Source organism: Mobula birostris, chromosome 9, assembly GCF_030028105.1.
Source record: "Mobula birostris isolate sMobBir1 chromosome 9, sMobBir1.hap1, whole genome shotgun sequence".
In the NCBI taxonomy this organism is placed as follows: domain Eukaryota; kingdom Metazoa; phylum Chordata; class Chondrichthyes; order Myliobatiformes; family Myliobatidae; genus Mobula; species Mobula birostris.
In genome coordinates this window covers 115,945,706-116,089,884 of record NC_092378.1, presented here as the reverse complement: position 1 = coordinate 116,089,884, position 144,179 = coordinate 115,945,706, and the positions used below count along the sequence as shown (strand labels likewise).

The window sequence follows — 144,179 nt, the reverse complement described above, 5'->3', positions numbered from 1 at the left end:
AGGAAATATGGAAGATCAGATTATTATTTGAATGGTAAAGCGAGGCCGCACCTGGAGTAATGCCTGCAGTTCTGGTCTTCTTACTTGAAGAAGGATATACAGGCTTTGGAGGCGGTGCAGGTGAGGTTCACCAGGTTGATTCCAGAGATGAGGGGGTTAGACTATGAGATGAAATTGAATTGTCTGGGACTGTACTCGCTGGAATTCAGAAGAATGAGAGAAGATCTTATCAAAACATATACAATTATGAAAGGGATAGATAAGATAGAGACAGCAAAGTCATTTCCACTGGTAGGTGAGACTAGAACTAGGGAACATAGCCTCAAGATTCTGGAGATGAGGAGGAACTGTTTTTCCCAAAGTGTTGTGAATCTGTGGAATTCTCTGCCCAATGAAGCAGTGAAAGCTAACTGGGTAAGTATAATTAAGACAAGTTTGGATAGATTTTTGCATAGTAGTCAAATTAAGAGTTATGGGGAAAAGGCAAATAGCTGAAGATTAGTCCATGGTCAGATCAGCCATGATCTTATTGAATGGCGAAGCAGGCTTGACTGGCCAGATGGCCTACTCCTGCTCCTATTTCCTATGTTCTAAAATGGAATTACAGTGAGTATATGTATGCTTATTAAATAGTTAAGTTAAAATAAGTAGCGCGAAACCAGAAATAAATTTAAAGAAAACAGTGAGGTAGTGTTCATGGTTTCAATGTCCATTCAGAAATCGGATGGCAAAGGGGAAGATGACTCATTGAGTGTGTGTCTTCAGGTTTCTGTACCTCCTTCTTGACAGTAACAATGAGAAAAGGGCATGTCCTGGGTGGTGGGGGTTCCTTACGATGGACGCTGCCTTCCTGAGGTACTGCTCCTTGAAGATGCCTTGGATACTGTGGTGGCTAGTACCCATGATGGAGCTGACTGATCTAACAACTTTCCGCAACTTGCTTCAGTCCTGTGCAGTAGCCCCCCTCCCATATCATACGGTATGATATGTTAGAATTACTTTCCACAGTACATCTGTAGAAGTTTTCAAGTGTTTTAGGTGACAAACTAAACCTCCAAAAACTCATAATGGAATATAACCACTGTCTTGCCTTCTTTATTGCTGCATCAATATGTTCTGTGGGCATGTGGCCAAGAGGTTAAGGCGTTCCTCTAGTGATCTCAAAGTCGCTAGTTCGAGCCTCAGCTGTGGCAGCGTGTTTGTGTCCTTGAGTAAGACACATAATCACACATTGCTCTAGTCTGTGCGAGGAGTGGCACGCCACACAGACTTCCAATCTGCGCCTTGTAAGGCATGAAAATGCCCGACACAGTTCTCAAGGTCTGAGTCGACATTCCCTCCCAATATCTTTCAGTCAGTTTAGGTTCTCAGAGATACTGTATTGACACCCAGCAATTTGAAATTGCTCACTCTCTCCGATTCTAATCCCTCTACGAGGATTGGGTTGTGAACAGACTCCTATGACGAACACATGTCCTAGATATTATACTACGTGTGTCGTGCTTCATTCAGCTTCTGAATGTGTTAGAAATTTTGCCAAATATTTTTGTTAGCAGAGGTAATTATTAATGATATCTTTACATATTTTACAGGAGGAGGATGGCATATTCTCAGTGAGTGGTGAAATGACCTTTCATCGACATGTCATTATTACTGTGCTGATTATTTACTGCACAATGATAATGGGTGTCCTGGTGCCAAATGGTATGTATTGCAGTACTATGAAAACTAAAGCCATTAGTACAAGCATGTTTTATGTATTTTTTTTCCTCTTTAAGGCAATCTCTCTGTTCTTGTACATCTTTGCTTCTTGGCGTTAGCTATGGTTCACATGGTGATATGCTTACCTCCTGAATTAATAGGTGTTTAGTTCAAAACTCACTTCAGAGATTTTCACACAGGGTTATAAGCTGGTGCTCCAGGAGGATGCAGTGCTGTTGGGCATGCTGTCTTTTGGATATGGTATTAAATAGAGTCACTTTAGCACTTTAGGTAAATGTAGATGAAGATCACATGAAATTATTTTGAAGAAGAGTAGAGGCTTATCGCTGGAGTTCAGATCAATATTTATTACTCAGTCAATACCACACAAACAAATGACCTTGTTATGGTACCATTAAATTGACGTTTGCAATACTTGCTGTATGTACGTTGACTGTTACATTTCCTTTATTACACCAGTGACTGCATGCAAGAGAACTGGGGCTATGGGGTACCATAAAAAGCTTTGCCAATGCCATTCCTTTCTACATTATTTTTGTGATTTCTTCTCTCAGGAATATTGAAATACTGGAGGGGTTAGGGGGTTGTAAGGTCAGATTTAAAGGCAGAGCCAGCTCTATTGGAATAAATATCAGACTAGAGTGTGGAGGGTGAACAAAACAAAAAAAGGCAGTTACCAGACAATCTGTTTCCAGTAATGTTCATTGAGGGACATAGCTATAGGCAGGGAGACTGGGGATAATTCCTATGCATTTCTTCTAAGGGATCTTTAGGATGTTTCTGATAGATCAGAGAGATTCTTGGTTCAATGTCTCAACTGAAAGGGCTCTGAGGGTATGACATTCCCTCACAACATCAGAGTGATTGAATGTGGTAATTGGTTGTAGAGGCTGAATTTTACTGCAGCTGGATTATTAGGAGCTGCAGATCCCCTGATAAATCTCATATATACATTTTGTCATAAGCACTGGTCCCAGTCAAGTGTGGCAGAGGATAAATAAAAGAGGCTGTGGTGGCTTTGCAAAATAAGGTGAAAATGCTTCATGTTTCATCGTAAAACAAGAGAAAGTCTGCAGATGCTGGAAATGCAAGCAATGCACACAAAATGCTGGAGGAACTTCACGATGAAGGGTCTCGGCCCGAAACACTGGCTATACTCTTTTCCACCAATGCTGCGTGGCCTGCTGAGTTCCTCCAGCATTTTGTGTGAGTTGCACATTTCATTGTTATTGCTTTACTGTGTTCTTTGGCGAATGATCTACCTCATGAGCCGCTGGTATGCGTTGTGTCACTTTTGAAAGTCGTGGCGATCATGACTTAACTTGTGCCAAGTCTAGAACCTTGAAATGGCAAGGATTTATGTCTGTCCCTTAGGCTGCACGCCAATTGGCAGTGCATATGTACAATAATAATTTGTTGTTCAAGGCCTCATGGTGGAAGTTGTCAATGCAAGAGAAATATGACAAAGGGGGGGGGGTATGGGGATGAAATACATTTGTTTTTTTCATCAAGTTACTTGCCATGGTCAGAAATGCATTGACTGAGAAAACACAGGAAGCGAATAATAACTTTAAAAAGTGAAGTGGATAATTAAATAATATATTTATGATAAAAGAGAAGAGCTGTGGGACGAACTGGGCTGTTATTTCATCCAGCTGGCATTGGCACAGTGGACTGTTTGTTATCCTTCCCTGTCTTCTAATTCTGTTGAATTCTGTGATAACGGCCCTTCCTTTTCCGTCCTTGTGAAGCTTGTGCCAACAAAGCTTGAAATTATATCACAGGCAGCAGAAAGGTTAGGAATGAGAGTAATCTCCAGCCTTTTGGCTACTGATAGATTTCTGTTCATTCCCCTGATTGCGGTTTCTGTTCGGTGTTTCAGTGCAGACTGTGCTGGCAGTAATGGGAACCACCATGGGGAATATCATATGTTTTATTTGTCCATCTGTGATTTATGCAAAACTACATAAAGACACCTTCAAAGGAAGAGTAAGTATGGTCTTTTTTCCGTCAGTAATAGTTCATATTTACTTTAGCAGAGCTTCTGTTGGAGGTCCACAGTTAGTCAAAGAGGCAAGTTCTGCCTAAAAAGGGAAATGAAGAGGGGACATGCAGATTATGCCCTCCAATAATTCACCCAATACATCTTCAGTGGCATAAAAATAAGACTTCCATATAAGGATGTGAATGATATTTAAACATATCTTTATATATCATAAAGGTGAGTTCTTGCTTTTCCTTATCTTTAAGCACAACTATGCAACAGTTCTTTGTGACTGGGGCATACTGACAGAAGATGGAAGGCAGATCAAGGAAGCCTTACTTCTTCCAGAACTCTTGGGAAAGTGGAGGGAGTTAATGAACATTAATCAGCTTTTGGCTAGATTTTTGGCCCACCTCTTAGTACATTTCACATCACTTATTGAGGTTCCAAAGTAGGAATGTTGAAAGTTGACCAAAACATATGCTTTTTCATGTTTTAACCAAAACTCTACAGTTTCTCTGCATAATAGTGGCCTGGAATCTTTTATATTCAACTAAGCGAGCAGATCGACACTTCATTTCACATCTCATGCAGAGCACAACATCTCCAACAGCTCAGCATTCTCCAAGTTTCTCTATATTGAAGTGTCTGGCACCTCATGTCTCAGAGGCTCTGCTTGAAAACTCAGATTACCTCTAGAGTTCTAGGGGTTGGCCTTCAGACTTTCAGCAACTGTACAGTAAAAAAGAAATTACAGCTATTTTCCAAGAAAACCATTTAAGACATTTAAGAATTTCCAATTAGTAGTAAGAAAGTTGCAAGGATTGAGAATGGAATCTAGTGAGCAGAGATAAAGAGAGTAAGATCGAAGGAAGGAGGGAGGAAGGGAGGGAGAGAAAGGATAAAGGGAAGGGAATTTCCATTAAAGATTAGGGTTAGAGGATGAGAGATTGGAAGGAAGGTTGAGGGAGAGGGAGAAGAACAAGCTGGCAGGTGATGGGTGAGACCAGGTGAAGGGAGAGGTGGGTTGAAGTAAGAAGCTGGAAGAGGATACGTGGAAGAGGCTGAAGAAGAAGGAATCTAATAGGAAAGAACAATGGGCCATAGAAGTAAGGGAAAGAGGAGGGAAACCAAACGGAGGTTACAGGAGGTAAGAAGAGAAACAGATCTTGGCTGAAGTCATGAGTAATCCTAAGGTCAAGGAAATAAGCTTTAATTCAGCACCATCATTAGGAGCCTCTGTAGATCAGTAAAGACTAGAATGATGGGTGAATGGGAGATTGCAGAATAGATATAAGAAAGAAACTTTCAGATGAGCTGAAGTTTGTGAATGATGCAAGATGGTAATCTAGATGAGAAAGCTTGGAATAGAAAGTCATATATCTATTAGAGCAGAAAGGATATGGACTCAAAAGTACAGCTTATGGCCAGACAAATGTCCTGCAAGCATTGTTGCTGGGACCTCTGCTGTTTGTAATGAATGTGAATGTCCTGGTCTTGGAATTGCAAGGCAAGATCAGTAAGTTTGTGGATGGACATGAAGATTAGCCAAGTTGTTGATCATACAGAAAGTAGTCTTAGGCTGCAGAGATTTATCAAGATGTTGGTAAAATGGGCTGAAAAAAGATAAATGTAATGATGAAATTTAATCCAGACAAATCTGATGTATTTTGGGAATAATAATGAGGCTGGGAATAATGTATGGCAGAGTCCTTGGGAATATTGAGGAACAGACGGACCTTGTAGTAGAAGTGCATAGATTCTAGAAGATGGCAACATAAGTAAATAATCCAGTTGGAAAGGCACAGAAGATACAGAAACAGGGAGGCTATGTTCCAAATTTATAAAACCTTGGTCAAGCCTCCAAGAGAACTAAGTGCATTGCAGTTCGAGTCACTATGACATTGTAACATTGGAAAGGGTTGAGAGGAGATTCTCCAGGACTTTACATGGATGGTGTAATTTAGTTCTGAGGAGAGAATGGAGTCTCTAGATCTGTTCTTGCTGGAATGTCAAAAAGTTAGGGGAGGACATGAACAAGGAGAAGCTGATCCTTGTGTTACAAGGGGTATTGTGTTTGTCAAAAACGGTCAATATCATGATTTTCCATAACGTGAAGTGACATCATTTGCACATGCGTCAAGAAATACGAGTTGAAAAAACACCTTTGGAGGCTACTCATTTAAATTCAACTTCCCATTCCCATTCCGACATACCAGTCCATGGCCTCCTCTACTGCCATGATGAGGCTAAGTTCAGGCTGGAGAAGCAATGCCTCATATTTCGACTGGGTAGCCTCCAACCTGATGGCATGAACATCAATTTCTGCAACTGCCAGCAATTTCTCCCCCTTCATTCCTTCTCTCTTTTCCTATTCTCCATTCTGACTTCCCTCTTGTCCCCTTCTCTTCTCCTCATCTGCCCATCACCTCCCTTCCGCCTTCCCTTTCTTCCATGGTGAGCTGTCCTTTCTTTTAGACTCCTTCTCCTTTAGCTCTTTGCCTCTTCTACATATCACCACCCTGCTTCTTAATACATCCCACCCTCCCCTACCCAACCACCTTCCCCCTCACCTGGTCTGCCAGCTTGGATTCCTCTCCCCCTCCCCACCCTCTTAATTTAGCTTCTGCCCCCTTCAGTTCCACTCCTGATGAAGGGTCTCGGCCCAAAATAGAAACATAGAAACATAGAAAATAGGTGCAGGAGTAGGTCATTCGGCCCTTCGAGCCTGCACCGCCATTTATTATGATCATGACTGATCATCCAACTCAGAACCCTGCCCCAGCCTTCCCTCCATACCCCCTGATCCCCGTAGCCACAAGGGCCATATCTAACTCCCTCTTAAATATAGCCAATGAACTGGCCTCAACTGTTTCCTGTGGCAGAGAATTCCACAGATTCGCCACTCTCTGTGTGAAGAAGTTTTTCCTAATCTCGGTCCTAAAAGGCTTCCCCTTTATCCTCAAACTGTGACCCCTTGTTCTGGACTTCCCCAACATCGGAAACAATCTTCCTGCATCTAGCCTGTCCAATCCCTTTAGGATTTTATACGTTTCAATCAGATCCCCCCTCAATCTTCTAAATTCCAACGAGTACAAGCCCAGTTCATCCAGTCTTTCTTCATATGAAAGTCCTGCCATCCCAGGAATCAATCTGGTGAACCTTCTTTGTACTCCCTCTATGGCAAGGATGTCTTTCCTCAGATTAGGGGACCAAAACTGCACACAATACTCCAGGTGTGGTCTCACCAAGGCCTTGTACAACTGCAGTAGTACCTCCCTGCTCCTGTACTCGAATCCTCTCGCTATAAATGCCAGCATACCATTCGCCTTTTTCACCGTCTGCTGTACCTGCATGCCCACTTTCAATGACTGGTGTATAATGACACCCAGGTCTCGTTGCACCTCCCCTTTTCCTAATCGGCCACCATTCAGATAATAATCTGTTTTCCTATTTTTGCCACCAAGGTGGATAACTTCACATTTATCCACATTAAATTGCATCTGCCATGAATTTGCCCACTCACCCAACCTATCCAAGTCACTCTGCATCCCCTTAGCATCCTCCTCACAGCTAACACTGCCACCCAGCTTCATGTCATCCGCAAACTTGGAGATGCTGCATTTAATTCCCTCATCCAAGTCATTAATATATATTGTAAACAACTGGGGTCCCAGCACTGAGCCTTGCGGTACCCCACTAGTCACCGCCTGCCATTCTGAAAAGGTCCCGTTTATTCCCACTCTTTGCCTCCTGTCTGCTAACCAATTCTTCATCCACATCAATACCTTACCCTCAATACCGTGTGCTTTAAGTTTGCACACTAATCTCCTGTGTGAGACCTTGTCAAAAGCATTTTGAAAATCCAAATATACAACATCCACTGGTTCTCCCCTATCCACTCTACTAGTTACATCCTCAAAAAATTCTATGAGATTCGTCAGGCATGATTTTCCTTTCACAAATCCATGCTGACTTTGTCTGATGATTTCACCGCTTTCCAAATGTGCTGTTATCACATCTTTGATAACTGACTCCAGCAGTTTCCCCACCACCGACATTAGGCTAACCGGTCTATAATTCCCTGGTTTCTCTCTCCCTCCTTTTTTAAAAAGTGGGGTTACATTAGCCACCCTCCAATCCTCAGGAACTAGTCCAGAATCTAACGAGTTTTGAAAAATTATCACTAATGCATCCACTATTTCTTGGGCTACTTCCTTAAGCACTCTAGGATGCAGACCATCTGGCTCTGGGGATTTATCTGCCTTCAATCCCTTCAATTTACCTAACACCACTTCCCTACTAACATGTATTTCGCTCAGTTCCTCCATCTCACTGGACCCTCTGTCCCCTACTATTTCTGGAAGATTATTTATGTCCTTCTTAGTGAAGACAGAACCAAAGTAATTATTCAATTGGTCTGCCATGTCCTTGCTCCCCATAATTAATTCACCTGTTTCTGTCTGTAGGGGACCTAAATTTGTCTTTACCAGTCTTTTCCTTTTTACATATCTATAAAAGCTTTTACAGTCAGTTTTTATGTTCCCTGCCAGTTTTCTCTCATAATCTTTTTTCCCCTTCCTAATTAAGCCCTTTGTCCTCCTCTGCTGAACTCTGAATTTCTCCCAGTCCTCAGGTGAGCTACTTTCTCTGGCTAATTTGTATGCTTCTTCTTTGGAATTGATACTATCCCTAGTTTCCCTTGTCAGCCACGGGTGCACTACCTTCCTTGATTTATTCTTTTGCCAAACTGGAATGAACAATTGTTGTAGTTCATCCATGCAACCTTTAAATGCTTGCCATTGCATATCCACCATCAATCCTTTAAGTGTCATTTGCCAGTCTATCTTAGCTAATTCATGTCTCATACCTTCAAAGTTACCCCTCTTTAAGTTCAGAACCTTTGTTTCTGAATTAACTATGTCACTCTCCATCTTAATGAAGAATTCCACCATATTATGGTCACTCTTACCCAAGGGGCCTCTCACGACAAGATTGCTAATTAACCCTTCCTCATTGCTCAAAACCCAGTCCAGAATAGCCTGCTCTCTAGTTGGTTCCTCGACATGTTGGTTCAAAAAAACACCCCTCATACATTCCAAGAAATCCTCTTCCTCAGCACCTTTACCAATTTGGTTCACCCAATCTACATGTAGATTGAAGTCATCCATTATAACTGCTGTTCCTTTATTGCACACATTTCTAATTTCCTGTTTAATGCCATCTCCGACCTCACTACTACAGTTAGGTGGCCTGTACACAACTCCCACCAGCGTCTTCTGCCCCTTAGTGTTACGCAGCTCTACCCATATCGATTCCACATCTTCCCGGCTTATGTCCTTCCTTTCTATTGCGTTAATCTCTTCTTTAACCAGCAACGCCACCCCACCTCCCCTTCCTTCATGTCTATCCCTCCCGAATATTGAATATCCCTGAACGTTGAGCTCCCATCCTTGGTCACCCTGGAGCCATGTCTCTGTGATCCCAACTATATCATAATCATTAATAACAATCTGCACTTTCAATTCATCCACCTTATTACGAATGCTCCTTGCATTGACACACAAAGCCTTCAGGTGCTCTTTTACAACTCTCTTAGCCCTTATACAATCATGTTGAAAAGTGGCCCTTTTTAATGCTTGCCCTGGATTTGTCGGCCTGCCACTTTTACTTTTCTCCTTACTACTTTTTGCTTCTACCCTCACTTTACACCCCTCTGTCTCTCTGCACTGGTTCCCATCCCCCTGTTGTGAACTAACCTCCTCATGCCTAGCCTCTTTAATTTGATTCCCAATGTCAGCTGTTTATTCCCTTCCATAGATGCTGCATGATTTATTGAAGTTCCTCCAGCAATTCGAGTATGTTACTCAAGATCTCCAACACCTGCAGAAGCTCTTGTATTTTGTTGAGTAATAATTAATTTTGTTGCATTTATTTACTATTTTTTCTCAAAATTTCTGTGATGGTGTCTTTTATTCTCTATCCTAAATATTTTGGGAATGATTTGTGGTTTATTTAGAGATACAGAGTGGAACGGGCCTTCCAGCCCTATGAACAGCCCCATCCAGCCACCCGCTTATTTAACGCTAGGCTCATCACAGGATAATTTACAATGATCAATTAATCTGCTAACCGTTACGTCTTTTGAATGTGTGAGGAAACCGGAGAACCCAGGGGAAATCAACGGGAAGATCATACAAACTTCTTCCAGAATTGAACTCCAATCTCCGATTACGCAAGCTGTAATACCATCACGCTAACCGCCATGCTGCCACGCGCCCTGTGTGAATTATGTAAGGGTGAAATTCCGTTACGCAAGTGCCTGTAACATATGTAAAATTATGGGTAGTGTGTAGAAAACTTCCCCATATCAGAAGATAAAACCAGGGGTTGTGCATTTGGATAAAGGGGCAGAGATTGAGATGAGATATAAAAGCACCAAGAGAGTGGAAAAGTTTTGGAATGCACTGTCTGGGTAAGTGGTTAAATCGGGTCACTGGCACTGTTTGACAAGTGTCTAGGTAAGTACTTGAATCGCTTAAGCGTAGAGGGGCTTGGAGTTGAAAGGGTCTCCACTGGCCAATGTTGGTACAAGATCCCATGCTATCTAATTCTCTAACTCTATAACTCTATGATAAGTGAAGTTGTAAGCAGTCTCACTCGGCCAGGTTGGATAATGAAGTTGAACTTAATGAATTCCAGACTCATTACTATTTTAAGGCTAGAGATTACAAAGGCATTTTGATAGAACAAAGATAGTGGAGAGTCCGAGAAGGCAAGCAAAGAGGCAAGGTGAAATTGTGCACTATGTTCATGTTTCCAAGAGCTGACCTGAGAGTGAAGGTGAACACAGCAAATATACCATCTTTCAGCATTCCCTAAGTTATAATATGAAGGTAGCAAAAGAAGACTGCAATGGAGATGTCTGACACTAAATGGACATAAAAGTGGAAGTTCCTGAGGGCAATCTACTGCTTGGACAATGGAAGAGTACCTTTGGAAGAGAACAATGTGGCTTTCAAGGTGAAAATTGTGGATACAGTATATCAAAGAGAGTGAGATTCTTTACCAATTGTTTGTAAATGGAATGAAGAGAGATTTTTCCTTCATTTACGTTCATGGAAATTGAATAATGACAAATGCAGTAAATGTTAATGCATTTGGTATTTGGTGTAAGGTTTATGTTCATTGGAAAAGAAAGTTCACACTGGGGAAAGGCCCTCATGATTGCACCAGCATTCTTCCAGCTCAGATATTGCATGCAAAAAGTATGGGGTAGATAGTTAACCCCAAACTCAAAGAACATACCCTGATGTTCCAGCATAATGATTCCTTCATGCAATCTCTCCAAATAGTAAATTGTATGCAATATTAGACTTTGAATAATCCTAGATTACTTCCAGCATTGATACTATATATTGATTGGAGACTTTGCAGGGCATTGCCAATGGTGTAGACCTGATAGGCTGCAAGGGTGGAATCTGTGGTGTGTGCATGTAATATAGTGCTTCTGTGTCACATTTCCAAATCCTCTACTGGACAGGAAGACATCAGCAGAATACTCAGGGGTGATTGATGGGCTGGAAGTTTCACTTGATAAGAAAATGCATCTCACTTAATATCCTAATATCCAGAGTAGAAATGTTTTAACTTGCCTCAGTAATGGCATGATCTGTTCAATGCTTCAATATTTACGGACTGTACTCCAAAACAATATCCTCAAGCTCAGTGCGGTGCATAGTTTTGAAAAAAAAAAGTCATGGAAATCAGAAATCAATGTTCAGTTTGAAGTACTTGAACAGATATCAATGTGATTGGAAGTGCCTTAATTATAACCTGGTCTTACAGATAATTTTGGGAGTGGGAATCATGTTCCTGTTCATCCGTACATCCAGTATGTCTGATTTTACCACATCTGAATTGTCCCTGCAACCAGTTCGTAAATCCATTGTGGCTGAAGGAACAAGCGGTATAAAACTAACAAACATGACTGAAGGTAAGATAACTGTTCAGTTTTTCGTGGTGGTTCCATTTGGAGGTGTTTCTGTAAAATCAATTAGTAAACGTAAGTTTAAATGAAAAACTCCAGATGTTGGGAAGTTGTGACTTTTGAAGCCCTGTCACTATATACTGCCCGCCAATGAACAGTAATCTAAACTGCTGCCTGACTCAAATTACAGGGCCATTTAAAAGAAAATTTTAGAAGTTGCAGATGCCGGAAATATGAAATAAAAACAGAAAATGTTGGAAATACTCAACAGTTCAGACGGCATCTGTTGAAAGAGAATACTTAAAATGATCTTCTGGCATTACTGGCAAAGCCGTATTTATCGGAGACACAAGAAATTGCAGATGCTCGAGTCTGGAGCAACAAGCAATGTACTAGAGGAACTCAACTTGTCATGCAGCATCTGTTGGATGAAAGAAGTTGTCAGCGTTTTGAGTCGAAACCTGCTAAGTTCTTCCAGCACATTGTATGATGCTGAATTTATTGTGCACCCATGTGTGCTCTACTGACATTTATATCCAATCACACGGCTTCAAATTGCATTTATATCTCAGCCAGACTTCATAGTGACTGAACTAATGTTTAAGTTCTACAACTTTCATTGTAATTTTCCACTGCTGATGACCAATAGCAAAATTTCATTTGCAACCAGCCATAGTTGGGCTCATGGCCTCTGGGTTGTGGTTCCCCATTATAATCATAGGATTTTATAACCATACACAAGATCAGCTCCTTCCCAAGTCATCACACACCCTCCAGTTTGAAGAGTCAAGGTGCTCAGTGAATAGACAATGAGGATAGAGTCCACGAAGATTAGTTCCAATTCACGCTTAACTGCTCCAGTGGGTCTATGCCCACTGCTCAGAATAGGAATGGCCAAAGAGATAAATAATGGAAAAGGAAACAGATCTGGAGAGAAAGAGGACAAACTATTTTTCCTGAATGCACTGAACCTCATGGACAATTAGTTCTCCAAACTCCTGTTGCCAACAATGCCTTAACATTACTTATATTATGACCTCCCAACCTTACTGTCTTAGAGCAGTTATCTAATTATTGATGAACTTGATGACATAATGAGGACTTCTATAGAGAATGGTCCCAGCTTGTTTATCCCTAGATTCCATCTGCCAAAGACAAAAATTATTATTTATTGTTGGAGTGCTCAGTGCTACAGATTATTGGATCAGGTATTAGTTTGTAAAATAACATTAAAGTGCATATGTTTCATAATATATTTCAATTGTAATATAAGAATTTCCATGGTAAAGATTAATAGAGCTTCATTGAGTAGATCTTTGAAGTGGTTATGGAGTTCAGATGTGTACAGGGGTTTGACTGTTGGACCACATAGAAGTTTGGAATGTTCAGTTCCTGTCCTATGTTCCATTCACCAAAGCATTCCCATTTTTATTTGAAAACAACGAGTACTATTCTCTTTTTAATCCATTTTCCAAATGACCATTTAATGTTTCCAGCTGGGACATTCAACCATGGTCTGAAAACTGGGGTTGAATTTCTCAGCCAGGTAAGTGATGTATATTCTGAAGACTGAGCTGCTCCTGAACTCAGGTGTTTGCCATTAGAGCAGAGATTCAGGAGGATTCTTACCAAAGCTGTAATGCTGTACGTCAGACATCAGTGCACTAGTGTTCATATTCTCGTCAAGATATATTCTCCAGGTGTTAAAGTTCTGAATTAACTATGGTACATAAACAGTGTCAAATGGATGAGATTATGTTACAGAGCTATAACTTGCTTGAGCAATTTAGATGAAATGAAATGGGGCCAAAGTGCAAGTGTGGATTTCAGTCTAAATGGATGGCAGATGTTTGTTTGAATACACCAGTTATCAAGTGTTAAGGAAAGTAAAGTTTGCCACCTGCTCCATGGACTGGTCAGACCATAGTTGCAACTGAACCATAAAGTTTGCACTGCACAATAACAAACTGGTGTTCAGTCAGAATTGCTTGACAATGTTCTTCAAACCTGCACAGTATAACCCATCACCTGCTTCCTATCTTCATCTCCATAGATTCTGCCTGATTTGCTGAGCTCCTCAGCATTTTGTGTGTGTTGCACTTGATTCCCAAAGTATTTTTCAATCCTTTCTAAAAGCCAAAATAGCATCACTTGGTCAACATCTGTCTGTCCTCATCCTCCTTTCAGCCTCACCAGAATCCTATATCCAGAGGGTTGGCATATTGTGAGCAGTTTTGGGCCCTAGACCTAAGAAAGGATGGGCTGACACTGGAATGGATCGAGAAGAGGTTTACGAGAATGATCCTGAGAATAAAAGGGTAACACATGAGTTTGATGGCTCTGGGCCTGTACTCACTGCAGTTTAGAAGAATGAGGGGGGGATCTCATTGAACCTACCAAATATTGAAAGGCCTGGATAGAGTGGACATGGAGGGGATGTTTCCAACAGCAGAAGACTCTAGAACTAGAGAGCCCAGACTCAAAATAGAAGGACGTCCCTTTAGAACAGAGATGAGGATGGTGAATTTGTGGAATTAATTGGCACAGGTAACTGTGGAGGCCAAGTCAATGTGTATGTTTACTGTGAAGCAAAGGTTTATAGGTTCTTGATTTAAAAGGGCTTCAAAAGTTATGGGGGGGAAGGCAGGAGAATGGGGTTGAGAGAGAAGATAAATCAGCCGTAAGCAAATGACAGAACAGACTCGGGCAAAATGGCCAAGTTCTTCTTCTATTCTTTATGGTCTTATGGCTTCTCAAAGATAATCGAATTCATTGTCTAACTTCCATGGGTTAGGTGCATAATGGAAAATTGTCTTCCTTATCCAGTTTGCTGCATTTCCTTAATTATGTAAATGTGCTAAAACGTCCAATCAAATGGCCAGACTGGTTCTGTAACTCTAAACATGTGGAGACGGGATCAAACACAGAACTTTGAACAAAGAACAGTAGAGCATAGTACAGGCCAATAGGCCCACAGTGTTGTGCTGACCAATTTAACCTTTCCCTCCCATAAAGCCCATAGCCGTCCATTTTTCTTACATCCATGTGCCTATCTAAGAGAGTTTTAAATATATATATCTTTTGTATCAGCCTCTACCATCATCCCTGGCAATGAATTCCAGGCACCCACCACTCTCTGTGTAGAAAAGCTACCTCTGACATCTCCCCTAAACTTTCTTCCATTCACGTTAAATAGATGTCTTCTTGTATTGGCCCTTGCTGCCCTGAGAAAAAAGGTGCTGGCTGTCCACTCTATGTCTTACATAATTTTATACATCTCAATCGAGTCTCCTCTCGTCCTCCATCACACCAAAGAGGGAAGCCCCAGCTCACTCTACCCATCCTCATGACCTTCTCTAATCCAGGCATCATCCACCTCTGCACACTCTCTAAAACTTCCACATCCTTCTTAAAATTAAGTGACAAGAACTAAACACAGTGATTAGACCATCCTAAGAGTGGTCTAATCAGTTTTACAGAGCTGCAGCATTACCTTGAGGCTATTGAAATCAATTATCTAACTGATGAAGGCCAGCACATCACACTTATCAAAAATGGTGATGAATTGTCATATAGGAGGGAGACTGAAAATCCAGACGTGTGATGCCACAACAACATCCCACATTACAACCTCTCACACAACATCAGCAAAACCAAAGAGTTGATTATCGACTACTCAAGGAAGAAGCTGGAGATCCATGAGGTCGTCCTCATTTAGGCAATAGGACTCCTAACAATTCATATTCTCATTCTCATTTCTATTTGCACAGTTTGTCTTTTTGTCAGTTTATATATTTTCATAGAATTCTATTGTATTTCTTTTTCCTGTAAATTCCTGCAAGAAAATGAATCTCAATGTAGTATATGTAACATATATGTACTTTGATAATAAATCCACTGTGAGCTTTGATACTCCTTCTGACTACCCAATCAACTTGAGTAGAAACTTTGAGGTATTTATGGACTTGAACCCCAAGATCCCTCTGTTTCTCCACACAGCTTAGAATCCTGCCGTTAACCTTGTATTCGGCGTTCAGATTCAACCTTCCAAAGTTTGTATCGCTTCACATTTTTCTGGGTTGAACTCCATCTGTCATTTCTCTGCCCTGCTCTGCATCCTGCCTATATCACATTGTAACACAGACGAAGTGCTGGAGGAACTCAGCAGGCCAGGCTGCAACCATGGAAAAGAGTACAGACGACGTTCAGAGACCCTCCAGCAGGACCATTGTAATTGACCTTCTACACTATCCACAACACTCTAACCTTCCTGCTATCTGCAAACTTACTAACCCACTCGTCTACTTTCTTATCCATGTTATTTATAAAAAATCCATAGATGACATGGATAGGGATGATAGGGTCCCAGTACAGATCCCTGTGGACCACGTCTAGTCACTGACTTTCAGGGAGCATACGTTCCATCTGCTAGCGCACCTGCCTTCTGTGGACAAGCTAATTCTAAATCAATGCAGCCAAGTTTCCATGGATCCCATGCCTCATACCTTTTGGATGAAGCACCTACCATTATTCCTCTAATGTGCCAAATCAATGTGCCAATATGGGTTCTGCCAGCCTGAAAACAACAATAATGAACCATTTCTCAAAACACTTGCTTCTGGAGATTTTCTTACTCCATATTTTCAGGAATCTTTTGTGCTAAATGCCGTAACTCATGGACAGCTCCTTAGTCACCAAGTGCCCTTTAATCAATCATTATTATACATATAGACCATAAGACAAAGGAGCAGAAGTCGGCCATTCGGCCCATAGAGTCTGCTCCGCCATTTTATCATGAGCTGATCCATTCTCCCATTTGGTTCCACTCCCCCGCCTTCTCACCATAACCTTTGATGCCCTGGCTACTCAGATACCTATCAATCTCTGCCTTAAATACACCCAGTGACTTGGTCTCCACTGCTGCCCATGGAAACAAATTCCATAGATTCACCACCCTCTGACTAAAAAAATTTCTTCGCATTTCTGTTCTGAATGGGCGCCCTTCAATCCTTAAGTCATGCCCTCTCGTACTAGACTCCCCCATCATGGGAAACAACTTTGCCACATCCACTCTGTCCATGCCTTTTAACATTCGAAATGTTTCTATGAGGTCACCCCTCATTCTTCTAAACTCCAAGGAATACAGTCCAAGAGCGGACAAATGTTCCTCATATGTTAACCCTCTCATTTCTGGAATCATTCTAGTGAATCTTCTCTGTACCCTCTCCAACATCAGCACATCCTTTCTTAAATAAGGAGACCAAAACTGCCCACAGTACTCCAAGTGAGGTCTCAGCAGCGCCTTATAGAGCCTCAACATCACATCCCTGCTCCTATACTCTATTCCTCTAGAAATGAATGCCAACATTGCATTCGCCTTCTTCACTATTGACTCAACCTGGAGGTTAACCTTAAGGGTATCCTGTACGAGGACTCCCAAGTCCCGTTGCAACTCCAAACTTTGAATTCTTTCCCCATTTAAATAATAGTCTGCCCGTTTATTTTTTCTGCCAAAGTGCATAACCATACACTTTCCAACATTGTACTTCATTTGCCACTTCTCTGCCCATTCTTCCATTCTATCCAAGTCTCTCTGCAGACTCTCCGTTTCCTCAGCACTACCGGCCCCTCCACCTATCTTCGTAGCGTCAGCAAACTTAGCCACAAAGCCATCTATTCCATAATCCAAATCGTTGGTGTACAATGTAAAAAGAAGCGGCCCCAACACTGATCCCTGTGGAACACCACTGGTAACCGGCAGCCAACCAGAATAGGATCCCTTTATTCCCACTCTCTGTTTCCTGCCAATCAGCCAACGCTCTATCCACGTATGTAACTTTCCCTTAATTCCACAGGCTCTTATCTTGTTAAGTAGCCTCATGTGTGGCACCTTGTCAAAGGCCCCCTGAAAATCCACATATAGAACATCCACTGCATCTCCCTTGTCTAGCCTACTGGTAATTTCCTCAAAAAATTGTAATAGGTTTGTCAGGCAGGATTTTCCTTTAAGGAATCCATGCTGAGTTCTGCCTACCTTGTCAGCCTCCAGGTACTCTGTAACCTCATCCTTGACAATCGACTCCAACAACTTCCCAACCACCGATGTCAAGCTAACAGGTCTATAATTTCCTTTTGGCTTTCTTGCCCCCTTCTTAAATAGCGGAGTGACATTTGCAATCTTCCAGTCTTGCAGAACCATGCCAGAATCTATCGACTTTTGAAAGATCATCGCTAATGCCTCCGCAATCTCCACAGCTACTTCCTTCAGAACACGAGGGTGCATTCCATCTGGTCCAGGAGATTTATCTATCTTTAGCCTATTCAGCTTCCTAAGTACTTTCTCTGTCGTAATTGTGACTGCGCACACTTCTCTTCCCTGCCACCCTTGAGTGTCCGGTATACTGCTGATGTCTTCCTCAGTGAAGACTGATGCAAAATACTCGTTCAGTTCCTCTGCCATCTCCTTATCTCCCATTACAATTTCTCCAGCATCATTTTCTATCGGTCCTATATCTACTCTCACCTGTCTTTTACTCTTCATATACTTGAAAAAGCTTTTAGTATCCTCTTTGATATTATTTGCTAGCTTCCTTTCATAGTTAATCTTTTCTCTCTTAATGACCTTCTTGGTTTCATTTTGTAAGGTTTTAAAAACTTCCCAATCCTCTGTCTTCCCACTAATTTTTGCTTCCTTGTATGCCCTCTCCTTTGCTTTAACTTTGGCTTTGACTTCTCTTGTCAACCATGGGTGCATCCTTTTTCCACTCGAAAATTTCTTCTTTTTTGGAATATACCTGTCTTGCACATTCCTCATTTCTCGCATAAACTCCAGTCACTGCTGCTCTGCTGTCTTTCCCGCCAGTGTCCCTTTCCAGTCAACTTTGGCCAGTTCCTCTCTCATGCCACTGTAATTTCCCTTACTCCACTGAAATACCGACACATCAGGTTTCGGCTTCTCTTTTTCTAATTTCACAGTGAACTCAATCATGTTATGATCACTGCCTCCTAAGTGTTCCTTCACCTCAATCTCTCTAATCACCTCCAGTTCATTACACAATACCCGATCCAGTACAGCCGATCTCCTAGTGGGCTCAACAACAAGCTGTTCGAAAAAGCCATCTCGCAGACATTCTACAAATTCTCTCTCTTGAGATCCAGTGCTGACCTGATTTTCCCAATCTACTCTCATGTTAAAATCCCCCACAATTATCATAACACTGCCCTTCTGACAAACCTTTTCTATTTCCTGTTGTAATTTGTAGTTCACATCCCTGCAGCTGTTTGGAGGCCTATAAATAACTGCCATCAGGGTCCTTTTACCCCTGCTATTTCTTAGCTCAATCCATAAAGATTCTGCACCTTCCGATCCTATATCACCCCTTTCTAATGATTTAATATCATTTCTTACCAATAAAGCCACACCTCCCCCTCTGCCTACCTTCCTATCCTTCCGATACACCATGTATCCTTGGACGTTCAGCTCCCAGAGACATGCATCCTTTAGCCAGGTCTCAGTGATGGCCACAATATCATACCTGCCAATCTGTAGCTGTACAACAAGATCATCCACCTTATTCCTTATGCTGCGTGCATTTAAGTACAACACCTTAAGACCAGTATTTGATACTTTTTGCTTTGATTTCACTGCAACTTTATTGCACTGCAACTCATCCCAATGGCTACAAATTTGCCCCATCACCTGCCTGTCTTTCCTGACATCTTTACTGCTCACTATCTTAGATTTATTTCTGTTTTCCCCTTCCTCCGCTCTATCATTCCGGTTCCCATCCCCCTGCCAAATTAGTTTAAACCCTCCCTAACAGCTCTATTAAACTTTCCCGCCAAGTTATTGGTCCCCTTCGGGTTCAGGTGTAACCTGTCCTTTTTGAACAGGTCATACTTCCCCCCAGAAGAGATCCCAATTATCCAAGAATCTGAAGCCCTGCCCCCTACACTAGTCTCTCAGCCACGCATTCATCTGCCTGATCCGACTATTCTTGCCCTCACTAGCACGTGGCACAGGTAGCAATCCCAAGATTACTACCCTGAAGGTCCTGCTTCTCAGCTTCCTTCCTAACTCCTGGAAATCTGTCTTCAGGACCTCCTCCTTTGTCCTATCTATGTCATTGGTACCAACATGTACCAAGACAACTGGCTGCTCACCCTCCTCCTTTAGAATATTCAGGACCCGATCCGAGACATCCCGTACCCTGGCACCTGGGAGGCAACACACCATGCGGGTATCTCTGTCAGGCTCACAGAATCTCCTGTCTGTTCCCCTGACTATGGAATCCCCTACGACTACCGCATTCCTCTTCTCCCTCCTTCTCTCCTGCACAACAGCGCCAGGCTCAGTGCCAGAGACCCGGTCACCATGGGCGTCCCCTGTCAGGTCATCCCGCTCAACAGCATCCAGAACAAGATATTTGTTGCTGAGGGGGACAGCCACAGGTGTGCTCTCCACTATCCGGGCATTTCCTTTCCCTCTCTTGACAGTGACCCAGTTTTCTGACTCCTGTAGCATAGGGATGACTACCTCCCTGTAGCTCCTGTCTATCACCTCTTCACTTTCCCTGATAAGCATTCCCTTCATCATCATCACTTAAAGCACAGCGTAATCAATGCCATAGTGGATCTGCCACTACTACACTGGGTTAGGGTTAACTTATGTACATAAAAGTAATTGATCCTTGAAAAAGTTTAAGGAAGAAAGAATGACAGAATAATTTGCTATAACAGCAGCACCCTTTTTGTACAGAAAAATAGGAGCTTAATCATCAGTGAGGGGCTTGTACTATTACCATTCTTGTTAACCTATCTACCCTCAAGGAGTCTGTTCTTATTAATAAGCTTTCCTAGCAATCACAATCCAAGGATAGGAGGTAAGCCATTTAACACTGGAATGGGGAGAAACTTCTTCTTCCATAGAGGGGTGAACCTATGGAATTCTCTGCTGCAGAAAATGATTGAAGCCAAATTGTTAAATATACTCAAGAGGGAGTTGGGACATTTTAGTTAGGACAAGTGTGATCAAGGGATATGGGGAGAAATCTGGAACAGAGTATCAAATCTGGATAATCATACTGAATAGTGATGTAGGGTTGAAGGTTCAATTAGCCCTCTCTTGCTCCTATATTCCTATGATTTAAAAAAAACTCAAGAACCCCAATTATGTAATTTTATTTCAGGAGTGTTGATTGAAGCTCTGTAAGGAATGTTCCATATTACTCTTGACTGGATTAGAGTTAATTTTGAGGAAGCATCCCCTTGTTCTACACTCTTTACTATAGATTCAGGCAAGTGAAGCCTGGAATTTGGCAAGCACCTCTGACAGTAACCTAGCATTCACATATCTTTCCTCTCCACTCCCCACCCCCATACACAGGACCTTAATCAATCTCTTCAAGTGGAGTGGAGAGTGCAAGTAAACCTGCATTCAAGGATTTGAATAATGTACAAAACCGACATCAACAAAGAAAATCCGAGCATGAGGAATTGCCCGTCTAGATATTGATTACTCCTTCCCACATGGGAAAGAGAACTTTTTAAAAGGACCGGAAGGTGCAATGAGAATGAAGGTATTTATGTTTTAGCAGACTTCAGGCAAAGGATGAAAACAACAAAGGCAAAATATGCACACAGAGAATTGGGAAACAAATATGAAAAAGTTACCCAACACATTGAAATGAAATTGGAAAACCCCAGATTGAATTTGAATGACTGCGACTGACACTATTCTTCTTATCAGCAAAATGTTAATCAAGAAATATCATAAGTGAACATGTACATTAGAGGAGAAAGAAGCTCAGGCTACCACACAGTGCAGAGTTGATGAACAGCAGCTAGACAGCTTGGAGCGGATACCACCTGTACTTAATGTATTAATCACACACAAAAAGTTTTTTTGCACACGTTGCAATATGATAGCAACAATTTCCATTGGAAGTACTGCCCATTGAGAGCTTTGTTCAATGCTCACTCCAGTGAAGTTGACTTTTCTTCCAGCATCATTTATGCACATGCGCCCAACTCTTACTTCTGTCTTGCCACAGAAATTGGAGCAACAATGTGATCTTAATTCCTAGTACATCAGAGCAAGTCATGGAGAAAGTGAACTGAACAATATGAATGAAAGGATCTTGACTGGGACACCAATGAGTTGCTGTCCGCATGTTTCTGTTAAAGGATTCAATTTTTGTAAAATGTATGTCGTGGTGCTTATTTCAAACTTGAAGTCATGCATGTAACGGATATAGTTCAATACTTACATTTAATATCAGAGAATGTATACTACATATAAACTGGAATTCTTGTTCTTCACAGACATCCACAGAAACAGAAGAGTGCCCAAAGAATGAGTGACAGTATAAACATTAGAACCCCAAAGGCCCCCCCCACTTCCACCTCCCACACACAAGCAGCAGCAGACCACTGACCTTCCCCCTCCCCCAGTTACTTCAACAAAAAGCATCAGCGTACTCCACCCATTAAGCAAGCAATATCAAAGCCCCCAAGAAGGACCATGATCTGCAGAACAACAAAACCTAACTAATCCTTCACCCAACAATTCGATATACCACTGGCTCTCTCTATCCCTCATAAAGGGCGAGGGAGGTGTCACTCTACGAGAGGGGAGACATAGACAAACCAACTCGCAGATTGACAGTGTTAGATCTGCCGTATCACTTTTTCTGTTCTCTGACACGAGAATCAGCAATGAACACCCCACCAATGAGAGAAGAAGAGAGGGGCAATCCGAGTACAGAGCCCTGACAGCTGATCTGCTGTTCCTGGTATTCTGTTTTCTTCTAAAATGCTTCATTCAGCAGCACCAGCATAGAACTGACTTGTCCCCAGGGCCATGAAGCCTTAGAACCCCAAAGGCACACTCCAGGCTGTGTCCTTAGCATATAAAAACAAAATGGCCGGTCGGTGAGCCCCCAGGATTGGGAACCATTGTCACAAAGAACAAAAGTTTGAATGCAGACCTAGGTCAGGATCTTCGACAGAACCCCATCCACCTCGAAAAGGGAAAAGAGAGACATTAAAGGGAGAAATAAACTGTTTCTGCAGATGAGCTTGAAGAAGTCACTGTCTAGCGCTATCTATGTTGTGATTTCTGGCTAAATGGCGAGGCACATACGACACAGGACTCTATAAAGATGATCATAACAGAGTTTGGGGTGGGGTTACCCTACACCTACTGAGTCCACAAGACTGCATTTTCCCTTGTAACCTTGACATCTTTTTACGCCACTGTGCTCTAAAAACCATGGGTCGAGTTCACGTAGTCTGTAACCTGTGCTCCATGAATCCAAGTAGCAGCTACAATCTCTACAGGCATCTGTGAGAGTCATAATTTAATACATCAGCCACTGATTTTTATTTAAAGGTAGATTTCTTAATTTTTGTATTTTTTGGATGTCCATCATCTGTTGTAAGCATCGGTTTAGTGGAGCAAATATGAGTAAAATACCGTTTTTGTGGAAAATCTACAATGAGACCCAATGTTTTTTCCTCAAAATGCACTTTGGAAATAATAAGCTTATTTACATTATTATCTAAGAATTGATGCAAAGGCAATGGTGTGAGTTATACCACATCTGAGTACGATGCTAATAACTCATTCTCAGTTTCAAGTAGTGTCTTTAAAGTTGTGTCATATATTAAGTGAAAACTCTCAACCAACTGTTTTGTACATGTCTCAAATGGTGATCAGAGATGTGGCTATCATTTACTGAGCACTTTACCCAGGATTTCAAGGATACAATTTTCAGTCCATTGGCTCTTTGGTACTGCTGTCCACTAAGGCAAGTAACAAAGATAAATCTATTAACAAAATATCCTTTATTGAATGCCATCAACAGCATTGTCTGCTACAACAGTATATCAAAAGCTGTATCACAATACGCACAGTTATTAAAGGCATATATTGAAATTCGTACATACTGCACACACAAAATGCTGCAAGACCTCAACAGGTCAGGCAGCATCAATGGAAATGAATAAAGAGTCAACATTTTGGGCCGAGACCCTTCCTTAGGAATGGACAAGGGCCGAGTAACAACGGCCGGTCCTGATAAAGGGTCGTGGTCTGAAATGTTGACTCCATTCCTTTGTACAGATGCTGCCTGACCTGCCGAGTTCCTCCAGCACTTTGAGTATGTTACTCTGGATTTCAGGATCTGCAAAATCCCTTGTGCTTATTACATACTGGACAACTATTATAATATTTATTGAAATCTATAAGCACAGAAAATAATTGTTAAACAAAAAGGTTTGCTGGTCTAAGGCTTATTTTCAGTTGCTGACCAGCCCACTAAAACCACTAATATTGTGGGTGACAAGCCAAGGCTGCAGATTTGGAATGGAGAGCTGCACTGGCAGCAACAGCACACTGCAGCAGCATTTAAGGTGGTAAATCATTTATTTAAGTAATAATCAATGCAGGGCTGGCTCCTGATTGTCACTTTCCTTCCAGTCCTTTATTTGTCACTTGCCGACTCTTCATTGTACAAAGTTCTGCCATCCAGCCAGAAGGCCCCTGTCATGACTTACACGATGACCGGGTTCCCTCTCCTACTTTGGCTCTCTGCCTATCAACTTTATTAAAACATTCTCCTCCTCACACTAAGTTCCCAGCAAATTCTTTCTTTTTTCTGAAACCTCCTCCAGCCATGCAATTCTTTGAGAAATATGCATGACTTCAATCCTTATGTAAACACCCCCTTCCTCCATTCCACCATTAATGATTGTACCTCCTGCCATCTGGGACAGAATCCTGGAAAATCTTCCCTAAACTCCAGTTTTGTAACTTTTTTATTTAATGTTCTTGCTGCATGCCCTTGATCAGAGCTTCTTGGTATCAGTGTTGTACAATACATCTTGGGATGTGTATAAAATGCAACTTATCATAAATGTGTTGAAAATACCATATATCAGCAGTCTCTATTTCAGACCATAAGACCACGAGCAGAATTAGGCCATTTGGCCCGTCGAGTCTTTTCTGCCATTTCATCATGGCTGATTTCCTCTCAGCCCCAGTCTCCTACCTTCCCCCTGTATCCCTTCATGCCCTGACCAATCAAGAATCTATCAACCTCTGCCTTGAATATCCATAAAGACTTGGACTCCACAGCTGCCTGTGGCAACAAATCCCACTGATTCACCACTATCAGGTTAAAGAAATTCCTCCTCATCTCCATTCTAAAAGGCTACCCCTCTATGCTGAGGCTGTGACCTCTGGTCTTAAACTCTCCCACCATAAGAAACATCCTCTTCACATCCACTCCATTGAGGCCTTTCACCATTCAATAGGTTTCAATGAGGTCACCCCTGATTCTTCTGAATTCTAGTGAATACAGGTCCAGAACCATCAAATGTTCTTCATGTGACAAGCCATTCAATCCTGGAATCATTTTCGTGAACCTTCTTTGAAACCTCTCCAGTTTCAGCACATCCCTTCTATGATTAAGGGGCCAAAACTGCACACAATACTCCAAGTGAGGTCTCACCAGTGCTTTATTAGGTTTCAACATTACATCCTTGTTTTTACATTCTAGTCCTCTTGAAATGTATGCCAACATCGCATTTGCCTTCCCCACCACAGATTCAACCTACAAATTAACCTTTAGGAAATCCTGCACAAGGACTCCCAAGTCCCTTCATGCCTCAACATTTTGTATTTTCACTCCATTTAGAAAATAATCAACTCTTTCATTTCTTCTACTAAAGTGCATGATCATACACTTCCCAACACTGTATTCCATCCGCCATTTCCTTGACCATTCTCCTAATTTGTATAAGTCCTTCTGTAGCCTCTCTACTTCCTCAAAACTACCAGCCACTCCACCTATCTTATGCAAACTTTGCAACAAAGCCATCAATTCCATCATCCAAATCATTGACATATAATGTAAAATGAATCAGTCCCAACGCAGACCTCTGTGGAACACCGATGGTCACCGGCAGCCAGCCAGAAAAGGCTCCATTTATTCCCACTCTTTGTCTCCTGCTAATCAGCCACTGTTTTATCCATGCTAGAATCTTTCCTGTAATACCATGGGCTCACAGCTTGTTAAATAGTCTTGTGTATGGCACCTTTTCAAAGGCCTTCTGAAAATCCAAGTATACAACATCAACTGATTCTCCTTTGTCTGTCCTGCTTGTTACTTATTCAAAGAAATTTTAGTTATGGTGTTTGCAAGGAAACTGCAAAAACATTACTTAATGTATTTAAACTCCTCAATGACACAATGATCCCAATCAATGGTATGTTCTGTGTCACTTTCATTCCTCCATCAATGTCGAATGGAGCTGCCAACTTTTTGTCCTGAGAATGATCAGAACTTGATGCTGGAACAGCCTTTCATCGAATCTTGGCTCTCTGCCAACCCGACTGGCATACTGAGTCATTTTACAAACATGTTTCACAAGAACAGCCCTAAGCTGCAAAAGGGAAAGGGCTGATGTTCTTTCTGTACATGCAGGCACATGCGTAAGATTTCAAAAGAGCCTGTCTTTGGAGTGGCATGTTTTTGTTTCCTTGATGTTGTGCACCTATGCATAAGCTCACCAAATTACAGGTGAACCCATGCCACTGCCTGACCCCCTTTCCATGCACCCCATGCAGAAAACGTAGCTCCATATTAGACATGATGAAATCAAGTTGGCTTCCAGATTCAGTAACTGAGAGGGGGAATTTTTGGTTGACGTTCTATAAGTAATCAATCTTTAGAAAAAGAAAGGATAAAATGAATGATTTTCTTTCCTGCCTGTTACAGATCAATTTAAAACTATCAACTCTCTGCCAACCCATCAGGCACAGCAAGCTCCCACAAATAGCAAGATGATCTTTCTTATTAGTCATATTGGTTGAGAGATATGTTTTGATCAGAGCATTAAAATTCTTCTGCATTTCTCTGATAGTGAGGCGGGCTATTTTACATTAAACTTATTAGACTGAAAGAACGAAGATTTAATGATCAAGGTACAAAGTTCAATGTTCAAAATAAATTTATTATCAATGTACATACATGTCACCATATACAACGCTGAGATTAATTTTCTTGCAGGCATTCCGAATAAATCCAATAACCATAATAGAATCAATGAAAGACTGCACCAACAGGGTGGGCAGCTAGTGTGCAAACAACAATAAACTGTCATAATAATTAATAAGCAATAAAGATTAAGATCATGAGATCAAGTGAGTCCATAGGCTAAGGGAACAGTTCAGTGAAGGGACTGAAGTTCAGTTGAGTGAAGTTATCCCCTCTGGTTCAAGAGCCTGATGTTTGAGGGGTAATATCCATTCCTGAGCCTCTCAGCATGAGTCCTGAGGCTCTCGTACCTTCTCCTTGATGGCAGCAGTGAGAAGAGAGCATGACCTGGGTGGTGGGGGTCCTTGATGTAGGACCCTGCCTTCTTGCATCAACGTTCCATGTAGGTGTGGTCAGTGGTGGGGAGGGTTCTAGCTGTGATGGATTAGGCCATATCCACTACTCTTTGCAGCGACAATATCTGACATTAACATCTATACTGTGTAGCAGGTCGACACTGATGAGTCATCTGGATTATATGATCAAATATCTGTATTGGGAAAAGGAGCTGTCTGGGTTCCCCAACCTGGCTGCTGTCTAGGAATATCTCCAGGTAACTGTGAAGTTCCATAACTGAATATCCTGCCTTGCAGGTTCATGCATGAATAAGGATTACTTCAGCACATTACAAGACAATACCTGGCATTCTTCAGCCTTCACCATGCTACAAAGAACTAGGCACTACCACCTGGAGATATGGTGAGGGGTTGTACCCTGAGGACAGTATATTTATGATCAGAAATTTTTCCAATGTTGAGTGAAGGCAGCTGAAGGAGGAGAGCTGGAACAAATTATGTCCAGGAATGGCTCAAATGAGAAATATAAAGGGATGAAATTAATTTTGCTCTCCAGTGGTGAGCAGTAGTTGTGCACGTCAAGACCGGCTGCTGGCCAACTACATTATTCTCTTTTTGATGTGAGCACACTCATGCGTTTCTATTCTTCCCACAGCCTGGGCGTCCCCGCTAATGGCTTCTCTCCCCATGTCTGCATGGTACTGGTGCTTTCCCCTCGTCTCCCCTCCAGCATTTCCCCAACCCCTTCATACCCCACCACCATCACCTACCTCCTCCATATCTCCTCTACTCCTTGGGTCTCAGCAATATCATCTGCAAACGCAGCATCAGCTTCCCAGGTGAACTTCTGACACCAACCTCATGGATTCTGGCACTGAGAGTTAATAAAGCCCAAAGCATCGCACCAGTTGAACACAGATACAAGAGATGCTGCAGATGCTGGAAATCGAAAGCAAAACACACACTGTGCTGGAGGAGCTTAGCAGGTCAGGCTGAACCTATGGATGGGAATAAACAGTCAACGTTTGGGGCCGAGACCCTTCATCCACCGTCCTGATGAAAGGTCTTGGCCTGAAACGTTGACTGTTCATTCCCATCCATAGGTGCTACCTGACCTGCTGAGTTCCTCCAGCACATTGTGCTTATTACAGCAATTGAACAGGCCTGATATACATAAGAATTTGGCATGCCTGCCTTTACAAACCAAGGCATTAAACATAAGATTTGGGATGTCAATGTCGCACCTGTACAAAACATTAGTCAGGGTGCAACTGGGGTAGTGTGTACTCTTCTAGTTGCTGCATTACAGGAAGATGCGGTAGCATTAGACAGACTGCAGAAGATATATCAGGATGTTTCCTTTGGACAGGTATTTGATTAGGAGATTACTGAAGGAATAAGGACCTAATGAGGGCAAATGGCATTAACATCGATAGGCATCATGGCCAGCAGGGACTAGTTGGGTTTCTGAGCTGTACTACTCACACACTTGTCACTTTGTCTGCAATCTCTCTCCTTTGCAGAGCTGACAGGCGGAATAAGTTTGGTGGGACAGGAAAGGGTGGGAGGAAGAGATAATGGCACAGTGTTATTAGAGAAGATCACAAAATGGGTGATGTTAATGGAGATTAACTGTGTTAGAAGAGTGGAGGAGTGGGGAGAGGATTGGAGCTGTTGGTATGGTTGGTATTTTGTCAGGAGTTTGAGGAGAGTCAACACGTCACCAAAGACACTTGCACATTTCTACAGATGAAAATATTTTAACTGGTTGCATCACCATCTGGTATGGGGGGGGTCTGGGGGGGCACTGCATGGGATCAAAATAAGCTGCAGAAAGTTGTAAACTCAGTCGGCTCCATCATAGGCATCAGCCTCCTCAACAGCCAGGGCATATTCAAGGAGCGAAAGCTCAGAAAGGCAGCATCCATCATTACGGACCCCCATCACCCAGAGCATGCCCTCTTCACATTGCTACCATCAGGGAGGAGGTACAGGAGCCTGAAAATGCACACTCAATGATTCAGGAATAGATTCTCCTCCGCCTTCAGATTTCTGAATGGACATTGAACCCATGAACATTACCTCATTACTTTTTCCTCATTTTGCACTACTTATTTAATTTAACCATATATATATAGGCGCGTGTCCAAGTGGTTAAGGCATCCGTCTAGTGATTTGAAGGTCGCTAGTTCGAGCCTTGGCTGAGGCGGCATGTGTGTCCTTGAGCAAGGCACTTAACCACACATTGCTCTGTGATGATACTGGTGCCAAGCTGTATGGGTCCTAATGCCCTTCCCTTGGACAACATTGGTGGCATGGAGAGGGGAGACTTGCAGCATGGGCAACTGCCGGTCTTCCATACAACCTTGCCCAGGCCTGCGCCCTGGAAACATTCCAAAGCGCAAATCCATGGTCTCATGAGACTAATGGATGCCTATATAAATATATATATATACACACACTCTTTACTGTAATTTACAGATTTTATTATTATATATTGCAATGTAGTGCTGCTAGATAACAATTCTGTTCTGGTATAAGCCAGGAGAGGAATAGAGTGGATGGTGGGGATTCATTTGGGGAGAGGATTGAGGGGGCTAAGGTAAGGTCTATGGTGAAAATATCAAGATAATTCAGGTTCACAATCAAGGAAGTAGAGGACATTGACTTTGAGAGAAAGGTTTGTAGGAGTGAACATCAGTAAAAATATTCAAAGCAGAAGCTATTTAGAAGGAAATGAATATTTGGGACCATATGATAGCAGGTCAGAGAGGTGTGCATCCCTTTAATCATTGCCAGTGCAGCTCTCAGCCTCACAGTTTGTCCTCCTTCACAGTGAAAACCTTGGTTGTTTATGTGCCTCAGCAGTTTCAAAACACTTTACTCAGTGTTTGACATTAATTTATATGCCTGGTGGTCCATATGTGTGTATCTGGCGGTGAGGTTTTGCTCAGATTCTAGCAGGGGACACAGAAAATTATGTACCATGGAACAGAATTTTGAGGATCTTTACTAACAGAGCCCAGCAGCATCAAATCACGTCAGTGGGGATACAGTTGGTAGGATGGTGTCAATTCATGACATCCAGTTAAAACAACTTGGTAGTTTTCTGAAAGCTTGTGTGGCTTTAATGGGCCAATATATTTTCCAACGAAAAGAGTGGATGAATACAAAAACGCTTTAAACAGACACTTCTGGATTTATCAGCTTGCAACCATAAGACACTTGAAAGAAATCTAGAAAATACTTTGTCCAAAAGGTATCTTGATTAAAATGGAAAGCAACTTTGGGCAACCCCGTTTCTCCTGGAGATATAGTAGAACGAGCTCCGCTGGGAAACTGTCCTTTTTCAACAAAAAATTATAATTATAAATTATAATTCTCACAGTATTTCAGTCTTTGTAATAGATTCTGTTAATCAGTGTGTGGCATCAGCAGAGAGTCCTGGCAAAACTCGAGAAAGAACTGCAACAATAAGATCATCCGGGAACATTGAGGAGCTGCCTTACATACATTGTAAATTGGCATTACAAAATTACATTCCAATTTTAATTGTTAAACAGAAATTGAAGAAGACATACCTCGAGAATAGAGTAAGCTGAACCATGGTGCTGGTGAAATAAATTTGTTCTTCTGAACTTGGAGTTTGGATACATTTTCGGACATCAGAACAAAGGGGAATTCTTTTTATGACCCTCTTGTCCAGTACCAAACTAAACTGTGTTAAACATTGAACTTTGGCTGGAGAAACAGTCCATTCTATATTACTAATATCCTCACCCTGTTCAATAAGAAGAACAGTGCACAGACAATGCCAGATAAATTTGTGTATTATTGGTAGATTGTTCGTTTCTCAATTTGGTTTCAAATGAATTATGCAGGAGCTGCAAGAAAAAGCTGAAAGCATTACTTGCTTATTAGAACTTTGCAAACACAGTCCGTGTTTTTCCTTTCATCTCTACTGTTGCAGCTGCTTCACACGCCTGTGAATGACTGCTCTCCTAAAGGCACAAACACACTTTTATTTTAAGATGACATGGCTTAAATCAGTTTGAAGATCTATCAAAGATTTAGTAAAGGAATCAGCCTTTTTTTTTGCTAAGGTATTTGAAGTTGGCAGTAGAAAAAAAGAACAGATTGTATTATTGGGAGTAAAACTTATTAATTCATTTTTCGAGTATGATTGTGATTATTATTATGGACTTTCGTTAAACCAGATCTCAGAAGTGGAGTAGAATTCTGCATGGTCATAAAATTGCACATTTATTTCGAATGACTGGAGTTGAAATTCTGCTCATATGTAATTCCAAGAGTCTTTTTGTTCGATGATTTGAATGCCACATTTCACCGCGTAAACCAATTGCATCGTGCTTGCCAATAGGAGGATTCGCAACCTTGGAAGATCCACATAAGAAAAAGAAGAACCCTTGCATGACCAGATCGCTCCTTCACTCTGTAATCTCTCTTTCACTATGGTACTTCTAGACCACAGGAACGAGCTGATTAAGTTTGGTGGATGAGGTGGGATGGGGATGGAGCAAGTAAAAGCATGTGTGTAACACTGTGCGTGTGTGGGAGACAAGGGCGTATCTAGGCATGTGCATGTATGATATAAAAGAGAGGGAGAGGGGGAGGTGAGGCCGAGGGGGAAGGGGATGAGGGAAGGGGAGGGAGAGGGAGAGTGTGTGTGTGTGTGAGAGAGAGAGAGAGAGAGAGAGAGACCAACCCACCTGCGGAGTATCTCCAGTATTTCTGTTCCATCTCCTTGACCAAGTTTTGGCAAGTTAATATCTCTTTATGCGACTCCCGTGAAATGAATTATTTTATTTCAATTGAGATGCAGCCTGTGCCTTCAAGCCGTGCCGCCCAGCAACCCCATAGGTTAATCCTAGCCTAATCGCGGGACAATTTATAATGATCAATTAACCTACTAACCAGTACATCTTTGGACTGTGGGAGGAAACTGGAGCACTCCGAAGAAACCCGCGTAGTCACAGGGAGAAGGTACAAACTCCTTACAGGCAGTGGTGGGAATTGAACCTGGATCACCTGTACTGTTAAGCATTGTGCTAACTGCTATGCTATTGTGCCACCCCTGTTATTAAAAACTATAATATTTTACTGTGTTAAAGGTGTTGTGTAAATTTGAGGTGCTGCACTTGCCTTCAGAGTTTTATATCCTGTCAAGAGGCACTGAGACTGGCCTTTGTTAAAATGTTGGATTTGAATGGAAAGAGTCTATACATGGAATGAATCTGATAAAGGCAAATAATCTTTAACCACAGTGGAATGTATTGAAGAGAGACCATGTTCTTTATGAGTGATCAATCTGTGGGATTTATTCATTTATAACAAGTCTTTTAAATTATCAATACTTCTGAAATTCACAGCTTCATTCAAAGAAGACAGCAATGATTAAAAGGTAAAAAAAGAAAAGCACTCTAAAGAGAGTAAACATCCTGTGATCTAGCTCCAGGTCATTAGCCAAAGAAAACCGAATCTGATGCAATGCTGGCTCTCCGCCCGGGCTCATTCAGTAACTGGCCAGAAAGCCACAGATTGCCATGTTGTGACATTCTTTCTGTATTATTGGATCATTACTCATTTCTAAACTTTAACTTAATGTATCTACCTTAGTACCACGCCTGTCAATGTCATTTCCCAACGCAAATGTTAATCTTGAAAATTCTATTTGACTCAGCATCCACTGCCTTTTGATGCAGGCAGGTCTAACCTCTCACTGCCCCTTCTACAGAAGATAGAAGAAGGAAGAAGAAAGCCCTTAACTCCAAGTGGAGTTATCGGGACACCGTCATGACAGCATTTTTTTAGCAAGCTTTCTTATTTTTACGAGGCCGAGTTGCTAGTTCGACGCTCAACCCAGCATGGATGGAAAGCGTGCAAGGGAGCTGGCTGGATTCGAACTCGGGAGTCTTTGCTCCAAAGTCCGGCGCTGATGCCACTACGCCACCAGCCGGCCCTTCTACAGAAGATGCTGGGCTCCAATTTTAAGATTCGACCTATGAAAGAAGATCATAGTTGGGAGCTTAACATCCAAGGACATTTAAAAGACTCTTAGATAGGCACATGGATGAAATACAAATGGAGGGTTATGGGTTACGAGGCAGGGAAGATCCAGACTGAGCATGGACTAGGTTCGTATAGATCGGCACAACATCATGGGTCGAAGAGCCCATTAATGTGCTGTATCATTCTATGTTCTAACCCAGAATATATCCTGTTCTTTTGCTACATTCGGTCTTTCTTCCAATTCTCACTCAATATGAAGGATTGAGGGAAAGGTTAATCAGGAGAAAGTTTTATTGTCCATGTATGCCCTGATGTGACAAGACTTCAAAGGGTTTGAGGAACTGGTGCAGGGGCGAGGGTTTCAGATTTCTGGATTATTGGGATCTCTTCTGGGGAAGAAAAGGACAGATAACATCGGAACTCGAGGGGAAACAATTTCCATGTGGACAGGTTTGCTAGAGTTGTTGGGGGGGTGATTTGGCAGGGGCATGTGAACCAGAGTAATAGGGCAGAGCATGGTGCAGCTGGTATACAAGTAGATGCAAAGTGTAGTTTAGAAAGGGGTAAGAATTTGAAATTAAAAAGTTGATTAATACAATACTGAAGATGTTATATTTGAATGTGCATAGTATACGAAATAAGATAGATGATCTTTTAGTGCAGTTAGAGATTGGCAGGTATGACGTTGTGGGCATCATTGAGTCATGGCTGAAAGAATACCATAGTTGGGAGCTTAAAATTCAGGGATACACATTGCATTGAAAGGATAGGCAGGTAGGCAGAGGAAGTGGGGTGGCTCTCTTAGTAAAAAATGAAATCAAATCATTAGAAAGAAAAGACATAGGATCAGAAGAGAAGGAGAAACAAAAATCAGATATATCAGTATTACAGTACAGTAAAGGCATAGAGGCATGAGAGAGGAGTTGGCCGAAGCTGATTGGAAGAGTACACTAAGAGGGATGATTTGCTTCATTGTGGAAGTCACCAGCAGTATGCCAAAAATTCAAGAGTGTCAGGTGGCAGATGTGAATGTAGTTGCTATTACTAAGGAGAAAGTTTTTGGGAAACTGCAACATCTGAAGGTAGATCAGTCACCTGGACCAGATGGACTACACCCCAGTGTTCTGAAGGAGCTAGCTGAAGAAATTGTGCAGGCATTAGTAGTGATCTTTCAAGAATCACTATGTGTCTCATGGTCTTATGGTCTTTTGGCTTGAATTTAATGGATTTAATTTCCTTCGGCCCGTGCCTCAGTCTGGCATGGCCTCTGGTTGACCTGTCATGGTAATAAGATAGGACATGCCTGGGAGTTATGATTGGTAAGTCTGGTACGTTACTTGCCAACTTGGATTCTACGAGAATGACTATGTCAGGAACTTTCTTGACTAATCTGTGGGAGATCTCTCATGATTTAAATATCAGTCCCTACACATTATTAAGGGTGACTAGACTGTAGGAGGAGCATTACAGGCAGCTGCAGTAAGCAGCCAGCATAAATAGAAGAGATATAGAAGGAATGTATTCTGTACAAAACTGATTGCTGTTGGGGTTCATCATCCCAGCATCGTACTTTTTGTGTCAAAAAGAGCACATCTTCCAGTTAAGATGGCGCTACCGAACACGAGTGTCAGGTTTCTGGTGATCAAAAAGCTAAGAAATATGATTAAAAACATCACTAAAAATACCTTTTCTGAGGTAAATTGTGTTAAATTATCTCTGCAAACAGTGAAGGGGCGAGTGATGGTGAGCCAAGTTTGGGGCATGAGCCAAGATGGTAAGTTGCAGATGGAGTTCCAATGCCCGTACATCTGGCCCTGGAGTGAGGTTGGATTGCTCTGGGCACCAAGAGGAGAAGTCAGGGCCCGGGGTGAGGATGTTCAGTGCCCATACAAGTGGCCCAACTGCAAGGTTGGATAGCCCTGGGAGCTGATTTCGCTCATCCTCCTCCATAGCGCTGAGACTATGAGGACTGGCCCCGGCTGCTGTGCTCCGTGCCCACTAATAAGATGAACTGATCAGCGAGGCTTTGAACCTATTCTGGGCTGCTCCGGGAATTAGATCTGAGAAATCAATTTTGGTTCGGAATGCTGTTGTTCGCTTCAATTGTTTGCATGATTTTCATTTTTTTATCTTTCTCTTGTGCATCGAGTGTTGGTCTTCTATTTTTACTCTTCTATTTAATTAGGTTCTTTCAGGTTTCTTGCTTTGTGGCTACCTGTGAGCAAGCAACTCTCAAGGTTGTATAACTTACACATTCTTTGATAATAAATGGACCTGAATCTTGAATCTGGCGTGCCAAGCATCTCAATTGGTTGACTGGGTAATCAGTCACCACACACACAACCATTAACTAGCGGTACAGCTGTAATGAAGTTCAATACTTCTCAAGAACTCTTTAAAACTCGTTCTCCATATTATTTTTAATTGCACAGTTTGTCTTCTTTTGCACATTGGTGTTTGTCAGTCTTTGCGTATGTATGGTTTTACATAAAATTCTATTGTATTTCGTTTTTCCTGTAAATGTTTGAAAGAAAACAAATTTCCGGGTAGTATATGGTAGCATATACATACTTTGATACTAGATTTACTTTGAACTTCACATTGAACATTGAACTTTGAAATACTTCGATGTGACAGCCTGTATATTCTGACAGGGTCAGCAGACCATCACTGTGAAAGCAGAAGGTAAATTCTTTCTTCCCCCACCTGAAAAGAGGGAGGTAAAAATCAACAGACTGATTGAGAATGTGTACCCTGAATTTAAAAATGCTGTATTCACAGCTGTTTATTGTGAAACCCCCTTAAAAAAGCAATCTAATTTGTAGTTTCCAATATCATATGATAGGAAGCCAGTTCTAGTCAATCCCTTTATTTTTCAGCTTGCTTTTGCAAGATAATAGAATCAACTTTACGTTGTATTAGGTGACGTCATCCTTCAGACATGAAATGGAGCTGTCATGTGAATGCTCCAGCCTGCAAATTGACAGCAATGAGGTAGGAGTGACATTTAATTTGATGAAATGAAATTGTATTATCTCGTCCATTTGTCACTTCTAATTGGTTCTCATACACTTCATAATGTTCCAGCAAGCTTCCTTCTCATTTCATTATCTTGTCTATGCTCTTACTTCCCTTGACTTCATCTCTAAACAGCTTCTGTGTTCGCAATGGAGAGACCAAATGGCCTGGACTTTCTTCCCCCTTTATGAGAGGCTCAGATGCTCAGTGTTTGGGTTTTAACATTATTTAAGAAAGGCTTTAGCATGCTTGTATTTTGGAACATCTGACATTTAATACTCGTCAATATTTAGTTCTCCAAGAGGACCACAACCTTGTAGCTTGGAGGCTTGTGTGCCTCAATGATCCAGAGAGCTATGTTGGCTGGAGTCAGGGCTTTATGCTTTGGTCTCCCATGCCAAACAGGTCAAAGGATAGAGGCCAGACTAAGAGTGGTCCACCGGTCCTCCAGGTTTGGGGGTTCAGCTCAGGGCTAACAACCCTCACTGGTAAAACAAAATTGTTATGGAAACAGCAATGAAGAATCCTTCTACATCTGGGTGCCCAGCCAGGACTTAGACGACTGACAGTAGTGAAAATCGAGGAAGCTACAGACACAATGAAGGAAGCCCTGAACTCCTCCAGAGATGAAGGACCTTCATCACTGCCCTAAACACCAACAGCGTAACAGGAAGACAATATTTAGTGGGATCTAAAGATGTCGCCATGGGCAAGTAACTTGGTTACTGCAGTAACAAATCTGTTTCAATCAGTCCTGATGAAGGAGCTTGGCCCGAAACGACTGCTGTTTAGTCTTTTCACTGGATGCTGCATGACATGCTGAGTTCCTCCAACATTTTGTGTGTGTTACTCTGTTTTCATTTGGTGCTGGGTGATTGTCTTGTATAAAACTTTGCAAGTAAACTAAAGTTCAAATGAGAACAGTACATGGGCTTTTTATTTCTTAGATGGCAAGCAATTGAATTACTCTTGTGGCTTAGTAATGCACATGCACTGGTTGCTATGACAATAGACAGAAAAGCCACAAAACGTCAAAGGATTGCAACAGTCATTAAGACAATTACTTTCAATCAATCTTCATCAATTAACAGACTTTGAATTGTAGGCCAGTACAGTGATGAGATCATTTTATGAAGAACCAAAATTGTGATTGTAATATGACAATTAAGCTGCCAGTAAATCTAGTTTTTCCAACATTGCTCTGTGTTTATTATCAGCAAAAGAGTGCACAGAAATACAAAAACAAATCTTACAAATTCAACAGTACTGTTGGGTTCCTATTAACCCCTTTAGCACTGTAGGTTTGAATAGTTTCTTTTAATATCCTAAACTAAATAAATTTCAACCTGAAGAAATTTCACTCACCAGGCTTTAGCAAAACAACTATTATGTACTTCCTTGAAATACAATTGGCCTTGGAATACATAATATGTTTGTTGTTGGTGTTTTTATTGGAGCCACCAGATGTCGCTGGCGTTCTTTCTCAGTGTGTCAGTGAAACCAGGAAAAAGCATTGAAAAATACTGGAGTCACAGAAGACTGCAGATGCTGGAGTCTGGAGAAAAAAGATAAACCAGAGGGAGAAATAGCAGGCCACACAGCGTCTGTGAAAGCAAAGGGATGATTGACAATTTGGATCAGAATCTTTTATCAGTACTGATGCAAGGTCTTGACCCGAAACATCCCTTTGCCTTTACAGATGTTGCTTAAAGCAGGGGTCCCCAACCTTTTTGCACCGTGGACCGGTTTAATATTGACAATATTCTTGCAGACCTGCCGATGGGGGTCGGGGGGGTGTTCAAGTTCAACAGTGCGTGACAGGGAATGAGGAAAGGTGCAGCTGACTCACCAAATCACATCGCTTCCTCGCGGCCCGGTGGTTGAGGACCACTGGCTTAAAGTGTTGAGTTCTTCCACCAGTTTACTTTCTGCTCACTAAGAAAATATTATGTTGCCATTTTGAACAGAATGAACAGGCTCAAACTTTTCATCCCATTAACAAAAGGACAATGTTTCTCTACAAAAACCTGCCTCCATCTTCACATAAACCTCCATTGGTCCCACTTTTCCATTCCATCATACATTAACAAAAGTATATAACATTAAGAAAATTAATTCAAACATGAAAAATTCTCCAACACGTTTCACTCAGTAAGAATATAGCACCATGAAGGTGCCTGTTGGTATAGAGGCTAAAAGAATTACTGATACAATTCTTCTATTTGCATAGAAACTATGGATTTGATTGCAAGGCCAGGAGATCCTGTCAGATAGGTAGGGACCATTAGGGAGAGAAAACACCAAGACACTTTTTAATGGTCACATAATACACTGATAGCGTCATGGCTGACTGATCTCAATCATTTTCTCCACAACAGATATAGACTTGAAGCCCAGAATCCCAACAAGTTCCAGGCACACACATTCTTTTCCAAACACAAGCTATCTGCATATTACAGATGCTTCTCAATAGGAACATTTTATTTGTCTTTTGTCCTGTTAGCACTGTCTCTCACAGCAAGGAGGAGGTGCCCAAAAGAAAAACAAACGGATTGTGACAATTTCTTAACAAGGTTGTCAAGAAAAGTTGGACATTAATCAGAATAAAGGTCGCCTCAGAACTTCTGTGGATTTTAATACTCCTTATAAAAATAGTGAGTAATATTTTGTTCAAATTCCCACTTCCTTAATTATTCAAATCTGAAGTAAAACTACAAAAGAATCTCTGAAAACATGAAAACAAAGCTAAACGATTGTTAGATTTGTACAGAAGTTCTATAGGGTTGAAGATAATTAGTCTACATTTACATTTTTGGATGATGCATTCAAGCAGTTTGGAAACCAATTACAGTCATCCAGAGAAGTTCTTGCTCATTCTGACACAATTCAAGAGGCCAGAAATTGGGAGGTGTAGGCAGCTGGCAGAGGGTGTATTTACAACATGATGTACAAACAATTTTGAACATCTGGGAATAAGGATATGTAATAGATTCTGTTCTACTTGATGTTGTAATGTATACCCTGTCGACTATAAAGTGAATTCAAACAAGGGTGAACTGTAACCTATTTTGGTTACAAGCTTTGGTCATCTCTACAAATGTTAAGGTATAACTGGCGTATTTCATCAGTCGTAGAGCATTACAGCACAGAACAAGCCAAACTGATATTCTGCCTAGCACCATCAACCCACACCTGGACCGTAGCCCCCATACCCCTCCCATCCATGTATTTATCCAAACCTCTCTTAAACCTCGTCTTATTGTTGCATAAAACTAAAATTAAAATCAGCTGGTGAAATTTGGATTCACAACACTGGCTTCACAATTAACCTGAAGAATGCAGAACCAATGCATAAACTGACTGCTGGGAAAATATATGTGGAAATATTGATTATGAGTGGTCAAATTGAACTGAACTTTATCGAGGAGCTTTGGGGAAGTCTACTAGGAGCTAGCACAAGGATCATCATGTGGGCGGAGCTACAATAGTGCTCGACAATGACTTCTTCGAGTTTGTCTGCAGAAACAGCTTAATTTCTACCTTTATCGTCTCCCTTTTCAAGGTGGATGGGGTTCTATCGAAGACCCTGACTTAGAGCTACACTCAGACAGCGATGGGACCTGCTTCTGGGGCTCACTGACCAGCTGTTTTTCAATATCCCAAGGACATGGTCTAGCACACGAGCATGCCTTTGGGATTCCGAGGCTTTGCGCTCTGTGGACGAGCCGATTCAATGCTGGTGCTGCCAGTGTGGCAGGAGAAAATGGAACATCAGGAACTGCGTATCAGCTGTTGGAGGGCTCTGTAATCGGTGAATCATGCACTCTCTCTCTTTCTTTTGTTGGTTGGGAAGAGTTTGTTGTCAATTCTCAAGTCAGAGAACTCAGAATAAAGCAACACAACAGAGCTTAACACCGTAAATCAGCATTATTGGGGGGGGGTGGAGAGGAGAGAGAGAGAGAGACTGTGCTATATTGAATTATCAGGTGAACAATTAGCTATTGTGGTACTGCAGATCATGGTCTTTCTTGGAGGGCGTTTGTTTGGTGGGTGGAGGCTGATGCTTTTTGCTGAAGTAAATGAGGGTGGGGGAGGGTTGTTGCTTTGCTGCTGCTTGTCTGTGGGGAGGGAGTAGGGAGGCTTTGGGGCTGTAACATTTTTACTGTCACTCCTTCTTTGGGGCATTCTTCAGTTTTTGTGGATGTCTGCGAAGAATAAAAAATTCAGGTTGTATATTGTACATATTCTCTGATATTAAATGGAACTATTGAACTATTGAATATGTAAGTGTTATCTTTCAGAGGCCTTTAGTCAAAGTGGTTTGCCATTAATCCGAAGGGTCACCAATCTTTGCAAGTGCAATTTGGATGTTAACCATTGGAAAGACTTCAATGCCAGCTTTGCATTGCACTTAATTTTAAATGGCAGGGCAAAGTCAATGATACCAATACACTCAGGGGTGGTGACAATAGCAATATAGAGCTCTGATGCTCAGCTCTCATGAACTGGACATTTTGTTAGTACTGGTGTGGAGACCAAGTGTGAAAGACAAAGGATTGGAAACTTGAGAAGTCTCACCAGGAAGGGTACAAGGGACATGGGCATCTGAGACCTGCCAGAGGCATAACAGGAGCAATTTATTGCATTTTATTGACTGGGGTATATAACTGGGTGTTCTGTGCAACCTAGTATCTACTCAGTATCAAAGCAGCACAATCATCAACAACCATCTCCTATAAACTCCCCTTTTGTTAATACTTCATAATAAAGTACAAGGCACACTCTACTTCTAAAGACAGCAACAATCACTCACTACTACTAACTAATAAAACGTAACTGGAATTAACTCAGTAGTAGAATCAGCTAGAATACCACTCTTAAATTTTTCAAATGTCAAATAAATATTGAAGCTGGTATCAAAGGAGATTAATCTAATGTTTTCTGCCTGTGTTAGTTTTAAGTGTATCACAAATCATTTAAAAGAGAGAAGAAAAAGTCATTTTGGCTTCATCTCCAGTAAAACTGGAGATTTCCAGGCCCAGCCAATACATGGATTCCCTATCCCCTTCAACATTTCAAAGTTACGGAGCAAAGGCAGGAGAATGGGGTTGAGAGGGATAATAAATCAGCCATGACGGAATGATGGGCCAAATGGCCTAATTCTGTCCCTATGTCTTCTGGTCTTACAGTGTCTTTGCTGTGGTGATCACTGCATGCTTAGTCAAGGGCAAGCACTTATATTTCATGGTCCAGTCACAAGTAGATGGGCTCTTTGGCTCACAGTGGAACTGTATAATCAGAATTGGCTAATACTTAGCTGAAACTAAGATCAATAACACAGTATTTCTATATTCACTGTAAGCACAAATACTATTAGTTTGCAGCACAGAAAAAGGCCATTTGGCACAAGAGGTCTATGCTGGTGTTTACGCTCTGCAAGATCTTGCTTCACTTCACCCTATGTATAGTACTGCATTCACGTTTCCCTCATATAACATATCCAACTAACCCTTAAGTGCCCCAACACATGCAAAAAATGCTGGTGAACGCAGCAGGCCAGGCAGCCTCTATAGGAAGAGGTACAGTCGACATTTCGGGCCAAGACCCTTCGTCAGGACTTACTTCCAGCCAGTTTTTGTGTGTGTTGCTTTATTTCCAGCATCTGCAGATTTCCTCGTGTTTGCATTCTTAAATGTCCCAATGCCATTTTCCTCCACGAGACCGCATGGGAACATTAACCATACATAAAATCTGAAACCCATGTCAACACTAGTATGTTAAATGTCACTCCAATTTTGGCACTATATATTATGTCTTTTACCTCAAGGCACAAGGCAAGATGACACACAACAAGATTTGGCACAGAATAGTAGTGTAACCCATGTACTTACAATTTAAAGGGGGTACAAATTTATCTTGGTCATTGGCACTATTAAAGTTAATGGAGTTAAACACAAGTGAGGGAGGACAGTGGGCTGCTGGTACTTCTGCACCCATTTGAAAGTGCAACCAAAGGTTTCACCAAGGCCCCTCCAGTGGTCTCCTTACACAAGGCAATTGTAGATGTGAGGAGCCCCTCTCAGACAATGCAGCACAATCTTAGGGACAAAAATCTGTCTCCCGGCTTTATCTCAGCCAATTTGCAACACTTGTTTTCAGAGGTGTTATTCTGCCTACAATGATTCCCAACTCGTTACAATTTTGAAAAAAATTATTAAGTACAACCACAGGAGCTATCTAAGAGATACTCAATTAAATCGGATAATAACATGAGTCTTCAAGGGGTTCCATAGACCCCCATAGCGTAGCAGTTAGCGCTAGACAACTGAAGGTTTGGGCATCAGAGTTCGGAGTTCATTGTCAGCGTAAGTTGTAAGAAGTTTGTGCGTCCTCCTCCTCGTGGAATACATGGGCTTTCTCCAGGCGTTCCAGTTCCTCCCATAGTCCAAAGGCATGCCAGTTAGTAGGTTAATTGTCCTGTGGTTAGGCTAGGGTTAAATCAGTGTTGCTGGATGGTGTGGCTTGACGGGCCGGGAGGGCCTATTCCACCTTTATCCCAATAAATAAATAAATAGAACTGTTTGGGATCTAACAGCAGTATTAGCTTAGACTATCATGTTCAACTTTGCATGGACTTTAGTTGTCTTCCAACTTTGAGGTTTAAGAAGTAAATGAAGATCAGGCTTGTGGGGTTGAAAGGCCCATTTCTGTTTCTTTGAGTATTCCAGGAAGGGGGTGACCATTAGACCGAACTGTCAGAAACTTCAGCTTCTAGCTTGACTCAGGGTTTTGAGCTTTGTTTGAGAGTCATGAGCAAAGGGTATATAAGAATTGCTACTTCAGGCTTAGTTCTATTTTCAAAGCATCAGAGACGGGGAGACATTTACAGTTTATTACCTCTAAAAAGTATTACAGGTAAGCTGTTAGTGTTTATATTTGAACGGAATGATTATACTGTAATAACAGGATTTTAGCCGGCTCCTTAAAAGATCTCAGTTGTATATTTCATAAAATGTTTAATCCAGTGTCAAATTTTAACCTTGTCAGGTCATAGACTTCAAGGATGAAGTAATACCTATAGACAATTTTTCAGCCATTGAATGTGCACCACAGAAAGAGACCTTTAGGCCAATCAAACCCTGTTGATGCTAATGCTCCAGATATGCCCTTTCTCACTGAGTTCCGCTGGATGGTCTCAGGCCTGAAGCACTAATTGCGTTTCCCTTTCCCTAGATGCTGCCTGACCTGCTGAGTGTTTTCTACCTTTCATTAGATTTCTTACACCTGCGTTTTTTTAATATATTTAAGCTCCTCCCACTCTTGTTCTTACTCATTATGACACAGAAAGAGGCCATTTCGTCCATCAGGACCATAATAGGCTCTTAGTAGAGCAATCCCATCATTCCCATCCAAGTCCCTCCTTATTTCCCAGGATTCTTGCAACTTGCTTCCATTCACATGCCCACCAACTATGCTTGGATTATTTTTGTCACTTTCCTGCATGAAGAGGGAACTTACAGAGGTGAGTCTACCAACATGTGTTTGGGATGCGAGAGAAAACCAAAACACCCAAGGGCCACTCATCTGGTCACAGGGTGAATGAGCAAGTTGCATACAGACAACGTCTGAGGTCAGGACTGATCCCGGCTTACTGGTTCCGGAGCTGTAAGGCAGCATCACTAACTGGTGTGGTCTTAGTTCATCTTTCTCACAGCATAACCTAGGTTATCTTTCATGCATGCATTTAGCTTCAATGAAAGAAGATAGGACTTTAATGTGATGTTGTGGTCCTCAAAACTTACTAACGTGGGAAAGAACTCCTTGAGGATGAATTGCAGAAAAATTCTTTACATAAGTATATTTAATGGGCTGAGAAAGAATGACAGGTATTCCTCCTGTTTGATATGGGGGTACACCCCATCATTCATTGAATAATGAAGCATTAAAACTTGTATACTTACTGTTACCAGGTAAGAGTTTAGCTACACTGTAAATGTAAATGAACAATGGGAGTCTCACTATGTCCATAATCATGATTGACAGTCTCCACTCAAATATTATAGAACAAAATAAAACCATATGTAAATGCATCTGATGAATATACGGAGCCTAATTCTGGTGATTTTTTTTTTAGAAATACTGTGCAGGTATACTAACACAGTCATCAAGAAATCACAATGGATCAAAAGACTTGCTGTTTAAGCCAATTAACCTCCTGTGGAAAATACCACCAAATATTATATCGCAAAATTACAACTTTCTCCCTCACTTCTTCCAGGCTAGATTCAGTTACCAAGAAGAAAGGAGTTCTTCTGTAGGTGGACATACAAACTGTAAAATAGTCGACAAAAAAATGGTAAAATGGTAATGATCAGGCACTCTAAGATAAAGTTTTAGGATGCTGAAAAGACTATCCGTGATTTCAATGAGTGACCTTTCTTCCTGAGGCATCTTCAAACACTTCTTGTCCTCGCTGAAGATCCCATCTAATCCTAGAGGACAAGCACAGCCTAAAGGAAGCTCCAGACAGATTGGGGAAAGCAGTCTATGAGCCTGAGATGGCACGCAACAAGCAATGTTTCTGTAGGACGAATTAAATATCCCTTAGTATTTCTTCATTTACCCTGCAAGGGAAAATAACCACACCTTAATGCACACCAATCACAGGAGAATCCTTGCACATAATTTATTATAATTTCTTTCCGGTTGAATCTACACATCACTTTCATGATGGATGATTCCATCATTTACTGAATACACAGTAAGATATCATGGCATAGTTTTAATAGATGAAGGGATGGTCATTTATCTTTTTAGGTTATGCCCAGTCAGAAATACAATATAGAAAGTGGCCATTTAGCATATCGTGCCAGTCCTGGATCTTCCTAAAGCTATCTAATAGAATCTGGAAGAGTTCAGCCCTGGAACAGGCCCTTCTGCCCACAATCTCTGTGTTATCGTGCCAACCACTTAATAGTATCCCTTATCCTCTCTCAAAGCCTTGTATTTTTCTTCAATTATTGATCAAATTACCTTTTGAAAGTAAGCGTTGAATCTGCACCTAAATATCAGATGAACAAACACACATCTAGTAGCTGGGACAGTACACGTGGAACTTTCCAACACACACCCTGATTTAGGAAGAATTCTGTACCTGTTGTTTGTAGAGACACTATTTAAATTTAGCTGTAAAACAATTTGGTGTCTGTCTTGCTCTATCTTGTGTTCAACTTATTAGCTTGTTATTTAAATAGCATATGTCTTTTGGTATTGTGTTTAACCGGTAGCACAAAAGATTCATCAAAGACCCCTGAGTAAATACATGATGATTTTGATAATCAAGAATCATAACATCAGGAAAAGAGTCGAGCATCTTACATCTGGCTGACATGAACCTATTTGATGAGGGGCATTCAGATATCCAATATAGAGAGTGTGGGTGGGCAGAGATGATTTTAAACAGGAGGTCTTGTGATAAAACCTCCCGGAAGGCATTCAGAAAACATTGACAGCTCTCAGGAGAATGGAGCTGCTCACCAGCATGTCAGCACCTTCAGGGGAGAACAATTCGGAGAGAGAGAATGGATTTCAGAGACATTTCTCTTAAGAGAATATGATTTTGCATATCTGGATGGATTATGGGAAGACACACTGAATAATTGATAAAAGTACATTGTTTGTTGAAGTGACATAAACAGATAATTTTAAGTTAGTAAAGTTCTAAATCATGAATATTTTAGGATGGTTTTGCACTAATCTCTGAAATCTAAAGACATAAAAGCACAAAATGAAATGGAACAGGAGGCAGAGAGGCACTGTACCCATTGCGCTTGTGTCAGCTCTTTATAAGAACAATCCAACGCATCTGACTCTCCTTCCCTTTTTCCAATAGCGCTATAAATCTTATCTTTCATGAAGTCCTCCAATTCCCCTTTGAATGTTATGAGTTAATTTGCTTCTGCCCCGTAACAGGCAGTGAACACCAGACTGTAACACCTCACTGTGTAACTATTTTTCCTCATGCCATCTCTGCTTCATTGGACAACTATCCTAATGCCGTGGGAAGTAGTTTCTGCTAATTTACTTTTCCAAAGTCTTTCATAGTTTTGAACCTAGATAGCTACATTTATTGTGGTCAATGCTGAATGTCAGATTAGGACTGAAACTGGCCTGAGTGAAATGAAGACCATAAGACCTTAGGACATAGGAGAAGAATTAGGCCATTCGCCCATCAAGTCTGCTCTGCCATTTGATCATGGCTGATTTATTTTCCCAATCAACTCCATTCTCCTACCTTCTCCCCACAACCTTTGACGCTCTTACTAATCTGAAACCCGTCAACCTCTGTTTTCAATATGACTTGGCTTCCACAACCATCTGTGGCAGTGAATCCCACAGATTTACCAACCCTAGCTAAAGAAATCCCTCCTCATCTCTGTTCAACAGAGATTGCTTGATAGCGCTAGCCATTACCGATCGGGATTCGATTTCCACCATTGCCTGCAAGGAGCCCATGTGCTCCCCTTGTTGGCAGCAAACACTGCTATTCCTTACTATGCCTTAAATGTTATGTAGGAACAAATTAATATAATTAGCATTAACATAAACCTTGTGGAAACAGTGAACTGGAGGGTTTTTTACATTCAGTCTCGTGGCTCAACTGGAAATGCCTGAACCAGTGGTCAGAAGATGAAGTGTCGAGCTGATTAGTGAAACCCAAGAAATAACTGAGGAATAAAGCACAACGTCAGACACCAAGGTGAACTTGGCTGTCAAAGCTCATGTTGCACAGGAAGTGACATTGCAAAAGCCTCTCCATGGTGGAGGGGATCAGCTTGGTTTGGGTTGGGTAGGGACTTCAAAGCTTTATAGCCAATAATATTAAAGAAGATAATAAAAGTTTCCTCTGATACATAAAGTGTAAAAGAGAGGTGAGTGTAGATATCATATGGCTGGAAAATGTTGCTGGAGAGGTAGTATTGGGGGGATGAGGACATGGTGGACAAAATTAATAGGTATTTTGCATCAGTCTTCACTGTGGAGGACACTAGCAATATGCCGGAAGTTTGAGAGTGTCAGGGGACAGAAGTGGGTGAAGTTGCCATAACTAGGGAGAAGTTTCTTGGGAAACTGAAAGGTCTGAAGGTAGATAAGCCACCTGGACCAGAGAGTATACATCAAGGGTTATGAAAGAGGTGGCTGAAGAGACTGTGGAGGCATTAGTAATGATCTTTCAAGAAATAGTTGATTCTGACATGGTTCCAGAGGAATGAAAAATCACAATTGTCACTCCACTCTTCACCAGGATACTTAGGAGCACATAATAAAATAGGCCATAGTCAGCATGGTTTCCTTAAGGGAAAATCTTGCCTGATAAAAATGTTGAAATTCTTTGAAGAAATAACAAGCAGGACGGACAAAGGAGAAACTGTGGATGTTATGTACATAGATTTTCAGAAGACTTTAAGAAGGTGCCACACATGAGGCTGCTTAACAAGTTGATAGCCCATGGTATTACTGGAGAGATATTAGCATGGATAGCACATTGTTGATTGGCAGGAGGCAAGGAGTGGGAATAATGGGAGAATTTTCTGGTTGGCTGCCAGTAACCAGTGTGTTCTACAGGGGATTATGTTGGCACTGCTTCTTTTAAGCGGACAGTTACTTGGACGACAGAATTGATGGTTTTGTGGCCAAGTTTGCTGACAATACAAAGGTAGGTGGAAGGGCAGGTAGTTTTAAGGAAGTAGAGAGGCTACAAAAGGACTTAGATAGATTAGGAGATTGAGAAAAGAAGTGGCAAATGGAATATAGTGTTGGGAAGTGTTGGGTCATGCACTTTGGCAGAAGAAATGAAAGAGTAGACTATTTTCTAAATGGAGAGAAAATTCAAAAGTCTGAGGTGCAAAGGGACTTGAAAATCCTCGCACAGGGTTCCCTAAATGTTAAATTCCAGTTTGAGTTGGTAGTGAGGAAGGCAATTGCAATGTTAGCGTTCACTTGGAGAAGACTAGAATGTAAAAACAAGGATGTAATGTTTACGCTTTATAAAGCACTGGTGAGGCCTCACTTGGAGTATTGTGAGCAGTTCTGGGCCCCTTATCTAAGAAAAGATGTGCTGATATTGGAGAGGGTTTAAAGGAGGTTTCTGGGATTGAAAGGCTTATCATATGAGAAGCGTTTGATGGCTCTGGGCCTCTACTCACTGGAATTCAGAAGAATGATGGGTAACCTCATTGAAATCTATCGAATGTTGAAAGGACTCAATAGAGTGGATGTGGAGAGGATGTTTCCCATGGTGGGTGAGTCTAAGACCAGAGGACACAGCCTCAGAATGGAGGGGCGTCCTTTCAGAATGGAGGTAAGGAGAAATTTCTTTAGCCAGAGGGTGGTGAATCTGTGGAATTGGTTGCCACTGGTAGCTGTGGAGGCCAAGTCATGGGGTATATTTAATGCAGAGGTTGATAGATTCTTGAAGGGCATGAAGTGATACTGGGAGAAGGCAGGAGGCGGGGCTGAGAGGGAAAATGGATCAGCCATGATGAAATGGCGGAGCAGACTCGATGGGTCAAATGGCCAAATTCTGTTCCTATACCTTATGGTCTTATGGTCTTTATCCAAGCCACAGAGTCAATGGAACTGAAATTCTATACATTTGCTCACCCCTAGTCAGATTGTGAAGAGAGCCTTTGTTTAGAGTCTTGTGGTGAAAGAACTGTTGATTGTTTCAGTGTGAATACATGAAGTGTGAGACATACTGGTCAAGCTGAACGTGACGTAGGCCACTGCCGATCCTAGAGTTAGTCCAGACATGTAGGACACAGTCATGGTGTTACCTGTAAAAAATGGAAGAGACAATGAATGTCTTCCAGCTGGTCACTACAGCACACAAACCTGATCTCATTCAATATCCTTCACGAGTCTCGTCCAGCTCAGAACACACTGTTTGGTTGACCTACCACACCTCTGGTTCAACATTGCATTGACTTTTTAAAATTCATAGCAACACAGACGAAATGCTGGAGGAACGCAGCAGGCCAGGCAGCATGCATGAAAATGAATAGATAGTCGGTGTTCTGGACTGAGTCATTTCTTCAGGACTGAGAAGGAAGGGGAAGACACCAGAATAAAAAGGTGGGGGGGGAGAGGAAGGAAGCTAGGTGGAAGGTGATAGTTGAAGGCCAGGTGGGTGGGAAAGGTGAAAGGCTGGAGAAGAAGGGATCTGATAGGAAAGGAGAGTGGACCATTGGAGAAAGGAAAGGAGGAAGGGACCCAGGGGTAAGTAATAGGCAGTTGAGAAGAGGCAAAAGGTCAGAGTGGGAAGAGAGGAAAGATGGGGGGAGGAATTCATTCTTGGTTTCTGGTCAATTTCTGGCATTGCCTTCCCTACAGCTAACAGAGATCTCTGGGTGCTTGTAATTCTGAAGCTGCACTCAAGCACACAATTGCCAACCCCATTAGATGAATGTGCCCAGAATTTAAAATGTTTGGTATTTTAGATGATTATGACAAAAGATTCTGGGATGGAACCTGAATGGCCAAAATGAGTTGGAGCTCATTAGTCCTGAAGTAGCATTAACTTTGTATTGGACGCCAGTGTGGGTTGGGAGACACCTCTGGAAATATTCAAGATATTTCACACTATGGAGTCAGTCACCCCATACTGGTTTGTTGTAGCCCATTTAAAATATTTATCAACTGTAGAATAGTTTAAACTGAAGTGCCTGGGTCTCTGGGCTTCAAGAAATCACAGTATAAGTGTTTGAAACACTGCTTTCTTGCATTCACAATAAAATGGTAGAATGGCCAAGAAAATAAATGAAACTGCAAACTTAAGAATGTCTGTTTTGGATTCTTTTTGGATGAAATCCATCAAACCGGTCTCGTCTAAGCTTCCAGAAAAGAGAACAGCTATCAGTTAAACTTCAGCTAAAGTCAGTTTTTCACTCCCCTTATCAATCCCACCTGGAGAGTGTCACTCAACCATCACTCATGCTGATGTAATTATTTCATGGAAATCATTCTCAGAATAAACTTGGTCTGAATATTTATGTACAGCTTTGCAATCTGCTTCACGCCAGCTGAACATAAATGACAATTCTGACAACATGCCAATCTTTGCATCACTGGAATTTGGAACACAAATCTTCTGCAGGCATCTGATCCACTTGGAGGCAGGCCTTAGGTTTACTCTGCACTGGACACTCTGGAGCTATTGCTACAGCCACAAGTCTAAGGGACAGAAGAGAATCACAGAACATTATACCACAGAAAGAGACCATTGGGCTTATTAATCTAATTTCAACTCCTTAGTTTTTTTTACACAGAGGTAACTTAACCTTTAACTGCCTCTTATATTTGTTTATTCTTTGTCTTGGAAACAGATATTCTGCTGCACCTGTCAATGCTTCTATTGCCATTTCTCAGATGAAAAATTCAAGGTAAATTTTATTATCAAAGTACAACTATGTCACCATGTACAACCCTGAGATTCATTTTCTTGTAGGCATACTCAGCCAATCTGTAGGAAAGTAGCCATAAAGGACCAGTGAAAGATCAGCCAGAGTGCAGAAGACAACAAACTGAGCAAATGTCAATATAAATAATTTGCAATAAATAATGAGAACATGAGATAATGAGATAAAGTCCTTGAACGTGAGATCATTTGTTGCGGGAACATTTCAATGATGGAGCAAGTGAAGTTGAGTGCAGTTATCCCCTTGTATTCAAGAGCCTGATGGCTGAGGGGTAGTAACCATTCTTGAATCTGGTGGCATGAGCTTTGAGGCTCTTGTACCTTCTACCTGATGGCAGCAGTGCGAAGAGAGCATGAACCTCTGAGCAGGGATCTCTGATGATGAATGCTGCTTTCCAATGACAGTGTTTCATGTAGATGTGTTCAGTGGATGGGAGGGCTTTACTCATGATGTACTGGAACAAATCCACTATTCTTTTGTAGGATTTTCCAGTCAAAGACATTGGTGTTTCCATATGAGGCTGTGATGCAGCCTGTCAATACACTCTCCACCACACACCTATAGATGTTCGTCAAGGTTTTAGATGTCATGCCGAATCTTCAAAGAACATTAATGCAGCTGAAGGAAAGTTGGGTTTCTGACCAAGGGCTTCCACTGCATTGAGTGGTGTTGAGCATTGTTCACCTGCAGTTGTCATTGCCCAAGCACAGAATTGTGACCCTGTAAGAACTGTGGGCCCAGATTTAAATGGAACTTGAGAGCTATCAAAATAGATGGCCTACTGAATGAAAATATTTTTTCTTTGTAAACCTTGAGAGTGAATGGTGAGGGTTTCTTTGACTCCTAGAAGCATAAAACACAGACTAAATGCTTTCGAATCACCCACACTCAACAAAAGCTTGCTTTTAGCTAAGGGTCAATGGGTGGGACAAATCAGGAAGAACCCTGCCTGATGCCACAGCTTCACTAAGTGAGAGATTGGGCAAAAGTGAGTGACAAGGGGATGGGAAAATTCAATTCATTGCAGCTGCACCGCAGCTTTGTAGAAAGCAATATTTCCTCAATACTGATCACAACATCCAGGCCACTAGGATTAACACACTGAACAGACTTTGTAAACTTACAAACCAAGGAAATTGAAGGGAAGACTTGAACTCCTTTGGCCTCTTTTATGAGCTCTGTATATGTCCCAAATCATATTTTACAGTGCAGACATTATTGTAATGCTGGAAACGCAACAATTGATTGAACACAGCAAACTCCCCAAACCAGTATTGCAATAGATGGCCAGCCAATCTGTGTTAATTGATGGGGCTGGGTCTGTTACCTTTTGTATACCCTATTCCATCCAAAAAAATATTTCTTTAAAAGTGCAAAGAATGTTGCACACTGCCAATGAGTTTCTAGTTTGGTGTAGATACATTACCTGCAATTCTTTAGCCATAGCAAATCATTTCCTCATTAACAACATTCTGATGGAGGACCTTGCATTGGGAGTGCTTAATCTGGGACTGAACGGTCTCTGAGTCTTTAGATACGAGTATCTCAATAATAAATTCCAGACTGCATGTGCCTCTTTATTATCAATGGAACAACACTGGGGGATCAGCAGTGGAGAGAATCAGCTGATGTAAATTCCTGGGCTTTATCATATTGGATGACCTGTTCTAGATCCAGCACATCGATCCAATCAGAAGGAAAAGCACGGTAGTGTTTTCACTCTCTCTGGAGGTTTGGCTTGTCTGTGAACACTCCAACAACCTTCAAATTGTGTACTGTTAAAAATATCCCTTCTGGTTGTGTAATGGTCTGGTATGACAACTCAAGTACACAACAAAGTAAGCAGCCGAGAGAGTTATGGACTCTTTTGGAGTGATTTTTGGGATTAGCACGTTTACATTTAGCAAATGACTTTGGCCACTATTCTTCACATCTGAATATGTATTGTGGACTTAATTTGGAGTGCAGCTCTGAACAGTGGGTTCCAAAAAGCCGTGAATCCCAGACCAGACAATGCTGATTAAAATTCTCTTGGATGTCTGTGGTGTACGTGCGAATCGGGAAATGTGATGTTTGTGTGTAATTTCAAAGAAAGCGTGGTCCTCACTTTGTAAATATGGAGTTGCCCTTTGATGTTCAGCACATAAAATATCAAGCCCCACATTCGGCCAGCAGACCATTTGACCAAAAGCGTCTCCAAAAGATGTCTATTGTGATAGTACCCATAGGAGATGCTGCTTCAAGAAGACAACATCCATCATCAAATATCCTTACCATCCAGGCCATGTTATTTTTTATAGCAACTGTTGGTCAGGAGGTACAGGAGCCTGAGGTTCAACAACATCAGGTTCAAGAACATCTACTGCACTTCCCTTCGTTCATTTGGTTCTTGAACCAACTGACAAAACCTTGATCAATGTAGTTTAGCAACACTATGATCACTTTACACTAAAATTGACTTTCTTTTTCTAATTGTGTTTTTTTAAAAATGTGTACAGGTTATGTTTAATTTATGTATTCTTGAGAATGCTGGTTGTATGATGCAATGTGCTTGTGAAGCTGTGTTACGAATAAGATTTTTATTGGTCCTGTGCATACATTTACTTGTACATATGACAATAAACTTGACTGGAGATGAGAACTGCAACTGCTCAAATTGGTCAACCAACAGATCTGAAAGGTTTTTATTTTGGTAAAATTTATAAACACATAACTAACTACAAAATCTTCAAGTAGATGTTTAATGTTGCTGCGAAATGGAAATGTTCCTTCAACTCTTCCTTCCACTATGAGGAGCATGGCAGCCCATGAAACATAACCCAACTCTACCACTACCACAATTCATCTGAAATTCAGCGGCTGTTTTGCTGTCTATAGATTGGACTCCTCAAGTGAGCTGCTGACTGTTTACTCTTGTTCTTCCCTCGATAAACTTGAGGTCATCTAAATCATTGTTCAGCATGTCCTAGCTCACACTGTTCTGTTCATCTATCGCCCTTATTAAAACGGACCTACTTTGGCTTCTAGTCAAGCTGTACATCAATTTTTAATTTGTTATCATTCTTATAAAATTCTTTCATGGTCTTCTCTTCCTCTGTAATCTCCATACCATTGATCCTCCAAGAATCCATGCTCCTCTATATCTGTGTTTTCAGCTAATCCCTGGATTTAACAGCTCCATTATGGACTGCAGGGCTTGTAGCTGCTATACCCTTAAGTCCTGGAATTACTTTCCTAAACTTCTCTCCCTCTCTGAAGTATCCTTTTCCTCGTATAAGACCACCTCTTTGACCAGGCTTTTGGTTTTCTGTCCTAATAAATTTTTGAATATGATACCATAACAGCAATGCTTGTTTGAAATGTTCTAAGATGTTTTTGCAACTTTAATTTCACTCTACAGTTGAGCCTCGTTGTAGTGGTGGTCCTGTATATGAAACAGAGGAAATAAGCAGGCTGGTTCTGGACCAAGCAGAACAGAGTGAATCATTTAAGACTGCCAGGAACAACAATCAATAAATTGATGACCTTTCAAGTTTAGAGTAGCACAAATCCACTTGAGATCCAATTGTAATAGTGTTTTTCTCCTACATTGAAGTGGCTGCTTCTAATAGCAGGCATGGTGGTTGCCATGGCAAAATCAATTTTCTTTTATCGGTGACTCTGAGAAAGCAGATGCAAGTGAAGCAGCTGCTGCTTACCTGCCAGCTCTCTCTGCTCCGGGCTGACTTTGCCAGCTGCCAAGATCATGGGCACACTCCCAAAATAGCCATTCGAAATTCCCATTAGCAAAGAAAAGACACACGGCCAGGCTGGGTGGCTGAAAACCGGCCGGTCGCTTGGGAGCACACACAGCAAGAAGAGTGGGATGAATATAACTCGGGTGCAGGAAAAGGCCAGGAGGTGAAGTCCCTTCCAGTCGTATGGTAAAGCTGCAAGGATCTGTAAGAGAAACCAACGGGCTAATGAAAAAGGGTTAGAACGTAATTTCACCCTCTGATGCAAAGAAAGGTTCCTTTCATCCAAACTTCACAATGCTCAAGAGATGGTAAAAGGGCACAACATCAGTACTGACTAATTCAGGCCTCAATTACAATCTCATTCACATCTGTGTATAGAATACATACAGATGGGGCAGGGCGGCAGTGGTGGAGAGGGGTTTGAGTTTTTTTTAATTGAACAAAATAAACTATTCATAATTTTAAGAAATTACAGGAATAAACAGTTCAATGCCATTTCATTCTTTACACGCATGGTCAATGTTTTCCATACTGATTTATACACATTAATAACACTCATGTGACTCTCTGGTGTGGTATTCTAGCTATTACAATAATCCTCCTTCCATCTATCCCCCTCTCTCCAGTAGGGGAAGAACCCTACACCATGGTCCATCCGCTCTGAGCTGCACACCAAGCTTCACCGCATCCCTCAGCACGCACTCCTGCAGCCCGGGAAGTGCCAGTCAAAAGCATTCTTCCACGGACATCTCGACGTGCTGGTAGATGAACAAGACCCGGGCCGACCACAGAGCGGCTTTCACCGAGCTGATGATCTGCCAGCAGCACGCGATGTCTGTCTCCACGTGTGTCCCTGGGACCAGCCCGCAGATCAGGGAGTCCTCTGTTACACAGCTGCTCAGGATGAAATGCGACGCAGGCCTCGTTGCATCTTTCTCCAGGCCCTCTTTGCAAACCCACAGCCCGCAAAGAGGTGAGCTGCTGCCTCTTGGCTGCTATGGTCACCCCGTGATCAGCGGGATGAGGGAGTGATGCAGGAGGGACATGACTGGGAGGACCCTTCTCCACTGTCTGCCAGGCAAGGTCTCGGTCAAAGGTGTTGGTCTGGAAGAACCTTTCAACGGAGGACAGGTAGTCCGACAATGTCCAGCTGGCTGGCACGGAGGGCAGACCCATCCTTTGCGACACCATGGACAGATAGAACCTTGGCACAGGGTGGTACTTGGTGCCCATGTATTTAGGTTCCACACACACGGCCTGATGCAGCCATACACAAAGGTGGTCATCAGAGTGGGGGCAACTTTGCTCCCGTTGTCCAGGGACTTGTGCGTTGTGATTCATATGACCCGCTCCATCCTGGATCTCCAGATGAACCTGAAGACAGCTCAGCTGATTCCCAAACCAGAGGAGTGGGAATGGGCCATGCGGCAGCCCTGAGGGCACCTCACACCTGATGACTAGGCTCTGCCCAATTATCGATAGGGAGTGCCCTCCCTGCTGTCCCAATTTCTGTTTTAGCTTCCCAGTCTGCTCCAGCCAATTCTTCTTGTACACCTCGGCCCCTCCGAACCAGATCCCCAGCACCTTTAGTTCTGATAAGGACACTGAATCGGCCAAGCCAGTTGCTGAAGAGTATGGCCTCATTCTTTGTGCGGTTAACCCTGATCTCTTATGCTGGTTGCAGGTGCTGATCAATAGTGGCAAACTGAGCTGAAGATAGTGGCATTGTTAATGCACGGGTGGGATGGGGAGGCATGGGTTTCGCTTGGGTCTCTCCACTGCCCAGCAGCTTCACCCCTCTAATGCTCTCACCCTTCCTGATGGTTTTGGCAGAGGGTTCTACACAACACACAAACAAGACAGAGGAGAGTGGGACACCCTTCTGGTCTCCAGACTTGACGGGGAAGCTACCTATTGACTTGGACAGAGCTGTTAGATCCAATTCTGGAATGAGTTCCCATAATCATTTTATTTGGATTCCAACACTGCCAACTCTGCTTGAATGTACCCCTGCCCCCAACTGCCCTGTTCCCACTTTTCAATCGAGGATATTGATCCTCGCACACAACTGGAAAGGAAAGTGCCCCTTGTTAGCCAGTCGGATGATACTGAGTGCTAATTGCGTATCGTGTAGTCAAACACACTTTATCCCCATCTCCACATTCTCCAGGCTTCTTAGAATATATCAAGTTTCACTCAGAAAGACATTGTCAAAATGCAATCACTAGTTCTCTGAAGGCACAGTAAACAGATAAATAATTAAAATATATTGGAAGCACTGAGAATAAATCTCCAGAGGCTTATCAATAGCCTTTAAATCCTGAAATCTTCACATCTGTGTTCACATAAAATTTTGCGCATATTTCCAACCATGTAAAAAATTTACAGCATGCTAATTGAGTAGAAGTTCGTGGACTCCAAGGTAATCAATGGGAATTGCACTGTTAGGCATTAAGGATTTCATTGCTTTGGAAACAGTCGGCAGATTGATTATCAGAACTACCTATGATCAATAAAGAATAATAAGCTGTAATTTTCAAAGAGGTGAAATCACAAATGAGGGCATGCAAAGCTTCAGTGGCTAATGGATGTCTTTAAAATGACATTGACTGAAAATTTAGAGCCATTACTCTGTTAATATTTGCAGTGAAGGGGTTGCATTCTTAGGGCATTCAAAAAGAATAACAAAAAAACTTTCACTTAGAACATTTCACAACCTTGAGATGAGCAAACATGCTTTACATTCGAAATACAGTCACTGATGCAATGTTGTAAATCCAGGAGGTTTTCATCTCAGTCATCTCTAATGTATTATGTATTATACCAGCCAATAGTGGTGTTAACTGATTAATATTAACAGCAAATAGTTACTGTGAGGCTTAGGGTTAGGGTTAGGGTCTTACCTTTCCCACAAAATCAGAGAGGTTAAAGATGGCCATGATGAGAATTGGCAGCCATTCTCCTAGAGTGCAGTTCCGAATTTCAGACTCCAGGCCAGGAAAGAGGCAGAGAGTGATGAAATACGTTAGAGCAATGGAAAGCATGTAGGGCCATATGACGCCAGCCACAATATATCGGTGTAGAATGATATCTGCAAAAGGACAGATGGCAAAACAACACCCTTTTAGAAAAATGTTGCCATGATAGGAAACACTTCAATGCTTTTAAATGGTAAGTTTGCCATTTAAAAATCGATATACAACCAAAGTCCAAGTCCAGGGCTGCCAGATTGCAGCTAACATTAACGAATTTAAAAATGTTCATGTGGATTACTTCTGGTTGTAAATATCCATGCATCTCCAATAGAGCTACTGTGCATGCAGATTTGTAGAAGCCACTGTAGTTAATTCACTCTGGCCATTGGTAATCACATTGCTAATCATGCTGAAGGTTTATAGATTCGGCATTGCTTGGCTCTCTCAGTAGGTGAACATTATTGATGGCACTGAGCTATACTGATCAAGAAGATCCCATGTACAAGCACTGACAGAGGCAGCAACAATAAAATAAATTAGGTGCTACATTTGACTGGAGCATGCATGTAGTTCTTTTGCTCGTTGTGTTCCGTGCCGTTATGATGTAGGTGATCATGGTCTTTCCATTTCCATGACTGTTCTTGGCAAATTTTTCTACAAAAGTTGTTTGCCTTTGCCTTCTTCTGGGCAGTGTCTTAACAATAACAGGTGACCCCAGCCATTATCAACACTCTGCAGAGATTGTCTGCCTGGCGTCAGTGGTCGCATAACCAGGATTTGTGATATGCACCAGCTGCTCATACGACCATCCACCACCTGCTCCCATCACTTCATGTGACCCTGATCAGGAGGCTAAGCAGGCGCTACACCTTGCCCAAGGTGGACCTGCAGGCTACAGGAGGGGAGGAGAGCCTTACACCTCCTTTGGTAGAAATATATCTCTGCTCCTCCACCCTCTATGGAGTAAGGGGTAAATTTAGTTTTAATTTCTGATATCGATCCATTAACTTCTGTGCTCAAACTGATATCGGAATGGATAAAAACTCAGAAGTGGTGCCCTCCAGCCAAACATCCTTGTGATACACATGGTTGAGTAAGATAAAAAAAAAAGAATCATTTGGTACCAGTAGAGGTGAACCCTGCAGGAGAGATAAGTCAGTTGCATGACTGTAAGAGCGGAAACTATTGCATCCAATACTCATGGTTGAAATGTAGGTCAACTCTGTGATAATCTAGTATTGATCTAGCATCAGATCCTTGGCAACCTTTGAATAGAGCGAGATAGATCTGCAAATAATGCTTACTGTTTCTGAACAATTAGCATAGAAAGATTAAATCAGAATTCACCATGACTATTTATGAATATGCATGGCCACCCAAACTTTTCAAAACTAGTGGAAAACCATCACTCTGCTTTAAGCCTCCTAATCCTTCAAAGCAAATCTGCAAGTTGATCAGAACTTTTATACTTCTGGCTTCCTTTGCCTCACATTTCCTTATTCCGAAACAATTAACATAAGTCAATACTGAATTGCTGCATTTATCACAGAGCGAGTGACTACCAACAAGAACAAGAGCAATGTTACTTGTAAGAGGAGGATCTCCAGCGGAGTGGGATTCCATAATTAACAGGGACTGATTGCATGATTTGGAGCGATGTCTCTCTGGTGCCAGGGTGATGGAAAGCACTTGTTGAAATGAAGTAAATAAAAGCCTAAAAATAATGCAGAAGTTGATTCTTTCAATTAATCCAATAATGAAAGAATGAGTAGTTCAAAGTGTCTGCAAACAGAGTTTGATTCAAGACTGAAAATCAAAATTATGTCAGCAACAATTTCAGGATGGCTCACACTGATGCAGTCAGGATGAATCAAATTAGATGTATGAAGACATGGCTGGTGGAATCACATAATGATGGGCCGAGACTGTTCATCAGGACTGGATAAGGAGTCTCAGCCCGAAACGACGACTGCTTATTCATTTCCATAGGTGCTGATCTGCTGAGTTCCTCCAGCATTTTGTGCATGTTACTCTGGATATTCAGCACCTGCAGAGTCTCTTGAGTTAATTATGGGAGAGATGTTTTAGATTTCTGAAAGAACGGAAAATCAGATGCTATATAGTGGAAGTTGTTCAAATAGGTAGGTATCTCCTAACATAGACTGTATTGATAGTCTGTATGGCATTGGAGGACACAAAGAAAGAATTGAGGTATTTGCATGGATTTCAAAGATTCAAAGTACAGTTCTTTTGTTCTGAAAAAATGTGGTCATATGGAACAAGAAATGGAGGAGATGTACATGTCAGAGACACCAGAAAGTGAAAAATGACCACCAATTGGATTTTCAATGATAGGGTCTGTCTTGGAGTGAGTAATATTGACCATTGAATCCAAGTGAGCAGAAAAGTGGGTGACTCTACAAAGAATGTTAGTGGAAACACAACGATGACATGTGAGGGACTTTCAGTGAACTATTATAAGAAGAGAAATACTGAATATATTTGACATCCACCTTCTGATCTTTGGAATGCTACAAAAGATAACCGGCATTTTAGTCTGATGATCCTAAGTAGCCTAAATAGAAGACAGGGAATGAAATTAACAGAGGGCTTTACTAAAACTGACAAAACAACAGCTGAAAAAGAAATGAATGCTTAGAAATTCAGTCATGTAGCAAGATCTTTTTCATAGCTACGTGCTTGGAAATCTCAATATTTCAGCCGAATGTGAATGGAATATGTTTTCCTGAGCCTAATTATCCCATTTTGCAAATTCAATGGAGTTATTCTCATTGCAAATCATGCTTGTGCTGATAAGGCATTTCTTTGCCAAGCATGCATAACTTCACTCCTGTCCTGGTGGAATGCTTGCTGCAATGTTGCAGGAAGAAATTAGATTTTGTTAATCAAAAATGCCTTTTTGTTGATTGCTCCTGTCTTATATACAGTATGTGCCACGTGCCATGACTGCACAGTTAAGAGACCTTCCCCAGAATGTCCCTGCTTGGCACAGGGGACCTGATTCAAGAGGTTCACTTTAAATTATTTACTGCTCTTTACCTCACTCTGCTACAGGTACACAATACCTGTACTTTCACGGTACTAACCTCTGCACTTAGCTCACAACCCTCAGCTGGACCCTCCCATCCACCAACTCTCTTGATCACCCCAGCCTATCAATCATTCAATTAAGCCCCCTTTACTGATTACCTGATCGAATGTCTCCCCCCCCCATTAACAACTGAGCAGCCAACCCTGTCCCCAATCTGACTGTGCCTTCCACAAAAAGAAAAACACCACCCTCAGGCTTTCATGACCCAATAATATTCTAGACAGAGACCTTTAAAGGCCTTCTTGCAGAACCAGTAAGATTAATAGTGTAGAGTAGTAATTGCAGGATTTCATGGTCCTAAATGGATTAAGATAATGCAAAGAAAAATCAATGAAATATAAAGTTGACAAAGTCTTGGGGAAGAAAAATGAAGGACATTGCTAAGGTGTGAAATAGCAATCGGAAGGGCAAAAGGGAAGCATAGTTACAAAGGCTAAATGCAAAACCTTCTTAACAAATTTCATGACATATGCCAGTGATAATAACCTAATTCTGATTCTGATTATGGAAGAGGATATGAATAAAGGGAGAATTGAAACCCCATCCGTGCACAGATGCAGTCCAAGAGCTGAGTGTAGAAGTTACGTGAACAGCCAACACTAATTAGATTAGACGGCGGGGGGGGGGGGGGTGAAGGGTTAACCCTAGTTGACACATCTTCCATACAATGCAATAATAATAATGGTCAAGTTGAAGAAATGCATTCGATCTTTTATTAAGAAACTAGCAAAACCAACAATCTTGAAGTGATAATGAAATTAAAGCTAGCAATATTAAATGTACTTAAGTGGAATTAAGTGGAGTTAAATGAAGCTAAACACAAGTGGTTAAGCAATTGTCAACAAAAACATATGGCCTGACCTACCTCCTCATTTTAAACTAACCAGAATTACTCTAAGAAACATTAACATGTAATTAAAACTCTTCACTTCTACCACACCCCGCCCACGTGACTAACTACCACAATAAACAAAATAAGCGCACAACACAGAGTACAAAGCAGATTGAAAACACGAGGATAAACAGAAGTAGCTCATGTTTCATTCAATGGTTGTCTCTCATTCACTTTGAAAGGACCTTCACTCAAATAAACACTAATAGCGTACCAGCCTACCAAAGGTGGTGGATACAGCCCAGTCCATCACAGGAAAACCCCTCCCCACCGTTGATAACATCTACAAGGAGTGCTGCCACAAGAAAGCAGCATCCATCATCAAGGATCCCCCACCAACCAGACCGTTCTCTCTTCTTGCTGATGCTGTAGGAAAGGAGGTACAGGAGCTTGACACATGATTGTACAGCTACACATCGTCAAGTTCAACAGTGGTGGGGCTCATCGCCAACAATGATGAGATGGCCAACAGAGAGGAGGTGGAAGAGCTCGAGGCCTGGTGCCAGGCAAATAACCTCTTCCTTAACATCAGCAAGACAAAGGAGATGGTTATCGACTTCAGGAGAACTCACACCAATCACAATACCCTCCTCCCCTCCCTTTACGTTGGCGGCACAACAGTGGAAACTGCGAGCAGATTCAAACTTCTGGGAGTGCACAGCACACCCAACCTCTCATGGTCCCAGTACACATCCTACACAGTCAAGAAAGCTCACCAATTCCTTTGCTTTCTGAGGATGCTAAAGAGAGTTGGACTTTACACATCCATAATCATGTCATCCTACAGATGCACAGTAGAGAGATCCTAACAAGCTGCATCACTGCATGATATGGAAACTGCACTACAGGAAGGCTCTGCAACCGGTAGTCAAAACTGCCCAACACATCATTGGCACCAGCCTACCCTCCATCAAGGACATAGATACAGAACGGTGCCAGAAAAGGGCCAGTAATATCATGAAAGATCACACACACCCTGCTCATGGACTGTCAGTCCCACTCCCATCAGGGAGGAGGCTACGTAGCATCGACACCAGGACCAATAGACTCCAAAACAGTTACTTTCCCAAGTAGTAAGGCTGATCAACACTTCCACCCACTAACTCCACCATGACTTTATTATTTCCCATCCATCACTGAGGCTGGTATGTTCACTGATAACTTTGTACATGCTCAAGGAGATGTGTTTTTTTTTGTGAGAATGATGTAATGGTCTTTTGGAGGTCACCTGATGTGATTTTCCCGCTGATTTGAGGTCATGTGATGACGTGACCCATGACTATATAAGGGTCGACCCAGGTGACGCAGGGGTTTTCTTTTAGTTTGTAGATTTCCAGGTACAACGTGCTGTGTTTCCGTTCTGTTGCGTGTTTGGTTTTGTGATGCAGTTTCATTTTTAAAACAGTTGTGCGTTTTATTGCGAGATACCATATTATTGGACTAGAAATTTTTGCTAGATGTGTTGATTTACCTAATTCCAACAGTGGAAGGGAGAGTGAAGAATTTATTGAAGTACGGGACCGAAGGATTGAGAGAAGTTGGCATCGTTTGGCTGTTTAATAAAGGATCGACCTTATTGAGTCTTCGTTGGAGGAGTAGCTACCTGCATCGAAGATAACTCTTGCCAAACAGTGCAAGGAGTTCATGCAAAAGGTGCTCTCTCTCTAAAGGAATTTAAGGTCAGTTGATTTAAACTGTTTATTTTCGGCATCATGAATCCTGTGGACAGAACCAGCAAGAAAGTTGCGTCTGTGAAGAAATCCTTCTCCTGAGAAGTCTCTCCCAATTGAACGTATAAATCTGTTGGAATTTCGAAGTTATCGCTTTAAGAACTATATCTGACTATCGCTTTAAGAACTGTTTTCACATTTAACGCTTTAAGAACCAGAGCCGAGTGGCGAGTTGGTGAACGGCTGCATATCTGTTAACTTCCGGTTAAAGTTTTCGTTTGTTTTTTTTTCCTAATTGTTTATTCGTGTTTAATAAATGTTTGGTTGTTTTTATATAACCTGTCTCAATTGATATTCATTGTTGCCGGTTACGTAACAACTTTAACTTCTTGCTTAGCAGTGTGTGGTACCCATCTGCTTCAGCAGGCTTCAGTTATACCGGTGCCCAAGAACAGCCTGGTGACCTGCCTCAATGATTATCATCCAGTAGCACTTACATCCATAATTGTAAGTGTTTTGAGAGGTTGGTTATGAAATATATCAACTCCTGCCTGAGAAGCGACATGGATCTGCTCCAATTGCCTACAGGTCCACAGCAGATGCCATCTCATTGACTCTTCACCCAACCCTGGGACATCGGGACAGCAAAAATACATACACCAGGATGCTCTTTATTGACTGCAGCTCAGCATTCAGTACCATCATCCCCTCAAAACTAACCAATAAGCTCCGACACCTGGGCCTCAATACCTCCTTGTGCAATTGGATCCTGTATTTCCTCATTGACAGACCCCAGTCAGTTCAGATTGACAACAACATCTCCTCCACAATTCCCATCAGCACAGGTGCTCCACAAGGCTGTGTGCTTAGCCCCCTGCTCGACTCGCTTTACACTTCTGACTCCGTGGCTAAGCACAGCTCCAACGCCATGTTCAAGTTTGCTGATGACACCACTGTTGTAGACCAGATCAAAGGTGGTGATAAATCAGCATATAGGGGGAAGATTGAAACTCCAGTTGAGTGGTGTCATAACAACAACCCCTTACTCATCAATGTCAGCAAGACTAAAGAGCTGATTATAGACTTCAGGAGAAGGAAACGGGAGATACATGAGTCAGTCCTCATCAGAGGATCAGAGGTGGAGAGGGATAGCAACTTTAAATTCCTTGGTGTTATTATTTCAGAGGACCTGTCCTGGACTCAGCACGCAAGTGCAATTGTGAAGGAAGCACGGCAGTGCCTCTACTTCCTTAGGAGTTTACATGAAGTCTAAAACTCTGGCAAACTTCTATAGATGTGCAGGTGGAATATATTAACTGGCTGCATCAAAGCCTGGTACGGAAACACCAATACTCTTGAATAAAAAATCCTACCAAAAATGGTACTTTTTCTCAGCTCAAGCTGGTAAAACCAGAGGTACAGGCATAGCCAAGCTCACTCATTTGCCAATTGCTAGGAAATTTCAGATTATTCTAGTGGTATTTAGTATTGTGGCTTTCTGAAGATTTACACAGATGTTACATTGTAGCCCTTCAGTTAGTCCTGACGAAGGGTCTCAGCCTGAAACATCGACTGCACCTCTTCCTAGAGATGCTGCCTGGCCTGCTGCGTTCACCAGCAACTTTGATGTGTGTTGCTTGAATTTCCAACATCTGCAGAATTCCTGTTGTTTACGTTGTAGCCCTAATTGTTTAATGCTATTGTGTAGTGCCTTTGGGATGATACCAGTTGTAGATATTACTATTGGGACAATGAATACCCTGTTCATGTTCCACAGTCTTTCAATTTCCTCTTTTAATTCAGCATATTTATGATGTTTTTACATTGATTTCTGTATGTTATGTGTGTTTGGAATGGCTATATCTATTAAATAAGTTGTTCTTGCTTGTTTGTCCTGTATTATTATATCCAGACGGTTATTATGAATTGTCCTATCTGTGACAACTGATTGGTCATAATATAATTTGTGGTATTCTGACTCTAAAACTGGATCTGGCTTGTAGTTACAGTAAGGTGTGATTTCATTTATGAGTTTGTATTATTATTATTATTATTATTATTATTTGGGGTGGTGTGGTAGCATAGCGGTCAGTGTAATGCTTCAGAGCTCCAGCTATCTGGGCTTCGACCTTACCCCTGTCTGTAAGGAGCTTATACATTTTCCCAGTGTTTTCCCCCTACATCCCAAAGATCTGCAGGTTAGTGGGTTACTTGGCTGCAGAGGTGTAATAGGGTGGCACGGACTTGTTGGATTGGAAGGGCGAGTTACTCTAAAATGAAGTAGATAATAAAATTAATTTATTGTTTTTTTTTGGCAATGGTTGTTTGTCAGTCTTTGTGTTTAGTTTTTCACTGCTTCCCTCGCAGTTCTTTGTTCTACCGTGAATACCCACAGGAAGGCAAATTTCAGGGTAGTATACAGTGGCATTTATGTACTTTGATAATAAGATTACTTTGAACTTTGAGCCTACAAGTTAGGCTCAATTGTAAAACTCACTGGGCAGAATTTACAGATTAGTACTTGACTGGTCACCATTTTACTATCAACAGATTGTTATGTTCTGGTATCTTCAGGTCAAGGCTCAGACCTTACAAAGGTTATTTGCATACATAAATCCATACTAAAATCCATATTATGGTTCCCACCAACATTGGACGGTTATGACAGAAGGGAGGTCTCCCTGGTTTGACAGAGGGAAGATTCCCTGGATTCACAAACAGAAGGTGTCCTTAGATTGGAATCCAGGCTTTACAATATTAAATTTTGCTAGAAAGGATATAAATCAAATTCCAGCAATCTCAGGCCTATTAACTTTATATTAGTAACCAAAGAACAAAATAAATCACCAAACACTCATTTCAACATTACCTCCCCGAACTCAGTGTAGACAAATTTCATTTCAGAAGAGACAGTTCTGATAATAGCTTGTCAAACTAAAAAGAATCTCTCTTCATAATTTCCAGCAATTTTTGTTTGTAGCTCAACATCTTTGATGTTTTGAAGAGTGGCACCCTAAGTGGAGTCCAGAAAGCTCTGCGCTGTATTTAATAGGGAAGAAATTCGTACATTCATGAAAATATAAGAAGATGATACATGGAATACTTCACCTGTTTATTCCACTGTCATTACAGAAAGGTGTTTGCATGCAGACAGTGTCGTGGTTTTGAGCAGAGAAATGGTGTGATTTGCTATCTTTTCTCACAGCTGTATACATTAATTGCAGGTAATCTCAATTATTGGTCACAGTAGGGCATATAACATACACGCAGCATTGACATAATAACTGTGTCAAAAGTGTGGTGGTGAACTACAGAGACTGTGGTAGGGGTTTGGACAGCTTAAGATGAACTGGTTGGTGAGACAGACATAAGAAAGGGCACCTCATTTCTCCAGGAATCATCTTAGCTGAGGTAGAGATCCTGAGATAGGGTGGAATTCACCGAGGTCATTTCCCAACAAGAGATGGATTTATCCTTGCAGTTTAGCAGACCACATCAGTGTCTGCTCTAATGGACTTCCCAGCAAATGGGGGAAAGAGCTTTTAATGGATTAAGGGAGATGTTTCCTTCTGTTAGGATCTGATATTCTGTGCATTGCCCCACTGTCTCTTTGTTGTAAGGTGGCAGCAGCACTGTCAAACATGTGCTCAAAGCAACATGCACAAAGCGCCAGAGGAAATCAGCATCTATGGAAAAGAGGAAACAGTTAATGTTTGAGGCCAAGACTCCTCTTCAAGACTGAGAAGGAAGGGGGAAGATGTCGGAATAAAAGAGGTGGGGAGGGGGAGAGGAAAGAGGCTAGCTGGAGGGTGATAGGTGAAGCCAGGTGGGTGGGAGAGGTCAAGGGCTGGAGAATGAAGAATCTGGTGGGAGAAGAGAGTGGACAATAGGAAAAAGGGAAGAAGGAGAGGATCTGGGGGAAGTAATGTGCAGGTGGGAAGACTTGAAAGTTCAGAGTGGGGAATGGGGGAGGGGAGAATTTATTCACCAGAAGGAGAAATCAATATTCATGCCCTTAGGTTGGTGGGTACCCAGACAAAATATAAGCTGTTGCTCCTCCACCCTGAGGGTGGCCTCATCTTGGCCTGTTTCAGGTACATCTCTCAGACAACCATATGTTCCAGTTGCATTAGGCACTTTGCATTCTGCATGGCATGGATGGTGTTTAGTGCTTAACCTCATGTTACTGTTACATGTCATTATATCTAAACTGAGTTTCTAGGCCAGGATTCCAAAATTCCAGGAAAAGTAACGCGAAAGATTGCAGCCAGCCTTAAGGTAAGTAAAACCTGGAGGCGAATGAGAATGTACCTGGCGATGGACAAGAAATTGGTTTCATATCATTTTAAGGAGTTATACAGTATAAGTCTGGGGCTCTCCCAGGAATATTCATTATTGGAGTTATTGCTATTCCTGGTCAAAATAAAATGATCCTGATTCTGAGTGCAATGTAAACTAGTCAAAATAGTCGTCAATATTAATTGCAGATGGGAGAGCTGCACTTGATCTGACATTTAAGGGAGTACGTGGCTCCTGAAAAACCAGACAAAATAGTGGAAGATCAATTTCAAAGCAAATCACGTCTGAAATACTCTGGCCTGCTATGAAATGCTGCAATGCTGATCTTAACTCCTTGCATCTCCTCATTCTTTGCCACCTCCCATGATGTTGGGATTTGACTATAATCTCCCTCTTGGCAACAGACATACCTGCAGTTCAAGTGCATAATAACAAATCCCAAACTATGAAGCTGAGCTGAGGTTCCAACAGTAACATAAGGTCAAGCAGGAATCTTACTCTGGGAGAAAAACGTTTACCATAAATTTCTGCGAGGGAATGAGCTAAACGTCCTTTCTCAGCTCTCTCGCCAATAAATTGCCAAAGGCAGCAGGTCAATTTGTTCTTATTCCAAGACACTTACAGAAGAAAGGAATGATGTATAGCAATAAATGAAACCCAGAAATTGTTGCTGTGCTTCATTAAATCAACAGGTAAACTATGATCCAGATTCACATTCAGCCCCAAGTCTTTGACAATGATTAAAGGTAAAGCAGAAGTAAAAGTAGCTGGTTTCCAAATTTTCCATAACAATTTAATTAAACTAATGCTCATTTATAATGCAATTCCCACCCTAACATATTCCGAAATGTTTAATCACTCATCTTTATAGATATGCGGACTCTGTAATTTCATGTTATCCTTGGTTCTGATTCTGTATTACATTTTATAGCCTCATGATTTCTTCTGAATTGCACAAGTGAGACCCAAAATGATGTTAGTCACTTTAATCATTCATAACTCATCGAGGCAAGGACAGGTGTTGATCCTTGTAGGTGACTTACATTTCCGCAATTTGTTTTGTTCATTTATTTATTAGCTGCTACTGTTCCATTTTTCAAAATACCAGCACAGACTTCTGAAAACAGGCTGTAAATCTCAATCCTCACTGCACTTTATCATTTATGAACTGCTTTGCAACCTGGTGCCCTGGAGAACTGGGGCTGCTAGCAACCAGGTTAAATTGCTTTTTTTCAGTCCATTGATCTCTGTTAAAGCATCATTGGCAACAATTTCCATTTGATCAGGTGCATTTTGAACTCCACTCCCTAATAACTTGAAATTACTCAAATAATTGTTAAAATGCGTCTAAATCGACAGATGCAAACAATGAAAAGATGGCAACAAGATGGATTGCTTTCTACGTGTAAACAGACTGATTGTAGTTCATGGGTCCTATTCTTGCTAAATTAAATACCTGGATGGCCACCATGATATTTAGATCAAAAACAATGAAGGTAATATTTTTCTTAGCAATGACCAAAATATTATCTGCTGGCGTTGTTGATTCTTCTTTTGAGGACTGGCTTATGGTAGGACGTGGTGGAGTGTGAGAGCATAGCATTAACAGTAACATAAACAAATACATGTGCTATAAATCCTGTGTTATTTTATTTCATGCATTTCCTGACAGAATTCTCATAAATCAGAAACTGGAAGATAAACCTCTGCTTTTTTTATTAGCTTTTCACTTCTGGAATTTGGGTAACATTACCTTCACAAGTCTGCAGCTAATTAAATCATGAGGGGTATTTCCAATAGACAACAAGGAATGGAAATCCCACCTAAAGATGTCTTTAATGGGAAGAAGGAGGCATAAAAGTAGCTGCACCTCATAGTTTTGGTAAAAGGATCAATTACCTCACAAGAGTGGCCAATCAAAGTGAAGGTACTCACGCCAACACAAACATTCTGGCACCAGAAAAGCCTCCATATATGGCAGTTTCCTAATAGTACAGTATATTTAGATGTCCAAAGAACATTTCATATAATGACATATAATTGGCTAGTGAACAGGGAAAATCACCCAGAGTTAGAGGACACTACCAGAAAGAGTACTCGGCTGATTTCAGGACAGAAAGCAAATGCAATCAAAGTGGCAGGAGATTAAAATGGAGTTCCACAAAGATCAATATTGCAACCACTGCTGTCAGCAATATAAGTTATTGAATTTTGGAATAAAAAACATATCTTATATGGTGAGATGGGAGGAGAGGAGATGATGAATATTGAAGATGATGGCAGTGAACTGGACATAATTGGGAAATGAATTTCAACAAAGTTAAGTTTGATATATTATATTTCATTAAGAGAAACAAGGAGGTCAGATATTGCTTGGAAAGTAAGTGAGTTAGAGAAGCAAAAAGATTTGATGCCACAAATGCATAAATCACTAAAAGTAGCAGCACAGTGAGGCCACTTCAAACAAAACAAACAAACACAAGGAAGTAAATACAGAGCTTCAGAACAGGGAGATATAAGGTATAAACCTTATATAAAAATATAAACTCACATCAGACAGTGGTTAGGCCACATTTGCAGAACAGTATTGTGTTCAGCCTGCTACGTTCTTAAGGGATGCTAAACGGACGGATCAGGTGCAAATTGGACTTTATGTGGATGGTGGTGGAAGAGGAACAGTCTGGACTGTTAACATTATGAAAACGCTGATAAATTTGACTAAAAAAGATCTTGAAATTCAAACATTTGTTTTTTTTTCCAATTTGACTTTAATGAAGATACCATTTTTTTCTCTAGAATGAAATGTAGTTGTATTGATCTCTGGGTTAAATTTTGTCTTTTCAGAAACTCCCAAATGATGACTGAATCTGGCCTAAACACTCCTCACCTTGACTGACTCCCAACTTTCCAATTGGCCCAGACTCCTAGGTCCAACTCTCATCTGACCCTTGACCCACATCTCTAAGATAAACGCCATTCTGCCTGACCAAGGCCCTGATCCAACCACCAACCCCCTCTGTCCTGAAAGTCTCCAGATCCTGCTCCAGTCCTGGCCTTAACTGATACCCTGCTTCATACATTTCAAAATAACACAGCAAGTGCAAGTGGTTAGGGCCTTGGGCATTGCTAAATTTGTGGCAACCCCAGTGAAAACATTCAATGGTGTGTAGGCACTAGTAAGTCTCTACACCAGAGACACAAGAGATAATGCAGATGCTGGGAATCTTGAGCAACACACACAAAATTCTGGAGGAACACAAGCTAGCAGGTGCCCTATCAGATTCCTTCCTCTTAAGCCCTTTGCCTCTTCCACTATCACTTCCCAGCTTCTCCCCTCGCTACCTTCCCTCTCTCACCTGAACTCACATGTTACCTCCCAGTTTGTGCTCCTCCCTCTCCCCCTATCTTTTTATTCTGCCTTCCACCTTCTTTCTTACCAGTCCTGATGAAGAGTCTCGTATCGAAAGATCCACTGTTCTTTTCCCTTCAAGGATGCTGCCTGACCTGCTGAAAAATCTCTACACCACTCATGAGGATGGGCAAGCTAAAGGCCATATAAAGTAAGTGAGCAGAAACCAAATTGGGAATGGAGAACAACATTAGAGAGTGCTGAAAAAAGGTGAAACTCACACCACAAAGAATAGTGAGGCAAAGAACATGCACACATTTAAGGAGAGCAGGCAACATACAAACCAAAGGACAGTCAATATACAGACAACCTACAATGTCAAAGGATGGTAGAAGCAAACTCAATGGGCCGAATGGCCTAAATTTAGTCTTATGTCTTACAGACATAGTTGGCTATAGTTAGTGAAGGGGGTTGGTAGAGGCTTGTGAATTAGACACTCTTTCTCTCGCTTGATATTAATACATGCATGCAAATGGGGGAGGAATAATTAAATAGTGAATTCCTGGCACTTAGTTTTATACAAAACAACTTTAGGCCTACCTCTGAAACCTGGCCAGTTTCTCCTCAGCTTTGACCTTGGTGCATCAAACCTCATGTAGGCTGCAGTCACTGGGACATCTTGCTCTGGCCCATCTGACTGCGGACTCTCCATTGTACCATTTTCCTAGAGGAGGAAAGGCGGGAAATGCAGCTGTCAATCTGAAAGCTGAGGAGGAATAATGATCTCACTTACTACATAATTTGGCTAATTATCATGGTAGTGAGACAGCAGAGGTCTCACCAACATCAAAACAAAATCTCACACACTTTACAGAAAAATTTGGATTAATTAACAGAAAGCCACAGGGAATTGGTCCTTAACTCACTAATAGTCTATTTATTTTTAAATGACTCCTTGGACATTTATTACAACAATAGAACATAGAACAGTACAGCACGGGGCAGGCTATTCGGCCCATGATTTTGTGTCTATCTCAATGCCAATTTATACTCCTCTGATGTGTCACCTATATCCCTCCATTTCATATTCATGTGTTTATCTAAAATCTTCTTAAACTCCAGCAAACTACCTACTTCCACTACCCAGTTTAAAAAACTTGCTGCCCCTCATGCCAACTTTCAATTTCCCCCTTCTAACCTTAAAAGCCGCGTCCTCTGGTGCTTGACATTTCTACCCAGGGGAAAAGATTCAGGTCTACACCTCTCATCATTTTGAAAATCTCCGTTAAGTCTCTCCTCTTTGGCCACGGTGAAACTAATAGCCTTTGGCTTTTCTTGAAGAGAGGTGGAATGTTTCCTGTTCTCCAGCTCCTTGGCCCAATTCCACAATCCAAGGAACGCTAGGTATTACCAATTTAGAAACCCATTTTCCATCTTTTCTTGATTTTTTACATCTCTTAACTCTCACTAGAAATAAAAACTCAGGGAAATTGTGATGTTGCAAATATCCACTCCGCACTATAGCACCAAGCTGAAATGCCCCCCGTGGAGTTCTGGACATTTCTGCTGACTATCAGCAGTTCAGCTTTCCAACTTCTGTCCATGTTCTGATTCAGTAATTTCTCATTTTTAGCCATATTACACTTTTTAAACACCATGTCCAATCGCAAATTTATTTCCATTAGTGATTCTTTTACATCCCAGGTGTTCCTACAGCAGTACTTGTAAAAATGGAACAAGATTACGTGCTAATTATCTCTACTATTCCCTTCCCCTCAAGCACAAGTTGAGCTCTTTCATCTCTCAGAGTCCCATAAGACCATAAAACCATAAGACAAAGGAGCAGAAGTAGGCCATTCAGCCCATCGAGTCTGCTCCGCCATTTTATCATGAGCTGATCCATTTTATCCTATTTAGTCCCACTGCCCCGCCTTCTCACCATAACCTTTGATGAGCTGGCTACTCAGATACCTATCAATCTCTGCCTTAAATACACCCAATGACTTGGCCTCCACTGCTGCCCGTGGCAACAAATTCCATAGATTCACCACCCTCTGACTAAAAAATTTTTTTCGCATTTCTGTTCTGAAAGGGCGCCCTTCAATCCTGAAGTCAGGCCCTCTCGTACTAGACTCCCCTATCATGGGAAACAACTTTGCCACATCCACTCTGTCCATATCTTTTAACATTCGAAATGTTTCTATGAGGTCTCCCCTCATTCTTCTAAACTCCAAGAAATACAGTCCAAGAGCGGACAAACGTTCCTCATATGTTAACCCTCTCATTCCCGGAATCATTCTAGTGAATCTTCTCTGTACCCTCACCAAGGTCAGCACATCCTTTCTTAAATAAGGAGACCAAAACTGCCCACAGTACTCCAAGTGAGGTCTCACCAGTGCCTTATAGAGCCTCAACATCACATCCCTGCTCCTATACTCTATTCCTCTAGAAATGAATGCCAACATTGCATTCGCCTTCTTCACTACCGACTCAACCTGGAGGTTAACCTTAAGGGAATCCTGTACGAGGACTCCCAAGTCCCGTTGCATCTTAGAACTTTGAATTCTTTCCCTATTTAAATAATAGTTTGCCCGTTTATTTTTTCTGCCAAAGTGCATAACCATACACTTTCCAACATTGTACTTCATTTGCCACTTCTCTGCTCATTCTTCTAATCTATCCAAGTCTCTCTGCAGACTCTCCATTTCCTCAGCACTACTGGCCCCTCCACCTATCTTCATATCGTCAGCAAACTTAGCCACAAAGCCATCTATTCCATAATCCAAATCGTTGATGTACAATGTAAAAAGAAGCAGCCCCAACACTGATCCCTGTGGAACACCACTGGTAACCGGCAGCCAACCAGGATAGGATCCCTTTATTCCCATTCTCTGTTTCCTGCCAATCAGCCAAGGCTCTATCCACCTATGTAACTTTCCTGTAATTCCATGGGCTCTTATCTTGTTAAGTAGCCTCATGTGTGGCACCTTGTCAAAGGCCTTCTGAAAATCCAAATATACAACATCCACTGCATCTCTCTTGTCTAGCCTACTAGTAATTTCCTCAAAAAATTGTAGTAGGTTTGTCAGGCAGGATTTTCCTTTAAGGAGTCCATGCTGGGTTTTGCCTATCTTGTCATATGCCTCCAGGTACTCTGTAACCTCATCCTTGACAATCGACAATCCCATGTCTTCTTTGAATACACTTTTATTTCAAGGGACAATTTTGAGGCCTTACTCCCAGCATGAAGCTTCAATGTCAGAGAGTATAACAGTTAAAGGCATGACTACAAAGCCCCAGCACTGGTTTGCTGATATGTTGAGCACTGTGAGACTTTTAACCATTCCTTTTTCAGAGAGAATGAGCATTGAATTTCAAATGCTTTCATGCTACATTGAATTCACAAGGATTTGAAAATCCTTCACACAGATAAACACTAGTGGTGTTGGGACAGTACTTTGCTCTGTTGGTAAGAGTGATCAGGAGATAACTAGTAGCACTATGTCCATTCGCAATATACCAAGGCACCAGGTGAGCAAATGGGATATTCAGCTGCAGGAATAAATACTGGCTTTCCCTGCATCAAAAATAAAACACGATGGAGTAGTTCTTACTTTCCTTTTTCTCTCTCTCCACAAGTACTGCCTGAATTTCAGTACTCCAGTATTTTCTATTTACAGTCTCTAGCTTTAGCATCTTAAGAACAGTACTTTGACTCAGCAGGGATTTCCATGTACTATTCCAGCCATTTCCAGAAGATGTCTATACATTTGCTTGGGAGGACCTGACATCAGATATTTATGGACTGAGGTTGTCTGTCTAAATCAGGACCTGGAGTGAGTGAGAGTCAACTTAAAAACAAAGTGCTGGTCAGGTAACATCCGTACAGTAGGAAATTTAGCCTGTTAAATTGGTGATTTTGAACCTTAACAGTGGTAGTGACATTAGTCAAAGTTGCCCCCTATTCTCTTGAAAGCATAATGAATGAAAGAAATATCAAAATGGATAAAGTGTTTCCAGCATTTTGTACTTGTATTGAAGGCATGGTAGAGTCATTTCAGCCAAGGTTAAGCAGGGAATTGACATTTCCCCTTAAAAAAGAAAGTCGAATTGATGCTTTAGTTGGAAGGCTTAGCTGATCAGATTTTACAGAAAATCATTCAATAACCATAGAATCATTGAGTGCAATGGAAGGTCATTCAGCCCACAGTTAGATTTTGCATTGTTTTTTCTCCTTAAAGTGTTTTACTAATTCCACTAACATACTGGGCAGTAAACTCCTGATTCTATGCACTGTTTGCATTGAAATTTCCTCTGGATCACTTGCCATTCATCCCAATGTGTGCCTTCTATTATCAACCATTAGTTTCTCTTTACTTTTATCCATACACAACCTGCAAAAGAGGGCAATTTAGCAATAAGTGAGACCCTGCAGTTAAACCCGCCCTCACCCTTGTACCTGTGAAAATCACTCTTACTAAGGCAAACATGAAAAGTAATAGTAGTATTTCTACATAACATGATGAAAGATGAAATTCTGACTAACAACAATAATTTTCTCCATCAAAGTCCAGTTATATTACATCTGTTGCATGTTAACCAAAGGCCCTGTAATACCATGTTACTGGCACTACAAGAACATCCCACTTGTGATTTATTCATCCCTGAGTGATTTATTTGCAAATGCTGTTGCTCGAATCCCAGCCAAATCTTCATAGGGTAAGCAATTTGAATGGGCCCTTCATTTTACAAAACTAAATGTCACAACTTTTATTAATGCTTCCTATTAAAAATACACATTCCATTAAAGCGAGAGGAGAACCACTGGATCAAATATAAAGCGTTTCTCTCTTCCATCCACAAAACAAAGATAGGTTTGTCAGAATCCAATCGCAATGTCAGAAGCCTAAAAGGGAAAACTCGATGGAGAAAGAATACTTCTTCACATCTAAGAAGTTTCTGGATGACTATTTGAAGACCCTAAACCCACAAGGCTGTCAAGCAAGAGCTGGGAAGTGGGATTTATATAGACAGCACTGTAATGGCCAGCAGGGACAGATAAATTGACTGCTTTCATTCTGTGCCATAAACTCTCTATTCCTATGACAGAAAAAACCCTGGGATCCAATTACAGAAACCATTCTTCAAGTTGTCGGATACCCTTTTGAGATATCCTGTCTATCGTCAGTTTCACTCTCGCAATCTGAAGTAAAAACTTACAAATCTTACTTCCTCTGTATTGACATTATGATGGACCCGGTAACCAGGGCCCTGATCCACATGACCTTTGCCCTTTAGACGTTCATGGCCCTTGCTACTATGAGCAGTGTAATATCGCACAAACTTTGTTCTTTTCACCAGCAAGTGCAAGATGAAGCACATGAATTCCATTCCGATTGAAATGAAGAAAAAGATAATGGTGTTCTTCCTTTCATCTGGAAGCAGGAGTTTGGTAAAAATTCTGCTGAGGGATATGATGACACCAGCAGTGCCTATAATAGAGAAAAGAATAATTTCTCAGTGTCATAAATCAGAAACAAAAACCCTACACCCATAAAAAATGTAATGAGTCTTTTTCCAACTCATAACCTGTTCACTGGCGTTGCAATGGTTTGCCACTTCTTTGCAAGCAGTAGACATTCGTCACTCAAAATAGTCCACTACTTTGGAGAAAATATACCGTTCAAATATGAAAACAAATTTCTGTGGCAGAACCAACAAAAGGTCTGTGTTATCTGCTTAAAAAAACCTGCATCATCCCGCAGAAAACTTCCTATATGTTTCCCATTCCCAAAGACTGTAGAGCCTGACCTCAACCGAGTGAAGCATAGCACTGGCCCTACTTTGTTGCATAATTGTCTCGCCATACATCTGTGTGAACATGCAAAAGTACATCCCACATAAACAAAAGCAGAGAATGATCCAAAAACTCAGCAAGTCAGATAACTGATGAGGAAAGAGGAACAGTTAAAGTTCTGCTCGGTAATCTTGCATTGCGTTTTGGATCTGCAACTGTTCAGACCCAAAACTTTGACTGTTTTTTTCCGACTGAAGCTGCCCAATTTGCTGAGATTTTTCACCATTTTCTTTTTCTGCTTCAGATTTCTAGCACTACAGTTTTATGACTTACATCTTGTGTAAAGTTGTACTTAATTGTATTGTGCTCATTAATTTTGAATGTGTAACGTTAAAACTGGAAGGACAGCATCATTGGCCATGGTGGAGGAGAAGCATTTCTTTAATCACTCCTCCATCAATTGAACTCTGTATCAAAGGGTGAGTACAAGCAGCTGCTGAAGGATTTGTGCTCATTTAGTGCTAGCAGCCAAAAGCAACTTTCCCTCCCTAACTTCTGTCCCATGCTTAATCTTTCACACCTTGGAATCAGATCAGAGAAGAATCTCAGAATGAAACAGAACCAACTGATCGATGAGCTGAGAAGAAGAAGCACAGAAAAAAACAATTTTAATGAAATATCATCTCACACTCATAATAGTTTCATTGATGTTGGTGATGCATTTGGACTAAGGAGATACTCTTTATGTATTAACAGCTTTAGAATTTAGTTTAATTTTGCACACATTTGAATAGAATGAGTTCATTCTTCAAAGACTGATTGAAACTACGACTATAACTGGCCAGTAAGACTCAGCAACACAGATAGAACATGAACATTGTACAGCACGGGAAGAGGCTCTTTGGCTCTCCATGTCTGCGTTGATCCCATCTGCCTGCACATGATCCATGTATTTCCAGCTTAGTCATATACAGTATTTGTCTAAATAATTTCTATTATATCTGCTTCTACTATCTTCACCTGGCAGCACATTCCAGGTAACTACCATTCTCTGTGTAAAAAACCTGCCTCACAAATCCCCTTTTGACTTTCCCACTTCTCATCTGAAACCAGTGCCCTCTGGTATTTCACATTGTCCACCTTCAGAAAAAGAAGCAGGATTTATGAACACTTGGAGAGGCATAATATGATTAGGAATAGTCACCATGGCTTTGTGAAAAGCAGATTGTACCTTACAAGCCTGATTAAATTTTTTGGGTATGTGACTAAACACATTGATGAAGGTAGAGCAGTGGATGTAGTGTATATAGATTTCAGCAAGGCATTTGATAAGGTACTTCATGCAAGGCTTATTAAGAAAGTAAGGAGGCATGGGATCCAAGGGGACATTGCTTTGTGGATCTGGAACTGGCTTGCCCGCAGAAGGCAAAGTGGTTATAGATGGGTCATATTTTGCATGGAGGTCGGTCACCAGTAGTATGCCTCAGGGATCTGTTCTGGGACCCCTTCTCTTTGTAATTTTTATAAATGACCTGGATGAAGAAGTGGAGGGATGGGTTAGTAAACTTTCTGATGACACAAAGGTTGGGTGTGTTGTGGATAGTGTGGAGGGCTGTCAGAGGTTACAGCGGGACATTGATAGAATGCAAAACTGGGCAAAGAAGTGGCAGATGGAGTTCAACCCAGATAAGTGTGAGGTAGTTCATTTTGGTAGGTCAAATATGATGGCAGAACATAGTATTAAAGGTAAGACTCTTGGCAGTTTGGAGAATCAGAGCGATCTGAGTCCATAGGACACTCAAAGCTGCTGTACAGGTTGGCTCTGTGGTTAAGAAGGCATACGGTGCATTGGCCTTCATCAATCATGGGATTGAGTTTAGGAGCCGAAAGGTAATGTTGCAGCTATATAGGACCCTGGTCCGACCCCACTTGGAGTACTGTGCTCAGTTCTGGTCGCCTCACTATAGGAAGAATGTAGAAACCATAGAAAGGGTACAGAGGAGATTCACAAGGATGTTGCCTGGATTGGGGAGCATGCCTTATGAGAATAGGTTGTGTGAACTTGGCCTTTTCTCCTTGGAGCGACGAAGGATGAGAGGTGACCCGATAGAGGTGTACAAGATGATGAGAGACATTGATCATGTGGATAGTCATAGGCTTTTTCTCAGGGCTGAAATAGCTAGCACAAGAGGGCACAGTTTTAAGGTGCTTAGAAGAAGGTATAGAGGAGATGTCAGGGGTAAGTTTTTTATGCAGAGAGTGGTGAATGTGTGGAATGGGCTGCCGGCAACGGTGGTAGAGATGGATACAATAGGGTCTTTTAAGAGACTCCTGGGCAGGAACATGGAGCTCAGAAAAATAGAGGGCTATGGGAAACCCTAGGTAATTTCTGAGGTAAGGACATGTTCGACACAGCATTGTGGGCTGAAGGGCCTGTATTGTGCTGTAGGTTTCCTATGTTCCTATCTATCTTCTCATTATTTTATATACTTCTAACAGGTCACCCCTCAGTCTCTGACACTCCAGAGAAAACAATCCAATTCAGTCCAACAGCCAGTGCAGTCCAGTCCAGGCAAGATTCTGATGAACCCCTCCTGCATCTTCTCCAAAACCTCTACATGCTTTCTACAGTGTGGTGACCACAATGCTCCAATGTTTTATACGGCTACAATGTGGCTTCCTATCTTTTGTACCCAACACCATGGGCATTGAGGCCCAAGAATGCCATGCACCTTTTACCCCACTTGTGTTGCCACTCAGGAGAGCTATGTCACTTCGAGGTCCTTCCATTTATTAATGCTCACATTGTCTTATATCTTCTCTTACTCTTGACATCACAAAATGCATCACCACACACTTGTATAGATTAAACTCTATTTGTGATTTCTGCTGCAAGTTTTCCAACTATATCCTTTTGTATTCTTTGACAGCCTTCCTTGCTAAAGAAATAATTAATTTATCCAAAGAACTTTAAAATGAATTCTTCACAAATGCAAGCCACTGTATGTGAAGATGTTCACTGTAAACAGGGGAATTTAGGTCTGGCCGTGGATAGCACAAAGCCAGCCTCTCCATCTAGCTGGTCATTGCCATTCCTATTCATGCAGTTTTACAGCCAGAACAGAACCTGATGGAATTACTGTCAAAGACTGCCAACCCCCCAGGACCGCTGTGGAGAATTCTGGATCTAAAGGTTCAACTCCTTGACACATGCGGCCCACAAGAAAAGCTGGAAATACATGAAAATCTGGGCTCTGAGCTTTTCATTTCCTTTGACTAGTTGTATTTATTCGGTATCAAGGGAACGAAGGCATGTGTTAGATTGCTGCAGTGGGATTGGAGGCAAATGGTCATGTGGAGATAACTCCAGGAATACATCTCCCCAGTGTTAGCATTCCTAACAGATGGTGATAGAACCTTATTAATTCTGAGTACACTATATTAAAGTAGAAATGACAGTATTAGAAATAGAAAAAGTAATCTGCTTTATTTTAAAATAAGTATTGTTTCTAGTAATATATTTAACATCCGCAAATGGTGGGGTTCCTTTCAAAACTGAAAACAGGAGATTTAATTACTCACTTTCACCAGTCATCACCCCTTGGGTGTATCGTTTGGGCAGCATCCCCGTGTAGCCATAGAAACTCGATTGCTGCACTTCATGCAAAAGAAAGGAAATACATAACATTAGTTGCCAAATGAAGTAGCTTATTTGCTCACAAGCAGAGTTGTGAGTGGTGGGTGGTGTGCTTCTTGCAAGGGCAGTGGATTAAATAGAGATGGAGCTACTCCAACCAGTCTCCTATATCCAAAGCACCATATATGGAAGATTAGAAATGCAGCCCGTATGTCTCTTTCATCTCATCTGGGATACTCAGGGGAGAATTTAAACTCAAGTCATAAGGTTATAGCATATTCATAATGTGATGTCTCTTACAATGGGGAAAGCTAACACAGATTGGTTTTAGTCAGCATTCATAGTTTCCAGCCGTCTGCCACTTTATTTCCCCCTCACACCAACCTATCTGTGTCTTCTTCACTGTTATGATGAGACCCAATGCAAGGCCGAGGAAGAGCCTTGCAAAGAAAAAGAATTTCAGGGTGGATATTGTATACATTTATCTGACATTAAATGTACCTATTGAAACCTATTGAAAAACAACACATCTTGTTTCTGGAAACATTGCAGCCTTTTGGGCTCAATCTCAAATACTTCATCTTTAGATTGCTCAGTTTTCTCCTGCCTCTCCCAGAACTGGATATTTCTGTGATGTTGGCTCTGCTTTTCTCTCTGTGCATGTCCTAAAGCTCTGCGATTAGCAACAGACTACTTGTACCACTGGACCCAGACTTCTGCGGTCGAGAGAGTGCAACGGCTTTTCCACCTCAAAAACGCTCCCGCGCAGGTTTCTTGTCATCGTCGGATATGACCCACAACCAACAACACAGATAAAGAAAACATAAACCTGACTCTATCTCCTTCGGTATCGCCCTGTCAGAGATAATTCTCTTGTCCTACCCAAACCTATCACTTTCTCTCTCTTCCTATTGGTTTTCTCACTTTCAAATTCTGACAAAGGTTCTCGGGCCTGAAACATTAACTCTGTTTCTCTTTCCACTAATGATGCTTTACCTGATTTCAGCATTTTCTGTTTTTTTTTGTTTCAGGTTTATGGTATCTGCAGCCTCTTTTTTGTTTTTATAATGTCACTGAGAGCATTAAGCACCAATTTACACTAATCCTAAACCAACTCCATTTTATTCTCCAGATATTACCCTCAGCTCTCCCGAAACCCTACTACTCATTGGTGACATTTACAGTAGCTAAATAACCTACAAACTGCATTCTTTGAAATACCAAAAATTTCAATTTCAAAAATTAGAGGGCACAGGTTTAATAGGAAGGAGTCTTAAAGGGTATCTGAGGAGAGTTTAATACACAGTGAATAGTTGATATCTGAGGAGGCAATGGAATCAGATACATTTACTATGTTTATGAGACATTAGACAGATACTTAAAAAGGCAAGGCATAAAGAGAAATGGTCTTTATATGGACAAATGTGGTTAGTGGAGGTGGGCAAAAGGTTATTCTGTTTCCCTCATTTTCCTGTCAACGCATCTGGTCATCTGCCTCTCTGCTACCAAGAATCCAATAAAAGTTCTTCTGACAGCTGAGTTGTGACCCCACCACACACCTTTTGCCTTGCCCCTCAGCTTCCATTCTCAGCATTGAGTACAAGTAGAAATACAGATCAACGTTGACCGGCCATTGATCTGTTCTTTTTCTAATTTTTCTATTTTTCCACAATGAAGTCCCTGAAGAATGAAACTCTCCTGTGCAATGTTGTCAGAGGTTTGTTTAGTGGCACGTAAGTCACACAGCACAAATATTGTGGAAATTGCAGTAAAGACAACGATAACCTGGGGCAGCTTTAGTCAAGCGAGGCCTTTGAGGTGAAACCGCAAGAGAAATCTCTGCTTACTACAGACGACTGCAGCGGTATGTACTCAAGCCAAATGAGTGAGGTCAGAAATGTCTTCCTAAAACACAACACAACATGGGGTGCCTGAGACAGACAAGATAACATAAGGATATGAAAGATACCGAAAAACTATGGCTCTGTTGTCTTTGCTAATTTCAAAATATCATCAGCTGTCCGCTTAAAGTTTTGATTGACTTTAACACCTCTATTGTGAACAGCCATTGACATTGCGAGTAACTAAACGCGTACAATTTACAATAGTTAGTATCCATAACCGATAAGCCAATTCTGTATAAAAGTTTTCTGTTTGGACTAGAGAACAGTGTGGGTTTCAGGGGTCCATGCTGTTCTCCTTGTGCACAAGTAAGTAAAAGGTATGCTTGAGAATAAGATTGTGTGTGTTCAGGGCCTCGTTATTTTAGTTATTTTATTATCGGTGACAACAATTACTTTGAAAATATGGTATCTCTTTGTCACAACATTGCAAAGGTTACGATGATTGACAAGCACAGTGCCACCCACGCACATAGACATGATGTCTCAGCCAAAACTGAAATGAAAGCACTCATAAATAAAGGAAAGAAATAGGAATAATATTGCAAGAAATATTTCAATGTGACTTTAACCTTGGCGAGTTATTGTACAGTGCCCACTGCTTCCCTGCTAAGGCCAGGAGAGGAGGAACAATGTTTTGGTGATGAATGGCAGTAATGATTGGGGAAGAGAAGGTCAGGATGCAGAGGAGGGAGGAGGGGGAGGTTGAAAGAGAAAAAAGGAGAATTTTTCCATGCATGGGCAGGATGATGAAGAAACGTTGTGTATGACACTCAAACAAGTGCTGGAAGGAACCCTTACCTGTACAGCCAAAAGCCACAATCCCCACTGCTGCCAAGTTGATGCCATAAGCCTGCTGTAGAGTGAACAGTTCCAGCCAAACATCAAAGACACTCACGAACATAAGAGGACCCAAAGCAAACAGGTAACCTGTCATCAACAAGACAATTGAAGCTGTGATTAACCCAGAGTTCTGTAAGGACAACGGCAGCTTCACAGAGTATCACTCAGAGCTTTTTCTACTTTCGTTATTGGATTCTGTCGCATGAGCTGATCACAGCATTGCGCCTGCTCTGGTTCCCCTACCAAGCAAGGATACACGTGCAATGGAGAAAAAGGAACAAAGATTTACAAAGTTGCTTCTTGGGATACTGGATCTGACATCAGAGGAGAAATTAAGCCCAGAGGCTCTGGAGACTCAGCTTGTATTCAAAAATTTTTGATACTTAGAACATTGAAGGTTATGGGGTTAGTACAAGAAAAAAGTGCTGGATGTTGGACCATATGCAATAGGCCTAAGTTATAATGGCCTACTTATGGTTCTGTTTGGGCATTCTAACATTCTGAAGCAATTTTCAGGTCTGGGATGCATATGGTGAAGTCATTTCCTGAGGTTCAGTCCAACTGGAGCACTGCACACTGATGTAATTGTCACATTGATATATATGGAATCTAGCTTTGTGCAAAAAATTACTACCATATATAGCTGAACTTATACTTAAGTAAGTACTTCATTGTCATCATACCGTTATGGGACATCTTCAAAGGGATGGGAAGTGGATGTATGCAATTTTTAAAAAAATGATTGGGACCGATATTAAAACTCTAAACATGTTGTGCTTCAGCAGTGCATTACCATCAAACGCAGCTCCTCAAAACAACGAAGTGTCTCAAGGGAATTTCAAGGCAGATCAGTCTGGCTGAGAGAGTATCAGAGAATTATTCTGTGAGATAGAATGCTGAAGGCTCAGTAGCCCACTAGCCTAGAAAGCTTTGAACTTATCTGCACCTATAAACTCTCCATTCTACCCAGCAGCTTTACTTAAACGACTTAGGAAGGGGTTAATATAAAGTGAGTCAATTAACCATTTAATAGCAATTTCTTCATTGTCTGGGTTAATTATTCAGTGTATCTTACAAACCTCTGCATTCTAGTTTAAGACATAAGAAACAACTTACCCTTGGCAAACTGTGATGTTCTTTAAACCCCTGCACTTACCAACAGTAATGCGGGTATGCAAACTGAGTAGCTCCACCAATGCGTTGTTTAAAATCACAGCAATCAGAGCTACAAGGATGTAAGTGAGACTCATGTCAAATACAATGGATGTTCCTGCAAGACAAAACATATATATATATCGCAGTTGTAAAATGCCCATCTGCAGCTGGGGGCATCACAAAGCACAGTGGTTAGCATGATGCTACTACAGCTCGGGGCGCAGGGTCCGGAGTTCATTTCCGATGTTGTCTGTAAGGAGTTTGTACGTCCTCTCCAGGGCGGCATGGGTTTCCTCCGGGTGCTCCAGTTTCCCCCCACAGTCCAAAGGTTGATAGGTTAATTGGAAATTGGAAATTGATTAGGCTTGGATTAAATCGGTGGGTCGCTGGTGGCGCGTCCCGAAGGACTGGAAGGGCCTATTCTGCGCTGTAGCTCTAAACAAAATGAAATAAAGTAAATAAATAAATGCCCCAAAAACAGAAATCACAGGCAGTAGCTACAGTGTTTCCCTTGTGTGCAAACTTCATTATTCATAATACTTCAAAAAACATTTGATGATTTGGATGAAATGGAGAAAAATAAAGACTAAAATTTCAAAGAGAGTAAAGAAGAAAGGAAGAGAAAGAGAGAGAGAGATGTTTATTTCTCCTTGGCCCAAAAACATTACACTATGAGTGTCTTTATTAAACCTAGACTGTTAATTGAGCCAAACCTTGCAGGATCTGGGCTGTCACATTAACTACTGCCCAAGCTCCCCTCACCTCTTGCGTTAACCTGCGAAAGGTGTGTACTTGACTGGGCCCATGGCAGACATCCCACCCTGCAAAAACTCATTTCAGGGAGGTAGTTCCATCAATTTGCGGGAGACTTTCGGGAGAGTTGGGATGTCTGCAATAGAGTAGCTCCTTAGCAAGTAGCCAGCTAGTTTAAATAACATTAGCTATGCTAATGAATGAATGACACCTGTTAAACTCACTTCAACATGCCTTTTACAGTCTTAACCCACCATGGGCAATAGAAAAGTCACTGTTGCAAACAGTGCAGTGAGCAACACTGTCATTATTTTTGACCCCTATTAGGCAGGGGTACACTTTAGTGTGGTCTGGGGTGACGTACGTTTTATATTTTCTTTTAGTTGGAACACTCTGCCATGGCGCTCTCTCTCTCTCTCTCTCTCTCTCTCTCTCTCTCGTTCATGCTCTCTCTTGCTCTCTCTCTCTCGCTCTCTTGCTCACTCGCTCTCAAAAAAAAATCGATTTCCAGGATATTGTACATAACTTGTGGGCATCAGGAAGCCACTATCAATATGCGGGAGACTCCCAGAACTTCCGGGAGAGGTGGGATGTCTGCCATGGAGGCTAGTGGTCCCTGGCTGAGACAAGAGTTGACAGGCACAAGGCCTCAACTGTGGGTACACCTTCAACAGAGTAGGCCTGCGGATCCAGCCTAGAACACCTCAACAGCTTTGACAGAAGGCAAAGCTGGAGGTAGAACTTCACCTCCTGTCAAGAAATTTAACTTCTTAATTAAACATGATGCAATTAACGCAAACATGAGGAAATCTGCAGATGCTGGAAATTCAAGCCACGCACATCAAAGTTGCTGGTGAACGCAGCAGGCCAGGCAGCATCTCTAGGAAGAGGTACAGTCGACGTTTTGGGCCGAGACCCTTCGTCAGGACTAACTGAAAGAAGAGCTAGTAAGAGATTAGTAGATTGATGTAATTAATTTAAGTTTGTAAAATATACATCCTAAAATAATTTGAAATCACTTACAAAATGCTAAAAAAAATTAAGCAATAAAAAATAATTGGTTATTATTGTGGGGAACAACAGCAGAAGAGGCCGCAGTATTAGATTTAACAGAGTCGAGCAACAGAATGTAATGACAGAAGTTACTCAATAAACTCTGGACTAACAGTAGCTCCGCATAACCCTTGGAGTTAGCTCAGTGCAAATGGGTATACAGCTGCAACAACTGGCCATTTCTGGCTGTTTTAAGGTATGTGGAGTGCTTTAAGAGGCTTCAATCTTTCACATGCTTCTACGCATGCAGTAAATTTCAATGTTTGCTTCTGCATCTTCAATAGTGTTTTTAAAGGTGCATCGGGACAGACTATCCTTTCTTTATCCCCAGCCATAAATCTGTACCACCAATTTCCACAGGAGATACTAGAGCAGGAATCCTTAGGAATGATGTTATTGGAAATCCACTGGCTGAGATCAAATGAGATCCAAGCATCTGCCTTCCTGGTATCTGGTGACTTTAAACCTAGGGTTAATTGCACTGGTCATCTTAATGTTTCACCCATTCCCTCATAAGAACTGTACCTGGATATTTTTGGTGTAGATAATCTACATCCGTGATGAAGCTGTTGTAAGGCAGTAGGAATCCAACTCCAGCCAGAAGCATTGCAAAGTAGATGCCATGATAGCTATCCTTGGGCTGTGACTCAACATCTGTGTTGTAAAGACAACAATGAAAAGTAATTAAAACACAATGCAAGCTCTAGTCTTTAAAGATTAAGGTTGGGGCACTGGGGGTTGTCAACTGTAAATATGGATGTTATTCTCTGCACAATCTTCACACTCTCTCAGCCTGATTTGGACTGGTGGGAATTTGGTAGTTGGCCCTTGGGCAACTAGTGGAATTATATGCTCCACTTAAATCAGACCAGGATTGTTCTGGGATCTTCCAGATCTGTGTGGATCAGCAACATAGTTCCTGGGGCGTTCTTCCATAGACGCAGCAGTCACAGCTTGAAGAGGCAGGCTGGATGAGAGATTCATTTCAGTGTTAATAGTTAGAGCAAATTCCACATTCTAAGTGGGAAGCTGAGTTAGCAGGGAGCCCATCACAGAATGGCGATGGGTCACTTAAGCAGAAAGTTATACAATGAGTTTGATGATACACTCTCTGAAGGTGCCTCACATTACTGTGAAAGTCCTATCATCTGGCCAGCACTAGAGAATTTTCCTTGCGATTTCCAAGCCGAGAAGTGGGTTTCTAATCCTCTAATGGACTGCTCAAAATGTGCTTATACATACTTAGAGCTCCCCAAGAAATTTGCACAATTTTATAAAAATCAATAAAGTGCAGCACAATGGCACTTTACACCCCCATTCCAGTCTGATTTCCATCATGTACTGCTCACAGAGCTTCCACCTCACAAATCATTACCACGGTGACTGCTGGGAACAGAGTCGGCACTTAAAGAACATTCCCCAGGGCAATCATAGTCTAGTGGTGGTAGTAGCTGCCGTAGTGATGAGGGACTGCCTGAGGACCAATGCACAGTGCTCTCCTTTGTGTCTGAGCCCAGTCAGTGGACTGGCTGATCAATTGTTCAGTGTGACTTGCTGCACTAAGGTGATTCATTTGCGAAAGCAATGGGCAAATTTACTCACAGTTGCTGTTTGGCCTGGAAATAATCTAACCTGGAAGCTGGTGGGGTAAATCACTTTTCAGGCGAGTTGCTTAAAATAAATGTGAACTAAGGTTCCAGTTTGAAAGCCTCAGACTGTGGTGCTTCTATGCCACAAGAGGAGAACGTGTTCTGAAGTCTCTGAATTCTCTATGCTGTGCAGGCTGGTGCGCTATTGCAGCTCTGTGCAAAGTGCTGCATTTTCATCACCACCGCAGGGGTAGGCCACAAGCCTCTCAGCACCACACCCCACATTGTAGCAGCTGGTGAAGGTGAGAACTCCAGACGGTCTGGCATCCATCTGTGGACAACAGCCAGCCAGCCACACAGCAGCCAGCTAACTTTCAAAGGACATGGGAGGCAAGACATAAACAAATAAATTCCTATTATTGTGACACAGCTGATAAAATTCCAACCCACAAGGAGTCGATGGCTAATCAATATTTTGCCATGAAGTGAAACTCAGGGATTTTCATCAGTCTGCTGCAAATGATACTAAGCTATCGCATTCAGTACTCACAGAGTCATGTAGAATCACAGCTGTGTGCTTGTTCCATCTGAGCAGAAGATTATAGGATGGGATCCTACAGAATCCAGTGGTACATTTGCCTGAGGAGACCCTGCACCACTGCATATGCTCTGTCAGCCCCGCTAGCACTGGAGAACCTTCCTTGAGACTTTCAAGCCAAGAAACCAGTATTCATCTAAATCAATACTCAAGAAAGAGTAAAGGTTGACCATTATCTGGATGCTACAAGAACCCTTAAATTGTATCCAGGCTGACGTGCAAATTAATGAAATGAATTGTGCCAGATGCCATATTGCTGAAGGTGTTGGCATATTGTCACTGATCACCCTCTGGAACTATACAGAGCAAGCATTCCCCATGCTGTTGAAGGTATATGGTTGGCTACACTTGCAGGAAGGACTCACCCACAGATCTATTTCTAGGGATTTATAAATAGATTAGTGATTGTGCTTTTATCTTTCTGTTGCTGATTCAAGTATTAATTTCTTTCCAGCTAGTTGAAGTTGTGAAAGAACACAGGAGCTTGGTGAGTGTGGAAGAACATTTTCTAACTAAAGACCTATGCACAACTGGTTGCCCCACACATGAGCCATTCACTTTGAAATATAACACTTGGAAGAAGAGGCAGAGGAAATGCAAAGCAGGACAAGCTACTGGAAAAAGGAGAGGAAGTCAAATCTGCTTAGGGTGGTCAATGGACAATCCTTTGGTTATCTAAATGACATTTTTCATGTTTTTGTAATTATACAATAAAGCACATTCACCTTCTGTCTTTCACTGTATAAAATATATTACACAATTTTACAATATTTACTGCATCAATTTTCCATTCCCAAATGATAAATTGAACGGTTATTAAAAAGGGCTTAGTTCCTTGTGTCAGTGGAGGAAAGACCACAGACTGTTCAAGGTGTAATTTTCCAATTTGAACCTAGCCAGGAATAGTGTTTTGAGAAGTCCTTCTTTCAAAAGGGCATTCTCACTGTTATTTGAGGCCTATAACAGTTTCCACTGAAAGCTTAGAGCAGGGCTAGGACTTCATTGGTAGGAGCTTCTAAAATTACTTTACCCATGAACTTTAAAATGCTTGACCTCTTCCAGGCTGGAACTGATTTGTAGTCAGGTGTCCATTGGTGTCCAAGGAAGTCAATAACGTTCCCTATTCAGAGAGAGCTGAATATATTTTATTTTTGTTTCCCAGAGGATGATGGTCAAAGAGATTATATGATCAAGTAAGGACTGAAGGCTTCCTCATACCACAGACTGCCATTACTTGCACACGTCACTTCACAAGCATTGCATGTTGGCTCTGCTGTGTGCACTCCTTCAATGTCCAGCTGACCTGTGTCCAAAGCTAATGGTTTTGGTAATTTGATCTGCAGTAAACCACCAGAAGCTATAATGCCCCCACCCTGCAACTGTTTTCTGTACCAGCTATACTGGAGTCACCACAGCCCACGACAGACATGACCAATAATGCAGTTGATGTCTTTAGTGCACATCCAATACACATCTGAGCAGCATGCACACTGAATTCTAGTCATAGTAAACACTGTTGTTCTACGACATTGCCTCAGTGCCCAGAGCAGTCCTGGAAGAGCCCTGCTGCAGAATTGGTGCCAAGATTTGGGAAGAACAGAAATACGGGAATTGCTCAACAGATTGGTGAACACTTGGTTAATACTCCACATTAATGACATGCTCAGCAGCTTTCAAATGTAAAGTCACTAACCCAAAACATTACCTTGGTTTCTCTTTCCACAATGGCTGCCTGCCCTGCTGTGCGTTTCCAGCAATTTCTGTTATTGTTACAGATTTCCACTTGGTAATAGTTTGCTTTAAGTTTTGTGGTACTTGCGGTGTACGGTACAATCTCACTCTCCTGAGAGCAAAGACCTTGCCACCAGCCTCAAAGCAAGTGGATGCTGATGTGGCAGCGGTGAAGGAAGTGGCAAATTATACATTGCCTTTTCTGCCTGGTTTAAATCTGAGGTGTTCATTTCCGATTCGGATTCAGAGTTATAACATAGACATCAAAACGTAAAGAGAAAGGTGTCCTTGGCATTAACAATCAACACACCCAAGGGTGTGCTGGGCACAGCCCGCAAGTGTGTTCACACATTCTGGCATAGCAAGCCTACAATGCTCGGCAGAACAAGATAGAAGACAGCAAAATGGAACACACCAAGCAACAAAGTATTAATAGTGAAAGAAGACCTGTTCTTCCCTCCCGCCCCCAAAGCACATACAGAATCTTCTAACACCAGGACAAGCTGCTTTAGCCTCCAGCCTCCAGCAGACTTGTGGACTCGCAGACACTGGGCCCCAACTTCCTGAGCAGACATGCAAAAATTCAAAGACTTGGGGTTCGGGCCATCGGGCCTCAAACAGACGTCCAGTCGATCCTTGGACTTCGATCTGGACCGCTACATATCATGACCTTGTTTTCCCATCCACCAGTGGCAGACAGCTGTCTCATAGTGGCTGCAGATGGCCATACAGGGAAACCTCTTACAGAGTCCAGGTACTATCTTACCGCAGATTGCAGTGGCTGAGGACAACAGGGTACTGGCAGGCAAAATCCAACAAAGACAATGGGTGCGGGCTCTGGGGCGTGTTACTTGTAGCCTGCTGAAATGTCAGCCAATGAACAATTGATCTAGTGCGGCTCTAATCTTGGATTAGAGCAGACAGCACAAAATTGATATACTCACTACATTCAGTGGAAGTTAATTACTTGAGGGTCATGAGCCCTGAGCTTATTTTTGGGGCCAACCAGATTGAGCTCCATACTTACAGGGATGTATATAATTCAATGTTCAATGTCTCAGTCATTAGGTAATTTGGACTAGAACATATAGCATTTGTAAATGCTGTTTGCTATATAAAAAATAAAATAGAACTATATGAGATAGTGATTTTAGAAGCAGATTCCAACCTTTTATCCTGAGCCTAATGGAATAATGCAGTGCTATTGACTGACTGCTGAGAAAGCTCTCAGACAATTCACTGCTGGAGAACTAGGGCTTCTGTCCATCAAATAGACACTTAACTGAAGCATTGGCCTCCCTCGTAGCAGCAGTGAATCAAGTCAATAATTCAGAAAGGTCATCAAGAAGCAAAGAGTGGAATGTGCTGAATCGAATGATCACAGGGGAGCTGCTGGGCTCCATTCTGAGGGTGCCCTTTAAATAAAGTTTAAAAGATTAATAAAAGGAACATTTCATTAATATCTAGGCAAGGTTGCGATTTGACCACTGTCTGGAAGGGAAGGAAAAATATGTCTCTAATGTCACCCTAGGCCCCAAAATGCCTGTGGCTTTGTAGCTAAATGCACCATATGGAGCAGCAGCAAGCACACGGTTAAGAAGGTCCCATAACTGATCCTTATCCATTTTGTTTTCAGGAAACTCTCAGGCTCAGTAGAATGAAAGAAACAAACAGTGACCTCCGCCGGCAAGTATAATTGAACAAAAATTGGGCTCAGCTGTCACACAACTTATCCTGATAGAAGAACTGCGTGAATATAATATGGCTCCGTGAGAGTGATTTTGAAAAAGCCAGCACAGCAGACACAATCCATTTAAATCATATTCTCAGAAAGCCTGTCTGCAGCCCTTCAGTGACCCTAATAATATTGGAGAAGGATACACAGAAGCACGTTGTCTGGGGAAGACGGGCGCGCTGGCTTAAAGAAATATAGAAATAAAGATTGAAGTACCTGGACCTGAAATTTCAATCCCACTTAAAAATGCATAAAGTGGTGCTGTTGGAGGACTGTTCCTGCTTGCCCCAGGTCTTCTGTCAGAATGAGCAACAGCTGAGCCCAACTTCTTTGTTCAAGCAGCACAATTAATGGGCTATTTGTGCAGCTCCATGCGGAAACCAGGTGTAATTTTAGAAGTTGTACGTTAACTGCAAACTAATCTGAGCAAAGTCTCTTCTTGGGCAAAGCACTGTTGGAAAGGTGAAGGAAAGTCTTGTGAGATTAGGCATTGTAGAGTAGAATAGGGGTTCATTCGCTCATTACTGTATGCGCTGTGTTAGGACATGGGCGATCACGGTCTTCCCATAACCATGACTGTTCCTGGCAAATTTCTCTACAGAAGTGGTTTGCCATTACCCTCTTCTGGACATCATCTTTACAAGACGGGTGACCCCACTCATTATCAATACTCTTCAGAGATTGTCTGTCTGGCATCAGTGGCTGCATAACCGGGACTTGTGATATGAACCAGCTGCTCAAACGACCATCCACCACCTGCTTCCATGGCTTCACATGACCCTGATCGGCGGGGGGCTAATTAGGCGCTACGCCTTGCCCAAGGGTGACCTGCAGGCTAGTAGAAGGAAGGAGCGCCTTACAACTCCTTTGGAAGAGACATATCTCCAACCCGCCACCCAGGAGTACACATCCCAAAAGACTGAATGAACAAAGATTTCACCCCATCAGAAAGAATAGAAACTCACATTATGGTCTTTTACCGTACCTGGGTTTCTTCTGAACGGACTCTGCCACAGCAGTCATGTAAGCTCTACTCTCGGACATTTTCTGATTTTAGTCTGCTTTTCATTAAGTATACACAGTGTATTTTTGCAAGACAATTGACACTGCTATTGTCCACATAGTGAGTTCTCAGGCGCAGCCTGTACACTGTCAATGCTGTCTGCATGCTGCAAAGTCCCCATCACATTCAACTGTTGATTTTGAAGTTGTGTCACACCTAGAAAATGTGCTCTGCAATTGAATTTCTGGGCCATGGGCTTCAGGTCTTTTATTGAAGCGGTTAAAAATTAAGAAGGAGAATGTTGCAGCAAAAGTGCGATGGAGCCACACTGAACTAATCTGGGGTACACTGAGAACTAGCAAAGGAATCAGGACACACAGTTCAGTTGTAAGCACTGCTTGCAAAGTAGGTGGAATACTAAAATGGCCGCCCTGAAAATTCACTTTCATTAAAAACTCTGGATAGCAGAATGCCAATTTCACTGTTGCAACACAGTTTTAGTGCAGGAAAGATGCACATGTAAACCGAATAGAAATGGAAGATTTCTCATTCTGTGTATTTAGTATTTCAGTATTATTTGAGCAATACTGTAAATATTTTGTTTGATTTAACATTCTTGTTCATTTAAATGATTAATTATGGGTTATATGTAAAAAACGTGAGTGGCATAAGTCATGGAGCGACCATGTCATACACACGTGAAAAACTCTGGTTTCCTCAGCTGCATAAGTCCAGGGAAGACAATCTCCAGCCCCGTCAAACCTGTGAGATTGAGCACGAGCCCCTCCCCCTCAAACCCCGTTTGTATGGATACTGTGTAATTTGCTACCTGTTACAAATTAATGCCATGAAATAACAGACAGCACACTGCATACGATTAAAGGAATTATATTTATGAATCTTAACTGAAGGGTCAGTAAAGAATAACAAAAAGAAAAGGGCCCATTCCAATTAAACAGTCAAATGTGCACAAGCTGCAGCTCACCTTGAACTTCTCTGTCACTCACTCGTTGGGTCCTCGGTCAATGTGAAGGCACACACCACCTTCTGAACGTCGCCCACAATTCATCTCGAACAAACGGGTCTCCCACCGGATCGTATGCTACGAACAGTTCTCCCCAGTGTCTTCTCTCTCCATCTCCCACCGAACAAAAGCCCTAAGCCAACCTTATTGTCCCTCACCAAGAAAAACTTCCCGCTAATTGGATGGCACACATTCCACATCATCCCTTATCTTCAACAATAATCCAAACTGGCTAAAAGCAGAACAGCTGCTCTTACAGAGCTGCTAAATGAAACACACACAGTATAACAGTAAAGGTGTGAACCAGGGTACTACATGTATGTGCCTCAATAAAGTAAAAACAAAAAAAAGATGTGCATTCCTGGCTCCTTGTTTCCTTTCAACTACTATTATGTTTTGGAATTCCAAAACATAATAGTGGCGCCAAAAAAGTTTTTAACAAACCTGAGACAACTACTAACCTGTTCAAGTGTAGTGAGATGTTCAAGTTGAAAAAAAGCACAACGCATTTGTTTTCATAGCAGCACATGTTCTTTGGAAAAGGAGAAAACAGTCAAATTTTTTTTAAAAAGGAGAAAATGGACAAAGTTCATGGGTTCATAAACTGAGAATACCGGATGATAATGATCTTAAATTTAAAAAAGCAGAAACGGCTGACTACATTGGAAAGATAGATAAGTTTGATTGCACAAGAAATAACTGGATTTTGTATACAGAGCAAATTAAGCAGTATTTGAAACAAATGAAATAACCAATGAGAAGCAAGTGCCAGTTTTGCTGAGTATATTGGGTGGAAGAGCAGACAGTTTGCTTGGAAGTTCGACTGCTCCAACCAAACCAACCAAATAAGCTTTGCTGATATCATGACAGTAATGCAGGAACATTTAGAACCAAAACCATTGTTGATTGCAGAATGCTTTAGGTTTCAAAGCAGAATTATAAGAAAGGGAAGTGCATGTGGCCGAATTGATGAGATTGAGCATTATCAGATCAGTAATTGGCTTAATGATCTGAGAGGTCATTTAGTTTGTGGAATGCAACAAGAAAGCTTCAAAAACAGCTATTAACTGAAGCACAACTCACATTTAAAATAGCAGTTGAAATAGCTGTATCAATGATCATCACAGTCAGAGGGTTTCAGACAGAAATGAAAGCGAGCAATGACAAAATTGCAATGTCTAAACAGAAACCTGCCTGGCTGAACAAATTATGTTACCATTGTGGCAGATATTCACATACGCTAGACCAATGCAGGTTTAAAGGTGATACTTGCAGAAAATGCACAAAGTAGGGCACATACAAAGGGCAGGCAAAAATAAATGGACTGCGCAGGGAAGAGAAAAAAGAAAAAAAAAGTCAAGCTGTAGTTTCAAATAGAGTACTAATCTGCATGCTGTTGATGAAAAATCTGATAATGATGAGTGTGACACAGGACTGAGTAGCCTTGAGATTTACAATATGGAAACTAACAATAAATAAATGACATTGCTTAGATCAGAAGAGAACAGCAAATTAATTAAAATGGAATTGGACACTGGCTCTGGTGTTTCAGTCTGTTTCTTCTTGAGGAGTACCCAACTACCTTGACAGCCACACCTTGGATGGCAGTCCTCAGGTGCTTGCATTTCTTTTCTGTGTTGGAGTCTGTGCTTGGGGTGCCTTTGCTGTCCAGTTTCTCCCTTAGCTTAATCTGGAGTACATGTCAGAGGCCAAAGAGCTTATCCACCTGGAGTATCTTTGACCCTGGTCTCCTTTTCCTTATTGCTGGCTTAATAGCCAGTCTGACTTTCGCCCTGACCAGCATGTGATCTGTATTGCAGTCTGTGCTCAGCATGACCTTGGTGTGTAGAACATCCAACACATCGTTTTGGTGCTCAAGGATGTAGTCCGGGGGGGGGGGGGGCTGCTGGTGTTCGTATCGAGCATGTCTCCAGGTCATCTTGAATCTGGCTTTCTGTTAAAACAGTGTATGTGTAAGGTAGCCAGGTGATCGTTGAATATTACTTCTTATTGTTAAAGTGCACTTATGTCTTCACCCTGGTAATGCTAAAATAGCTGCCTGTGCCTTTAAGAGAAAACGGTGGCATCATTATGCACGTGCAGAGGAGAAAGAAGAGTTACCACGTTCTAGAAAAAACGTTGAGTACTGGTCGTATTATGAGGAAGGGTCAATAATATTTGATAATATCCATGTAGATTCCTTCATAGTTGTTTGTAAGTCTAGAATATCGGTAATTTGGCATGTCTTATATGTGGATGCTTTAGATTTTTGCGAGTAAGGTATCAGCGCTGGATAGCGTAGTTGTGCAAAGTTCCTTATCGGCCTAGTAGCGTGAGTGAGGAGAACTCGTTTCAGGGTCTAGCCTGTACATGTCTGAGAGTTAAGCACATGTGTGGTTAAGATGAGGTGCATTTATTTATATTTTTGTTGTTCTGTATAAGGTACAGGGTTGGTGGGATTCTAATGTTGTTTGTATTGTTTTTTTTAAAGAATTGCCACTGCCATATTGGTTTTGCATATTTTGTTTATTTCCGTCCTACATTCGTAACTAGTTGATACAAGGGTGTGGACCAAAACTAAGCTGAGATTATAATAGCAGGAACTGTATTTTTTTTAAAATCAGTTTGTTATTTTTATTTCGATACCCTCTTTCTGCATCAAAACATCTAAAACGGATAAAGGAATTAAAGACCCGAAAAAGTATTTGTAGTCCTGAGTGTGTATTTTCCCCAGGGTACAAAAGTTATAAGGGTCTAATTCTGTGCTGAACTCCAGGAGCATCCTCCCATTGTCGTTGCAGTTTCTGATACCATGACGACCGAAGACTCCCGGCCATACCTTGACATCTCTACCCACCCTGGCATTGACGTCGCCTAGGACAATCATCTTGTCCGCCTTACATGTTTCCAATAGGAGGGACTTCAGCTCCCTATAGAACATCTCTTTGACAGCAGGGTCTGCTTGCAGTGTGAGGGCACAGGTGTTCACAAAGGTGACAAATTGGTTGTCTTGCAGCGGGAGTCGCAGGAACATAAGTCAATCTGAGTGTCGGATCAGTTGGCTTTGAAGCTTATTGACGATGGTGGTTTTGATCATGAAGGCCACCCCAAAGGGCCTGCTCTCGTTGCGGCTTCTGCCTGACCTGAAGAGAGTGTAGTCTGCACCATGCTCTAGTAAAGATCCTCACTTGTCTTGCTTTGATAGATTAATGTAATGCACAAGTAGAGGTAGCAGCAGCAACCCAGATGGGTGGGTCAGTCACATCAAAGGCGGTGGTCTCCATCCATGGGGTGGCTATTGTTTAGCCAATCGTGGGCATGGAACAATAGATGACAGCAGAACTTCATTTTGAGTCCTTCCTCCTTATCCAGCCATTATTTTTGATTTAATTAGCCAATGGGGCAGGCCCTTAATCTACACACCACACCCCCTCACTGAAAACAAACCTCCCCTCCAACAAACTCACCACTCAGCCTCCCTCCTTTCTTCAGTCAGACCCTGGAACCTGGGCTGGCAGTGGTGGAACAAGCTTTGGTGTATGGGATGAAGTGGCTAAAATGAGCGGACCAGCAGCCAGCTTTCTAGGCTGTTGATCTACAAGTCCGACAGTGGCCACTGGCAAGTTTAAATTTAAACAATTAAATGAATGTTGATTTCACATCGGTAAAACCCGACACAGACTGGGGGACCGCTTCATTGAGCACCTCCACTCCGCCACAACAGACAGGATCTCCCGGTAGCCACCCACTTCAACTCTGCTTCCCATTCCCATTCAGATATGTCCATACATGGCCTCCTCTACTGCCATGATGAGGCTAAACTCAGGTTGGAGGAGCAACACCTCATATACCGTCTAGGTAGTCTCCAGCCCCTTGGTACGAACATAGAATTCTCCAACTTCCGGTAATTCCCTCCCCCTCCCTTCCCCTGTCCCTATTTCACTCTACCCCTCCCCCAGCTCCCTCATGGTTCCGCCTCCTTCTTCCACTACCCATTGTTTTCAGGGCTATGACGTCAATGCTTCCCCTCCCCTACCCCTTTGTCTTTCAAATTACTGGCCTTTCAGCTGAAGCTACAAGCATTCTTCAAATCCTTCCCCATCTTTCATTCTTCAGTCCTGACGAAGGGTTCCGGCCTGAAACGTCGACTCATCGTTTCTAATTGATGCTGCCCCACCTGCTGAGTTCATCCAGCGTACTGAAAGTGTTCCTTTGATCACAGCATCTGCAGATTATTTTGTGTTTAAAATGAACGTTGATTTGTGTAGAAATGGTCTCAGTGGCAGATTGTTGTTTAAAATCCCACCTGGTTCACTAAATGTCCTTCAGAGAAAGAAATCTGCCACCGTTACCAAATCTTGGCCAATGGCCAACTCAGGAGCTAGGTAAGGGTAGTGGTTAGCACAACACTTTACAGAACCAGCGGTCTGGGTTCAATTCTCGCAGCTGCCTGTAAGGCGTTTATATGTTCTCCCCGTAACCACATGGGCTTCCTGCAGGGGCTCCGGTTCCTCCCCACAGTCCAAAGACATACTGCGGGGTTGGTAGGTTAATTGGTCATTGTAAATTCTCCCATGAGGCCCGGGTATACTTGATCACTGCTACACAGCAGTCAAGGATGCCTACCATTCTGTCCCACGACCTCACTTCGGAAAATCGGACCATCAGGCCGTACTCCTCCTCCTGGCTTACAAACAGAAACTGAAGCGAGAGATCACGGTGTCGCATTGGACGGAGGAAACAGATGAGGTCCTCCGTGACTGCTTTGAATCGGTGGACTGGTTAGTATTCAAGGACTCAGCAGCTAACCTCAATGAGTATGCCTCAGCTGACACGGACTTTATTTGGAAATGCATGGAGGACTGTGTGCCTTGCAAGATGATCCGGGTATTCCCTAACCGGAAACCTTGGATGAATTATGAGGTCAAGTCCCTTTTGAAGGCTAGAGCTGTGGCTTTTAGGTCCGGGGATACCAGTCGCTACACGGAATCCAGGCGTGAACTCCGGAAAGCCATTAAGGGCGCCAAGAGGCAACATCGAGCCAAGTTGGAAGCCCAGGCTAACCAGAGGGATGCCAGTAGACTATGGCAGGGTCTAAATGAGATCACTGGGTGCAAAGAAAAGGCTGGGAGTATCAATAACTGTGGCGTTTCTCTTCCTGACAAACTTAAATGTATTCTACGCAAGATTCGAACAGAAGAGGAGCGTCCTGCTCCCTCCTGATGAACCGGACCTGGTGGCATCGAGATTCATTGTCACCGAGGAGGACATTAGAAGGGCCTTCCTGAAGATAAGTCCAAGGAAGGCGACGGGCCCAGATGGTGTCCCAGTACGGGTTCTCTGGGCCTGCAAGCGAGCTAGCTGGAGTGTTTGCTGACATCTTCAACTGCTCCTTGCTTCAGTCTAAGATCCCCTCGTGTTTTAAGAAGGCAACGATAATCCCAGTGCCGAAGAAGAGCAAGGTGGCATGCCTGAATGACTATCGACCTGTGGCTCTGACATCAATTGCTATGAAGTGCTTCGAGCGATTGGTTATGGCACACATCAACCACAGCCTACCGGTCAACCTCGACGCTTTGCAATTCGCCTACTAGAGCAACAGGTCAATGGCAGATGCCATCTCTCTGGCCCTACATTCCTCCTTGGAACACCTGGAGAATAAAGACACATATGTAAGGCTCCTTTTCATTGACTACAGCTCTGCCTTTAACACCATCATTCCAAATAAACTGATTCCTAAGCTCCAGAACCTGGGCCTTAGCACTCAGATCTGCAGCTGGATCTTCAACTTCCTCACAGACAGGACCCAGGCTGTAAAAATAGGGGACAAGCTCTCCTCTACAATCACACTGAGTACCGGTGCCCCACAAGGCTGTGTACTCAGCCCCCTACTGTACTCACTGTACACCCATGATTGTGTAGCCAAGTTTCCATCAATATAAGTTTGCCGATGACACAACAATTGTCGGCCGTATCTCAGGTAATGATGAGTTTGAGTACAGAGAGGAAATTAAGAACCTGGTGGCATGGTGCGAAGACAATAACCTATCCCTTAATGTCAGCAAGACGAAGGAATTGGTTGTTGACTTCAGAAGGAGTAGCGGACCGCACGACCCAATTTACATCGGTGGTGCGCAAGTGGAACAGGCCAAAAGCTTTAAGTTCCTCGGGGTCAATATCACAGATGACCTGACTTGGTCCAACCAAGCAGAGTCTACTGCTAAGAAGGCCCACCAGTGCCTTTACTTCCTGAGAAAACTAAAAGAATTTGGCCTGTCCCCTAAAACCCTCACTAATTTTTATAAATGCACCGTAGAAAGCATTCTTCTAGCGTGCATCACAACCTGGTATAGAAGTTGTCCTGTCTAAGACCGGAAGAAGCTGCAGAAGATCGTGAACACGGCGCAGCACATCACACAAACCAATCTTCCGTCCTTGGACTCATTTTACACCGCACGCTGTCGGAGCAGTGCTGCCAGGATAATCAAGGACACGACCCACCCAGCCAACACACTTTTCGTCCCTCTTCCCTCCGGGAGAAGGCTCAGGAGCTTGAAGACTCGTACAGCCAGATTTGGGAACAGCTTCTTTCCAACTGTGATAAGACTGCTGAACGGATCCTGACCCGGATCTGGGCCGTACCCTCCAAATATCCTGAACTGCCTCTCGGTTTTCTTGCACTACCTTACTTCCCATTTTTCTAATTTCTATTTATGATTTATAATTTAAATTTTTAATATTTACTATCGATTTGTAATCTAGGGAGTGGGAAGCACAGAATCAAATATCGCTGTGATGATTGTACATTCTAGTATCAATTGTTTGACGACAATAAAGTATAAAGTATAAAGTGATTAGGCTAGGGTGGCAGCATGGCTTGAAGGGCTGGAAGACCTACTCCATGATGTATCTCAATAAAATAAAAACTAATAAACGCTGGCATGATCAGCAATGTTCAGAAGGTGATACATTTCATGTTAGTTCATTGGATATTGCCTCTTATTGAGGTCTCCTTAAGAGTATTGCTCTTCGGTCACCCTTGGCAGATATGCCCTTCTTCCTTGTTCAACACTTCTGGGAAGTATACCAAGAACTACACTTAAAGATAATTGTTGATCCTGCTGGGGGCTTTGCAGGACCATATGGGTTATGTTCCATTGCCTGAGATTAAAAGGAGGCCATGAAATAGAGCAGCAATGTTTTACCTTGTTGCACTGGCATCCAGTCACACTTCCACACTCACTGCCACCAAAACTGTATGCATTAGCTGGGAATACTCACACATCAGCAGCAGCCATAAACATGCAGGCTTACACAGGTGCTATATTTGTGCAAGTAAATAGCCTCCAAGAAAACCTCAGCCCTGTCGTAGGGTTTGGAATCTTGCGTACCTTAATGACCTGGAGAGCCATGTTGGCTGGAGTCAGGGCCTTGTGCTTTGGCTCTTGGTAGGGTCACCCATGCCAAACAGGGCAAAGAGTAGAGACCAAGCTAAGAGTAGTCCAGGTCAAGGGTTCAACTCCGGGCTAACAACCCTGACTAGTCAAAAATAACTTACAGAAACAGCAATGAAGAATCCTTCTTTATTTATGTGCGACATTATGGACATGCAGAGATGGAGAACCTTCATTGCTCCCCCAAACGCCTGTGGCTAACGAGCAGTAACCGTAATGGCAGCACCTAAATAACATGTGGTCCAGAAAGAAATCTCATGCCTTACATTTGTTGAAAAGATTGATGCAAAAAAATCATTAGCTTGAGAAAAGCAATGATGGTAAATAGCACAAAGGCGTGAAAAGAAATTGGTTCTCTCACTTGTCTGGTAATCCTCGAATGAATGGTCCCAAAATGTCAGAAGGTGTTGTATGTGGAAAATATGTTTTTACATATTTAGAAAGGAAGATCGGTTTGCTTCTTTCAAGACCTCAGTGGTGTGAACAAGCTTGATGAAACCACTTTCCTAATTTAATCTATGCAAATGAGTGATTTAGACACAAGGCTAATTTATCTGTATGGGTATTAAAGATTAATGTTTCATCGTTAATTTTCAAACATATTTTTGCCTCTAGCTTTTCAAATCTGCTCCGTTAAATTAACAAATCCAGGAGCAGCGATGACATTACATGAATTCCAGCTACCTCTCATCAGGAGAAAGAGGAGACAGTTTAAGGGGTTTGATCAAAGAGATGGGTTTTTGACAAAGCTTTTACAACTGGGGAAAGATTTGAAAAGGTACAGAGCCTCAGGAAGAGAGAGAGAGAGACGAAGGTAAAAGTAGCTAGGCCCCATTCTTTAACAAGCCAACACGTGAAAGGTGAAAGTGGAGATACAACTGGTCAACTTGATCTGGGAATCAAACCTCGGGGTGATTGTGTAGATATAATGTTAAGCCATGGTAAGGAAGCTGTGAGGTGATGGAGTGAAGGGAGGTTAGCTTGTGAGTGTGATCACAAAGAGCTGTAATGAAAGGCCCTGGGGTGAGACTTTCCCAATAATCAGCACTAGCGGGATGAATATTTGTCCTGTCACCGGCATTTAACATATGCATTGCTATTGGCTGATATTTGTATTCACTTCCTGAAGATTTGACTTCACTCTTCCCAATATCAGAAGGAGAATCTCACAGGCCTAGACTGATTGTTACGATACGCACCTGACCGTGCCAGTTTCCAGGGTTTAGACGCTCCGACTCTCCAGAACACAGATAGCTGGCACTGCCCCTTTTAAAATTCAGGCCCGTCTCACTAATTGGAGGCCATATTTTGGCGACAGGATTTTAATTTTTAAAAAGCTTCAGTGTTCAACCGTCAGCTCTACTTTGTATTCTCATCTAGCAGCTAGTTTAGAACCCTCAATTCTGGTTTCAGATACTCCATCATATGTGTCCTTATCATCCTTGCCTAGGTCTCCCACCTCACTGATGTTGGAAGAGAGATTTCACCCCAGTATCATCAAAGCTTGCACCTAAAGAACAACCACTGGCATGAGCACAGTAAGTCTGCTGGTACATAAAAGAGTGAAGTGGGGTAAGTAAAGGAATTAATGTGCAAATACATATTTACAGATGCCACATCACCTGGTTCATTGACTATGGACATCCCGCTGCCTTGCCTCTTCCTCTCCTTGATCTGGATCTCATCCTCTTCCAGTGGATATCCATCAAAACTGAAGTTCATCACCACGTTCCCCTCTGGTGTCTGAGTTGGAGTCCCACTCCTGAAACTCTCCGTGCCCAGAGTAGCCATCCTCGATCTCCTTCACCAGAAAGGGGAAACTTTCTGATTTCGAAACAAAAAAGAAACAGTTGTTCAGTCATCTTTTCGACATGTTATTAAAAGCAGGCTACTACTTCGTTCATATAAAAAAATTAGGAAGCCAGTATGCGGTAAATCTGGTGCAAACGACCCTGATCATGAAAGCAACTTTGCACATCAGTCTTCCAGTTTCGAAGCTTTTAACCGTTCCTGAATTTGACGTCTAAATGTTGGCTGATGTCAGCTGCCAGTAAACTGAATTTTCTTAGATTTAATATTGAACTTGCAATTTGATATAAAACACAGATTTCATTAGGAATTCAGTAATCAACAACAAGCTCAAAAATGGGAGCAATGGCAGTGAAGTTGTTGAGTTGTGTGTGAGTACAGGAGACAGCACTATGGGTCATTGATGTCTCAGCAGAAGAGTCGAGGGAGCCTGAGCAAGAAGTGAAAAAAGACTGTACCACATATCCCATAAAAAGCTAATCATAGATTAGACTCATGAAAGTGTCCCTCGCTCTGCCTTTAAATTGGAGAAAGTGAATGGAGAAGTTTTTCAATGTGAGAACAAGTTTACCAGGCAAGCAAGTGTGTTGTTCAAGGGGAAACATGTTCACATATTACATTGTTGGAAAGGTGCATCCTATCAAAGCAATTTTATATGTTTTACCAGGGAACCCATATTGTGTAGAAGAACCTTTGGGAATGGGTTCTTTGCCAATACATTAACAAGCTAACAGATAAACTGGGAAGGATGTCCATCATCTGCCGTGAGTCATTTGACTCCATTGGGATTAATGATGGAGGAGGTGGAATGACAATGGAAAGGCACCATGGAATCAACCATTCTGAGCTGGTGTGTATTCTTCACAATGATCAGTAGTTGTGATCCTGCTCTTTACCCATATTCACAACCCACTTTCCACTAACTAACCTTTTCTTAAACAGTGAAGTACTCTGGGAAATTTTGTGAGCTCCCCCACCCCCACCCCCATCCCTATTCCGCTCAGTGTCAGCTGAGGTTCACTTGGGGTAAACACATTTCTGAATTGTAACAAGGTGGTGGTGGTTCAAGATTTACCCCAGAAACATCATCACCTAAACTAGGCAGCATGTTCAGTGCAATACTAAGGAAACGCCACACTGTCTTCAGGTCCATTTCTCAGATAAGATGGAAAATTGAGTATAAGATTTGACGACAGATGTCCTGATCAATATTCATCACTCGGGCACAATTTAGAGTTGATTTTCAATTTTAATCAGATTGAGGTGGTGGTGGTAATAGAGTAACAGTTTCTTTAGCTTGCTTCTTTTTACTTTGAATCATAAATGACAGAACAGTACAGTACTGCCCTTTCAGCTCACTGTGTTGTGCCAAACCTTTAAGCTACTCAAAGACCAATCTAACCCTTCGTTCCATTTTTTATTATTCATCTCTAACTAAGAGTCTCTTTTATGTCCCTAATATATCTGCCTCCACCACTGCCCCTTGCAGGCGTTCCACACTGCAACCACACTCTGTCATCCCCCCATACTTTCCTCCAATCACCTTAAAATTATGCCCTCTTGTATTAGCCATTGCCGCCCTGGGGGAGAAAGTCTCTGGCTGTCCACTCAGTCGTTGACTCTTATCATCTTGTACATCTCTATCAAATCACCTCTCATCTTCCTTTGCTCCACAGAGAAAAGCCCCAGTTCCCTCAACCTACCTTCATAAGACATGCCCTCTAGTCCAGGCAGTGTCCTGGTAAATCCCCTGTGTGCCCTCTCTAAAGTTTCTACATCATTCCTATAATGAGGCGACTAGAGCTGAACACACTATTCCAAGTGTGGTCTCAGCAAAATTTTATAGAACTGCAACATTACCTTGTGGCGTCTGAATGCAATCGCTTGATTAATAAAGCCCAACTAACCATCTGTCTTCTTAACAACCTTATCAACCTTATCAACTTACATGGCAACTCTGAGAGTTCTATTTCTAAAAAATGCTAAGTGCAGTATTTATGATATATATAAACATGCATGCAAACTAAATAATAGAGGGAATGGCAAATGAGAAAACTCAGACCTTTCGATGGGCCTCGGCTTGAACCATTGACTGTGCTCTTTTCCATAGATGCTACCTGGCCTGCTGAGTTCCTCCAGCATTTCACGTGTGTTGAATAGAGGGAATGGTATGTTTATAGGCAATGGGGCAGAAATGCAATACTTTATCAAAATTTAATTTTGGAATATATAAAAAGAGCAGAGGTTCAGGCAAACAGAAAGTTAAGCTTTGAGTATTCAGTGTAATATTCTCTTTAAACTCAAACCTTTATTTTTATATAATTGAAATGAGACATAGATGCTTTTGCTAATTATGACATCAAATATGTATGCAGGACAGCTGTTTCCAATGACTTCTCCGATTATTAATTAGCAAATAGGAATCTTTTATTAATCTTAATGAACTTTTCAAGTTACTGATATTTGGTTTAAATAATTATTTATTGATGTGCTGCAGAGAAGGCATATCAAATTATCTCATGTTGGAGTACGAGAAAATCAAATTTTTTCATACCTTTCAATGTGAAACACAGAAATACTTCGTAAGTTCTAAAATCTTTCACTGAAGCATTAGAAGTTATCGAATAAATACTGGGTTGCATTCTTCAATCTAAGAAACAATGGATTTACTTAAAAAATAATGGGAAATGTGGTTATTTCAAACCAGATGCCAAAATTTTATAAAAAAACATTTCCAACAGAGTGTTTCTCAAGTGTAAACCTACCAATGAGAACTTACAGCACCGTGTATACTGATCACAGCATAGAAAAGCATCTAAAAGGCAAATAGAGAAGGGTTTATATAGCAGCATTTCCCATTTAAATTTTAATTGGAGAAGACTCATTTTCAACAGGTTGTATTTAATTATTTCAATCTTTTTCATATGATGCAGAGAAAGCGTCCACGGCAAATAGCCTTCCTGATTGGTACCCCGTGTAACACACAAAACACTAGATGCACTCAGCAGCTCAGGCAGCATTTATGGAGAGAAATGTAACAGTTGATGTCCCGGACTGAGGTCTTTCCTCATGGCCGGTAAGGAAGGTGGTTGAAACCAGAATAAGAAGGTGGGAAGAGTGGGGTAGGAGTACATGCTGGCAAGAGATATGATAAGCAGGTGGGAGGTATAAAGAGAGAAGCAGAGAGGTGATAGGTGGAAAAGGTAAAGGGCTGAAAAAAAAGGAGAGGCGGGTGGACCATGGGGGAAAGGAAAGGACGAGGGAGCCCAGAGACAGATGATAGGCAGGTGAAGAGAAGGGGTAAGAGGGGAGCCAGAATGGGGAATGGAAAAAGAGGAAAGGGAGAGGTGGGAGACATTATCAGAAGGGAAGAGTTCAATGTTCATGCCGTCAGGCTGGAGGCTACTCAGATGGAATAGGAGGTGCTGCCCCTTCAACCTGAGAGTGGCCTCATTGTGGCAGCAGAGGAGGCCATGGATCGGTATGTTGGAATAGGAATGGGTAGCAGAATTAAAATGGTGACCACTGGGAAATCCCGCCTATTGTGGCAGACTGAGCGAAGGTGCCCCATGGGCGATCCTAAACATTCAGTCCCTACACTGCAAGTTTTACTTCAGTTACTTGCCCAGGTTATTCCAACATTACCACCCGCATCTGCAATATCCAAGGACAAGCACAAGTAGGTAAGTGGGAAAACACTGCCACCTGTAGGTTTCCCTGGGCTGTGCACCATCCTGACATGGAAATATATCATGGGCTCTTCATCATAGTTCAGTCTAAATCCCGAAACTCCCTCACCAAAAGCACTGTGTGAGTACCTTCACCACAATGACCGCAGCAGTTCAAGAAGGCAACTCAGCACCACTTTCTTAAGAGCGTCTAGGGATGGCTATAAGTGCAGGCTAGCCAGTGATGTCCAGATCATTAAAATCAATAAATGAAAAATATATAAATGCAAGCTATTATGTTCCTTGATCTATTCCGCTGAATCTAGGGTGCATGAGCCAGGTCAGTGCTCACAACTTCATGGCAGAAAATAGCAGCGTTTCTCTTGCACTCTGCACATGTAAGGAAGATAAAATTTACAAAACCTGGCCGTGGGCTGTGTCGTTACTGGTCTGGTTCAAGGTCAAAAGATATCTACTTTCTGCTGTTATTTATACTTGCTAAGGCCTTTTCCCGGATCAGAAAATTTTTGTTAATTATTTATAAAATATAGCTGCCTCACCAGACTAGTGTAAGATTTCCCTTTATTCTCTGCCTTTGACAACCTGCCTTGTTTATAGGTTTCTGGGCATACCACCAGCCAGTGTGGGGATTATCTTTGGGATCTTTCATTACACTGCACCATCTTTCTCCATTAATAGTTCTTTTCTCACATTGATAACTCGGAAGCCACTATTGTGATACAGTATTTCAGAAGTGACCGTGTATCTATGCTAATGAGTGGACTGCATATTTCCTGTTAGATTCAACAGGAAATAATTGTGCTGAGAAATCTTACAGTCAGAGTTACAAGTGGATTGGATCTGGGCACATAAAATACTAATTGCGGTCCAAGATCTACAAGGAGGGATTTTTTCCAATATTCAGCGATGTGAAAGATTCAGTGGAGTGAAGGGGCTGCTTAGAATTGCCAAGCTAAATACAGGCTGGGACAAAGGAAGATGATTTAGCCCCTCAAACTATTCTGAATTTCAGTGAAATAATGGCCGATCTAATTTCCCTATTGTTTACTGTCTTTGTTTATCAAAAATAAGAATTTCAGATTTGAACTTAAAGATTGATTCAGCAAGAAATACTTGTGAAAGAGAGTTCTAGGTTCCTGTCACTCGCTCACTGTGACTGGGTCTCCCAACTTCACTTCTGCAAGGCTCATAGTTAATTTTTAGGCTCTGCCCCTAGCCTTGCCACCTAGTGTAAAACTTCCTTGCAATGTACCTTACGAGCTCACCTTAACAGCTTGAAAACCTCAATCAAATTACCCTTAGCCTTCGAAATTGCAATACAATATTAATTTGCACAATCTCATTTATAATTTAACTCTCATTTCTCAAACTATATTCTAATAAATTTACAAAACACTCCAAGAACAATGTATCTCCCTAAGATTGTTATCTTCACTATTTTTCATACAGGGGTCACTTTGGTATGAAAGTCACATTAATTACTAAATTTGCATATTACTTAAAACTCCTTTATCAATTATTCTCTCTACCTCCCTCTCTCTTTTTTATTTCACACTTCATCTTACTTTATTTAATTTTGTCTTGCTCCTCTATTAATATCATTATCTCTTTCTCTGTCTCCCTATACATTCTGATCTTCATAACCTTTCTTTCTTTTCCTCATCACTCACATTCTCTCTTCCTCATCACTCATTCTTTCTCTCTCTCTCTCCCTACCTTTCTCTTACTCCCTCTTCCTCTCCCCATCTCTCTCCCTCTCCCTCCCTTCCTCACTCTCTCGCTCTCTCTGTACATTCTCATATTCATAGCCTTTTTTCTCTTCCTCATCACTCCCTCTCTGCCTCTTCTTCTCCCCTTCTCTCCCTCTCTTTCTCCCCCTCCCTCTCCCTCCCTCTCCCTCTAATTCTCCCCCCGTACATTCTGATCTTCACAGCATTTCTTTCTCTTCATCTCTCTCTCTCCCTCTCCCTCCCTCTCCCTCTCTCCCTCTCCTTCCCCCCTCCCTCCTTCTCTCTCCTCTCTGTACATTCTCATCTTCATAACCTTTCTTTCTCTTCCTCATCACCTTCTCCATTCCTTTCTGCACCCCTCCCCCAGCTTTCTGGGTCACACTGATTTTATCTCCCAAACCCTCTCCTTTTCCACAGTTAATCCTTTCTATTTCCTTCTCTTGCCCTTCCCCTCTCTCTTCTGTCTTTTTCCCACCCTGTCTCTCTCTGATAACTCTCACACCATTAACACTTCCCCAATATCAATCTCTGCCACAAATGCTCATTCAGCCACTTTATAAACTCGATCTAAAATGGTATCCATCACGATGTCACATTCAGGCAGTAGGTTCCAGACTCCATCACTGTTCGAGTGATAGAATCAACATCAAGTTTGTTTTATTCAGTCATAACAAGTGGATATCAAAGGCTAGACCAGTATTTGGTGCCTATTGCTGAGGATATGGCGATAAAACACCATTTTGAACCACTGAAGCCCTTCTGATGCAGATTAGCAGCTTGCAATGTCACTTCAGAGGGCAGCAAAGAGTCAACATCTTTGTTCTGGGTCGGAAGTTTCAAATAGGCAAAACAGGTGAAGATGGAAGAGCAACACACGTTGCTGGTGAACACAGCAGGCCAGGCAGCATCTCTAGGAAGAGGTATAGTCAACGTTTCAGGCTGAGACCCTTCGTCAGGACTAACTGAAGGAACAGCTAGTAAGGGATTTGAAAGTGGGAGGGGGAGGGGGAGATCCAAAGTGATAGGAGAAGACAGGAGGGGGAGGGATGGAGCCAAGAGCTGGACAGGTGATTGGAAAAAGGGATATGAGAGGATCATGGGACAGGAAGTCTAGGGAGAAAGAAAGGGGGAGGGGTGAAGCCCAGAGGACGGGCAAGGGGTATAGTGAGATGGACAGAGGGAGAAAAAGGAGAGTGAGAGAAAGAATGTGTGTATAAAATTAAACAACCGATGGAGTACGAGGGGGAGGTAGGGCATTAGCGGAAGTTAGAGAAGTCAATGTTCATGCCATCAGGTTGGAGGCTACCCAGACGGAATATAAGGTGTTGTTCCTCCAACTAGAGTGTGGCTTCATCTTTACAGTAGAGGAGGCCGTGGATAGACATATCAGAATGGGAATGGGACATGCAATTAAAATGTGTGGCCACTGGGAGATCCTGGACAGAGCATAGGTGTTCAGAGAAATGGTCACTCAGTCTACATCGGGTCTCGCCAATATATAGAAGGCCACATCGGGAGTACCGGACACAGTATATCACCCCAGCTGACTCACAGGTGAAGTGTCGCCTCACCTGGAAGGACTGTCTGGGGCCCTGAATGGTGGTGAGGGAGGAAGTGTAAGGGCATGTGTAGCACTTGTTCCGCTTACAGGGATAAATGCCGGGAGGGAGATCGGTGGGGAGGGATGGGGGGGGACGAATGGGGGGGACGAATGGGCAAGGGAGTCGCGTAGGGAGCGATCCCTGCGGAAAGCAGGGGGGGGGGAGGGAAAGATGTGCTTAGTGGTGGGATCCCGTTGGAGGTGGCGGAAGTTACGAAGAATTATATGTTGGACCCGGAGGCTGGTGGGGTGGTAGGTGAGGACAAGGGGAACCCTATTCCTAGTGGGGTGGCGGGAGGATGGGGTAAGAGCAAATGGAAGATATTCTTCTCGAAAGGGCTCTGGTGAGCTTGGTGAGTGCTTTAAATGACCATGAATATTGTTTCATCCACCGTATTAACATTTCCCAGCTCCTGGATTTAAGCTCATGGACTCAAGTTGTATATTCAAGGTCTGAATTACTAGTACGGCAAAATAAAGACTTACGATAGCACTCCTACTTTAATAATCCTAGACTATGTAAATAAGGCTAGTTTTGCTAATACAACCCAGAAATCTTTCTAGCCATTACCCCTTAATACCTGCCCATTATAACAACTATCTTAAAATGTGTGTATTTAGTAAACGCCCTTTGCCGGAGCACCAACATTTTATTCTGGCAGCTGAAGATCGTAGTTGATATCGCTTGGTGACATTCCACTCATATAGAGGGTTCAGTTGCCAGAGTTGGAGGCCGATGTCAATAACTTGGATTTATCAACACCATGCGGATCATTGGTAATGAACGCAAATATGACCAAGGGAATATTACAAATTCATGGAATCGTGGACCCAGCTCTGGAGGATAAAAGGCCCATACAAGCCGGATGATTTCCCCTTACATAAAGCTGGGAAAGTTTTCCCGGCTGTAAAGTTAATTAATGTTGTCAGCCAAGGCTTAAGTAAAGGCAACCTTAGAATGAGGAAACAAGAACTGGCTTTGAAATTGAAGCATCACCAAAGCAGGAAACAGCATTGGATACAGTTAGACTGAGAGAATATAAGATGACTTAAATAGCAACAGTCATTACCGCCGCTGTCCATAAGGAGTTTGTACGTTCTCCGCATGACCGCGTGGGTTTCCTCCCACAGTCCAAAGACGTACCATTTGGTAGGTTAATTGTTCATTGTAAATTGTCCTGTGATTAGGCTAGGGTTAAATTGCGGGTTTGCTGGGTGGCGCGGCTCAAAGAGCTTAATTCACACTGTGAATTACTTATTGAAGTAAATAAGTAAATAGATAGACGAATGAATGAATAGATTTGAGTGCATTTGTCTAAATACATAAAACAAAATAAATTAAAAGTTTGTAAATTACAGGCAGTAACAGAAATTTCACTCAAAACTGGGTATTAAATATTTCTGAAAACAAACTGCAGAGATACCCCATGAATTCAAGTGCACAAACATTTGAAGGAGGAAAGATTATTTGAAAGTGCAAATACAAAGCATGTAAAGACCTGGGCTTTACTTACTATACATGCTGGAGGTCAGTTTTAATGTGAAGGGTGATTGATGATGCTTGTGATAACTTTCAGGTTGGGGGGAGATTTAAGTTAGGGCCCATAAAGATTTAATCACAAACAAGAGAAAATCTTTAGATGCTGGAAATCCGAGCAACACACTCAAAATGCTGGAGGAACTCAGCAGGCCAGGCAGCATCTCTGGAAAAGAGTACAGTTGATGTTTCGGGGTGTCTCAGCGACTGTACCTTTTTTCATAGATGCTGCCTGGCCTGCTGAGTTCCTCCAGCATTTTGTATGTGTTGCCCATAAAGATTTATCTGCCGCTTTGAGCTCCATAGCTTCATTTAAGATTGTTGAAATGGGAGTGAGAGCAAAGTAATTAAACTGCTGGCCCAGTACTGCAGAGTTTCAGGCTCAGAATTTGGCGGCATCAGTAGCTGGGTAACTTAAGTTTTGTTAATTAGACAAATAAGGAGATGATGCTGAACCTCTTAAAAAATAATTGTTCATTTTTAGGCAGCACTGAACCCAACATGAGCACTGCATTTTAGGAAAGGTGTGAAGGCATCAGGTAAAAATATAGATAAATATTAGTAAAATAATTCCTCAAATGCAATTACACTGATAGGCTGGGAAAGTAAAGGTTTTGTCCCTTGGATCAGAGAAGGTTGAGAGGAGACTTGATAGTGTTGAAGATCAATGAAGGGTTTAACCAACAAAAAGAAGAGGATACTAATCTAAAGTTTTTGATGAAAGCACCAAAGTAAACACAGGAATTACTAGGAATAGTTAGTTAATTATGGACACAAACACAGATTCAAATCTGACTTTTATAAAAGGCTTGATAAACACTTAAAGGAAAAGTCCTGAAGAAGGGCCTCAGCCCAAAACGTCAATTGTTTATTCTTATCCACAGATGCTGCCCGACCTGCTGAGCTCCTCCAGCATTTGGTGTGTGCTGTGAGGCCAAAGAGAATGAGCAGGAGATTGAGATCAATCATCTTACTCAAAGATGGCTTGGGTTTAAAGGGCCTTCTCTCCTTTTTTTTTGGTGTAACAATACAATAATTCTATGTCAAGGTGATTGTAGCAAGCCTAAGAAATAGCAGTCTTAGATTCATACAGATGGAAACAGAGCCTTCGGACAACTCGTCCATGCTGACTGCCTTCCTAGTGAGCTAGTCCATCTGCCTGCATTTGGTCCATAGTCCTCCAAACTCCTCCTATCCACGTCCTTATCCTGATGGCTTTTAATTGTTGCCAATATGCCCATCTTAAGCACGATTGTTTAAAGTTCCTTAAGGTTGTTATAGCCAGCAGTGGTAATGGGGTCAAGCGTCCACTACCTATTAAAAACCTCCCAATGGTGTGAGCTCAAATAGCCTCTGACAACCAAGTCCTGCTCCTGGCCTTCATGCGTGGCTTAGCTACTAAGTCCCGTGGAACTGTTTCTACTGACAGGAGAAGGGGCAAAGGTGGATTACTGGCACCTTAAAACCAGTCACTTCGGGCAGATGGGGCTCATCAGCTGTGGTTGGCAGCTCATCTAGGAGAAGGAAAACTCTGATCTCAAACCTCTGCTGCCTTAGAAGGCTCCAGGAGTAAATCCCGAGGGGCAAAATCGGCAGCTGGAGTCCCTAAGGCAGTCCTACGTTGAGCTCACTGCCGACTGGCAACTCCGGCGGTGCTGCTGGTGCCAAACTGCATCGGTCTCTGCCGTTCCTTTGGGTTCATCAGCGGCATGGAGAGACGGAGTTTGCTACATGGGCAACAGCTTGCTCTCTATATTGTACTGCCCAGGCTTGCGTATCCAGACAGCTAGGGTGCAAATTCCATGGTCGATCCTGACCGACGGAGACCTCATAAAATACTGTTGTTGGTAGCTCATTCTGACTATGCACCACCCTCTGTGTAACGGAGTTGCCCCCGATAACCCTTTTACATCGCTTGCCTCTGATCTTAAATGTATGCCATTTTGTTTTAATCACCCCTTCCTGGGAAAAAGACTTTTGTGTTTTCACCCTGTCTATACCCCTCATCATCTTGTATTCCTCTAACAAGTTATCCCCACATCTCCTATGTCTTTGAAACCTCTCTTAGAACTTAGGCCCCTAAGCCACACTACATCCTGGTAAATCTTCTCTACGCTCTTTCTAGTTTAGTGTCTTTCCTATAACCTGATGACTGAAACTGTACACAATTTTCCAAGTGAGGTCTCCCCAGCATCTTCTAACTTCCAACTCCTATACTCATTGTCCTGATTGATGAAGACCAGCGTGCTAAGCACTTTACCTATGTGTGATGCCACTTTCTGTGATCTACGCACTTGCAATCCGAGATCCCTCTGATGCATCATACCCCTCAGTGTCCTATCATTCACTATAAGTCCTACCCTGATGTCATCTCCTCTGGATCGAAAGCAAATGTGCCGTCCTTATCCCACATACCCAGTTGATCAATATCCCCCCGCCATTTTTCATCCGATTATGTGAACACAAGAGGTTCACTTGACATCAGGCTACTTAATTCTGCCCACTGTGGTCAGCTGCAGAGTCGGTAACAGGTCTTAAATTCATATAAAACAAGAGATTAAAATGTGCACTGGTGGTAACTCAGATGCTAAGATGTCAAAGGGATGGTACACATAGAAGGCAGAGAGACACCCAGCCTGACCTCAGCACCCCACCCCCTTATGTACCAGGCCCCAGTACAGATGGTGCCCGTTACCAAACACCCCAACTAACCTGTCTGGCCTCAGTTCGCCTAGTCTCATCTGACCTCTGTACCAGCCCCGCCAGGCCTTGATATACATGACCCTACCTGAATTCCATACACCCGACACCCCTGCCAGGCTCGGTCCCACAAGAGCCAATGATAGAACTTGAATCGAGTGAAAATGGTTTCTCTCCATCAGCTTTATAAACGCTTCATTTAAATCACCCCTGAACCACGCACATTTGAGGAGATGGCATCTATTTATGCAACCTCCCCTCATAAATAAACCCTCAGACATCAGTTAAGTAATCTGTACTCCCTCCATAGCCAAGATATCCTTCAAAGCAAGGTGCTAGAACTGCTCACAACACTCCAGTGAGATCTGGTAGGGCCTGTCCAACTGCCTGGTATAGAGTGCTTTGTTGTTCATCACTACATCGAGGTAGGGGAGTAAATGAAGCTGAGTACTCCAGCTTTGAGTTCATGTCCCTCGATCCGTATCACCCAGATTGTAATGTGGATCTCAACAATACACATGTTCTACTGTTCTGAAGGTTGCTTTGGTTGGGGGACACTTGGAAGCATTCAGCTTCCTGCTGACTGTCTTCCTGAAGCTGACTCCGAATCTTCTGTGCAGTCTGCTGGGAAACTGCAGGACCAGCTCAGTGACTTAGCCCTTAGAATGCTCCAACCTTTGAAGCCGGGCGAGGCCAGGGCCGCTGGCGGTGCTGCCTCTCAATTCCAACAGCCGGTGTTCGACGTTGATCTCCAACGTTCTCTGTGCAGAGTCCGCAGGGACTTCATGACCTGCATTTTCACAGGGCGTTCTGGTTTCCTCGCACATCGCAAAGCTGAGCTGGTGGGTGGCTAATTAGCTGCAGTGAGTTACCCCTGCTGCAGACGGGTAGTAGGAGGAGCGAGAATAGACTGTAGAGAAATTTGTGGGAGATGGGATCACTTCATGGTCAAATAATCTTTCATAGGGAAATATAGAGACCCTTGTTGAATCCCTTATCTTCCAGCAAGCCACACCACAGCACCACATATCTCACCAAGTCACAGTGAATTTTAACCCTGAATCTTAAGGCCTGGAGGTGTTGCCGTCAAGAATGCAGGAGGTGAAAGGGAGATCCAGAACATGAGTAGCTGTGCGGCGGAGACTCTATTGGACTGGTTGCTTCACAGTCTGGTATGAGAGCACCACGGCTTTGGATGGAAAAGCCCCCCCAAAGGAGTAGTTCAGCCCAGTCCATGGATAAAGCCGTCTCCACCATTGAGAACATCTACATGAAGCTCAGCCACAGGAAAGCAGCATCCTTCCATCCAGGCCATGCTCTCTTCTCACTGCTGCCATCAGGAAGGAGGTGCAGGAGCCTCAGGACCCACTCCACCAGGTCGATCAGAAGTTGGAAGTCAAAGCCACGTGGCTGGAGACTGGAGACCTAGAGGCCTGGGGTTGGAAGATTGTCCATGTGTATCGGTGGGCGGGAGGGATGAGAGGGAGCTTGTTTCGATGTTCCTTGCTGTTTTCTATTTTGGTGTGCTCTGGCTTGCTCTGCCGAGCATTGTGGGTATGTTATGTTGGCGCCAGAATGTGTGGCTTCGGTTGTGGGCTGCCCACAGCACGTCCTTGGGCAGTATTGGTTGTTAACGCAAACGGCACTCTTCACAGTAAGTTTTGATGTACACGGGATAAATAAATGAATCTGAAATCTGAAATACTGGATATACTCAGCAGGTCAAGAGCACTTGACAGGAAAGAAACAGAGGTGACTCCAATGAGATGCATCCAGCATGTTCTGTTTCTAATTCAGCATCAATATTAATTGCCTTAATATTAGTCAAGGGCATCTGGCGATCAGTTGGAGAAACACCCAGACTACAAATAGCAAGATGCAAAGTGACCTTAGAATAATCAAACTCATTATTTCAAAATGCAGCACCAGAACCTCAACATCACTGGCTTTCACACAATTACAGGAACAAAAGCATCCAATTCCTTTTCAACAACAGATCAAAGGTTCTTTCTAAATCACCGAACCTGTCAGTCCTTTCCTTAAAGATTTCAACTCACTTAGCACTGCTGCCATTTATTTCTTATTCATAAAAAGAGCTGACAGTTCCTCCTTTTATATAGTCAGAGTGCACCACAGCCCAGAAACAGACCCCTCAACCCATCTAGTTCATGCCAAACGGATATTCTGCCTCGTCCCATCAACACATACCTGCACCATAGCCCCCCATACCCCTCTCAACCGTATCCCCCACACCCCTCTCAACCGTATCCCCCACACCCCTCTCAACCGTATCCCCCACACCCCTCTCAACCATAGCCCTCCACATCTCTCAACCGTAGCCCCCCACACCCCTCTCAACCGTAGCCCCCACACCCCTCTCAACCATATCCCCACACCCCTCTCAACCGTATCCCCCACACCCCTCTCAACCATAGCCCCCCACACACTCTCGACCATAGCCCCCACACTCTTCTCAACCATAGCCTCCCACATCTCTCAATCGTAGCCCCCACACACCTCTCAACCATAGCCCCCACACCCCTCTCAACCATAGCCCCCACACCCCACTCAACCGTAGCCCCCACACCCCTCTCAACCGTAGCCCCCACACCACTCTCAACCATAGCCCCCACACCCCTCCGAACCATAGCCCCCCACACCCCTCTCAACCGTAGCCCCCACACCACTCTCAACCATAGCCCCCCACATCCCTCTGAACCGTAGCCCCTCACACCCCTCTCAACTGTGTCCCTATCCAAACTTCTATTAACAATTGCAATCCACATTCACATCTTCTGTTTGGCAGCTCGTTCCACACTCACACCACCCTCTGAGCGAAGAAGTTTCCCCTCAATTTCCCTTTAAACATTTCACCCTTCACTCTTAACCCATGACCTCTAGTTCTAGTCTCACTTAACCTCAGTGGTAAAAGCCTGCTTGCATTTACCCTATCTATACCCCTTATAATTTTGTATAGCTCTATCAAATCTTCCCTCATTCTCCTATCCCGCAGTGAGTAAAGTTCTAACCTATTTAACTGTTCCCTATAATTCAGGTCCTCAAGCCCTGCAACATCCTTGTAAATTTTCTCAGTACTCTTTCAATCTTATTAATATCTTTCCTGTTGGTAAATGACCAGAACTGCACACAATACTCCAAATTTGGCCTCACCAATGTCCTATACAACTCCAGCGTAACATCCCAACACTTACACTCAATACTTTGATTAATGAAGGCCAATGTGCCAAAAACTCTCTTTACGACCCTATCTACCCGTACTCCACTTTCAAGGAGTATGAATCTATATTCCCAGATCCCTCTGTTCTACCCCAATCGTCAGTACCTTACCATTCACTGTGTACTGTAAGTCCTGTCCTGGCTTGTCCTCCCAAAGTGCAACACCTCACACTTGACTGCTTTAACTGCTCATTCTGGGCTCTGTGTAACTAACTCTGCCATATTGAAGTTTGCTGACGTCACCATCATCACTGGCCAAATCAAAGGTGGTGACAAGTCAGCATATAGGGGAGAAATTGAAAAATTGGTGCCACAATAATAACCTCTCACTCAATGTCAGCAAGACCAAGGAGCTGATTATTGACTGCAGGCGGAAACCAAAGGTTCTCATCCAGGGGTCAGAGGTGGAGAGGGTCAGCAAATTTAAATTCCTCATGCTATCATTTCAGAGGATCTGGCTTGGATCCAGCATGTAAGTGCCACCTCTACTTTCTCAGAAGTTCGCGAAGATTGGGCATGTCATCTAAAATAAACTGACGAGCTGCTATAGATGTGTAGTGGAGAGTATACGGAGTGGTTGCATCACAGCCTTGTACGGAAACAGCAACGTCCTTGAATGGAAAGTTCTATAAAAAGGAATGGATATGGCCCAGTCCATCACACATCAACCCCTCCCCACCATTGAGTACATCAACAATGAGCAGTGTTGCAGGAAAGAAATATCCATCGCCTCTTCTCACTGCTGCTACCAGGATGAAGGCACAGGAGCCTCAGGACCCACGCCACCAGGTTCAGGAACAGTTACTACCCAACAATTAGGCCCTTGAACTAGAGGGGATAACTTCACTCTCCTCAATACTGACTGTTCCCACACTCTATGGACTCACTTTCAAAGACTCTTCATCGCAGTTTGTCAATATTTATTTCTTATGTACAGTATTTATTAATATTATTTTGTTTTTTTTATTTACACTGTTTGTTGTCTTTCGCATGTTAGTTCTTTGTCCATCTTATGTGCAGTTTTTTCATTGATTCTGTGGTGCTCCTTTGTATTTACTGTGAATGCCTGCAAGAAAATGAATCTCAAGTGATTTATAGGTACTTTGATAATAAATTTACTTTGGACTTTGAACTTCTGGATCCCAGAGGCCAATATCTATGATATACTCTTTAAATCCATTAAAAGCTGGTCCTGTATTGACACAAGTTATTTGGTGATCATCACGTCTTTCCAGGGAATTGTCACTCCAGTAGTGAATCGGGAGTGCCACTTTTTCACATCAGGGCAGTGCAGGATTAAGCTTGTGAGCTCCGTTGCTGAGAGAGGAATGGATGAATGGAACCGCCACCAACTTTTCCTGCAATTCCCAGCCGTCTTGACTCTCCATTCTTCCAATAAAGGAAATTGACATAAAGCCCCAAGGTAAGGGGCCTTTTTTAAAAGTTTAAATGCAAGTTCTCTAATATTAGGCAAGGGGTCTGCGTTGTGACCTCTGGATTCTGCTTTTCAAGGTGATATAAGGCCTGGATGCCTACACTCTGAATCAGAATCAGAATCAGGTTTATTATCACTGGCATATGTCATAAAAATTGTTGATTTTTGGCAGCAATGCACTGCAGGACATAAAAAAAAATTTAAGTTACAAAAATAAAATAAGTTAAATGAATAGGGCTAAATAAATAGAGCTGATTGTGAACTTCCAGAAGGGTAAGATGAAGGAATACATACCAATCCTCATAGAGGGATCGGAAGTGGAGGGAGTGAGCAGCTTCAAGTTCCTGGGTGTCAAGATCTCTGAGGATCTGACCTGGTCTCAACATATCGATGTAGTTATAGGAAAACAGCAGCTATACTTTACTAGGAGCTTGAAGAGATTTGGCATGTCAACAAATACACTCATAAACTTCTATACTGTGGACAGCATTCTGACAGGCTGCATCACTGTCTGGTATGGAGGGGCTACAGTACAGGACTGAAAGAAGCTGCAGAAGGTTGTAAATCTAGTCAGCTCCATCTTGGGTACTAGCCTACAAAGTACCCAGGACATCTTCAGGGAGCGGTTTCTCAAAAAAGCAGCTTCTATTATTAAGGACCTCCAGCACCCAGGGCATGCCCTTTTCTCACTGTTACCATCAGGTAGGAGATACAGAAGCCTGAAGGCACACACTCAGTGATTCAAGAACAGCTTCTTCCCCTCTGCCATCCGATTCCTAAGTAGACATTGAACCCTTAGACACTACTTCACTTTTTTTAATATACAGTATTTCTGATTTTGCTAGTTTTTTAAAATCTATTCAATATACGCAATTGATTTCTTATTACAGTATTACTTTATTTTATTTATAGTTATTATTTTTTTCCCTGCTAGATCATGTATTGCATTGAACTGCTGCTGCTAAGTTAACAAATTACACATCACATGCCGTTGATAATAAACCTAATTCTGATTTTGATTCTGTAATCAGGAATCTGATATCTGGTCCTAAAATGACCAGCTATGTCCTAAAAAGAGTGGGCCTTCAGGTGCCTGCACCTCTACCCTGATGGTAATACTGTAATAAGAAGGGGGCCTATCCTTGATGGTGAGGGCCCCTAAAGATGGACGCTGCCTTCTTGCATCGCCTTGTGCAAACATCATCGACAGTGGGAAGCTTGAACCGATCATGCAGCTGGCTGAGTTGACAACCCTCTGCAGCCTCTTCCATCCTGTGCGTTGAAGCCTCCATACTAGGTGGTGATGCACCTAACCAGAATACTCCCTATCATACCTCTGTAGAAATTTGCAAGATTCTTTGGTCACAGACCAAACTTCCTCAAACGGCTCATGGAGTGTAGCAGCTGGTGTGCCTTCATCATGACGGCATCAATAGGTTGGGCCCAGGATGAATGTACTGAGATATTGATGCTCAGGAACTTGAAGCTGCTCACCCTTTCCATCGCTGGTCTGACTGCCTGCAATAAAAGCACCCCAAAGCCAAGTGCTACCTTTAAAACTTACTGAGCAACAATGGGACATTTAGCGTGTTAGCAGTGAGTTCTCGGCAGAACAACTTTGCACTTACCCAACAAACTCAAGCTGCAATTCTGCTGCATTTTAACAATTTTGACTGGTTTCCTTGTCCAGTGACATCCAGTGATCAACACAGTGAGTATCACATAACAGCATTTTGCAGCTTGGGCATGGAGCAGGAGTAAAGAAGGTCTTCAGCCCCACCTCAGAATTGTGAGGATGTAGAACACCAGCAACAATCGTACATATGGGATAATAGTTGGTTGCCAGTAAACAGCAGAGATCCAATTTAACCTCCCATTTATCACAGTTCTCCCTTCCCGCAGTCACTCCTGCCCCTCCCACATCATGACGCTGGGCAGTAACTTATAGAAACCCAGAATCATTTGATTTGTACAGATCAAAAGGGAGTACTGGGATGACTGGGCCTGATTCTCCGCTCTTGCCTTCCAACAAGTCCTAAACTCCACATACACTCTGGCCCATGTCCAGTGCTTCCACACACTGTATAGAAGGCCACAGAATGTCGTCAAGCCTTTGGATCTTTGCATTTTGAGAGGTTTTACTTCTTCTTTGAGGAAAAGACCCAACATAGTCAGAGGACAACACACTGAATCAGATTGATTAGGATAATATCAGGAAAGAAGTAAGGAAGTGGAGTGAAATATAGCTGTTGGTGTGTCTTCTTTGTAACTGCATCAATATGTTGGGCCCAGGATAGATTTTCTGAGACTCACAACACACTGGAAGAACTCAGCAGGTCTGGCAGCATCCATGGAAACAATCAGTCAACGTTTCGGGCCGGAACCCTTCATGAGGACTGAAGAGGGAAGGGGCAGAGGCCCTGTAAAGAAGGTGGAGGGAGGGTGGGAAGGAGAAGGCTGGTAGGTTCCAGGTAAAATACCAGTGAGGGGAAAGGTAAAGGGGTGGGGGAGGGAAAGCAGGAAGGTGATAGGCAGGAAAGGTGAAGAAGGAATAGGGGAAAACACAATGGGTAGTAGAAGGAGGTGGAACCATGAGGGAGGTGATAGGCAGCTGGGGGAGGGGGCAGAGTGAAATAGGGATAGGGGAAGGGAGGGGGAGGGATATACTGGACCCACCAGCCTTCTCCTTCCCACCCTCCCCTCACCTTCTTTATAGGGCCTCTGCCCCTTCCCTCTTCAGTCCTGACGAAGGGTTCCGGCCGGAAACGTTGACTGATCGTTTCTAGGGATGCTGCCCGACCTGCTGAGTTCCTCCAGCGTACTGTGAGTGTTGCTTTGACCCCAGCATCTGCAGAGTATTTTGTGTTCAGATTTTCTGAGATGTTGAAACCAAGAATAAACCATTCCTGTTAATGTGCTAATGGCCTTGAGGGCACTATTGGACTCTGACCCTCTCATTAGCACCTCCGCACCTCTGAAGGCTCAGCTGATAATATGGCGGATATGTAATTTAAAAAAAACAAATTTACGGAGACCAATGCCACAAGAATTCTACTTGTAGCCAAATAAAAATTAGTGGCCATAAGTGGTTAATGTTATCTACAATCTAGAGTAAATAGTGAGTGATGTTCTCAGGCCATTATCTACATGACTCACATCTTCAAAGTAAATGACATCAAAGAAACCTGATAGAGCAGCTGGGGAAACAAAATTTGTCCGACATCACCTCCCAAATCCTGCATTATGAACTACAATGGGTGGTCACTAGAGGATTTAAGATCAAAATATATTGCAAGGGATTGATCTTTGATAGTACTTTCCTCTGTTTTCACAGGGTGCATATTGCCATGCACAATATCAGAATCAGAATCAGAACTAGATTTAATATCAATGGTATATGTCATGAAATTTTTTGCTATGCAGCAGGAGTAATTGCAATATGTAAAAATAAAAACTATGAATTACAGTATATAAAGTTAAATTTAAAAAGTAGTGCAGAAAAGTAGTGAGGTAGTGTTCATGGGGAGGGGAGGAAGCTGTCACTGAGTGTGTGCATTCAGGCTCCTGTACCTCCTTCCTGATGGTAGCAATGAGAACCAGGCATGACCTGGGTGATGGGGGTCCTGAATGATGGAGCTGTCTTTTGAGGCATCGCTCCTTAAAGGTGGTCTGGATACTGAGAAAGCTAGTGTCCATAATGGAGCTGACTGAGTTTACAACTTTCAGTAGCTTGTTCCAATCCTGTGCAGTGCACTCTCCCCCATACCTGACAGTGATGCAGCCATTTAGAATGCTCTCCACAGCACATCTGTAGAAATCTGCGAGTGCCTTTGGTGACATGCCAAATCTCCTCAAACTCCTAATGAAACGTAGCCACTGTCTTTGTAGCTGCATCGATATGTTGGGCCCTGGGTAGATCCTCAGAGATGTTGACACCCAGGAACTTGAAATTGCTCACCCTTTCCATTTCTGATCCCCCTATGAGGACTGGTGTATGTTCCCTCATCTTACCCTTTCTGAAGCCCATTGTCAATCTTTACTCTTATTAACACTGAGTATATATATAGTTAAATTGTTGCTGCAACACCACTCAACCAGCTGATCGATCTCACTCCTGTATGCTTCCTAGTCACCATTTAAAATTCTGCCAACAATAGTTGTGTCATCAGCAAATTTATAGTTGGAATTTGAGTTGTGCCTAGTCACAAAGTCATGGGTGTAGAGAGAGTAGAGCAGAAGGCTAAGCATGCTTCCTTGAGGTGAGCCAGTTTTGATTACCATTGAGGTGGAGGTGTTATTTCTGATCCTCACAGAGTGTGGTCTTCCAGTGAAGAAGTTGAAGATCCAGTTGCAGATGCAGAAAAAGAGATAATTAGATCAATTTCTTTTCGCACTCTCTAGCAGATTTATACCAGCAACTGCCTGAATTCTCTGTTCAAGGCCCTGATCATGGACTGCAGATTGGATTTGTCTTGAAACCACAAACTTTGTATTTTAGTGGAGATGTAACAATATAAAAGATTAATGAACCACTGAAAAAGAGGGTGTGTTTATTATGGTACACAATTAAATCTGCTCATCCAATGTACCACTGAAAAAGGGGGTGTGGGGATTATGGTACACAATTAAATCTGCTCCTCTAATGTACGGCAGGCAGCACTTTGATTGGCTCCACCTGTACTGCTCATTGGCTGGTGACACTAAAAAGTGGCATGTCTAAGGGGTGAGGAGCAAAATGCCTACACAAAGCAGTGGGAATCTTTTGTGAACTGAATCCATGTTTTAATATTTTGTATAACAGCTGAACCTTAGAAGCAAGGACCTTAGAAGGAAAGCTACAATTACACCAGAAACCATGAAAATATAACACAGTAACTAATCTATTTGTTGAGGGACTCATTAACTAGCACAAGACCGTTCCCTGTGATGTATCAGATTGTTGCATCGGATGAACATGCCCATCTTGCTGGTTCATTTACACTTTAACGTGTTAAATCCAAAGGCTGTGGGTTCAGGACCAAATCCAGGCTGGTGCTGCTGTGTGTCAGTGATGGGGCAATAGAAGAAATTATCGTCATATCATTAAACTTGCTGCTGTATCTGGGATCTTGCTGTGTGCACCCAGAGATACTTACCTTTAGTTGACAATGGAATACACAATCAATCTTAAATTACTGGCATGATATTTCCATATTAAATCCACCAGCAGCCATTTGTTGAATATAGAATATAGATTTCTTTTATCTGCAGTTGCCCCAGGCTTGTTTTGTGGGGAAAATCCACGGGCTAGGCTCCTTCTGCTAGTGCACAAGGAGGCTTGGGTCAATGTTGAGTGATTGAATGCAAAAGAAAATGTACATCAATTACTGAATCATTATAGATCTGTTCATTCCATGATCTCATCTCTAATCTCACTATGTGTCAATTAATTTCTATTAATAGTGACAGTAGTGTAATAATGGTGCAGATTTTAGGAAATTAGGATCGATTTCTGAATGCTTAACAATAAAATTTTACTGTTAACACTATCTTTTCAAATAGCCTTCGGAATCACTCTGAACAATCCAATTATAATTACAGAACTCCTCCCAACCATTGCTCATTGCTTTCTACTGAAGATAAATACTGTAGATGACCATCAGAGGGCAGCAGATACACCTAAACTTGATAAAGATCAAAACACTAAATGTGAAGAAAAATCAAAACATTGCAGAAACTGAGGGCTAAGATAGAAACATAAGGAATGGAATACACAGCCTTTGAAGGAATGTAAAAGCTGGATGACTGTTTTGCTACATTCCCTGTTATCTTAATTTTCTCCAACATTTTCTCTTTCAACTCCAATTGTATTCCAGTGAACTCACTGTTGCATACATGGGCTATGACCAAAGAAACAGTGGCTGGGCTCGCTTCGCACTTCAGTGCAAGGGTGTTCAGTAGGTGCATTAAAATCAAACTTACAAAAATTAATGAATATAGTGAAAAGAAAAATGCCAATACACTGTATTTACAAAATGACATCTACAAGTAAACCCAATAATAGCTCATAATTATTATTGTCCAGTGTGAACTCCTGACAGCCCCAATCTCCCTCCCTTACTGAGGGCGAAGAGCCCCTTTATCTAGGCACAAGGATATAGCAGCTTTAATTACCAACACAGTAAACTGAAGACTACACATGAATCAGAATACGATGCACCCCACAATATAGTTACAATCATATTACAAAATAAACAGAAGTACCTCCCTTAAATACAATATACAAACAACATATACACACTTACACATCCCCATTACTAAAGAAATGGAATATTTTGCCGTGATTGGTAGGAAAGGCATTGTAAAGCCAAACCAGTTGCATCATCTCGGTTTAGACTTAAACTAAACTTTGGTGTCTGACTCTGAATGTACGTAGCAATGCAGAGGGAAAACAGTGGGTATATCGGGGAAGACAATGAAACGTGTACACTCACTGCAACCTCGGCAGAATGACAAGGCAATGTTTGTGTGTGCGTGAATACATGTGTGTAAGGAGTCCGTTTACCGAGTGCTCTCTATTGCACTCACTGAGCAACACTGTATCTTCTGACCAGACAATAGCCCTGTGGACATTGAATTCAACAGTCTCAGATACAGCATCTTCTTGATGCGTGGCCAAGTGGTTAAGGTGTTGGACTAGTGATCTGAAGGTTGCGAGTTCGAGCCTCATTCGAGGCAGCGTGTTGTGTCCTTGAGCAAGGCACTGAACCACACATTGCTCCTGCACGTTTATAGCCCAGCGGCAGCAGTTGATGCAGATTGGACAAGACAAGACAAGGCCCACTAAGCATTTCCAACAATTCCCTGTGCTTTTCTTTAATAAGTAAAGCTATGGAATTCCTAGTTCTATATGCGTTTTGAACAGAGGATGCGAGGTTCAATTGTGTTGCCTTTAATAGTTAGGGAGTTCAAGACATCTTTAAGTAACAAAAATGTTGATAATTGATTTATAGATTTTGCATAATGATGCAGCTATTCGACTAATTCATGTCAATTAACAGCCCGGAGGTCCAAACAGAAACAGATTTGTCAGCAGATTCTCTTCATTCAATGATTTGGACAATAATGTTTTTAGTTAACAAATGTATCTCAGGCTCAACACTTCTTCAATCTCCTTCACCTTTACGGTGTGTTCTTTACACTATAGTGTGGTGCTGAAGCTTGAGCTGCTGTGTGCTACAGGCTTCCACCACAACGTACTGCATTCCTTGTGCTGCAGTGGGATACAGACAGATTTCAGGATGATCTGGGAATGGTCAGCAGGATAACCTGGATTTTCAGTGTGTCACTAATGATCTGGCATTGAGGATCCAGGAATATACAGGAGGATATCCATTTCCTGTCATGGGGAAAGGAGTTGGCCCTTTTCTCTTGCAGCAGCCAGTATCTCTCTGTTTGGCCTCTGACCCACGTCCTATTTCTCTCCCAGACCAAGGGGCCTGCACAAGATGCAGATGTCTGCTGTGTCCGTGCACAACTACATATCAATTAAATAAAAGCACACACATGGGAGATGGCTTTAACTGGTGAATTCATATTGCAGCGAGAGAGAGAGAACAATGTGCATGCGTAGACAATAGATCAGTACGTAGTACTAACGGGGGGGGGGGGGGGGTCATTGCCCTAAAAGAAATAGATCCATACATTACACTTCTCTCCCCTTTAGATTAATGCAACATGAAACTGCATATGTACAGACATTCAATTTCCCTTTCATAAACCCGTATTCCAAACACGTTTTCACAATAACAGTCCGTAACTAACTTCACAGTTCTAAAGATTCAGTCCTTTGGGTGGCCTCTGTTTCTTTCAGGATAGCGCCTCTGGACCTGTGGAGTGGCGTCAGGTTTGGCAGGTGTCTTGTCTAAGACAACGTTCTCGGGTTCTGGTGTCATGTTGCTGTCAGTGACATGATCATCACTGAGAGATAAGTCCAGTGACTAATGTGTCCATCTTGTTGGATGCAGTCGACTCAGGTGTGTTCTTCGTCTGAGCATTCAATACCTGGTCCGCATGATGCCCCCGTGTCTGATCTCCAAGATTCACTATGTACATCAGTAATCTAGTCCTTGTAGCTATCCTACCGGATATCCACTTGTCTTCTCAATAATCACATGCTAGGAATTCCTGTCCAAACTCAAAACTACTCGCTGCTTCACTTGGAAACCGGCTGAACTGTTATTCTGCACTTCCCTCTAAAGATCTGTTTTCAGGAGGTCTATGCGAGATCTCAGATTCCTGCTCATGAACAGCTTTGCAGGTGTTTGATTTGTTGTCGCATGAACAGAGTTCTGATACACAGAAAGGAAGTTGTCCACCTTGTGCTCTTGAGAAATGTCCTCCCTGTCTGTCGCTTTAATGAACTTCTTGAAGGTTTGGGCAAACCTTTCAGCTAATTCATTTGTTGCTGGGTGGTGAGGAGCTGACTTGAAATGTCTGATGCCATTTTTCTTCATGAACGGTTGGAAGAGTCCATTGTCACTCACAGTTTGTTCTGGTAAGCTATTTCTGGCGAAGGTAGTCCTCAGAGCAGAGACAGTCTTTGCTGAGGTGGTTCACTTCATTGGTATAACCTCTGGTCACTTCAAATAAGCATCCACAGCAATCAGAAACATGGAGTCCATGAATAGCCCAGCAAAGTCAACATGCGCTCTTTGCCACGGTGACAATGGCCACTCCCACGGGTGTAATGGTGCCTGTGGGGGTGCATTCCGAAATTTTTGGCAAACCAATCAACTTCTTGCCAAGTCTTCAATCTGTTTATCTATTCCGTTCTCAAACACTTTCTCATTAGCATTAAGCAGCTGTGACAGTCTCTGGTGAGTGCTACCATTTGGGCTGCAGCTGCCTGTTGATGCCACACTGAGATCTTTGATTGAGTATCAGTCTAGTTGGATTTTTCTCCACCATTCACATCTGAAAAGTGCTGGCCCTCCACCTTTCAATACATAATGCTCTAACTTTTGTGTTTGGCCTCCATACATCACACTTACTTTCAGTTTGCATTTGGGAGGCACTTTTACTTTGTGTAAGTCTTTAGCATCACTGAGATCTTCTCTAATGGTATCTTAGGAAACAATCTGTTCTAGTCAGCCTCTGGAATTATAGACAGCACTGACCCTGTATCCAGCTCCATTTTCCAAACACATCTATTGTTATCCAAGCTATTTTGTGATCTGCTTCAGTTATACTATGCAGTTCTAGGCATGACAGTTCACCTTTGTCAGACTCTGTGTTATCTGATTCTGCTTTACAGTCGGTAACTTTTACACATTTGGTTAGTTTTGTGTTTGGGACTTTTTACTTGGTTGTGCTTTTTGTCTGCCTTGCACTCACTCTATTTGACCTTGTCTGTGGCACTTTCTGCAAACTTTTTCTTTGAACCAACAGTCATTTGCATCATGAGAGGATTTACCACATTACCAACATTTTTGGCTTATTCACCATTCAGGAACATTTTGTGCATTTCACATTCTAACCTCCTTGTCTGCAGTCTGTAACGATATTGCAATGGCCAATGGGACATATAAGGCTAGGTCTCTTTTGGATAGTAGCCTCTTTAAAGTGCTTTGACACTTTGACTATGCATGTCAGATACAAGCCTATACCTTAATTCATCAGAAAGTCCTTCTCCAAAGTCACAGTACTGAGAAAATTTGCGCAGTTCTGCGGTGTATTCAAAAACGCATTCATCTTTTGACTGGTTCCTTTCGTAAAATCTAAATCTCTCAGCTATTACTAGCAGCTTAGGACTCAAGTAATTTTGTAAAATAGTAACAATTTAATCAAACATCTTGCTTGCTGTACTTTCAGGGATTACTAGGTTGCATAACAGACTGTGCATCCTTGCATCCATTAAGCTAAGAAGTGTAATGGCTTTCTTTTCCTCCTCCACGTTATTCACGTTACAATACAGTTCAGCTCTCTCGATATATGGCTCCCAGCCTTCATCAGCACTATCAAATTTGTCAACTTCCCCAAATGAAGCCATCACCATGTTATTTTTATTTTAAATTCAGCGCATCTATCACTGTTACTCACATGTCCTTCGGCTTTCTCATCCTGGTTAACTCTTGCTGTCCCGTCCCGTAACTGTCGGTGCAGTCATGATATTTATTGACATTCAGGTTCGTACTCGTCGCCAATTTGTTGTGTCCATGCACAACAGATATCAAGTAAATAAAAGCGCGCATCCAGGAGATGGCTTTAACTGGTGTATTCACATTACAACGAGAGAGAGAGAACAATGGACAATGGATCAATACGTAGTGCTAAGGGGGTGGGTGGTGGTCATTGCTCTAAAAGGAATAGATCCATACATTGCAATGACCATTCAAGTCCTTGTCATTAAGAGTAGTCATCCTATTTAAAGTCCATCAGCAGCCTTAGTGCAATGCTTACCTGTCCTTTGCAGTACAGTTTCTCTCCAGGGAAGCAATTGGAGGATTGCTCTGTGGAACACAAAGTCTGCTGTTTTCCTTCAGCTTCTCCACATTTCTTCTTCTTGACATGAGGACATAGTGGAGCTTGCAGATGGGCCTTAATTTTCAGCGCTGACCCCCCAGGACACACCGATCACCAAACACTAGGCCTTGAACTCTGAACATGTCAATAATGGGACCCCAAACACTAAGCATTGAACTCTGTTCTCACCGATTTGTGAACCTAGGGGATCAACAGACCTCGTTCCTCTTGTCTTCATGGAATTCAAACTCTGGAAACCACTGACGCAGTAGGGGGGTGGCACCAGCCCTCGTCCATCATGATCTACCAGCCTGACATCCGGTGAGCTTCCCGGCCCAGTCTGCAGATGCCTCATGTCCACATTGCTGGCCTTTGAACACAGAATGGACGCCATCTTGGAAACTTGGTGGGCCGAAGGCCCTAAGGTCCTATTTCAGGCGATATGCCCCTATGATTATAGTGACCAGGTGTTAAAAGTATTTCAATGGCTGTAAAGGACCTCCCAAAATCATAGAGGGAGCTTTCGAAGTGCTTAACTTTTTCTTTTATGCATTACAGACCTTTGGCCTTGAAATTAGTTTCACAAAGGAATAATAAATTCAATCAAGTTGTTATATGTTGATTAAAGAAAAAAATAATTTAATGTCAGGTGTTGCCAATTGTATTTTGGACTGTCAGTAGCCTTCTTGGAAAAGTAACACTAAGATATTACTGTGTTTATACACAATTATACTGTATATAATGTCAGGGTAGCAAGAATGGTAAGACAGATTCTCCACTGCCAATTAGGATGAAAACAACACAAATTGCAATAGTCAGTTCTGTGAAAAGAACAATATTTTTAATCACCTCTATTTGAAATCATTACCTGCCTGATGAGTGCACTTAGTTTACCGGGCAGGACTGTTCTCCTGAAAGCTGTATCTTTATACTGTCAGTTATCAGAGTGATTTATAGTGCCAGCCAGCAAAGGGCAATTTATGACACATTTATTCATTCTTGAGCACTGTAGGGGCCAATGTGTTAGCAGATGGAATTTGAAAAATTATGGCTTATGTTTGAACAGACTGCCTTCACAGATAAGGAGGTGAATTTGCCAAGACAAAAACATTCACTGTCTGTTAATTGGTGATAAAATAATCCAATCAAATGAAGGAATCTGAGACAATGAAAATTAGATATTTTGATTAAATGAACATGATTGTTTCTATTTCCTTCAGGCACTCCCAGTTAAAGTCCCGCATAATACTTTCAAAAAACAAGTACAAGAAATTTTGTTCAAACTTTGTTAATTGTTTCTCCACCTGAAGACAGGATTAACTCCTGCAATAACCACTGGGTTATGAGTACAATTAATAGAGGCAAAATAAACCATCATCATCAGCTTTTAAGTAAGAGTTTGGAAGGGTCTTGCAGAGTTGTCCTTTGGGTAAGGAAAGCCTACAGCTGAAAAGGAGTCTCAGAGGAACAGCAGCTTGAGAAGCACTTTGGGAGAGACTCAATGGGGCAGGTGCATTGTGTCCAGCAATGAATCTTCCCTATTTCCTTCAAAAAAAGAAAGAAAAGACACTCTCCCCTGAGTTAGGACAGTCAGTGAACCAGCCCAGCATAGCTGGCCATTCAGTCCTCTGAACCTGTGCCAGTGTCTTGTAATTCCCTTCGATTCACATTAAATCTGTAACTTCATTGTCCGTGGTTCCTTTGCCAAGGGCTGCAGTTTCCATGTATTTACTTTCTCTATGCCCTTCCTCAGATTATTAATGAAGCAGCCTATCTTCGGTTGCTTCATCAAGAATCTTCCTTCCTTCATAAGGGTAGACGTGGGGATGTTCCCTAATGACTGTAAGGCCATGACATAATAGAATCAGGCCATTCAGCCCATCAAGTCTGCTCCATAATTCCAACATGCCTGATTTATAATACCTCTCAACCCCATTCTTCTGCCTTCTCCCTGTAGCCTTTGACACCCTGACTAATTAAGAACTTATCAACCATTGCTTTAAATATACTTAATGACTTGGCTACAAAGCCATCAATTCTGTCATCCAAATCATTGACACATGTTGTATAAAGGCGCTGTCACAACCACGGATTTGGCAGTGCAGTAGATACAGCAATTGCGCTTGTGAATTTGAATGTGTCAGCTAATTATTATTCAATCATGATAGTATTTAACTCCATACTTGTCGCTGTAGTGCTTGTCGAGACTTGGACAGAGCACAGCAATGCTTTGCTGACTGTTTGCATTCGACCTTTCCTTTGAATGACATGAAGGAAATCTGGAAGTCGAACCTGACCAGCTTAAAAAGAGGATTTTCATAGCAGTCATAGAGTCCATTCTCATGTACGGATGCGAGACGGGGACACTCACCAAGACAATGCGAAAGTCTCCAGATAGTTGCTATACACAAATGCTCCGGATGGCTCTTGACGTGAGTTGGCAGCAGCACATGACAAACGTCGAGCTCTATAACAACCTACCAATGCTCTCCACTAAAATCAAGGCGAGAATACTGCAACTAACGGGGCACTGTCTACGCCACCCCGAGCTACCTGCCAGCCTAGTCATCATATGGGAGCCCAAGCATGGGAGGATGAACCCTGGGCACCCTCCCAAGACTATGGTCAACACGCTCCTAGAAGACAGCGGCACGGCTAATGTAGATGAACTGAACACACTGATGAGGGAGAGGGAGAAGTGGAGAGTCCGTCATCATGCCCGATGCCAGCTCCCTAGGCCTGAGTTGACGTAGTAGTAGTAGTAGTAGTAGTACTTCCCTGAGAAATTGGACTTTTGAGTCAAATGACTCTGAAGGCTAGCGGTATTCGTTTAATGTTTAGATGTTGTTCTCAGCCGCAGTGTAGGCTTCATGTTCCTTTTGAGAATCTTAGTTAACGGCCCTGTTTGGCCTAGCGTTTATTGTTTTATTTTCCCTTTAACATTGTTTGTATTAAAGTCTGTGAACTATCGACCTGCTTCAGTGTCTCTCGCTCCGCACTTGGGCCATATCTGCACCGGATGACAGCAAGTCTCGAATGACAAAGATGGACCCAGCAGAGAGACAGCAGCTGACCTTGGCTGTGAGATTCATTTGTCAGGTAGGAGACAAGTTACAGGCAATGAAATCTGTTCTCAGTGAAGTTACGGAGGCAATGGGACAGATAACCTTCTGCCGACAAGCCCAGTCTCACTTGGAGGAACAGGTATCGTCCCTAGCTGCAACTGTTCAACAGCTCACCACAGACGACCAGACTCAGGTGTCTGTGATTTCCACACTCACGGCTGCCTTCCACGAACTTACTGTCTCAGGAGGAATGAGGGCGGCACCAGAGGACAGGTTCCTGCCTCTGCTATGGTGATCCAGGACACTTCCAGGCGGCATGTTCTAAGTGTCCAGTGAAAGAGAAAACCCGTCAGCAGGGAGGGGAATCCTGATGGGTGGGTTCTCTCTTCAGTCAGCTTCCCCTGATTCTGTAATGCTCACAGCGTCCTTGTCGTGGAGGTCTCAGACCCATGAACTTAACGCGTTTATTGACTCTAGTGCAGCTGGGAATTTTATGGACATCTCTCTCACTCAAAGATGGGGAGTCCCAACTCAGGAATTAAGAGAAAAGATCAACATCAAGGTGCTGGACAGTCAGCCTCTGGGAACCAGCCAGATCCACCTTTCCACCCAACCCCTCCAACTGGTGCTCGAAGGCAACCATCATGAAGAAATAGCTTTCTATCTGGTTAATTCACCTGAACTGCCACTGGTACTTGGTCTCCCCTGGTTATCCTGACATAATCCACAGGTTGACTGGTCTCTGAAGGTACTCCAAGAGTGGGGACAGGCATGCCTGTCTGGGTCCAGCTCAAGCTCCATTCCATGAATCCCCTCCTGTGTCAGCTAAGGATGTGGACCTGTCTGGGATTCCAGCAGAATATGCGGATCTCCTTGAGGTTTTCAGTAAAAGAAAGGTCACCACCCTGCCCCCACACTGGCCATATGACTGTGCCATAGACCTCCTACCTGGCACTGGTCCTCCCCGGGGCCGGCTCTTTTCCCTCTCTCGTCCTGAAACAGTGGCCATGGAGGAATACATTAAGGAGGCATTGAGCATGGGGTTTATCCATCCATCAACCTCACCGGCAGGAGCGGGCTTCTTTTTTGTGAGCAAGAAAGATGGCAAGCTCCGTCCCTGCATCGATTATCGGCCCCTGAACAACATCATTGTGAAGAACCGCTACCCTCTTCCCTTGCTGGCGTCTGTGTTCGAACATCTCCAGGGAGCAACCATATTTCCCAAAATTGATCTCTGCACAATGCTTCCAATCTGATTCACATAAGAGAAGGGGATGAGTGGAAAATGGCTTTCAGCACCTCTAATGGCCACTATGAATACCTGGTGATGCCTTTTGGTCTGGCCAATGCCCCTGCTGTATTCCAGGCCTTGGTTAAGGATGTGCTCAGGGACATGTTGAACCAGTTTGTGTCTATGTATTCAGATGATATTCTTATCTATTCCCGCTCTCATCAAGAGCACATCCAGCATGTCCAGAGGGTACTCAGGTGCCTTCTTGAAAATTATCTGTACACCAAGCCTGAAAAATGTGATTTCCATAAAGACCAGGTGTCATTTTTGGGTTATATACTTACCCCATCCAGTGTTCAAATGGACCCTAGTAAAGTTCAGGCAGTTGCAGAGTGGCCCAAACCGTCTACAGTCAAACAGGTACGGCACTTCATGGGGTTTGTGAACTTTTGTCATCGCTTCATCTGGAATTTCGGCTCTATCGCGGCTCCAATTAATGCACTCACCTTGAAGAACTCAGCAGGATTCCATTGGACAGACGATGCCGACCAAGCATTTTCCGAGCTAAGGCGACGTGTCACTACTGCCCCACTGCTGCAACGCCCAGACCCATCTCAGCCATTCATTGTCGAGGTAGATGCATCCGGTGTAGGCATTGGAACTGTCCTCTCTCAGCGCTCGTCTGCGGATATCCAGCTGCACTCTTGTGTCTTTCTTTCCCGTCGCTTGACTCCGGCCGAGTGGAATTACAATGTTGATAAAAGGGAGCTTCTGGCTGTCAAGGAGGCCCTGGAGGAATGGCGACACTGGCTGGAGGGGCTGAGCATCCATTCTTGGTCTGGACAGATCACAAGAACCTCTCCTATATTCAGGATGCTAAGAGACTCAACTATCGTCAAGCCCGGTGGGCTCTCTTCTTCACACGGTTCAATTTCACACTCACTTATTGTCCCGGCAGCAAGAATACAAAGGCTAATGCTCTCTCCCAATAGTTTGACGGATCTGAGGACAATGCCAATCCAGAGCCCATTCTTCCTTGCTCGTGTATCACCGCTCTGATGATCTGGGGAATAAAGGCAGAGGTGAGGGCCGCCCAACAATCAGATCCAGGCCCGGATGGGGTTCCTCTGAACAGGCTGTTTGCCCCTGCTGCAGTGCATTCCAAAGTGTTGGAATGAGGTCACTCTTCCCATCTAGCTGGACATCCGGGAATTCAACAGACTCAGGAGTTTATAAAGAGACAATTTTGGTGCCCATCTATGTCCCAGGATGTCCCCAACTTTGTATCTGCCTGTCCTACCTGCGCTCAGAACAAGACATCACGCCAATGTCCCGCAGGTCTGTTATGTCCACTGCCTGTGCACCACCGCCCCTGGTCCCACTTCTCAGTAGATTTCATCACTGGTCTGCCCCCGTCTAATGGAAACACCGCCATTTTGGTCGTTATGGATCGATTTTCCAAGGCTGCCCACTTCATTGCCCTCCCCAAGCTCCCATCAGCTCGTGAGACTGCCACGCTCATGGTTCAACATGTGTTCAGGCTCCATGGCTTTCCTCAAGACATAGTGTCTGATCGTGGACCACAGTTCACTCCCCGCTTTTGGAAGGCTTTGTACTCTCTTCTAGGAGCCATAACCAGCCTCTCGACTGGCTTCCACCACCAATCTAACAGCCAGACTGAGAGAGTGAACCAGGAGCTGGCGACAACCCTGCGCTGCCTTGCATCTTCCAACCCCACATCCTGGAGCTCCCAGTTGGTTTGGGCAGAGATCACCCACAAGAACCTCCAGTCGTCCTCCACCGGTATGTCTCCCTTTGAATTCCAGGTGGGCTTCCAGCCCCCGCTCTTCCCTGATCAGGAGATCGACATAGGAGTTCCTGCTGCTGAACAGCTGATCCAGTGCTACAAGCGCACCTGGAGACGAGCCAGGGCTTCTCTGCTTCCCAGAAACAACATTCCCAGCAGGCTGATCAGTGCCGTCCACGGGTAAGGCCATTCAAACCAGGAGAGGAGATCTGGTTGGCATCAAGGGATCTTCTCCTGAAAGTTGAGAACCAGAAATTGGCACCGTGCACTGTGGGACTGTATGTAGTGGAAAAGGCTGTCAGCAAGGTGTCCTATAGATTTTGTCTACCAGCGTCACTGAAGATCCACCCAGTATTCCATGTTTCCCAGCTCAAGCCGGTTACTACCTCTCCCCTGGCCCCAGTCACCCCACCTCCCCCTCCTCCCTACCTGGTAGACGGTTCCCTTGTCTATACTGTGGGCACCTCCTGGCATCGCACCAAGTACATGGTAAGGTCCAGTACCTTGTGGACTGGGAAGGGTATGGCCCAGAAGAACGTACTTGAATCCCGGCGAAGGACATCTTAGACAAGTCCCTTGTCCAGGACTTCCAGCGGACACAGGTCTGTGGCGCCTTAGACACTATGCCTAGAGAGGGGGGCCCTGTCACAACCACGGATTCGACATCACAGTAAATACGGCGATTGTGCTTGTGAATTTGCATGTGTCAGCTAATTATTATTTAATTGTGATAGTATTTAACTCCATTCATGTCGTCGTAGTGCTTGTCGAGACTTGGACAGAGCATAGCAATGCTTCGCTGCCTGTTTGCATTCAGCCTTCCCTGAGATATTGGACTATCAAGTAAACTGACTCTGAAGACTAGCAGTATTCGTTTAATGTTTAGATGTTCTTTTCAGCCGCAGTGTAGGCTTCGTTCTCCTTTTGAGAGTTTTAGTTGAGAGACTTCCGGTAGAGCTCATGGAGTGAAGTCGTGTTCTTGACTCGCTCCATTACCTGTGAGTTTTTTCCTATGATCAGCTACATTTAAGCTAACCATTAAGGCACCGATTTTCACAATACCTTGCAACAGATTGTTTTTTAATATTTGGATGCTTTTAAGGTCTGCTATGTCTAAGAACGGGAAGGACGGCAAACCTCCAGTTAGACCAAAAGTTACCGACCCTCCTCCGATTGAACCAGCAGTAACTTTGAAAGCTATTTCGGATCTGATTCATATAGAATTTTCAACTACTATAACGGATCTGATTCGTGTGGAAATTTCAACTAAACTGCAGAAAATTCTTGATGTAATCGATAAAATGGAAACATCTATCACGGAACATCAGACTGCTATATCTAATCTTCAAAAATCCATGCAACAAAATGAACTCAAGATGGGGAAAATTGAAGAAACAATTACTGGAATGAAGAAAAAACTTGACTTTCTGACTTTTAAAAACTCGGACTTAGAATGCAGAATGCGACGACAGAATATTTGAATTATTGGTATTCGTGAAGCTGCTGAATCTGATGACCCAATAAAGTTCTTTTCTCAACTTTTAAAAGATGCGTTCCCTACCTTATTTCCTGATCAACCACCACTATTGGATCGGGCTCACAGAGTCCCATTATATTCGTCTAAGTCAGATGAACCTCGGCATGTTATTCTACGATTTCATTATTTTCAAGACAAGGAGAAATTGCTTCGATTCGCTCGACCTAAAGGTTACATTGATTACTCGCAGCTTCGGTTCCAACTGGTAGAGGATTTTAGTAAGCCAGTTTGGGATCAATGTGTCCGTTACAGATCTGTGATGTCGGAACTTTATAAGATGGATTTAAAACCAGTGCTGCTTTATCCTGCACATTTGAAGGTTCGCTTGCCTGATGGGTCTTCCCGTTTTTTCGACTCTCCATCGGAAGCCCAGAGTTACCTTGATCAATTTTCGCCTTCAACATCTTAATTGCAATTATTAAATCATCTCTGTTTGTTCGGAGGCAGTTAATCTGTTTTGATTTAATTTTTTTTTTGCTTTATGTGAGGGCAGAAATTTTTTTTTCAGTTTAATTAATATGGTTGCCAAATTTTTTTTCTAACTGCGTCATTCCTTTTTTTTCCCTTGGGATTCTGGGTGATTATTTCCTCTGCATCATTTTACGTATTTCCTTTGAGGCCTTAAATTTTGTAGTTTTCAAACGTACTTTTTGTAGTTTTCCTCGCTAGTCTATGTTAATTGTCTCATTTTCTTGTTTAACTACATAGTATGTTGTTGGTTAACGGTTTTCTTTATATTTACCTGTTTTTTCTTTGTATTATATCGGGTTTGCTTTAATCGGTGTACTTTTTAAAATTTTTCTACTGTTTTATAACTTTAGCTGATCCTCTTATATATATATACACTTTTTTTTAGTGAGCGTCTATCGGAAGTCATGGGGGGTAGTTCTAGTGCTTGCTTCTTTCTGGCTGGTCTATCTTAGATTTAGCTTTGGGGGTTCGGGGGGGCGGTGGGAGGGGCTTCACTTTTTAGTTTTTTTCTCTTGGGCTACTTATATTACTGAACTATTGGTTGCGTTCTCCTTCCTGTTATCTCTTGTTTGTTCTGTTCCCTTTCCGGGTGCGTGGATCGAACCTATTGTCAATCCTCCTTTTTTTGAAGGTTGAGTTTAGGGTTTATGGAGTCTACTATTAATTTTGTCTCTTGGAATACTAACGGTCTTAATCATCCAATAAAAAGGAAAAAAGTTTTTAAAGTATTCCGGAGACTTAAAGCACATGTTCTATTTTTACAAGAGACCCACATGCGGAGGGGGGACAGATTACGTTTTTTCAAATTCTGGAAGGATAACACTTCCATTCGAATTCCAACGCTAAGATTCGAGGAGTTTCTATTTTTATAGATCCCTCAGTCACTTTTGTACAACATGATATTATTTCTGATCCGAATGGCAGATTTCTATTGGTTAGTGGTTTACTCTTTAATAAAAAGGTAGTTTTGGTTAATGTTTACGCTCCCAACATGGACTGTCCGGAATTTTATAAATCGTTATTTAATTTGTTCCCGAATTTGAATGAGTTTTCACTAATTTGGGGCGGGGATTTTAATACTTGTTTATCTCCATCTTTGGATCATACGGCCCCTTTACGGACCTTACCCAATAAATCTGCAACCTTGATTAACTCATTCCTTTCAGATTCCGGGTTGACGGACATTTGGCGTTTTTTGCATCCTCAGGAAAAAGATTTTTCTTTTTTTTCCACATGTTCATCGTTCCTATTCAAGAATTGATTATTTTTTTATTGACTCTCATCTTATTTCTTCAGTGGTCAAATGTGAATACGACTCTATAACTGTTTCGGATCATGCTCCACTTAAGCTTTCTATTAAAATACTGGCCAATAGACGAAATAATAGACAATGGCATTTTAATTCACTGTTGCTTCAGGACTCGGATTTTGTTAACTTTATGAATGAACAGATTGATCTCTTTTTTACAATCAACTATACAGAAGGTATTTCTATGAACATCCTTTGGGACACTTTTAAAGCTTATATTCGTGGTCAGATCATCTCGTATTCTGCTGCTTTGAGGAAGAGGTTGAAGAATGAGGAGCTGGTTATTGTAGACAAGATTAAGGAAATTGATAAGATATACGCTACAGCTCCCTCTGAGAAGTTGTATAAACAAAGAACTGAACTTCAAATGGAACATAGTTTATTACTTTCGTCCTCGATTGCAAATCAATTAACGAAAACAAGCAGTGAATTTTATATACATAGTGACAAAGTTGGTAAACTGTTGGCTAACCAGTTGAAGACTAACTATTCCAAATTAATCAGATTTATAATCAAAATGATCAACTGATATCTGATCAAGCTGAGATTAATCAATCTTTTTTTGATTTTTATTCCTCCTTATATCAATCAGAGTTTCCACGAGACTCTAAATATATGTATGACTTTTTAGATAACCTAGATTTCCCTAAGATTTCACATGATATATCTTCTATGCTTGACACTTCCTTTACTACTGATGAGATTAAGAATGTTATTTTCTCTATGAGTCCGGGGAAAGCTCCTGGTCCTGATGGGTTTACCGTGGAATTTTATAAATGTTTTGCAACTTCATTAATCCCTTGGTTATTCAGGGTTTTGGAGGCCTCATTAAAACTTGGTAAACTTCCTGAATCCTTCTATAGAGCATCGATCTCTTTAATATTAAAGAAGGATAAAGATCCTGCTCAATGTGCATCTTATAGACCAATATCATTATTAAATGTTGATTCTAAAAACTTTTCTAAATTATTAGCAAACAGATTAGAAAAAGCACTTCCTTATATTATTTCGGAAGACCAAACGGGTTTTATTAAATGTTGTTACTCTTTTTATAACATTCGCACACTGTTAAACATTGTTTATACCCCCTCACAAAATGATCCTGAGTTCGTCATTTCCTTAGACGCTGAAAAAGCCTTCGACAGAGTCGAATGGCCTTACTTATTTAAGGTGCTTGAAATGTTCAATTTCAGCCCGAAATTTATATCCTGGATCAAATTGTTATATCATTCTCCTATGGCCTCAGTCCGTACTAACTCTTTAAGCTCACCTTTTTTCCCGCTTTTTCGAGGTACCAGACAAGGTTGTCCTCTTAGTCCTTTATTATTTGATATTACATTAGAACCTCTTGCAATTGCCATTCGAGAATCTCCAAATATTATTGGGATAACTCGGGGTTTAAAGTCCCATAAAGTATCACTCTATGCTGATGACTTACTTTTATATATTTCTAATCCTCAAAAATCTATCCCTGCTGCTTTAGATTTATTAGCATAATTTAGTCTTTTTTCAGGTTATAAGTTAAATCTTGGTAAGAGTGAACTTTTTCCGATTAATAAGCAAGTTCCCTTATATCAGAATCCTCCGTTTAAATTGCTTAATAATCATTTTTCATATCTTGGGATTAAAATTACCTGTAAACATAAAGATTTATTTAAGACTAATTTCCTACCCTTAATCAACCACATTACTCAACTCTCATTTAAATGGTCTCCATTTTATTTAACTTTGATTGGTCGTATTAATGCTGTTAAGATGTTTATTCTTCCAAAATTTTTATATGTATTTCAGGCACTACCGATTTTTGTTCCTAAATCCTTTTTTGATAAAGTTGACTCTAAAATTTCTTCATTTATTTGGCAAAATAAAAACCCGAGATTGGGTAAAATACATCTACAGAAAGCTAAGAGAGATGGAGGTTTCGCATTACCTAACTTTAGATTCTATTATTGGGCAAGTAATATTCGACATATGAAATTTTGGTTACTTGATCAAGATACACTATCCGTTCCTAAATGGGTAGTATTGCAATTACAATCCGCTCAAGGTTATACACTTGGCTCCATTTTAGGTTCTTCTCTTCCTTTTGATTTGAAACGCTGTAAACTGGCTTGTAACCCGATAGTCAAATATACCTTACGTATTTGGTTTCAATTCCGAAAATTTTTCGATCTTAATCAATTTAGGCTTGCGATTCCTATTTTAGGTAACATATTCTTCCCTCCCTCTTCCACTGACCGTGCCTTTCAAATTTGGAAGACTAATGGTATTTCACGGTTTTTGGATTTATTTTTAGATGGTTCTCTTATGTCTTTTGAGCAATTATCTAACAAATATAACTTACCAAGAATACATTTTTTTAGGTATCTCCAAGTTAGAAATTTCCTAAGTACTATACTTTCTTCCTTTCTGACGTTACCTCCTACATATATTTTAGACACTATAATTAACCTTAATCCATGTCAGAAAGGTGTAACGGCTATTATTTATAACACTATTATGAAACTTAGGAAAGCTCCATTTGATAAGATTAGGTCAGATTGGGAAAAGGAATTGGGTCTTATTATTCCGGTGGATGACTGGGCGCATATTTTACAACTAGTCAATACTTCCTCTATCTGTTCTAAACACTCCCTAATTCAATTTAAAGTTGTCCATAGAGCACATATATCTAAAGATAAATTAGCTTATTTTTATTCTCATATTAACCCTTTGTGTGACAGATGTCATGGGGAGATAGCTTCCTTAACTCATATGTTTTGGGCCTGTCCTACTTTGGAAACTTTTTGGAAGGATATTTTTAATATTATTTCAAAGGTATTGAATATAGATATTTCTCCCCATCCTATTACTGCTATCTTTGGATTACCTAAAATTTCCAGTAATCTTTCCCCTTCAGCCTGTAGATTGATTGCATTTCTTACTTTAATGGCGAAAAGATGTATTTTACAACATTGGAAGGAGATTAATGCCCCAACTACATTCTTTTGGTTTTCCCAGACAATACTTTGTTTAAATTTGGAGAAAATTAGAAGTAATCTTTATGATTCTTCAGTTAAATTTGAACAGACTTGGAGATCTTTTATTCAACATTTTCATTTAATGTAACTTTTTTTCTTTCTCTGGCCATATCTACATTCCCTTCTTGCTTTTTAACTGTTTTTAATGGAGGTCGGGTTTGAGGACGTGATTGTTTTAAGTTGTTTAACTCTACTTCTTACCCAGTTAGCCCATTACTTTGCTTTGCTTTTTAGGTTAGTTGCACGGTGGGTTTTTTTTGGGTTTTTTATTTCCTTTTCCTTATTGACATGTTTGAAAATTAGTATACTATTATATTACCTTGTTATTTTATATCTAAACTGCACTGTTTGTACTAACTTTTTTTGTGTATTAATATCTCTTGTAAAGTTATATTGCAACTATGTATTAGTGCCTATATGGTTTACCTTTTGTGTACTAATTCAATAAAAAGATTTAAAAAGAGAGTTTTAGTTAACGGCCTTATTTGACCTAGCATCTATTGTTTTATTTTTCTTTTAACACTGTTCGTATTAAAGTCTGTGAACTATCGACCTGCTTCAGTGTCTCTCACTCCGCACTTGGGCCATATCTGAACCTGGTAACAGAAACAGTCCCAGCACCAGTGGTCACTGGCAGCCAACCAGAGGATGCCTCTTTTATTCCCGTTCTTTGCCTCTTGCCAGTCAGCCAATCTTCTATCCATGCTGGTATCTTTCTGTAATACCACGGGCTCTTTAAGCAACCTCGTGTGCATCACCTTGTCAAAGGCCTTCTGAAAATCCAAGTAAACAACATCCACTGCCTCTCCTTTAAATTCCATTTGCAACTCCTCAACACATGAAGCATTCCATGAATGCATTCTGCAAGACCTGGACATGAACATGGTCTGACAAGTGGCAAGTAACATTGTGTCACAGAAGTCCTATCCAACAGCCATCTCCAACAGAAAGTGTTTCCTTTGACATTCAATGTCATTTTCAACACTATGGCTACAAGAGTAGGCTGTGTATCAGAAGTGAGTGATTCACACTCGGGCACCACAAAGCCATTCAATGCTCTTACAAGGCACAAGTTAGGAGTGAAATGGCATTCTCCCTCCACTTACCTGGATGAGCAGTGACTTCACAACACTCACGAAGCTCAGTCGCAGGACACTGCTGTCATACCCTGCTGTGAGACCCAAGGAACATAGCAGTAATTTACCAAGACTAATCCAAAAGCACATCCCAACCCACCAATTCTACCATCAAGAAGCAAAAGGGCACCGGGACCAACACTGTAATCTTCAGGTTCATCTCCAAGCCAATATGAGTTCTAGACTGCATCGAGGTCACGGTTCAGACTTGGTTTTTTAAAGTTTGTAGGGATGACTTTGGGGACAGAGAGGGGAGTTAGGGGTCTGATTAGGGTTTAGAACAGGAATGTTGGGAAAGTAGAGGACAGATTAAGTCTTAGGGACAGGGATAGGGAGATGTTAGAAGTCAGGCCAGAATCCAGGCCTCTGGATTGGTGTCCATGCAGGCACAAGGACCGGTGATCCCCTAGGTACACGAGCCAGCCAGTTCAGTACACCTATGAGAGGCCACAGGGAAGTCAGAGGCCTATTGTCTGTGAGTGCACTGGAGTCCTCTCCTGGGGCTGAAGACCTGTCTGTGTTGTGTGAATGGGTGGGTGGGAGGGAAGAAAGGGGCTTGTTTTTGGTGTTGTTGTTTTGTTGTTTGTTGTGTTCGATTTTATTGTGTTCTCTGTTGTTCTGCTGTATACTGTGGGCTGGCTATGTTGGCATTGAAATGAGTGGCTACTCTTGTGAGCAACCCCCAGCACATCCTGAGGTTGTGCTGGTTGTAAATGCAGACGGTGCATTTCACTGTATGTCTAAATCTTGGAACTCACTGCTCATGAGCAATATGGGAGCACTTTCACCAAAAGTTAAGGAAGGTAGTAGATTTGTTTGATGAAGGAACGATGATGTTTTTTAGTCAAATTGTACAGAAATTTAACATACCCAACAAGGATCTGTTTTGTTTCTTTCAGATAAGAGATTATATACAGAAAAAAACATCATTGTTAACTGATTTCTATAGTTCAGACACAGAAAAGAGGGTGTTTCATTCTAAGGGTGAAGCCTCCATTAGTACTTTCTACAGCATCCTGAGGGAATGTTCTTGTGGAGAGACTGGGCAACTGGGAGAGGTCTGGGAGGAAGAGTTGGGAGTAGAAATTACAGCTGAAATATGGTAAGACATCTGTGATAATGCAAAGAAGATTTCAGTTTGTAATAGAACTAAAGCATTGCAACTCAAAATTCTGCACAGAGCCCATCTGACTCCAGATCGTCTCTCGAAATTTAAAACGGAGGTTTCTCCAATGTGTTCTAAATGTAAAGTAAATACTGGAACTTTCACCCACTGTTTTTGGACTTGTCCCAAGCTTCAGGCATACTGGAGTGATATTTTGGGTGAAATGGAAAAGATCCTGAAGATGGAGCTTGAACTGGACCCAGTGTCTTTTCTCTTAGGCTTACCCAGCAGTCGTATTATTAATGCACATCAGAAAAAACTTCCTAACATCCT

The 144,179-nt window shown here is 42.1% G+C and overlaps 1 protein-coding gene across 1 annotated transcript; it reads right to left on the bottom strand.

Annotated features, from left to right (window-relative positions):
* Positions 1-44,341: 44,341 nt before the first annotated feature.
* Positions 44,342-102,716, bottom strand: slc29a4a (solute carrier family 29 member 4a). Its single transcript, XM_072269509.1, has 11 exons — positions 102,548-102,716; positions 86,317-86,445; positions 83,987-84,100; positions 82,789-82,917; positions 80,032-80,106; positions 75,873-76,144; positions 71,253-71,376; positions 57,259-57,446; positions 54,317-54,557; positions 48,805-48,977; positions 44,342-44,765 (listed from the first exon to the last, which is right to left on the bottom strand). Exons 1-10 carry the CDS (start codon positions 102,714-102,716, stop codon positions 48,835-48,837), a joined length of 1,584 nt encoding a protein of 527 aa, XP_072125610.1. The 3' UTR covers positions 44,342-44,765; positions 48,805-48,834.
* Positions 102,717-144,179: the final 41,463 nt, after the last annotated feature.

Excerpts from the sequence above, each read along its gene's own strand:
- slc29a4a (XM_072269509.1), bottom strand. The coding sequence starts at position 102,716 with ATGGCTACTCTGGGCACGGAGAGTTTCAGGAGTGGGACTCCAACTCAG. Across the intron at positions 71,377-75,872 it reads ATACAGAGGAAGTAAGATTT|GAAAATGGTACAATGGAGAG; the intron begins GTAAGTTTTTAC and ends TTCCTCCTCTAG. Across the intron at positions 54,558-57,258 it reads TCTCTGATTTTGTGGGAAAG|ATCCTTGCAGCTTTACCATA; the intron begins GTAAGACCCTAA and ends TTTCTCTTACAG.